At 45.0% G+C, this 144179-nt stretch overlaps 1 protein-coding gene and 1 long non-coding RNA gene across 2 annotated transcripts; one reads left to right on the forward strand and one right to left on the reverse strand.

The window, feature by feature from the left end:
* The first annotated feature begins 9633 nt into the window (after nucleotides 1–9633).
* Nucleotides 9634–74771, forward strand: LOC146809194 (mucin-5B-like). The gene is made up of 4 exons (XM_085616018.1): nucleotides 9634–9676; nucleotides 48413–48491; nucleotides 53087–53113; nucleotides 72388–74771. Exons 2-4 carry the CDS (start codon nucleotides 48449–48451, stop codon nucleotides 72735–72737), a joined length of 420 nt encoding a protein of 139 aa, XP_085472144.1. The 5' UTR covers nucleotides 9634–9676; nucleotides 48413–48448; the 3' UTR covers nucleotides 72738–74771.
* Nucleotides 74772–114511: 39740 nt separating this feature from the next.
* Nucleotides 114512–115647, reverse strand: LOC146809195 (uncharacterized). The gene is made up of 3 exons (XR_014966371.1): nucleotides 115405–115647; nucleotides 114782–114907; nucleotides 114512–114696 (listed from the first exon to the last, which is right to left on the reverse strand). It is a non-coding gene; the product is annotated as an uncharacterized LOC146809195 (long non-coding RNA).
* Nucleotides 115648–144179: the final 28532 nt, after the last annotated feature.

Raw genomic sequence — 144179 nt, forward strand, 5'->3', positions numbered from 1 at the left:
AACCAAATTTGGGAAGAGCCTGTAAAAAATGAGCAGGCGAGCCCAGCACTTTATAAAACAACATTCCAGAAAAGGTAAAAGTGAATCTAAAAAGCAGACTCTCACAATTTTGAATCTGAAGAGATGAGAACATGCCCTTTAGGGTTTGCTTGTTGATTATACCTATGCAACCACCTCCTTTGCCCAACCAATCTAACTTATTGATGAAGTAACCAGGGGGCAAGGCTTGGATGACATCGGGTCCAGAGCCCTCATGTAACCTGGTTTTGGTATGGAAAAGCTCATCAGGTACCAATTCCATTAGGAGATGGTATATATCCAATTTATGTCCTTCCAAGGAGTGTCCGTTGACCAAAAACAATCTGCTGCAGGTGTTGAAGTAACATGTACCTGATTAAGGCCAAGCTGGAGATTCCAGCCGCAATAGTCACAATAGTCACTGACCAACAAACATTGACAAGGTATATTGAATGGAGATATGAGTCAGCTGCAGAGGTTTGAGGAGCTCGTAGTTTACTGGTGGTGTACTATACCTGATTTTGTCAATAAAGTTTAGCACACCTTTGACGTGCCAGCAGTGCATCCATTTCATGCCTCCATGTAGCTTCTTTCTTTTAGAGAGGCCCAGGCAGAACACTAAGTGCATCAGCAAAAGTTGGTGCCTAGCAATGTGCAAAAAATCAATGAAAGCGTGCATACCCAGTACAGTTTGCCCTTCGTGAGAGCCCCAGCCCAGCTCAATTCCACAATTTCCCCAGCTGCAGGTAAAGTATATTTAGTTCAACATTCACGCAAAACAAGTTTTAAAAAGAGATTAAAAATTATCTTAGATCTGCGACGCTTGGAGGATGTGGAATCCCATCCGGGTCCAATACACCCACACTGCGGCGGCCCACCATACCCACTCCCACATCGACCTGTTCCTTTTGCCGGCCACCGACTGCCAATTGGTGTCGGGGGCTGATATTCTACCCCGGGGCATCTCAGATGACTCCCCCGTCTCCTTCTGACTCTGGACTCATCCCGAAGGTGTCCCGACGACCTGGCGTATGAACGCTTGGTTCCTGCAGTACAGGGACTTCATTAAATCCCTTGAACGAGAGCTGTGGCAATACTTCCTGATCAACACGGGATCGGTTGCCTCGCGGGCTATGTTATGGGAGGCTGTCAAGGCCGCTATGCGGGGCGTGCCTAGAGACTTGGTTCATGTATGGCGTGCTGCCCAGGCCGCCCGCCTTGCACAACTGGAGGCCCGCACTGCACTGTTGGAGGCGGCCCAGGCCACTGCTTACAATCCTGACTCCACCCGGCAACTTGCTTTCCTCCGCGAGGAGATTTGTCAGGTTTCCTTGGACTCTGCTAAAATGCTTTGGCGTTCCTCGGTGGCTCACGTGTACGGCTGGGGTGATTAAAAACGGCAAATTGCTCAAAAACTTAGTCTCGTACCCCAAGGCGGACTGCGTCATCCCGGAAGTTTGCGGCGCAACCGGATGTCACCACTCCACCTCGCAGGCCATTGCCCAAGACTTTTCAGGGTACTATGCCAATCTGTACGTCGCCAGGCCTTCCACGGTCTCTTTGGCTGTGGTGCTGTTGGAGACCAGAACCCAACTGCCCCGTCTCCCCTAGGACGTTTCCGAGACCCTAGATCTCCCCCTTTCCTCGGAGGAGATACAAGGGACCATTTCACTCCTCAACTCGGGCAGGCAGCCTGGGCCGGATGGATACTCGGAGAATACTATGCAACCTACTGCAAACTACTGGTCCCGCACCTGGTGGCCCTCTTCCAACACGTGGTGGACACAGAGTTTTTCCTCCTGAAACGGATGTGGCCACCATTGTGGTCCTCCCAAAGACACAGTCGCCCTCCCTGCCGGTGCGGACTACCGCCCTATTTTCCTCATCAACACTGAGGTGAAAATCTTTGCTACTGTACTGGCCCAGTGGATCCGCCCTCACTTACACATGTTAGTTCACCCGGACCAGAGTGGTTTTATGCCCGCCTGAGGCACTCGGCACTCCATCTCGCCCTTGTGCGCCGCCACCACCTCCCCCATACCTGGCCCTGCTTCTCATCGATTTTGAGAAAGTGTTTGACAGGGTTGCTTGGGGTTATTTGGAGGATGTTTTTGAACTGATGGGGTTCGGCCTTCCGTTCCGGCGCCTCATCCGTGTTCTCTACTCCAGTCCTTCGGCGAGGGTCTTAATCAACGGGGTGCTCTTGGAGAAATTACCCATCTGGAGGGGCACTCGCCAGGGTTGCCCACTCTCGCTGCTCTTGTACGAGCTGGCAATGGAGCCCTTGGCCTCTCTTATACGCCAAGACGCTGGCATCCGTGGGTGGGCTTGGATCCCTTGCACTTAGAAGATCTGTGTTAAGGTTCACAGCAAGGTCAGGGAAGACATTGCGAGACTCTTCTGACTGTATTAGATGTTATCTGAAGAATCCTTAATGTTTAAGCTGTCGGGGAAGGAGAAGTAGATGTCCAATATCTTCTACTGAATGAAGAGAGCCAAATTATTGTTGTTCTCTATCAAAGCTTCTGGAGCAGTGTGAGAGAGCGTTGGCTCCGTGATATATTTCAGAATCTGAAAAATCTCTTGAGGGAATTGGTGGAGAGCTCAATTTTGGAAGAAAAATAGGCTGATTGAGAGGCCTTTATTTCAGCATCATTAGACCCTAATGGTGCTCCTATACTTAGGATTGCTGGCTTTGTCAAAGTACTTTCTCCAGGTTCTCTCCAGACACTTACAATCCTTTTTTGAGGCAGGTCAGTGGGCATTAAACTGAAGAGATTTTTTGCTTTGCTGTACACTCCTATACCATCTTGCAGGCTAGACCATGTCCAGTAAGTAAGTGATCCACTCAATAAAACTACAAGTGTAAAGATTGATCTGGTCTTGTTGCCTCCAGTTTTATTTAGACCAGTGTTCTTCCAGAAGTCTGGCCTGTAACAAGGGGGGGAGGAGAGGAAGGGACAGATAGAGTAATATGAAGCAGAAACTGATCTGAACAAGTTAAGGGTGAAGGGCTCTGCACCTGAAGATTAGTCATATTACTGAAAACCAGGTCAATGGTGTGGCCTCTCTCAAGAGTGGGGCCCTCCAATAGTTGCAGCAGCTGTAGAGACACAATATCTGGTAAGAGGTTCTTAGAGGTTGGCGTCAATAGTATGTATGTTGAAATCACTGAGCAAAGTGATGTTGGCCCTGTTTATAACTAGACCCGCAACCAAATTTGGGAAGAGCCTGTAAAAAATGAGCAGGCGAGCCCAGCACTTTATAAAACAACATTCCAGAAAAGGTAAAAGTGAATCTAAAAAGCAGACTCTCACAATTTTGAATCTGAAGAGATGAGAACATGCCCTTTAGGGTTTGCTTGTTGATTATACCTATGCAACCACCTCCTTTGCCCAACCAATCTAACTTATTGATGAAGTAACCAGGGGGCAAGGCTTGGATGACATCGGGTCCAGAGCCCTCATGTAACCTGGTTTTGGTATGGAAAAGCTCATCAGGTACCAATTCCATTAGGAGATGGTATATATCCAATTTATGTCCTTCCAAGGAGTGTCCGTTGACCAAAAACAATCTGCTGCAGGTGTTGAAGTAACATGTACCTGATTAAGGCCAAGCTGGAGATTCCAGCCGCAATAGTCACAATAGTCACTGACCAACAAACATTGACAAGGTATATTGAATGGAGATATGAGTCAGCTGCAGAGGTTTGAGGAGCTCGTAGTTTACTGGTGGTGTACTATACCTGATTTTGTCAATAAAGTTTAGCACACCTTTGACGTGCCAGCAGTGCATCCATTTCATGCCTCCATGTAGCTTCTTTCTTTTAGAGAGGCCCAGGCAGAACACTAAGTGCATCAGCAAAAGTTGGTGCCTAGCAATGTGCAAAAAATCAATGAAAGCGTGCATACCCAGTACAGTTTGCCCTTCGTGAGAGCCCCAGCCCAGCTCAATTCCACAATTTCCCCAGCTGCAGGTAAAGTATATTTAGTTCAACATTCACGCAAAACAAGTTTTAAAAAGAGATTAAAAATTATCTTAGATCTGCGACGCTTGGAGGATGTGGAATCCCATCCGGGTCCAATACACCCACACTGCGGCGGCCCACCATACCCACTCCCACATCGACCTGTTCCTTTTGCCGGCCACCGACTGCCAATTGGTGTCGGGGGCTGATATTCTACCCCGGGGCATCTCAGATGACTCCCCCGTCTCCTTCTGACTCTGGACTCATCCCGAAGGTGTCCCGACGACCTGGCGTATGAACGCTTGGTTCCTGCAGTACAGGGACTTCATTAAATCCCTTGAACGAGAGCTGTGGCAATACTTCCTGATCAACACGGGATCGGTTGCCTCGCGGGCTATGTTATGGGAGGCTGTCAAGGCCGCTATGCGGGGCGTGCCTAGAGACTTGGTTCATGTATGGCGTGCTGCCCAGGCCGCCCGCCTTGCACAACTGGAGGCCCGCACTGCACTGTTGGAGGCGGCCCAGGCCACTGCTTACAATCCTGACTCCACCCGGCAACTTGCTTTCCTCCGCGAGGAGATTTGTCAGGTTTCCTTGGACTCTGCTAAAATGCTTTGGCGTTCCTCGGTGGCTCACGTGTACGGCTGGGGTGATTAAAAACGGCAAATTGCTCAAAAACTTAGTCTCGTACCCCAAGGCGGACTGCGTCATCCCGGAAGTTTGCGGCGCAACCGGATGTCACCACTCCACCTCGCAGGCCATTGCCCAAGACTTTTCAGGGTACTATGCCAATCTGTACGTCGCCAGGCCTTCCACGGTCTCTTTGGCTGTGGTGCTGTTGGAGACCAGAACCCAACTGCCCCGTCTCCCCTAGGACGTTTCCGAGACCCTAGATCTCCCCCTTTCCTCGGAGGAGATACAAGGGACCATTTCACTCCTCAACTCGGGCAGGCAGCCTGGGCCGGATGGATACTCGGAGAATACTATGCAACCTACTGCAAACTACTGGTCCCGCACCTGGTGGCCCTCTTCCAACACGTGGTGGACACAGAGTTTTTCCTCCTGAAACGGATGTGGCCACCATTGTGGTCCTCCCAAAGACACAGTCGCCCTCCCTGCCGGTGCGGACTACCGCCCTATTTTCCTCATCAACACTGAGGTGAAAATCTTTGCTACTGTACTGGCCCAGTGGATCCGCCCTCACTTACACATGTTAGTTCACCCGGACCAGAGTGGTTTTATGCCCGCCTGAGGCACTCGGCACTCCATCTCGCCCTTGTGCGCCGCCACCACCTCCCCCATACCTGGCCCTGCTTCTCATCGATTTTGAGAAAGTGTTTGACAGGGTTGCTTGGGGTTATTTGGAGGATGTTTTTGAACTGATGGGGTTCGGCCTTCCGTTCCGGCGCCTCATCCGTGTTCTCTACTCCAGTCCTTCGGCGAGGGTCTTAATCAACGGGGTGCTCTTGGAGAAATTACCCATCTGGAGGGGCACTCGCCAGGGTTGCCCACTCTCGCTGCTCTTGTACGAGCTGGCAATGGAGCCCTTGGCCTCTCTTATACGCCAAGACGCTGGCATCCGTGGGTGGGCTTGGATCCTTTTCGGGTCAACAAGATCGCTCTTTACGTCGACAACGTCCTCCTTTTTCACCTGGCAGATCCTGAGAGCTCCAGCTCGCGATGTCTGGCGGTCCTCTCTGCCTTTAAATGGGTCTCGGGCCTGCGGCTTAATCTGGCGAAACCCACCCTGGTGCCTCTCCATCCATCATCCGACTGCTTCGATTGGCAGACGAACATTCATCTGCGCCGGCTGTCCTTCAAATATCTGGGTGTGTGGATCTCCCTAATCCCAGAACTCGAATGGGCCCTGAATATTACACCCCTGGTCAACAAGACACGAGCGGACCTTCGGAAGTGGCAGTCCCTCCATCTCAACACCCTTGGCAGGTTTTTTGCATATCTTACAAAATGTCTCCCTTCATCTTTCGGGGAGCTGGTTCCATAAAATTGATGGCATTTTCACCCGGTTTCTCTGGGGAGGCGGGAGACCGCGGATGTCCCAGGCGCATTGTCGCATACCTCCCTATGAAGGGGGCATGGGAGTCACCAACCTCCACCTTTAATATCTAGCTACGAGACTCATCGTGGTCCACGATTGGTTTGCGGGTGGCTGGTCTGACCCAGCGTACCAAGTGGAACTCCACTCAATGGACTTCCCGCAACTCACGGCTTATTTATATGGATCTCCCCCTAGCCACCAGGACAGTTTTCTTGGTTTGGCGCAAGGCACTGCGCCACATGAAGTGGGACCGGAAACTCACTAGACAGATGCCTCTGTGGTGTGGTGAGTGGCTGCGTGAGGCCTCGTCCCTTTCAGATTTCCAACTCTGGGACGTCATCAGGATCTCGCTTCTTGGGGATGTCTGCATGGGGGACCACATCAGAACCTTTGCGGACCTGCAGCAGCGCTACTCCCTCCATCCCTCTCAATCTTACAAATACTTGCAACTTAGACATGCACTCCGCGTCCACATTCTATCTCCCACCTCCTTCCTGGAATTTAGTCCTCTTGAAGCCCAGGAGATGATGGGGAATTTGGGTGGGGGGGTGTCGCGGATCTACGTCTCTTTGGTGAATAATGGCCTCGCATCCCTAGACTCGCTGCGTGCCCTCCTGGGAAGGGTGGCTGGGCCCCATGGAAGATGCAGATTGGAGGGATGCCCTCATGGCCCCCAAAACACTGACAGTCTCCTCCAAGCTGAGGTTAGTTCAACTTTATTATTTGCATGTGGCTTACCTCACCCCTGCGCATATTTACAGCGCCCGACTGCAGTCCTCATCGAACTGCGCGTGCTGCGATCACGCTCCTGCAGACTTCTACCACATGGTTTGGCGGTGTCCGGCCCTGGCGGCCTTCTGGGCGGGGGTGGAGCTGGAACTCACATTGTCCCTTTGGTGGACGGTCCCACACAAGCCAGTGCGCTTTCTCCTGGGGGTGTTCAATGGCCTTGATGGTTCCCGAGCCAACAAACGCTTCCTCGGCACGGCGGTGGCGGTGGCAAAGTGAGACATTACGGCACTCTGGTCTCAAGCCAAGCCTCCTAGCGTAAGGAAATGGAAATGAGGGGTTGACTGGTGTAGGAACAGGAGTAATCCCTCTTTGAAGCCCGGGGTTGTCCTGAACGTTTCAAGACGGTGTGGGGCAAATGGTTCATTCAAATCCCCTAAAGGGGTTGCGGGTGTGTAGGCTCCTTGCCATCTACGGACATTATTATAGCCTGCAGTATGTCTTATGCAGCTCTGTCTCCACTAGTGTGGCTGTAAACACTTGTCATAATGTGCTTGATTTTGCTACCACTGTATTGTTTGATGTGCTTCAAATCCAATAAACTTGATTATCAAAAAAAAAAAATGATCTTAGTCAAGTTTCTTAAAAACAGTGAAAACAATCTAGTCACACCCACAACAACGTCAAACGGTACTGTGACTTTGCAGCCATTAAAAGTTGCCAGTGGTTTAAGAGCTGTTGCAGGAGATCCCTCCAAGGGCAGGGGGCTGGCACTGGTGCTGGGAGGCAGCAGCCCTCGGCTATTAGTGGATGGAGGGGGAGTCACTCTGATGTGGTTCACAACAGATGTTGGAGCCCGTGAAGGTTACTACTCCAAAAGGAGGGAAGGCTGATTGTATTTCAATCCATGAAATAAGGGGTCATAGACTGCTCCAATTACTGGAAGAGATGGCAATACTCAGACTTCACTGCATAAGGGAGGCAAAAGCAGAGCATCACACTTCTTTTACAACCAGATTACTGCAACTTCATGAGTTACCTACTGTCACTGTGCCACAGGCACCAAGAGACTGAATGGAAAAGGCGCACTGTGTGTAGAGGGTCACCCAGTGACTCGTAGAAGGGACCCCAATCCACAGTAAGCACACATGAATTAAGGGTGGTGGTGGAGGGTGCTAACAGTTTGGTTTCAGGGTGTTGAAATTGGCAGTAGCGTATATGTCACAAACTGCATATTTGCTAAACTAGCACAGCAAGTTGAATTGCACTTGTATATTTTAACAGATAATGTTTTCCTTTTACTGTGTAACATCATAGTACATCCCTACTCTACGGGCTGTACCTCGGATTCTCGGCCAGCATGCAGCAGCAGCCGTGCTTCCTAGCAACAGCAGCAGAAGGCACAGCTCCACATTTCACTTTTACTGCTCAACATCATAGGCTTGCATGAGACCATTCCATGGGCGGTACTCCTGATGCACTGCAAGCATGCATCAGCAGTCCTAAGCTACCCAAGTGCAGAAGGAGGCATGGCTAAACATTTCACTTTTACTGTGTAACATCATAGCACAACCCCATTCCATGGGCCATACTCCAGACTCACCACCAGCGTGTAACAGCAGTCCTCAGATCCCCAGCAGGAGGCATGGCTCCATGAGGCCGCCTCAGGGCAGGGGCTTCTTCACACTCCGCTAAGCTCTGTGGCCTCTCTTATTGCAGCTCCCGGGACATGGAGAAGAGGGAGATGGGCTACTGTGGCACAAACTGCCTGACTTGGACACTGGTCACAAGCCCACACTACAAGATCCCCGCACAACGCAGGCTCCTTTGCTTAGCTCCATCCCTTGCCTTTCAGTGCTGCTACTGTGCTGATCATGCTCCTAAGGTCAGGCATGCCCCTGAAAAGTGACCCCTCTCATCATATTCTCCCTGAAAGACAACATCTAATGCAAATTAGCCTCCAGGAGCTTCAGGCTGAGAAAATGCAATTTTCTAAAATTCCCGTTCCTTTAATATTTATTGAGTTTAATTTTTTAATAGATATTTAACACAGTCTTTGAATTATTTTTCTAGCGAGCCCCTAGTCTGAGATAGCAGAATTAATGTCATATTGCTTCCAGTGTTTCTCTAATGACCAACCAGCGTTTTTAAGGTGTAAATAGCATTTGGGGACCAGTCACTGTAAGGACATGTTAATTTTAAATGTCTACATGTCAAACCTTTCAATTCCATGCACCCTACATTTGTGCTACAATGCCTACTTATGGGTGAATTTCATATATCTAAAAGAGAGGTTTTCACCCCTCAAAAGGGGTCATTTTGAATGGGTTTGCAGTTTTAAACTTGCAGCAGACAGGCTTCTATGGTAGGACTTGAGTCATGTTTGTGCTGTTACACAAGTGAATGGGTGGCACATTAGTCACATTAGTCAATAGGTGATATTTTTAAATGTCCATGTCATGGGTGTACTTTAGGCACTATACATCCTGGGCTTATAGGAAAGTTAAATATGCCAGTTATGGCTTTAGGCAATTTTGACCTGTTTTAGTGGTCCGAGCACATGCATTGAGGCAGATAAATATAAATAAAATAGCAGATGCATCAGTTCACAAAAATGGGAGTGGCCAGTGAAGAAGGGCATTTTCTCACACTAACCACGAGACTTATGATGTATGCATCCTTGTATGTATCCTTGAAGGTGTTCTTGCTTATCATGAGACATAACGTGTGCGTAGGATGTTTCTGCTTAAATAATCTTTGGCAGTGCTGCTATTGGCATAGGCACATCACGCTATATTTACTATGACAATGCCTTAGAAACATCATTGGCTATATAACCTTGACACTCCTCCTAGCAGCAACAGGTTTCAGGCAGTAGTACTTCTCAGAGCGAAACAGTGGAGGTGAGTTGTATCCACCAATCTATGCTTTTTTATAAGTTTAACTGCTTAGCAGAGTAGCTTCACTGTCTTCAATTCAATGGTTTATTCAGTTTTGAACAACTGTTTTTTAACTTTATGAACTAATGTCAATCAGGACAGCAAAATATATAATCGCATATATTTAAACAGATAATTTATAAACAGAGCATGTGATTGCTCTCAGCACTTGCTGTCAACCGTGATACTTCTGCCTCTGTGTCCGTGTGTAATAGTCTAACGGGTGGTAATTTGCATTGTGTGCTTTCAGAGGAATCTGTATATTTCTCTTATCCTTAGCAGTCCATGTTGACACAGTATTTTCTATTGCTGGAAACCAAACATCCCAATTTGTTCTTGCTTTTTAAAAATAAAAATCTTAAGAGATCTCTCATTTATTAAATATTACAACTATCAATTAATGGCAAACACAGGGGCATATTATCAAGACAGGCATTAGCATTATCGCCACATTAGCGGCAGAAAACTACCGCTAAAACAGCGATAATGGGCTTGATAATATGCTCTATGGAATTCCAATTGAAGCTCAGGTTAGATGTCCTTCACATCTAACATCAGCTTCAATTGGAATTCCATAGAGCATATTATCAGTTTTCTGCCGCTAAAGCGGCGATAATATTATCGCCTGTCTTGATAATATGCCCCACAGTCCGCAAGGCAAAGCTGATGCATCATTCACAGTGAAACCAGGAAACGTTTCACCGCGCCATATTACAGGACTTGAGTCGTGAAAACAATACGAGGTGACACTTAACTACTGGGGCAATGGGAGTGTGGAAAGGATGACAATAGCAGGTCCTTGAGAAAGTCTCATCTGGACATTGCATTGTGCATACATTAATAGACCATCAAACAGGTCAAACAGCCTAAAACAAAATAAACCTTTAACACCTCACAAATTCAGAATCAGACACACGCCATGTCTAACAAATACTTCAATCTAAGGATTAAAGGCTGCAGCATCTGCCCTGGGAGATAAATGGAACGTTTTGAAACCAGACTATGGGGCATATTATCAAGCCAGGCGATAAAATTATCGCCGCTTTAGCGGCAGAAAACTGCCGCTAAAAAGGCGATAATGGGCTTGATAATATGCTCTATGGAATTCCAATTGAAGGCCATGTTAGATGTGAAGGACATCTAACCTGAGTTTCAATTGGAATATGATATCTTAAATTATATCACTCACAACATCATACAGAAAATCGCTCACACACCCACTTATACCATCATACAACTTCTCATGGCTCCACTCACACACCCACAAAGCCAACATACTCATTCACACACTAATTAAAGGAGTCACACAACTACTCACTCATCTATAGAGCTCCTCTCACAACCACTCACTCATTGGTACAGCCACTCACATAACCATTTACTCATCCATACATCTATTGATGCAATCAGTCACTCACATACCCACACACTCACCCATATTGCCCGGAGCACAACCACTCACCCACCCACACAAACACTCACCCACTCACTCACATACGCATACAATCACTAACATAACAACTTACACAACCATACAAGAACTCTTACAAATGCCTACTCACCTGTAAAGCTATTCACATGGACACCACTTATTCTTTAATAATCACTCACACACTAACTCACTTGACTAAACACCTGCTCAAACAGCCACTCACTCACCCATACAGCCACTTACATACACAGTCACCCACTCATATAGCCATTCAGACACCCACGCACTCACCCTTACAGTCACTAAAAACCCAGTTATCCACCCATAGAACCACTCACAAGGCTACTCACTCACCCATACAGCTACTGACGCATCCCCTACTCACCAATGTAGTCACTCACAAAGCATCTCACACACCCACACATCTACTCACACACCCACTTATACACCCATATAGTGACTCATACACCAATACAAATAAGGATACATACGGGCACACACCCACTCACATAATGTATGTGAGAAGTAGTATCACTTAGTAGTAGTGCATCTAGTATACTAATTTAAATTTTGTAGTAAATTAGTATATATGTTTAACACACATAAATTCTTAAAAACACATACACTCACTAGATGATGTCATCAGTGATGTCATCTGTGATGTTGGTTGAAATGTCATTAGTGGTATCATCAGTGATGTCATGAACGTTTCTGAGAGTTAACAATACATACCAAGATACTGCATAAGATAAAGTACTATACTTTTTGTTCTTCTGAGTGATACTGTTTATAATATATGTCATCTGAAAGGCACTGTGACTGTCTGTTTCAGTGTGAATGTGGGTGTCAGAGTGGCTGTATGGGTGAGTGAGTAGATGTGTGAGTATCTGTACATGTGTGTCAGTCACTGTGTAAGAGGCTGTATGGGTGGGCGAGTGCTTGTGAGTGGCTGTATTAGTGATGGGGATGACTGTGTGAGTGGCTCTGTGGATAAACATGTATGTGTGTGAGTGGCTGTATAGGTGACTGAGTGACTGTGTGAAAGGCTCTATGGCTGAGTGACAGAGTATGTAAGTGGATGTATGGGTAAGCGTGTGGCTATTTGAAGGGTGTATAAGTATGTGACTAGGTGTGTGAGTGGCTGTTTTGTATAGTACGTATTTTTGTCAGGGGCTGTACAGATGAGTAAGTGAACTTGTGAACAAATGTTGGGACAACTCCTGGTGACAACCACGGACCACGCACGCAACCTGGGCTTCATCCTAGACTCCTCGCTCACAATGACCAAACAAGTCAACGCCGTCTCATCCCCATGCTTCAACACCCTTCGCATGCTCCGGAAGATCTTCCACTGGATCCGCACCGAAACCAGAAAAACAGTCACCCAGGCCCTTGTCACCAGCCGACTGGACTCCGGGAATGCCCTCTATGCTGGAACAACCGCCAAACTCCAGAACCGTCTCCAGCGCATAAAAAACGCCTCCGCACGACTCATCCTCAACATTCCCTGCCGCAACCACATCTCTACACACCTGAGAAACCTCCTCTGGCTCCCCGTCAGCAAAAGGATCACGTTCAGACTGCTCACGCACGCACACAAAGCACTCCACAACATGGGCCCTGAATACCTCAACAACCGACTCACGTTCTACACCCCCACCCGCCAGCTACGGTCCACCAACCTCGCCCTCGCCATCGTCCCACGGATCCGCTGAGCCACCACAGGAGGAAGATCCTTCTCCTACCTCGCAGCAAAGACCTGGAACTCCCTCCCCACTCACCTTCCACTGACCCAGGACCACCACAGCTTCAGGAAGCACCTCAAGACCTGGCTCTTCCAGCAGTAGCAGCACCCCTTCCCCTAGCGCCTTGAGACTCTCACGGGTGAGTAGCGCGCTCTATAAATTCCATGATTGATTGATTGATTGATTGATTGATGTATTGTGTGAATGGATATGTAAGGAAAGTGGCTGTATCTGTGAGTGAGCAGTTATATGGGTAGCTGTGTGGGTATATGAATGGGTGTGTGAGTAGTTTTGTGGGTCTGTGAGTAGCTGTATGGGTCTGTGAGTGGTTGTGTGAGTGACTGTGTGGGTGACGTTGTGGCTATGTAAGTGGCTAGATGAGTGAGTGAACTTGTCTGGCAGTAGTTGTAAGGGTCTGTGAATGGATATGTGAATGGGTATGTGGGTATGTGAGTAGGTATATGAGAGGTTCTATGTGGGTACGTGTGGGTTCTGCAGACGATGTTATTGGAAATGTCATTTGGGATGTCATAAGTGATGTCATTGAACATGCCTTGAGTGACGTAATATGTGAGGTCATAAGCAGTGCATTGTGAGGGTGTAAGTTATAGTTAGCCTAGGTAACTATAACTGGTGAATTTATATATATATATATATTCACTGAAAAAACCATAGGTTTCACACATGTTATAGTTAGCGGAAATTTTACTGATAAAAAACCAATGAAATTCCCCGTTATAGTTAGTGCAGGCAACTATAACTCACGCGACCGCAATCCTCTGCTGATGCTAATACTGTATTTAGACACTTATTTACCCATGTCTTCTTCCATACATTTTTAGCTATACATATATTACAAATATTTTTTTTTCATGAAGACACATATGTCATCAGCAGAAGATTGCGGTCGCGTGAGTTATAGTTGCCTGCACTAACTATAACGGGGAATTTCATTGGTTTTTTATCAGTAAAATTTCCGCTAACTATAACATGTGTGAAACCTATGGTTTTTTCAGTGAATTTGCAAGGTTTTTTAAATGCTAATTCCTAACTATAACGTGTGTGAAACCTATGGTTTTTTCAGTGAATTTGTACGGTTTTTTAAATGCTAAGTTACTTTACGCCATTCGTGGCGTGCGCGCCCACTTAACGCAGTTCGTTCCGTGCGCGCACGGTGCGCACCGCGCGCCCACTTTACGCAGTTAGTGCCGTGCACGCACGGTGGGCACGCGGTGCGCTACGCGCACCGCGTGCCCACGTTACGCTAGATGGGCCATGTACGCACGATGCGCTTCGCGCACCGTGCGCACATGGAGGACATATGATGCACTTCGTTTTGAAAGGTAATATTTTAATTTTTCTTATAAGTTATAAGCCATGCACAAATGGTGCCCTTCGGGCACCATTTGCACACGGGGTGGAGAGAGTGTGGATAATTTTTTTTTTAAATATTTTTTTTTTTAATATTTTAGTTTTTCTAAGGTCTAATAAGCCATGCACAATTGGTGCCCTTCGCGCACCAATTGCACGCGGGGTGGGGAGAGTGTGGATAATTTTTTTTTTTAGAATTTTTGACCGTACGCGTACGGTAAGCGTAATCGGCGAAATTAGCGAAAAAATAAAAATTCCGTTTTTGGCCTTGGGGGATCTTTGGGGACTCCCTCAACATGGCTATGTGTGTGGGAGCTGTCTAAACAGCCCCTTTACATGTTTTTGTGCTTTCTATTTTGAACATCACTCTCAGTGCGAGAGAGAAAATGGCGGCCGCCGCTTCCTGGTTTTGGCCGATTCGAATGTTTACTAGGATCTAAGAGCCAATCAGAATCGAACTCGCGCACGCCACCGTACGCGTACGATAAGCGTACCGTAAGCGCACCGTAAGCTGGCTCAGATATATATATTGATTTAAAGGCTATTTTCTCAGAATCTACTGAACAGATTTACACCAAAGCTACAAAAGGCACTTCCTTGACCTGAGGACTAACTCTCTGCCAAATTTCTAGTAATTCTGTTCAGCCGTTGGGGCTGTATGTAGCCCTGTCTAAAGGTCCTATGGAAAAATGCATAGGAAAAACGCGTTTTGGGACCCCCCTTTTATCTCAGCCCCCGCTTGACGAATCCCCCCGAGACTTTCAGGGTAGGAGCGGAGCGTAGCGCCCCACCTATTTTGAAAAATTTGCGAGGATTCGTCGACCGGCGCCAAAGTTATTCAAAATAGAATGTTGCGGATTTCCTATGGAAACGTGGTCCTAACTATAACTACCTACTGGCGACCGCCAGTAGGTAATGTCACAGCCGGTTCACTTCTCCTGGGTTCCCAGGCGCTCTGGGAGGTGCGTTACCAGTGCGGTTGAACCAAACCGCAATTCAATAAAATCAAAACCTCAGAGGAAGTAATTGGTCGCACTCCAGCAGTCTTCTTTCAAAAAGTCTTGATTTATTCTTAAATCTTTTTCATTTTTCAGCCACAAAAAAACACAGATAAACCCACACGTTTCGGTATATCCATATACCTTCATCACGGTTGGTTTGTCACATGATAAATCACATTTTTAAAAGAAACCCTTTACAGGAAAAGCTGTGACATAATTTCCTGCTTTCTACCAGAATTTACCCAATGCTTCTTGTGAGCTGTAGTCCTGTTTTTTTGACAGTTAGTATATCTACATTTTTATTTACAGCTAATGCATTCAGTAATATATATTATGTTCATTATCATTCCTAAACTATGCTTAGTTGTATATTTAACAACAAACTGTGTGTGTGCTGACATTTATTTTTCATGTTACCCTGTCCCGCTCTATTTCATGTACCCCTGGTACTTTAAGAGCAGTGGCTGCCAAGAGAATCATATGTGTTTTTTAATAGGTGTAGGTTATTTTGTCATTTTTCAAAAGCCCTCCAGTGGGCATTTGTGGAAAGATCGCACTGCCTGTGCTTTCGTACTCTCCTGCGCTTTACTCACTGTCTACCCTCCGGTGGGTGATCCCCAAATTTGGCATGCTATAACTTGGACTTTGTGTACAAATAATTAAAAGCATAGTTAATAGAAAACATCTTTCCTGATTGCATTACTTTAGGGTAGCAGACAGTTTTTACAGGTGTATGTAAAGTTCCTCTGACTGGTTCAAACCAAAAGGTGTCAGGGTGCTGAAATGTAAGATATGCCGAGACTCCTTTTGTCACAAAGTCTTCTCCCTGTTGCCTCCTCGTTCTTTGGCCAGTACGGTTTCAATTCCATAAAACTTCAAAGCTTTTCAATTTGCATTATGGTATGTCTCCATGTTTTTTGCCACAGCGTTGTTCCTGTCTTTGTTTTTCGTGGCACATACGTGTTCCAGTATGCGTTTTTTTAAGTCACAGATGGTACTGCCTATGTACTTAAGCATACAGGGGCACTCAATTACGTATGCCGTATATTGGCTTGTTCATGTTAACAGGTCTCTGATTTGCCAGATTTTATTGTTTGGTATTGTGACTTCTGTTACTGGTTTCGCAATTTCACATACTTTACAATTGTGGCATTAAATAAAACCCTTTGTGTTGAGCCATGTTTCCTTTTGTTTTTTCGCTTTAAAATGGCTGTGCACTAGCAGGTCTTTCAAGTTCCTGGCTCTCCGGTATGTTATTATTAGATGGGGACCCATTTTTTTGCTGATAGTTCCATCCATACGGAGGATTTTCCAATTATTTTTTATTATTTCGGCTATTTGTTTGGACTCTTGACTGAAGTCCATAATGAGTCTTATGGGTTACCCGTTAGTTGGTTCATCAACATTTCTTAGTGCCAGGCATTCTTCTCTTGTTTTTTCATTTGCTCTATTCCAACATTTATTTATGATGTTTTTGCTGTATTTTCCATCCTTGAATCTTTTTATTGTTCTTGCACTGTGCTTTTTCCATTCCTCCTCCTCACTGCAGATTCGCCGCAGGCGGAGGAACTCCCCGTATGGTATACTGGAGATAAGGGATGGCTGGTGAAAACTTGTTGCCTCCAAAGTCGCATTAGTTGCCGTACTTTTTCGATGTAATGTAGTTTCCAAGCAGTTGTTTTTTACATAAATTTCTGTGTCCAGGAAAACTACTCTTTCATTACTTGATTCATACGTGAATTTTAGATTGGGTATGCTTGTGTTCAAAATTTCATAATATTCCTGGAAATCTGCCTCATTTCCATTCCAAATGATGAACAAATCATCTATGAATCGTGTCCAGCTAACTAGCCGTTTTGTATGCTTTTCATGCTTGATGTTCTATGCTATCTCTTTCTCCCACCACCCCATTACCAAACAAGCGTAACTGGGGCTGAAGGAAAATCCCATAGCTGCTCCGTTTTGTTGACAATATAGCTCATCCCCAAATAAAAAGACATTGTTGGTTAAGCACAGATTAATCATGATCAATGAAATTAGCCATTGTTTCCAGAAGAGAGCCTTTTGCTGAAATTTTTTTTGATTTTTGTGGAGCTTTGGGAGGAAATACATTGTTGCTGAAATTGGAAAGTCCACTGATAAGTATTTGCTTTCATCTTCATCAATTAAACTGTTTGATACCCATATCTTGAGTTTTTTGTCGATTTTTTGTTTAATTGATGTTGTGGGATTCGTTTGTAATTTTTCATAATAGTTACAATCATTTAATTGACGGTGTGCTTCCGTGGTGTATAGAGTTCGATCCCTTAACACCATGTTTCCCCCTTTGTCTGCCATTTTGATTTCAAATTCATAATCATTGGCCAATTTTTCGAGGGCCCCGCTTTCCGTTTTGTTCAGATTGTCTTTATGTTTTGATTTTTTCATTTTGTAGAGATCATGTATAATAGCTTCCTGGAAAATGTCAATTTTATTTCCTGGCGCTATTTGTGGATAAAACTTGGATTTTGGTCTTTTTTCACTAAAACCAGCCCCTAATTGTGGGCATGCTGTCTTCAAGGAGATTTCTTCTCCTTCTTCTGCGTTTAGGTTGAGTAATGTCAAGAAATCCTTTGACTCCTTTGCCAGGAGTTTTGATGTTGGTTTCGGCAATGCTTTTTATTAGATTAGGTCTATTTTGATTTTCAATGAAGAATATTGCCAGTTTTATTTTCCGGATGGATAGATAAAGATCTATCCTTGTTTGCGCTAAGTCCATTTTTTGTATGGGGCAATAAATAATACCCCGTTTTAGTAGTGAGATTTCTGCGGAGGATAGTTCCTGTTGTGAGAGATTTACTACCTGAAGTTCATCCTTCATTGATCCTTCCTTTGTCTCATACTTCGGGTTTTCGTACCAATCCTTTCGGATGAAGTGCTTGCTTCTCCGTTCCCTTCGTTTTGACCGTCGCGTTTTCTTTGCTGCCACGGTTTCCCTCTCCCTCTTCCTCGAGGTTTCCTAAAAAGGGGATATGCGCCTTGTCCTGCAACAACGTCAGTGGCAACAGAATCAAATAGTGCAACGACAACCTCCTGGAGCCTGTGATGGCACTGGGGACTGCCAACCCCCAGGGCCAGCTCCTGCAGTGTCCCAGGGTGCCCAACCCCGGGACACTGCAGTTTGCTATGGCAGGGCAGGATCCTTGCGGCTCCCACCCTGTCATAGCAAACTGTGGTTATGATTTTGGAAGAGAGAGCAGGAAACCTGCTCTCTCTTCCAAAATTCAAATCTGATTGCTTTTCCACACGGGGAGCTGCATCTTAGCAGCTCCCTGCGTGGAAAAGCAATGCCGGCTCCTGCAGGACACGGGGAGCCAGCAGGACCGTGGGGGATTGGGGACACCCCACGGTCCCCAACGGATAGGGCCGGCCTCGGGGGATGGGGTCCCCGGGGCAAGAAGCGGCCCGGGAGGGGGGTCATACAGCCCCCTCCCCCCTACAAACATAAAAAAATAGGCAGGCCGGCCCCGGTGGATGGGGTCCCAGGGGCCATAATTGGCCTGAGTAGGGGGGCCATGTGGCCCCCCTCTGAAAAAAAGCAATGGCCAGGCCCCAGGGGATGGGGTCCCCGGGGCCAGAAGTGGCCTGGGAGGGGGGCCGCAAAGAAGGGAAAAAAATATATAAATAAATAAAGGCCAGCCCCGGGGAATGGGGTCACTGGGCCAATAGAGGCCTCAGGAGGGGGGCCACACAGCCCCCCTCCATAATAAAAATATATATATTTGCCCATGCCCCAGGGGATGGGGTCCTCGTGGCAGGTATTGGCCACGGGAGGGGGGCCCACGTGGCCCCCTTCCCATTAATATATATATATATATTTTTTTTTAATGGGGTCAGGCCCTGGGATATGGGGTCCCCAGGGCCCAAAAAAGTAAAAAGAAGGGGGACCACACAGCCCCCCTTACCCCCCCAAAAATTACCAAACACACGCGATCGTGCCAGAGGCCCCGCCCCCTCCCAGCAACACTCTGCAAACGTGCCCTGTGGTGCGTTTCAAGTTGTAGAGTGATGAAGGGAGGGGGCCGGGCCTGAGGTGACATGTGTGCAAACACGACTTGTGTTGCATTTTAAGTTTGGGAATTAATTCCTCTTCAATCCTGAGGGTCCCTGGGGGCCAACAACCCCACCAGGTACCTCCAGGAAGAGCCACTGTGCTGCGTTGCAGAGAGGTGGGTCAGGCCCGCCCCTTTTTACACCTCTATGCAATGCAGCTCTGTGGCGCTTACTGGCGGTACCTGGTTGGCTAGTTGGACCCCAGGGACCATCAGCATTCAAGGGGACTAAATCTCACAACTTAAAACAGGGCGTGTTTTCACACATGTCACCTCAGGCCCTCCCCTCCCTTCACCACTGTGCAAACGCGCTCCGTAGCAGTTTTAAGAGGTAGTTTTAATTCTCCTGCCCTATTATGTACTAGGGCCTTACAGAGGAGGTCATGCTAATCACAAGGGTACCCCAATGCATAGTGTTCCCAAGTTATGTAGGTGTTTTCACTGTATTCTAAGTGCCTTTTAGCATAGCACTGGCTCTAGGCCTGGTTAGTCAGAGTCAGTTACCACCAGTACCCATCTGAAAAAGTTGTGGGCACAGGATGATTTTGCAACAAGGCCTCTTTCTGCTCCTCTGTTGGTTCTTTCTGCACATGCCCTGCTTCTTCCTGCACTTTTCTTCATCTTTGTGGACTTCTGTTGCTTCTTTCTGCATTTCTTTTGATTCTTTCTGTGCGTTTTTTCTTCTTTCTTCACATGTCCTACCTCTGTAGACATAGTTAGAAATTAGAAGTTGAAAAACCTTTGAAATTCACTTTAAAAACCATAGGTTTCAGGCACATTATAGTTAGAAATTAGCATTTAAAAAACCTTTGAAATTCACTGAAAAAACCATAGGTTTCAGGCACGGTATAGTTAGAATTTAGCATTTAAAAAACCTTAGAAATTCACAGAAAAAACACAGGTTTTAGGGAAAGTTATAGTTAGTTGGACATTTCACTTGTATAAAACCATAGAAATTCCCCCGTTATAATTAGTTCAGCTAACTATAACTCGCGCCCCCGCAATACACTGCTGATGACGTCACATGTTACATCACTCATGACATGGTCAGTGATATCACTGATGACATCTCAAATGACATCACTGATGACATCATACATGTGATAATTTGATGCATCTTCTCACACCCTAATATAACCTTTGATACACCCACTCTAAATTACATAATTCCATTCTCAAAACCATAGACACTCCAACAGCAATAACTACATACACACTCACTGATTCTTAGGTTTACACACACATCCACTCACTCACCCGTACAGTCACTGATACTTATGGTCACTCAGTACAGGACTATCATATGCACTCATACACCTATATAGACACTCACACACCACCACTCATCCATATAGGCACTCACACACCTAGTGAGTCATGCAAACAATTAATCACACTGCCATTTACTCACCTATACAGTTATACACACCCCAACTCACTTACTCATACAAATACTAGCACATTCTTACGCTCTTATACAATCACTGATACAAGCACACACTCATCCATACAGCCACTCTCACAATCACACACTCTCACTTATAGCCATTTATGTACTCCAGCACACATATATACTGCTTTTCCCATATGTAGTTACTCACACATGTACCACTGAAATATACATTCACTCACTAACATACCCATACACACACTAACCCACCCATACAGTCTATCACAGATCCACTATTGAAACCATGCACCCAATGAATCACCCACTCACACATCTATGGACAGAGTCACACACACCCCACCCACACAAACACTCAGGCACACATACAGAAACTCAGACAACCAATCAATAACCCATATAGACACTCATGTAGCTATTTGCAAACCCATGCAGCTGCTTACACACCAACAGAGAGACGGATGCAGTCACTAACCCATGCATTCAGTAAGATACGTTTAATCACTCACTTATAGAGTCAGTCACGCACCTACTAATTCAGACAATTATACACCCACTAATTCTTCAATAAGCCTTTCCCTATATTTATTAAACATATTTAAACTTTACTGAAACACACAGTCACTGGATAATGTCATCAGTGATGTCATCAGTGATGTCAGTGACCATGTCATGAATGATGTAATATGCGACGTCATCAGCAGTGCATTGTGGGGGCGCGGGTTATAGTTAACTGAACTAACTAGAACGGCCGAATTTCTCTGGTTTTTTTACGAGTAAAATGTCCAACTAACTATAACATCCCTGATACCTGTGGTTTTTTCAGTGAATATATATATAAAATATAAAATATATATATATATAAAATTCCGCGAACTGCGTAACGTGGGCGCACGGTGCACGAAGCGCACCGCGCGACCACAGCGCGCGCACGGTGAAAAACCTTAAAAATAAATAAATACATAACTTAGCATTTAAAAAACCGTACAAATTTACTCAAACAACCATAGGTTTCACACACATTATAGTTAGGAATTAGCATTTAAAAAACCTTGCAAATTCACTTAAAAAACCAAAGGTTTCACACATGTTATAGTTAGCTGGACATTTCACTCGTGAAAAACCATTGAAATTCCCCCGTTATAGTTAGTGCAGACAACTATAACTCACGCGACCGCAATCCTCTGCTGATGACGTCAGATATTACATCACTGTATTTAGACACTTATTTACCCATGTCTTCTTCCATTAATTTTTAGCTATACATATATTACAAATAATTTTTTTTCATAAAGACACATATGTCATCAGTGATGTAATATCTGACGTCATCAGCAGAGGATTGCGGTCGCGTGAGTTATAGTTGCCTGCACTGTGAAAACATTTTGTTTGGCCATTCGCGAAAGCTCCGTGTAACTCCATGAGTGATCCACAGATTTAACATGACTGAAAACAAAATGATATATACATATATCATAAACACATGCCAAAATCACAACCACATCCACTGTGCGGGTGCTCTACGGCTGGAATGGCTCCAACTTCCAGATTCACATTTTCTTCTCGCAAAAGCGAGACAAAAGTGGGTACTTTAGGTATCCAATTATCAATCAATTATCAATTCATTATTGCAGCACTTCCACTGAGGTGTTTCGGCTGATCCCAATCTTTCTCAAAGTGTAAAAGACCCACAAGCCAGGGAGAGTTTTTAACATCATCATCTTAGATATAAAGATCCTACTTTCAAAAGCACTTTTTCTCTCTCTTTTTTCATGGAAAAGAAGTTCATAAAATGTAAAATTCTAAACATCTTCTGATGTCTTTTTTTTCTCTTTTTTTATAATTCTTCTTTATAATTTGAAACTAACTTTACTTACAGTGGATGGTAATAAATTCATAAGAGGATGAAGCTAATCAGTGTAGTATTGGGCCAGTGCACAAACCACATAATCGACAACGTTAATCACCAAAAAATTATTTTCCTCTTTTCCATATTTTATCTCCTGATGATTATACTCTCATTTATCGAATTCACATATCATCTACAAAGGATCCACGGTTTATATTCTACAAATACATCTCATTCTATATATTCTGACCTTCAAAATATGTGCGATGACCCACAATCCACACTCTTACCATACTGAAGGATGGAGCAGTACTACACAGAATAAGTCTGCAGCTGAATGAGGCAGTTTTGAAAATGAAGTCAGTTTAAAATGATCCTATGAAGTCAAGTTTAACACATTAAATTTGACTGGATGGTGTAGGTAATGTACTGATTAAAAGTAAGTTGATGTGTGATTGGGTATGAGAAGTAAGTTTGAAATTGTATACACTCAACCACACCTGAAATTTGGACTTAATTGTTAGCATGCTGCTGTAGAGACAGCTGTGAGCTTGTGACCTGCTGCTGTCAGAGAATGTTACATTGTTGGTAACCATGGAAACAGAGCTACAGGAGTATGGGGGGAGGTAACAAATAAGGCTACAACATCAATGCGAGAAGACATTGGTCGTGAAAGAAATAGAGAACAAAACATTGAGTCTAAATTTAGGGATTTGTAGGAAGTAGTGTGGAAGTCGAAGTGTTTAGGAATAGTTTTTAAAAAAGATTTCAGTTTGCCATGCGGTTCTGTGGATCCTCTGTGAGGTTACTCTGGGGCCATGCTGAGACTCTCAGATCCATTCATGGATCTGCGGATCTCACCCACAATTGCTACAGAATTGGGCTTTCTTTAGAGGAGTCAAACAAAGGGTTAAGATATATGACCATTCAAAAGAGCTGTATGATTAGTAAGAACATTAAATGAAATTAAAGCAGTGTTTCTATTTGTTTTCAGCTTCTCTAACCCTAAAAGCAAACCTGAATAGGGAGTCCTTAATGATTGCCTTGTATGAAAGTGGTCTATTATTCTTTTTCTTGGTTTGTGTCTGCTTTCATGAGAAAAGTTTGAGAACCCAACACTGAGAAAACAAATACTCACCAACAATCACATTTAACAGGTATATGAATTTAGCTGTGCCATAAGAAAACAGTTGATAGAGAAGGACTGATTGTGAGAAAGGTAGATGAGCAGGATGTTTCAGCAAAGTAAAAGGAAATGTTGGAATTGAGTAAAAGATGAAAATGAAGTAAAGTGTATTTACAGTAAGCTATAGTTACTTTTCACACATAATAATATAGCTATACATACAGTAACAGAGCAAAGGGTATAAGGATGCATGCACTACATTCCCAGAAGGAAGCTGATGTGTGCAGTAAGTCACTCAGAGAGATAATGATGTATTCAGCTATATAACTAACTAAAAAGTACAATTTAAGCTGAGGAACGCAGAGAGAAATTAAAGTATATAGCAGGGTCTGTAGAGATTGTAAAAGGTATAGTGAAACAGTAATGTAGATAACTATCTATACTGTAACACACATGTAGACAGAGGTTCAAAGCAATAGGTCTGTAATACAGGTATGACATATAAATAAGTACTGAGAGACTCTAAGTAGACAATTTCTAGAAAGTAACCCAGGAAAAATTACACACAATGTCACAACCATATGAATAACCGTAGAGATACTCTCAAATTCTCTGACATACCCATATGGATGCCCTTATATCCAAGTACAAACCCATATAGAGTCTCTCACACCAGTCCACATAATTATACAGATCTCCTTTATTCCCATGCATACACTTATACAGACAGTGTAACACCCTCTCACATACCCATATAAAGACTCTCACATCCACTCAAATATGCATGTAGACACACTTATATCCATACACATACCTACAGACTCTTACAAGCTCTCACATACTCATATATATACAGTCACAGCTTCTCACATACCCATACAGACACTGTTACACAGGCACCCTTACACCAATTGATATAAGTATATAGATACAGACACCCTTAAACCCATTCATATGGCTGGAGACAGACCCTGAACTCCTTTCAGAAACTCATACAATCCTCTTTTATTCTGATTCAAATACTTATCGAGACAGTGTGACACCCATTCACATACTCATACTTAGAGGCTTACACCCTCTCACATTTCCATAAAGACACTTTGATACCAATTTACATACTTATACTGTGACTCTGGCATCCTCTCATATACTCACAGAGAGATTCACACCCTCTTAGATACCCATACATAGACTATCACATACCCTCATAGCCATATAGAGTCATAACCATTCACATACTTGTACATAGACTCTTAAACACTCTCACATATTCATGTGGACATCATTATATAGATTCGCATAACTAAACAAAACCTTTAACGTCCTTTTACATACCCATTTATAGACTGTTAGACCCTGTTATATACCCATATTGGCATCAATATATTCATTCACATACCTATGCAGACACTTTGACACCCTCTCACATGTCCCTACATATACCCTTATACCCATTCACATACCCATACAGAGACTCCCACACCCTCTCACAAACCCATGTAGACACATTCATACCCATTCACATACCTATACCAACACTATCACACCCTATAATTTTCCCATGGAAATACTAACCTGGGCAGAGTCTGTGTAGCTGTGCTACGCGAGGCTACCCGAAGCAACAAAAAAACTCCACAATGCTGCACTGAGTTACGCAAGCATGTGGGGTTGCTTGTTCTGCATGCTCTCGTATTCTCACGCATACTCGCAAGATGTTTTTTTGGGGGAAAATATCGCGCAAACTTCACCACGCGGTCGTCAATGGGTGCGGCCTTCTTGTTTTCCTACTCTTTGCATGTTTCTGGGGCATGTTTCTTATCCTGCTCTAATCTTTTCAATCCTTTGTTTTTTACACTGTTTTCTGATCGTTTTTATTTATTATCTATCCCTCTCTCTCCTTAAGTGTATATTTTTCATTTTATTTCTACTTTTTACTGCGTTTTTTTGAGATTTTCCTACTGTTTTACATTACTTGCTCTTTTACTCTCCTACTTCTCCTGGCTTTATTTTTTACTCCTACATTTTCTTTTCGGCCTCCCAGAACCATGGCTAAAGGTACCACTACCTCCTCCACTAGCAAAGGGACGGCGCCCGGAAGGGGTGCAACCCGGGCCCTTTTTACCGAGGTGGAGGTGGCCGCCCCTTGTTTTTTTGTTCAGCGCCACCTCCCCTTGACCTTGGCAGCAGTGGGCAGGCCCGGCTCTGTTAACGCTTTCCAGGAGCAACACCGGCAGTGGGCTAGGGTGCGACGGGCAGTGTTTTGCTGCACTGAGGTCCGGAGCACCCATAACCAGCTGACCCACCGGTGGTCAGACATCTTGGACCGGGAGCAGAACCTGCTGGACCTGCTGGACCTGTTGGGTGTTGAGCTCGTGGGGCTTGGTGAGGAGCTAATTATAGAAGTATTGTGTTTTCTGTTCTGTGTTACTGTTATTGTGAATATAATTTTTTTCCCAAATTGCAAGAATGCTGCTGCTTACATTGCAGGTAAGTTAGGTTTAAAAATCTTCTGTGATTGTTATTCTTCTAGACACTAGACAGGTGTTTGCCGCTACTAATCTTACTTGTTTGCATCTTTGCGCTCGCTTGGGCTGATTATCTAAGAGAGTTTAGAGAACTTAAGTTAGGTAATGCTAGAGAGACTCTAGTCCCTTCCTGAGTCCTCCTGTCACTAAGATATTGGTGGATTGATAGTTAGTTTAGTTATTTAGTATTAGTTGGTAATTTTTTAGCGGTCTGCGTGGCACATCCTCCGTCACGTCACGTGCGGCTGAGTGCTGACTTAAGTCCTTAGTAGAACCTTTTATAATGTGTTAGTGAGTGAGTAATATAGCAACTAAGTCATCATCTGCAGAACATCAGCAGCACCAACAAAAAAATTGGTGAATGCAAATTTAAGCATGAGTCCTCCATCTTTGCATTTTTTAGGCCTAAAATAGATGGAAATGCAGACTTAGAGAACAATTGGCCCATCTGGAATTGGTGAGCTCGGTTAGGTGGTACTTAGGTTTAGGATTGTGGAATCAGAATGGAACACTGGATTAGTCATATATAATAACTAGACAGTCCGAGAATCCTGCGATACTGCTAGTCGATCAGATTAGATAGGTCAATTTTATTGCAATTATTGTTTCCAAAAACCTTTTTTTGTGTTTTTTTTGAAGTATTTTATTTGTTTCACACCAATCATCAATGTTTGTCTCTTTCTTTATTATATCTTACATGATCAGCACCCATGGGCAAGAATACAGGGAGCTGGAGAAGATGCCTCCCAGTGCTAGGACCGCTCCTCTACTGAGGGCTCTGCTGCTGGCCACAATATTTTCTCCTGTTGTTAATATTAATAATTATATTTCCCTAACTTTTACTGCACTTTATTTTATTCCAAACTATTATTTAGGCTTCCTAAATCAAATTTTTACCAAATCTTCTTCGATCTATCTGTTTCTAAATTTTTGTTATCCCTGCCTCTAACTGCCTCTGCTCTGACTCTCTGTACTACTACCCAGTTGGCTACTCTTTTTAAAAAAAAGTTTTAAAACACAGATTCACCAATATCTTAATACACTAAATCCAGTCCTTTGGGTTGTCATCTTCTAGTCTTCTTCAGAGGCTTTTCGACAATTGCAAACCAACAAAATGTCCAACCAGATATTTTGCTATTTTTGATAGGATAGGACATACTACTACTGTCTACTCTACTCTAGTACCCAAATTTCTTGTGAACAAAGGTTGTAGAAGAAGACACCCTTTACTTAGCATTAGAGCAATAGCATTAGCGGCGGAAGTTGAGTAACTAATGGCCTCTTCTATCTGACTCCAACTCTGCTGGGAAAGTTTTATGGAGAAGACTAAGAGTCAGACAACCTTGATAGATGAGTTAAACGATAAGGGAAAGAAGGATGGAAGGAGGAAGGACGGGCGAGATGTAATATCTGACTGGCAGATAAGGATGAGTGGGATGCATAGGTGGCTGTTTGGAATCAGATGCATGGTTGGTTGTAGGATGGGTGGAATGTAAAATAAAAGACAGACAGACAGCAGGAACGGCGAATGACATATAAGAAACTAAGCCCCCGAAGAAGGGCCAGAGGGGCCCGAAATGCATTGGGCACAAAAAAACGAAAGAAAGATTTATGTTGAATTAACTAATGGATGTGATGGAAAAACAGTTTTGGTTGGTTTATAAGTGGATCACACAAAAGAAGAATGTTTGAATTCATAAATGAGATATAAATGAATTATGAAATAAATGAACACATGAAGAAATTATCACTATAAAAAGACAGTTTATGCGTTTTCTATGGTGTGTTTTGAAATGGAAAGATGATAAATGACTATTAAGCAAGCAGCTTCAGGCAACAATGCGCAAAGGCCAAGGTGAAGCACTTGGATTCAAGAGTTGGTTTCCCAAGATGCCATGCTGGTGGTGGTAGTAGTAGTAGACACTGGCAGTAGCATTAGCAAAAAAAGAAAGAAAATGAGACAGTCAGTCGCTTGAGGGAGACTCTGGAAGGAGTAGTAGAAAGAAGTACAGTTCAGTACACAAGAAGACTGCCAAACAAGAAACCATAATAATGGTTAGCAATGCTAAAGTCAAATAAAACTTAATGGTGGCGGGGACAGCCTAGTACAAGTTACAAACTCTAGTTGACTCGACAAATGAAGTGGACAAGCATAACCTTTAGTGCTGTAATGGCGATAAATCAATGCCAGTAATTAATTATGTTGGATTATGTTACTCTGGAAAAAAATTGACTTGTAAATACTGAACACGGGTGGGCAAGCAGAAGAACATCCTCGTCCTGCCTTGAGTTAGTGTTGCTTTCACCACATCCACCCCAGCGAGTGTGTGATCAATTATTGGTGTAAATGAATTTAGTCATACCTCAATATAAATCACACAGCCCGGGGGAAGAGGGTTAGTGTTTGATGAATGGTTGGAACAGGGTATTTGAGGGAAAGGTTTGACAAAGACACTACACATGGACACCACACAATCTTGGCAGATGACCATCATATTCATAAATCTGTTAAGGGAGAAAAAGGAATTGCATGCATGATGATGACTTGATGGTTATTGCTAAGTAGTACTATCTAGACTAGTAGACAGTACTGGGCAGCAATATTAATAATTATGATTAATATGCAATTGCCTTGCCTGTCTGCCCCCAGAGAGACTAAGAGACCCAAATGATATACATTTTATGTTCTGTTGTACCGGGCTTCGTTTTAAAGCTAGCAAAGAAAGTTAAAAAATAGCTGTGGAAATCAATTATAAGCAAGGAGCAAACATAATAAATAACAACAAACAGACGTAAAGATTGGAGAGAAAAAAATATTCAAATTAATTAAAAGAAGATGAATGATACTGAGTTACTGTATGCTATCCTGGTCAAATTGGGGAGTTGCATCTCGGCATTCCTCTTTGTCCTCCCTTCCATGGACGCACCGTGCGTCAATCTTTGGTGCCACTGCCTGCCTGGCTGATATGGACTGGTAAGGTAAGTGTGAGTTGTTTTCCCTAGTATAGCACAGGGTAAAGGCCGGCTTGGAAGTGTAGATGGAAAAGCAAAAGGGATATTGAAAAATCAAGAAGCAAAAAAAAACATAAATTACGGAGAATTGAGCAACATGAACACTTTCAGAGGTGGCATAACTAAATCATGTCTACTACTCTGTTTCCAGCAATAACCAACAACAACAACAAGACAGAGCAGGCCCACGGCGCTAGGCCTGGGCGAAAATTTCGTTCCGTTCGCGGAAATTGCGATAATTTGACATTTTCGCGTTCCGCGGAGAGCGCGAAAATGTCAAAATTTCCGGTTTCCGCAGCTTGGCGATAATTTGTTTCTTGCTCACGCTATAAAATAATACATTCTCGCTTGCGATCGCCTTACCTGAATCCCTGCGTTCGCCGACAAGTTTACTTGATCCGGTCGCGTTCTCAATGAGATGTTGTATTGTTTTGAGCCATTTGCGCTGTCTCGCGACAGTTCGCGCGATCACGTCTTTCTTCTCGCGATCATGCACCGCGAGACAACTCAAAACAAGATGGCCGCGCCCGCGAGCAACCACATGGGTAAGTTGGCGACCCGCAACCATGCAGAAAATCTCGCGAACATACAGGAAAAAAACTTCCGCATCTTCGCGATATTTCCGCTTGTTTGCGATAATTTTAAGCATTTTCGCGATAATTTGCGGAAGTGGATTTCGCAAATTCCGCCCACCCCTACACGGCGCCCACCCAACTACCACTTAACTTAGATTTTGAGCAGACAGAGCACACATATACAGCAATATAGCATTTTCCAAATTAAGTAACTAAATCAATGTACCGCTGTCACTCATACCGCTACACTCGCCTCTACCAGTACACAGACATGTAGGTCTGCTGTGGTTGTTGTTTACTTGTTTACTTTTTAGGCCACTTCACGAAACGCCCGAGTTATTCAATCAGTCAACTCCGATCTTACTGACTGCCCTGAGTATAGTATGGTCATCATCATCATGGTGTCCAACTCTGTAGTGTACCGAGTGAGTCCAGAGTAGATACCATATTCAAAAATGCAATTAATAGTCCTGCAGTAGAAGTACAGTTTTGTTATTAAACAACAAGAAGGGAAACATTGACTTGAGTCACATTTTTCTGTGTAGATTTAATAATACTAGTACACTTCATGCACAACAACAACAACACAAACATCAATCACTCAGAATTAGCATCCAATGTGTGCCATCCATCATTACCTGTTGTTCTTAAGGGGCAGTCCCTCTCGGTTCGGAAAGGAGGATAGCTATAGTCATGTTCCTTGGAGGGACTCAAGGAGGAAGGCACACATTTCTTATACTATTCTCCATCCAATGTCTGGCTTGAGGGAAATGGACTTCGGGTGAGTCAGGATGGAGCACGAATCGGAGGAGTGGACTTACTTCTTTGATAAATCTGCATAGTTGCAACTCTGATGCGACAATAAAAAGAGTAAGATGGTGGTGATGGATTTGTTGGGATTCAAACCAGAAAGAAAGACACACACAAATAATAAAAGTAAATAAGGAAGAAATTAACAAATTGAAAGCCTAGTTGTTAGGGAAGTAGAGCTCGTCCTTAAACTCTGGTGGTTCACCCAAAAGTAGGTCATCTAACACACTACTTCCATGACCTAAGTCACCATCATCATCTTCCTGCTGTGCAACTTCAGGTATGGTGTAATCCGATGGTATGAAGTGCTGATTCATTTTGATCATGGTTAACCTCTCCACGTTTTGGGGTGAGAGACTGGTACAATGGCGCCAGCAGCACTGAAAACACGCTCAGAAGAAACACTTGCGGCATGATAAGCCAGATATTTTATCACCAGCAAGCTGAGCACTGGCCAGTGGTGCCTTTTCCCATACCAATACAGCAATGGGTTTTGTCGATGTAGACCTCTGTTGGGTCATCCAGATAGGCCTGGACCATCCGCTCAATGCTCAGGGGTTGCTCCACTTTGCTCGGCCTCTTTTGCCTTAGCTTCAGAACTGGACCTAATAGCCCTTGCTGTAGAAACCATTCCTGTGCCAATTTTGGTGGGGCTGGTGCACCTGTTTTTGTTGTTGATGTTGTTCTTGGTGGTTTTGGCTGCTGTGAGCCCACTGCACTGCCCTCAGTCTCTGAATTTGAACTTGACGCCTGCTGCCCTGCAGTACTTGTTGTTGCCTGTAGCAGCTGGCCTCTAATTGCCGGCTTTTCTTTTTCTAATTGCCTGGCTTCCACAGCTATCCAAGTTTTGTACTTGGCAACATCCACTTCTGAAAAGGGAATCAATGTGTTAGTGTTCAGTACTGCTTTGTACCATGGATCCAGAATTGTGGCAGAAATGTAATGGTTGGATGACAAAATTTCTTTTTGCACCCTTGTATTTTCAGATAAGCACAGGGTTAAGCTCTCCACCAACTCACATGCTTCTTGTTTTCCTCCACACCTGTGTAAATTGCAGAGACCCCCTTCAGCTGTTCCTGTAGCATGGCAGCAATGGGATAGCTTGGCCCATAGTACAGTTCTCCTTGATGACTTCACTTGTGAAGAGCTAAAAAAGAAGTAACATTTCTGTTAGGCATTTAACCAGGCCCCATTGGTCCATCTCAATGGCTATTCCTTTCACAGTAGCATCCCCTCTCTGCATGACATATTCATTATGTGGTCTGTACTGCCCACACAGACATTCAAGCATGTAAGTTGAGTTCCAACTTGTTGGTACCTCCTGGAGGAGTGATTTAACTGGCACTCAGTGTTCACGTTGAATGATCCTCAGCTGCTTCCGAGCTTTAAAACAATGACTGAAATGTGTGCAGGTGGTCAGTAAGTTGCTGACTCGGTCTTCTTTTTTCAGAAAGCCTTGAACAATAATGTTAATGCAGTGCGTCAAACACAGGACCCTGAAAGAGCCACCAATGGGCATGGCCCTAACTATATTACTGCCATTGTCCGTGGCAACATAACCAATGTTAAGACCTCTTGGGTGCAGCCATTTAAAGACCTTGCTGTTCAACTTTTTCAAAATGTTTTCAGCAGTATGAGATTTCTGCATGGCAAAAATGGCTACAGTTGCATGCTTACCAGTGTCAACACATGTAGATATCTTTTCTCTAACTCCCACAAAAAAGGTCCATTGTGCAGTGATGCACATTTAATCAGTGACATGGCAACTGGTTCACATGTCTTTTTTCAGAGTGATAGTGTGAACAGCACTTTGCTGCAAAGCTTGTCCAAGCAATTCCAGCATGCCGTGATATAGTGCTGGAACAGTGACTCTGGCAAAATAGGATCGGCTGGGAATCTTCCATTTTGGGCAGATGGCAGTCATAAGTTCAAGAAAACCCACCGCTTCCACAAAAGAACAAGCATTGGAAATGCAATAGGTCTCGCATTTGTTGGAGCTGGAGCTATTGGTATTGTAAATGGCAATGTTTTGTACTTTGAAAAAGGTCTTGTGTTTGTTGGAGCTATTCACATTGTAAATGGCAATGTTTTTTATTTATCCTTAGGGTTTTATATAGCACGAACTTAACAGCCTCAGTTGTGAATTTCGATTCATTAAAGTTTTGTGAGCCCTGAAATTTGCACAAGTAAAGTGCTTACAGTATAAATATGGACACTGTTTAATAAACAAAGCCACTGCAATACAAGAGCAAAGGTGACCGAGTGACTGCTTCTGGGTTGACGGAGTTGCTTACACTCACTGGCCGTTAAAGCTAGCTAGCCCGCTACTATGAGTTTATCAAACTTAATGCTATGTTTTCTTATGTTATGTTATGCTATGCAATGCTATGTTTTGTTATGCTATGCTATGTTTTGTGTATGCTATGCTATGTTTTGTTATGCTATGTTTTGTTTTGTTATGCTATGCTATGTTTTGTTATGCTATGCTATGTTTTGTTGTGTTTAGCTATGCTGTTTTGTTATGCTATGCTATGTTTTGTTATGCTATGCTATGCTTTGTTTTGTTGTGTTTTGTTATGCTATGCTATGTTTTGTTGTGTGTTGCTATGCTATGTTTTGTTATGTTATGCTATGATATGTTTTGTTATGCTATGTTTTCTTGTGTTTCGTTATGCTATGTTTGTTTTGTTATGCTATGCTATATTTTGTTTAGTTATGCTATGTTTTGTTGTGTTTTGTTATGTTATGCTATGTTTTGTTATGCTATGCTATGTTGTGTTTTGTTATGCTATGCTATGTTTTGTTTTGCTATGTTTTGTTGTGTTTTGTTATGCTATACTATGTTTTGTTATGCTATGTTTTTTTTTTTATGCTATGCTATGTTTTGTGTTTTGTCATGTTATGCTACGTTTTGTTATGCTATGCTATGTTTTGCAAAGCTATGCTTTGTTTTGTTATGCTATGCTATGCTATGTTTTGTTATGCTATGCTATGTTTTGTTGTGTTTTGTTATGCTATGCTATGTTTTGTTATGCTCTGCTATGTTTTTTTGTGGTTTGCTATGCTGTGTTTTATTATGTTATGCTATGATTTGTTTTGTTTTGTTGTGTTTTGTTATGCTATGCTTTGTTATGCTATGCTATGTTTTGTTGTGTTTTGTTATGCTATGCTATGTTTTGTTATGCTATGCTATGTTGTGTTTTGTTATGCTATGCTATGTTTTCTTATGCTATGCTGTTTTGTTGTGTTTTGCTATGCTGTGCTTTGTTTTGTTATGCTATGTTTTGTTGTGTTTTGTTATGCTATGCTATGTTTTGTTTTGTTATGCTATGCTATGTTTTGTTGTGTTTTGGTATGCTATGTTTTGTTATGCTATGTTTTGTTTTGCTATGCTATGCTTTGTTATGCTATGGTATGTTTTGTTGTGTTTTGTTATGCTATGTTTTGTGTTTTCTTATACTATGCTATGTTTTATTTTGTTATGCTATGTTTTGTTATGCTATGCTATGTTTTGTTATGCTATGCTATGTTTTGTTATGCTTTGTTATGCTATGTTTTGTTTTGATATGTTTTGTTGCTATGCTATTTTTTGTTGTGTTTTGTTATGCTATACTATGTTTTGTTATGTTATGCTATGTTTTGTTATGCTATGCTACGTTTTGTTATGCTATGCTACGTTTTGTTTTGTTATGCTATGTTTTGTTATGCCATACTATGTTTTGTTATGCTATGTTTTGTTTTGTTATGCTATGCTATGTTTTGTGTTTTGTCATGTTATGCTACGTTTTGTTATGCTATGCTATGCTATGTTTTGCTATGCTATGCTTTGTTTTGTTATGCTATGCTATGTTTTGTTATGCTATGCTATGTTTTGTTGTGTTTTGCTATGCTATGTTATGCTCTGCTATGTTTTGTTGTGTTTTGCTATGCTGTGTTTTGTTATGTTATGCTATGATGTTTTGTTTTGTTGTGTTTTGTTATGCTATGCTTTGTTATGCTATGCTATGTTTTGTTGTGTTTTGTTATGCTATGCTATGTTTTGTTATGCTATGCTATGTTGTGTTTTGTTATGCTATGCTATGTTTTCTTATGCTATGCTGTTTTGTTGTGTTTTGCTATGCTGTGCTTTGTTTTGTTATGCTATGTTTTGTTGTGTTTTGTTATGCTATGTTTTGTTTTGTTATGCTTTGTTATGCTATGCTATGTTTTGTTTTGATATTTTTTGTTGCTATGCTATTTTTTGTTGTGTTTTGTTATGCTATACTATGTTTTGTTATGCTATGCTTTGTTGTGTTTTGCTATGCTATGCTTTGTTTTGTTATGCTATGCTATGTTTTGTGATGCTATGCTATGTTTTGTTGTGTTTTGTTGTGCTATGCTTTGTTTTGTTATGCTATGCTTTGTTTTGTTATGCTATACTGTGTTATATTATGCTATACTATGTTATGTTTTGTTATGCTATGTTATGATTTGTTATGTTATGTTAGGCTAGGCTATGTTCTGTTATGTTATGGTATGCTATGCAATGGTATGCAACGCTAGGCTATGTTTTATTATGTCAAAGGCAAAGCTGGCTGACGGCAAGTTGTGTATCCTCTTGAGTACATACGTGAATGAGAACGAGTCAGGAGAGAAAACAGAGGAAATAAGATGCATTTTTCAGAGAATGAGATTTGAGAGGAACAGGGAGGCATTCGGCATGAGGGAACGGATCAGAACGCTGTGCAAAAGTGCCATGTGTAAGGATTAGGCTATGCTATGTAATATGTAACTTCGGGCACTAGAGTGTTGCTGCAACTGAAAGAGAAAGGAGTGACGGGAGAGGAACAGAGCAGCAAGCGACGAACATAGGGGGTGACAGATCATAGGGGAAAGGTAAAAGAATAGAGACTAGAAGGGACTAGGCAATCGTCAGGAAACTGTACAGAAGACACTACACAGGAGAGTATGAAAGCGTAGACAGTAGGACAGCGGGGTAGGAGAAACCGCAGGAAAGGGAGGAGAGAAGGACCAAAGGACATACAAGAGGGAGAACGAGCAGGAAAGGGAGGAGAGAATGGCTAGAGGACATGGGGGGGGGGGAGAAATGCAGTTGTGTAAACACGGAAGTATTCCACACATTAATGTCGGTATGTTTAACGCATATCAAAGAACTCGGCTGGTAGAGGGCCCGGTGCTGACAGACCTGTTACCCGCTTTTACATAACACAAAATTAGAACATTTCCTGCAAGTGAAGTAAACTAAAGTAATTAAAAACATTGCGTTTGCGATCAAACATCAAAGCAGCGAAATTGGAATTTGGAATTTGGAATTTGGATAGGTATTTATAGAGCGCAAACGTTCGCTCCGGAAGGAGCATCATGGCGCTGACAAACCAATGACCAAATCACAAAGAAGGTAGTGGGGGGCTAGATGGCTGCTTTTGTCCAGTCATCAGAGAGATTAAAAATCCACGTTTTGAGATATTTCCTAAACGGCTTTTCAAGCGTCTGAAATCTGAGATGCCTTGGCATGCTGTTCCAGGCTCTGATAGCCAGGGAACTAAGTGTTTTACCGCCTTTAGACTTCAGATTGAATTTGGAGGGGGTCATGAGGTTTTCTTGCGAGGATCTGAGAGAGCGGCCCGGTGTGTAGTGGGGGAAGCGGCTTGACAAATATGCTGGACCGGATTTGTTGAAGGCTCGGAAAGCTACAATGAGAATTTTAAAGAGTATTCTCTTATGCAAGGGGAGCCAATGTAAGGATTTAAGAGCAGAGGAGATTGAGGATTTGCTTGGGAGTTTAAGGACAAGGCGCGCAGCAGTGTGTAGGACGCCTTGAAGTTTCAATCGGGTGGACTTTTTGGTCCCTGCCAGGAGGCCATTACAGTAGTCCACTCGAGAGAGTATGAGGGCTACCGCGATGGTCTTTCTGGAGTCGAGCGGGAGGAAGTCAAAGAACTTTCTCAGGGACTTTATGATGCCGAAGCATTTACCTGCTACGGTCGTGGCGTGGGTATCGAAAGAGAGATCGGAATCAAAAATAACTCCGAGGTTTCTGGCTGATGAAACTGTCTGAGGTGGGGCAGCGGAATTATCAGGCCACCACAGGGCGGGGCAAAAAGAAGCATTCTTACCAATGGGCAGGATCTCGGTTTTATTCGAGTTGCAGCGGAGGTGGTTGGCGTCCATCCATTGAAAGACCGCTGTGAGACAGTGCTTAAGATTGAGTTCGGCCGTGTTTGAATTGTCGTCGATAGGGATGACAAGCTGGGTATCGTCGGCATAAGACGTGACGGTTATGCCGAACGATTCTATGAGGGTAAGCAGAGGGATGAGATATATATTAAAAAGGAGGGGACTCAGAATGGAGCCCTGAGGAACTCCACAAGTGACCATTTTTTCTTTTGAATGGAAGGGACCCAGTGTGACAGTTTGAGACCTGTCGCAGAGGAAAGAACTAATCCAGGCTAGGGCCGAGTTTGTAACGCCGATGTCCTTGAGTCTGTTAAGCAGAATGGAGTGAGAAATGGTATCGAATGCTGCCGTGAGGTCAAGAAGGATCAGGATGGCCTTCTTCCTTTGATCTTGGAGGGTTTTAATGGTATCGGTCAGCTCGATCAAGGCGGTTTCGGTAGAATGTTTAGACCGGAAACCGGATTGTTGGGGGTGAAGGAGGTTGTGAGTGTCAAGAAAGGACTTGAGCTCCTTGTGGACTAACTGTTCAGTTATTTTGCCTAGTGCAGGTAATAAGGTGATGGGACGGAGGTTAGTTAGGTCGGAGGGGGTTTGTTTGCCTTTTTCAAGAGAGGTTTAACCACCCCTTTTTTCCAGGAGAGGGGAACAGAACCAGTTTTGAGGGAGAGGTTGACTATTTCATTAATGATAGGATTGACTTCATCAATGATGATATGGAGGATCTTGGGGGGACAAGGTTCAGAGGGGGAGCCAGATTTGCATGAAAGGATCGCTTCTCTGGTCTGAGTCAAGGTCACCGGGGTAAAGTGGTAGAGACTGTTAGCGATTGGGCGAGGTTGGTTTAGATCCAAGATTGAGTGCACAGGGGGGGGAGGGGGGAAGTTTTTATGGATGGAGGAGATTTTTTCATCAAAGTAGTCAGAAATCTTGTCACACAGCTCTTGGGAAGGGGGGATTTCTGGTTGAAGAGCTTTAGGTTTGGTGAAAGATTTTACTATGGAAAAGAGGGTTTTTTGTTTTTGACTGGCCTCTTTAATGGCGTTTACATAGTATGTTCTTTTTGCTGATTTGATTGTTGAAAGATAATTTTTCCTCTGCAGGATGTAGTAGTTACGATCATCAATGTCGTAGGATCTACGCCATTTGCGTTCAGCTTTCCTGCAGAGTAGGTGAGCGGCTGTTAGATCAGGCGTGTACCAGGGGGCTTTAATTTTCGATTTCTTTAGGGTATTGCCTTTGTTATTCGGAGGGCATCGTTTTGAGATTTCGTGAGAGAGCCAGTTGTTGAGACATACTGCATCAGTATCGATGTTACCAGAGGAAGAAGGGGTAGTGGTAGGAGAGAAGGGATGGGAACTGAAACTTTTCTCGACAGTTTTCCAATTAATAGAGTGAATGGGTTGGCGAGTGCGTTTTATGCAAGTAGGCGGAGGAACGCTTGAAATGTGAAAGGGGATCAAACAGTGGTCAGTCCAAATTTGGGGGGTGGGGGACAAGGTGGTGATGGACGGGAAATTGGAACAGACACCATCCAAAGTGTGACCAAGAGAATGAGTAGGCAATTTGACGGTTTGTTGCAGCTTAAAGATGTCTAGTGTCTGCAGAAAATTACTGGTAAGGGGGTCGAAAGATTTTTCGAGATGTAGATTAAAGTCGCCCAAGAGGGTGAAATGGGGGTAGCGGAGTAAGAAGTGTCCGAGGGCTTCGTGAAGGGAGTCAAGGAACTTCGTGGCATTGCCGGGTGGGCGGTAAATCAAACCCCCGGAGAAGGAAAGGGTTTGACTAAGTTTAATGGAGAAACCTAGCCCCTCTGTATCCGTGAGAGGGTCGAGGCAGAAGGTGTGGCAGCTAAAGGAGTTCCTCAGGATGAATGCAACACCTCCTCCTCTACCTTTCTGTCTGTCCTGTCTGTGAAAGGAGTAGCCAGGGGGGAGGGCGATGGCTATGTCTGGGTTACTGTCTTCAGTAAGCCAGGTCTCGGTGATAAAGAGACAATCTAGGTCATGGTCAATGATGAGGTCGTGGATATCCTGACTATGTTTACACAATGACCTAGCATTTACCAGACCGCCTGTAAAGTGCGGACTGTTGGGGGAGGTTGGCTGTTTGGAGGCGAAGTTGAGAGTCCAACGACAATTGTTACAGCTGGTGGAGCCGAATACATTAGCAAGATCAAGCTTGCAGGGGCAGTCAGATCTACCTTGGAGTTTGAGGAGGACGTTGGGAGCGTACCTGATGGTTGGAGGAATTTGGGCAGGGGTTCCTGCGCCTGGCGCGGTCTTGGCGCGGACGGGCGCAGACGGGCTTGCTCGTCCGCTGCGCGTTCTATGCATGCACATTTGTAGAGAGAGGAATGGGACGTGGCCTAAAAAGGGGGCGGAGTCCGCGCGCACGCCGCTGGTGATGGCGGCTGCTGGCAGAGAGCAGAGAGGGGCGCGACCAGCTAGTAATCAGCTGTGCGCACGGTGAGTGTGAGCGCTAATTAGTGCCTTGTTATTTTAAAAACACATAGGATTTAGTGACACCACACAGAGCAACAAATGAAGGAAAATGAGCAGTTTTAAAACAATAGAGTACCTCCAGCTCCCGGCTTCCGCCTCAGGACTGGGTCAAAGGTTTACTGGCTGCCGCTTGTAGTCAGCGGTTTAAGTACGCCGATCAGGGGGCGTGGCCTAAAAAGGGGGCGGAGTCAGCGCGCACGCCGCTGGTGATGGCGGCTGCTGGCAGAGAGCAGAGAGGGGCGCGACCAGCTAGTAATCAGCTGTGCGCACGGTGAGTGTGAGCGCTAATTAGTACCTTGTTATTTTAAAAACACATAGGATTTAGTGACACCACACAGAGCAACAAATGAAGGAAAATGAGCAGTTTTAAAACAATAGAGTACCTCCAGCTCCCGGCTTCCGCCTCAGGACTGGGTCAAAGGTTTACTGGCTGCCGCTTGTAGTCAGCGGTTTAAGTACGCCGATCAGGGGGCGTGGCCTAAAAAGGGGGCGGAGTCAGCGCGCACGCCGCTGGTGATGGCGGCTGCTGGCAGAGAGCAGAGAGGGGCGCGACCAGCTAGTAATCAGCTGTGCGTACGGTGAGTGTGAGCGCTAATTAGTGCCTTGTTATTTTAAAAACACATAGGATTTAGTGACACCACACAGAGCAACAAATGAAGGAAAATGAGCAGTTTTAAAACAATAGAGTACCTCCAGCTCCCGGCTTCCGCCTCAGGACTGGGTCAAAGGTTTACTGTCATATGTGCAGTCTGAAAACGTTCCCACGTAGTGCAGAATGCACGTACTCAAACGCCTCAGGCAGCTGCTGTCCCATTAGTCATTCTCATCTCTTACTTTCACTACTTTCAGCACCAATCAAAGGCCTGAAGTCATTTGACATCATCCTCCTGCAAGCAACCTGGCTTGCCGAACCAGCCCACATTCAGGGTTACTCGAACTTCTCCACTCCAGCAGATTTGCAGAGCAGACCGCGGGGTGCTCCAACGTAAAGGCTAGCGGGTGAGGGGAAGTGATGAGGAATGCCGGCTTCCCAGGGCCTGTGGGTGACTCAATCCTGGTCTGAGAGCCACCGGAGCAGGTGTAATCTGCGCTCCTCCTGAGGGCCTTGGAGGGGTTCACAACAGCACTCCGGCACAACAAAGGAGCGGTCCCGCGGCTGCGCCGCAGCCCGGCGACCTCTCCACCATCAGGACCTCTCAAGCCTAGCGCCGCTCCTTTCTGCCTCAACCCGTTGGAGGCCGCGCCGAGCCCAGCTCCCCCGCCCCACCAAGCAGCGCTGCCTGCAAATTGAAAGTAATGGAGCAGAGCATCAAAGGGCTGGGTGAGAAGGGAGGGGGGAATGCAAGGGTCAAAGCGGCTAAAGTGAAAGTAATCGAGCAGAGCATCAAAGGGCTGGGTGAGAAGGGAGGGGGGAATGCAATGAGCAGAAGAGCAGCTGTGCACGTGCATGTGATGATCGTGCACTCAAGGTTTAGGCCAGCCAAAAGACAGTGGGTAGCACTTTGAAAATCCCACATATAAAATGTCTCTTCGAGCCTTTGGCTCGCGAGACCTAAAAAGGGAGGAGGTCCAGCACTAAGATTTTAGCAAGCTTCACATCGTACAAACATGCCGCTGGGTGGTTGCGTTCGTACTACCCTCTGACCTGAACATGCTGAGAATGGTGGGCTGGATTTTTTTCTTTTCTGGTGCCACTGATGCAGGTGACTTCTTGGTGCCAGATGTTGTTAGGCTCAACGCCGCACATTTTTTTTTTATTTCGGTACTCTCATGCCTTAGTGTCTCAGCCTGACTCTTACTCTTGTGCCAATGAGATGTTGTTTAGGCTGATGAGGATGTGGGCAGTACCACTTCACTGCTGGGGACAGGGCTACTTTGTGTTCCAGAGAAAATGTCTCCCCCTTGTTCACCTTCCACCACGACCGCATCTTCTACTTCTTCATCACCACCAACAGCAATGGGTGCAGTTTTTGGGCCTTTAAGGTGCGCCTCCCACTGGATCAAGTGGTGTTTTTTCAGATGGTTTGTTTGGCCTCCAGTACCATAGTTTGTACCAAGCTTACCCCGACTAACACCTTGTCCACAAATGGAGCATATAGCAACATTCTCCTTCTTACTGCTAACCAAAAAGAAGTGCCAAACTGGGAGGTGAGCGTTCTGGTGCTGCTGGAGGTGCCACTTGTAATGACAGATGAACTGGAAGGTGGGCGTGGTGGAGTTTGCCTCTCTACAGATGCAGAACATACTTCTACTGAGGTGGTTCTGCTGGATATAGGCCGCTGCCAGGCCTTTGCAAATGCAAATATGGAAGCTGCTGGTGGTGTTGGTGTTATCTGTGTTGGTGGTATCCATGCCACATCCCTCAGAGCAATTTGGGATGGTGTAATAGGTCAGTCTCCACCAGGGCAGGACTAATGTCCATGATGACTGGCTCGTCATCATTCATTCTCCTCTTTAGGCTAAGGCTTCTTTTCCCTAGCCTTCTCTTGTGGCATGTCTCTCTTACAGACTGAGGTGGTGGCATCCAATTGGCATAAAGATCATCAGAAGGGGAGCTTGCAAAAGAACTCGATGGACCAACCCTCCTTTTCCTTGCTGGGGATCTGGAAGACAATGGATCTTCTGAAAGAGTGGCTTGCTCTTCTTCCTCTGTGGAAAATTCTATCTCGTGAACTGCCCCTATTTCGAGAAGTTTTTGTTGCTGCTCGAGGGAGATTCTTCTCCAGAGTGCAAATTCAACGTGTTCGATGTCGGGCCCGAATGACGTGTCCGCGATCGCACACGCTTGCGAGAACGTGTGACCAGCTAGCAATTCTCGTGGCACTCGCAAACAGATGGGAAATCTCATCTGCGTTTGCAGGCATCCCTGTAATTCTCTCCCGTGTGCGCAAAAAAGCATTCTGAGATCGCAAACACAAAAAATCTCCGCTCCGCTGTAGAACACGGAGTTATTGGTAATTGCGTTTAACACGGAACGAGGAGTTGCCAAAAATCCGCAAACTCCACGAGCGGAGCGTAATTTTCCACCCAGGCTTTATGGCCATTCACATACCCATACAGAGACTCTGACATCCTCTTACATACTCATAGATTGAATGTCACATCCTGTCACATACCCATCCAGGGACCCTTTATATCCATTTATTTACCCATAGGGAAACCCTTACACTCTCTCGGATAGCCATACATAGACTGTCACACCCTCTGACATACTCATACAGGCAGCGTGAGAACCATTTACATAATTACATGCCTAGGCCCACAGTCCTTATTTGAGAGCTGAATTACAAAGCACAGACCAATCTCAATGCTGTATTGCAGCGTTGTAATTGGCACAATAGAGCCTGGCTGCTTCCTGTTCGGCCGACAGAGGAGAGACAATGTGGGACAGAGTGACAAGAAGATGAGGGTATTTTTCTTTTTTTACATTCCCTTACTCCCTCTCCCCCGCCCTGCCATCCCAGATTCGTGCCAGCCATCACTGCCTTATATCTATTAGCATATTCATATAAAGACTCTCACACCTTCTAACATATCCATACATAGACCTATAGAGCCTCTCACATAGCCATATACACAGTGTCACAACCATTCACATAGTCATACAGTGACCCTCACACATTTTGACATACTCATGTAGAGACGCTTATATCGATACACATACCCATGCACAGACTCTTGAACCCTCTCACATACCCATCCATAGACTGTCAGACTCTCTTGCATACATACACAGTGTCACACTCATTCATATACCTATGCAGATACTCTTACACCCTCTCTTAATATGTCATATTTTTTGAGTAAATTTGTTACTTAGTGAATTAATCATTAGAGGATTTAATATTGACCTTAATGTTTTACTAAGCAGTTTCTGAAAGAAATATGTCAAAAAATGAAGAATGCAAGTACAATCTTATCAAAAAAATGGAATTTGCACATCAAGTGGAAAAAAGCAGGAAATGTTCCAAGAAATCAAAGAGCTTGTCATGGAGACAGAAACTATTTAGGGAGTTAAAAACTAAAATGTTTCTCACTAGGGTAATATAACATTTGCTGAAAAGGATGAAGAAATATTAGAGGAGTAGTGATGCATTTAAGAAAATGCAACATATTGAGAGTATTGTTGAGAAATTATTTGCTTTGAAGAGTAAAGTATATTAATATTGCATACAATGAGGACACTAGACAAAACAGTGTTGTTTATGAAGAAAAGAAATGTTAGAAAAAGTCTTATTATTAGAACTACATTTTACAAAATGTGTGAAGGTGAATGGAAACATGTCTAATACAGAACCTTATTTCAATAGGGAAAGTTATTTCGAAGAGAATACACTAGTGCATGCTGTTGATTTAACTGGTTATTGTTATGAAGTAAATTATGGTACTACTGTTGCAGAAGAGGAGATGATTCCTAGGAATGTAGAGGAAGTGATAGCTGAAGAGGTGCAAGAGAGGTTTAGACAGGCCCTAGTATACAAATGGAATTGTAGTAGTGTTTGCAGTATTTGTCAGGAATCAATTGATTTATTACAAAATTTCATACGTGACTTTCCAATTAGAGGTCTGAAAAAGATAATTATATTTTGAAAGGATTAGATTCATGCAAAGTTAGGAAATATAGTACTTTACAGTGACATTCACTGGCATATCTTTTAAGGAAAGTTTGTAGAAGCATGTTTCATCATTCCAGGATGTTAGCTGTTCACCACTCCAATGATGAACTTCGGTTAACAACTTTACCATGTAAAAACTCCTGCTTTATGTTTAGGAGAGATGAATAGAACTTTATTATATGGGACATTAGCAGAGGTAGAGTAAGTTTGCAAAGATATTCCTTTTCAGTTGTTCGGTCTAAAAGAGTCTAGGAAAAAGAAGAGTTGCTTGTTGGAGGTGTAGAAGAACAAGATATAGAAATTACAGATGAAAACATTGCTCAAGCCATTACAAAGTTTAACAAAGTTTCCTCAGAAAAAACAAACTATGTTTGTATTTGTTATCAATGCACTCACTACGAAATGCAAACTCAGAATGTAGCTCTATATTTTAAAAGTGAAATAGATAAGTGCACACATTTGGTGTATATTTATTTGTTGAGGAAACATTGGATTTGTCCACACAGCAGATTATCTGTCAGTACTGTTATGATACATTTGAGAACAATGAAATGCCAGCTAGAGGTAGAATTGGTATTTATTCCATAAGAGCTTAAAGCATTAAATATGTATGAATACATTATTGCACAACTCATACAACCTTTTCCAGAAATAGTTCATATGAAGCCAAATACAGGGAAATTTCCTCCAACTGAGCTTCAGAGAGGATTCAAAGGAAGAGTTGTGCATTCACCTTTGAATTTTAAAAAGATTGTTGGAACTGAAGGGAAGAGAAAAATCTAGCAAGACTTAGTATAAGTTTATAAAAATAAAAAAGAAAACATTATACCTTGTTCAAAATAATATTTACTATAGAAATGCTGCTGTTGCTGAGAATCAAATTTGCATTGAGTACCGTACCTTACCATCATGTGGACAGATTGAAAAAGTAGATAGATCTAGATTTGAAGAAATTTTATGAACACTATAGCATCCACCCTCTGCATTCTAATGTGGTAATTGGTGATGCTCTTGAATTATTACAAATGAAGCGAGCAAAAGTGAGTCCCTTAAGTGTCTGGGAAAAAATCTTAGAGGTTTTTGTTTCCAGCAACTGTTACCCACTGGAGTAGGTGGGTGCTAAGATGACCGCCCAGTACAGATACCTGCGGCTGAATACCACTACACACGATTATACTATTTCATCTTCTGTTTGAGAGTGACTTGTCTGGACTTTCCTATGCTGTGAATCATATATTGAAGACAGGAGTAAATCTTTAAGATTTTGTTGATAAAGATGAAAACTTGAAATATAACTTAATGGATTTGATGGCATACTAACAGTGTACAAATCAATATTGGTATCATCATCATGAAGAACTCAAATGCATGTTGAGGAACCTAGAAGCACCTACTTGGTTTCTTACAATTGGTTGAGCTGAGTATGTATGTTTTTGATGATCGGCTTGAGTTTTTGAGAGAGGCAAATACAAATATTGAGGACGTTAATGTAAAGATTGAAAGAGAACTTTGCTCTTTGCTCTTTGGGTCCTGCTAATATTTGAAGATATTTAACCATAGATTTTATTCCATGCTGTCTTTTATGTGCAACAAAAGTAGTTTTCCTCTTGGAGACTTAACTGATTATTTTGGGTGTAAAGAGTATCAAGCAAGAGGTGCTCCTCATATTCACAGGCTGTTAAACAATGCTCCAAAATTTGAAACACACAGTGATGAGTGTGTGTTCTCTTTCATGTGCACCACCCTGAAACACACTACTGATAAAGGTCTGAGAAACAAGTTTCCTGCTTTCAAACACATAGATAAGGGAAATACTGCTGTCCAAATTACAAGATCTAAAGAAAAATAATACACAAAATGTTGTTTTGGATCACCATGTCCGTTATTTCACAAGTAATAGTCAACAGCTTTTTGTCTGCAGTGAGACATACAGTAACATGGAAGTCACTGAAAAACAGATACAATCTGAGAAGAATAGAGGCTTTGAAATACTTTATTGATTACAATGCAGTCATTCTGAAAATGTGGAATACAAATATAGACATACAATGTATTGCAGACAACTCTATTGCTGTTGCTCGATATGTCAATTCATACATTACAAAAGACTGAGATGAAAGAGATGTGGCAAGAGATTAGTGCAGAAAAGAGGTGAACAAAAAAGTTGTTCAGCTTCAGTTTAAGAATATTGTCAGATAGGGAGTCTGGTACTTATAAATCCTCTGACAGGTTGAGCTTGGCAACTTTATATTCTAAGTTAAGGGGAATCGTTTGTGTATGATTAGTGAGGATTTAGCACTGCCCATAAAGCACACATATGTATGTTGTATCTGTATAGCACAAACCTAGCTGAAATTGACAGGAGCAGGGAACAGGATCGAAGTCAAAGATTATGTGTTGTTGGAGGGCTAGCCAGTTTCTATGAATTAAAGAGGACTGTCAATGCATTGTACTATAGTAAACGTTGAAGATATGACTCTCTAAACTTTCCCCAAACTCGTTCAGGGTTGAGACAATCGTGGTAGATGTGGATGTCATTTCACATTTTTTATGCATAGATGGAGAAAGATTGTTCTTTCTTTCCAGTTTCCTGTATCCGTTAACTGGCTGCAGATGTTCTAAAACCAACAGAGGCTGGGAGCTTGTCAGCCAGATATGTCAGTGTACAGGTCCTGAAAGTGTTGAGGAAATGTAGATGGTTTTCACGATGTGTGGTCCATCCAAGGGAGTCAGAATCATTTATTCAGAGTGGTCATGTTTCTGTAGACCCTTAATGAGGCATCCTGTGGCATGTGGGATACCCATAATTTGATTTCATTATTTGTACAGAGTTGATTTATTGAAAGAATGGTTTTACTTTCTTTAGTGTAGATAGTTTGTAGCATGCCCTCTTGATTTTCTTGCTGATGTGAGTCTTGAAGATCGGGTCTATATGTAGGGTGAATCCAAGTGACTTAGCATTAGGTAAAATTTCAGGTTCATAATATTGAGCAAGGTTTTCGCTTGTTGTTGGGATTCTATATTTGTGGAACTGACCTTTAGGTTGGTGCTTGGCAACCAAGTCTAGATGAAATGCCGGCAAAGATTGAGAACTGGATGTCTGGAGCAGCAGAGACTATCACATTTCATTCAGCATATAGGGGAATTTAAATGCATCCATTGACAAGTAGTCTCCCAAAGAGATCCATGTAGGTGGTTGAAGAGAACAGGAGATAAGATTGAACTTTGAGGGGGTGCAGATGATAGGGATCTTCTGGAAACTAAAGATGCTATGTAAACAAGTGGTACAATTTAGGTATGGCAACTTAGTATGGTCTATAGGCCAGATTTCTTATAGGTGTTCAACAACAATGTGTACACATGCTTTAAAGTGGTTACAGAAGTGGGCATACTGATCTCCACTACTGTCATTCCTGAATATGTAATTGTCAAGTGGAAAAACATGAGTTAACATTAATAAAAGATTGACACTTTGGTACTAAGGAAATAGTCCATGCTAGGTCTTTTATAATAATCTTTAGAAAGATATCAAGACCTGAAGGGCCTGATTTAGAGATTAGAGGGTGGAATCCTCCTTCATAAACATGGCAGATGTCTTGTATCAAAATGTCCCAAGGTGAAATGCAAATTGGATGCAATCAGTAAAAGTACGAAAGGTATCTACCACCTACAGTTCCCTGCATTTATGTGTCCTGATCGTGGATCTTGAGATTGAGGATACCACCCCTTTACAGGGGGTAAGTACCAGTTGTACCTTTTACTGATCTCATCTGATTTGCATATCACCGTGGACCATTGCCTGACTATACGCTCATTGTTATTGACTGGTAACCATAGAGAGGATTAATGATTTTACACAACACATTTTGTGGATGAGTAGACTGCATTCAGGTAGCCTTTGTTGCCATACGTCAGTAGCCCTTAGGAAGTCTTAGTCAAAGATGAAACACATGTTGGCTGTGCTGGTTGTGCTTGGATAATTGTATCTTGAGGCTGTATCTTGATGTATTTTGCACTGTATTAGATACATGTCCAATGTGTGCTGTATGTTGCTTTAATACATATGCGATGTTCATATTTATATTGAACTTCACTCTGTGGTAGCACACTGAACATTTTTCTTATTACGGACCACACTTGGTAGGAGGTCTCAGTGCTGGTTGTATCTTTCGCTTACTACTATTTTTGTAATGGGTAACACTTCAGTAATCTGTTTATATTAACCAGTCCCGGAAACCTTGGGACAAGTGTCATGGTCAGTCCCCAGTTGTCCATGGACTACAGGTTAAGAACCACTGGATACATTTCTGTTAATTACTGTTCATAATGTTCTTCACACATGTTATTGGTCAAATGAGTTAATGTCTAAGGCTGTGTATGAACTTTAAAACTAATTTCATTCAATACTAGAAAAGGTGATCAATTGAACTATTAAACTTTCTCTATTTGCTTGAGATTCAGATTTCTTCCTGTGATCCACCAAAGCAGCAGAATTTCATGATGATGAAAACTCAGTTCTTCTTTCTCCTCCTCGTCCTTGGTGAGTACACATAAATTCTAAAACATATAATGAGGTGTTGGAGCCAGCAGCATACTTTTTAAGATAAGGGGTTTTCAAGTGCTAAGAAAAAGATGAGGATATTATGGAGGATACAAAGGAGCTCTGTTTGTATTTAATCTGTCTTTTGTACAACTGTTTGATAGCAATTATTGGTATATGAAGGAGGGGATATGAAAAGACCCCCGGATATATGTTACACTAATTGCTAATAAGTGCAGTAGATGTGCACATCTGCTTTTACCATCACGAGGCCCTTTGGTATTACAGAAAAGGCCACAGAACTCCAGGAGTGTACTGATGAGTGGCTCAGGAAGTCCATTATTCATACCTGGTGTCAAATTTTGAGGTGGATGGATTCCCTATGTGTGTGGTCTTTAAAGTTCTTCCCTTCCTCTGTCAATGCTTCAAAAAGTCTGAGGTGACAAGAGGCTAGTCTCAGGTTCCTTTGTGTGCTGGAGGTGAATCTTTTGAAATGTAAATGGGGCAGGGCCGAGCCCCGCCTCTAGCCATCCTGGCAAGGCGGCCATGGGGCTGAAAAAACAAAAGAGCTGAGATATCTTTTTCTATAATTTATCTTCTTCTCTTTTTTTTAGATTCTTCCTTTTTTCATTGAATCTCCTTTGTTGGGAAATTGTGTAAAGGGTTATGGAATATTAAATATGTCCGGAATGAGCATGAATGACTTTAAGCAGTCTATCAACTTATATACATGAATGAAACACAGGAGTCTGTAGACATGTAGAAATATGAAATTATTGCCAATTCGGGCACAATATTGTGGAGGGAGAGCTAGTAGAGTGCAGAATTTGTATCAGAAATGTTCATGATTAGTTCTTAAACACACCATGTCACGTGGGTCAGAGTGTGTTAAGCAATGGCACAGATTGGGACACTCAATATTATAGCTGCAACGTAATAAAATGATTACTGTGTGTAGTATTGCACACTTGATTATAATGCTATGCCTTTTGTTAGTTTCAATACACATGCACACATAATAAATGGTAGTGTTTAGCAGACAATGGTGATATGTGTAGCTGTGTAGAAAACATTTGTATATAGTATATTCTTCACTTTGGCATAATATTGTGATTAATGTAAGGATCAGCACATATGCATATACAAGAAAAGAAAGTATTTGCCGTGCAATGAGAATATGTAAAACTGTGGAGATGGTACTTTTTAATATAGGTATGATCATGAGGTCTGACAATAAGAATGTCCACAATAAGTATTGCAACAAAACCAATATAGGGGTAACAATGAAAGGTCTTGTTATGCATCATGTTATGTATTACGCATTACATGGTCCATATGGATGACAGCCAATGGAGAGCTAAATATGCTGCTCTAGCATTCACTGCTTGCCTAATAGGTTATAATTGACAGTAATTTTAGCAATCATATTGCTTGGTAGTTTGAAAATGGGTATTTGTAGTATCAGCGACACACTATTGAATCCTAGCTGGTTGCATGATGGTGAACTTAGCAAACAAAAGATTGCTTTGACTCTGCTGAATCAGAATACTTCAGGATGTTTTAACCCTTTTGCTGCCAGGCCTCACCCCTATGCCAAGCCTTTTTTGGGCTATTTAGGGTAGTTTGGTCTTAGGTTCCGATAATTGTTTGTCCACATAAGGTATTCACACCAAATCTGCGTCTTCTTTTCCAACATCCTGGTGATTCTAAAGGTTTCCAGGGTTTGTGGAATCCCTGGAGGGGGGAAATTAGCCAAAATACAGCTAAATTAGTTTTTGGGGGGATAAATGGGAAATAGTGCTACAGAAGAAAGTGTCTGTTTGTAACAGGCTGACTTTTATCAGAAAAGCATATTTGTCAACAAACTTTCAGATTATTACTGGGAAATAGCCAATTTTTTCGATTATTCATGCTTTCAGCCTCCTTCCAGCTCCTAAAATGCTAGCTAAAAAAATAAAAGTTTTCCTCACATTTCTGATGTGATTTTTTAGCTAAATGTAAGTTTTGCAGTTGATTCTTCAAAGGAAAACTTTAGAAGACCCAGTAGAGCCACACCCCCTTGAGTTCCCTAGGTGTCTAGTTATTAGCTACTTATCGTTATGATCACTTTTCTATTGATTTTTTTTTTGTTGTGTTGCTACTTTTGCACAAATTCAAGAATTTCTACAAAACTTTCCAAAAAGGTGATAAGTTTTAACAAGTGTGTGCAAGGCAAGTGCCCATCAAGCAGGATCCGAGAAAAAAGGGGGACCCTAAATGCAAAATTCCCAAATATTTTCCATTGACTTCTTTAGGATAGGTTACAGAAACAACTGCTGAATGTAATTTCACCTAATTTGGCAGTAAGGTAGATCTTGATCTGCAGAATTAGTGTAACTCTATTACATAGTTTTAGAGAAAATAAAAGTGAAAGCAATATAGAAAATTGAACTGTTGAGCTTGTGGGAGAGTCAATTAAAGAAATAGAGCTTTCTGATTGTCCCAGGGGGCTTTATTTGCCTTGGGCCATACTGCAGGAGAGGGACCCCCCCCCGAGGCAAAAAGAAAAACGACAAAAAATGCAATGAGTCTGCAATTAAAAAAAATGGCGGCCAGGCCGTATTTAGTTAGTATACACCCAAGACAGTCTACCACTGGTGCTATGTTTAGACAAGAAACCCAGTGGGCTGTGGCGCCCTACACTGGTCCATTAAATGCCTTGGGGAATCCACACCAAGGGCCTACATGGATTTTTGTTGGAAGAGGGAGCCTTGCAGCCCCCTTAGATGAGCCTCTACAGGGTCAGGTCCAACAGTGCAATGGAGTGGGACTCTCTTGGGCTAATTCCTTTAAGTGAGAGCCCCCCCCTCCTTGAGCCACCCGGGGCCATTGTGTTTTCCCTGCCTGCACCAATGTGGGCAGTGAAACTAATATTGGTTCTTGTTCGGTAGGAACATTTTTAACTCACTTGCCAAGCAGTAACAAACATGAAGAGTGCTCCCAACTGGAGGGAGCTTAAAAATGCTCCCACTAACTGGGAGCTGTCTTCAGATTTGTTTCTTTGCCTGCAGTAATGTTAGCAGAGAAACAGATCTAATTATTGCTCCCGCCTGGAGGGAGCAGCATTATCACCTGCTCCCATGGTGTGGGAGCCATGCCAGCTCCTGAAATATGTGGGTGGGCACCAACATTTAATTTACCTGGCCAAGGGGATTGGGTCCCCGGGGTTGAAATCAGGCCGAGGAGGGCTCCATGCCCCACCTTTGAATTGGTGGTGGGCCTCAGGTTTGAGGTCACAGGAACTGAAATCGGCCCAGTAGGTCACCCGCTTGCTCCTCCCTGTTCAAAGAGTGTTGGGCCCTGGGGAGTGGGGCCCCCAGGCTGAAATTGACTGGGGGGGCTGAATGCCCCCTTCCCCTAACAATACTGCAGGACCCCGGCAGTTGGGGTCCCCTCAGGCTAAAATTATCTGGGGAGGGTAGTCCCACACACCCTGTCATTTTTATTCAAAAGGGTGATCCTGGAGGATGGGGACCCAGAGCATATTAGGCCCCTCCCCTATATTTAAATAAATACCTCTGGCGATGTGGTCCCAGGGGCTGATAACAGCTCGGGCAGGGGGGAAAGTGCACCTCTCCCCTTTCATTAAAAAACAACACCAATGTGGGATGGGCGCTACTAACTATTACTGGTGATTATCTGTGTATTTATTTGTTCCAAATATTAATGTTACCAGCTACGAATTCACCTAACGATAATGTTACTTTTGTCATTTTTCAGTGAATTTCTAAAAAATGCAAAAACAGAGCCTGTTTTTATAGCTAACTATAATGTTACTTTAACCTCTAGTTTTTTAGATAGATAGATAGATAGATAGATAGATAGATAGATAGATAGATAGATAGATAGATAGATAGATAGATAGATAGATAGATAGATAGATAGATAGATAGATAGATAGATAGATAGATAGATAGATAGATAGATAGATAGATAGATAGATAGATAGATAGATAGATAGATAGATAGATAGATAGATAGATACTAGGTTACATTCAAATTGAATTAAATATTGTACTATAGGTAATTTTATGCCTCTATACATACATATAATATAATCGAATTCATTACTGCTGATATCGTCCTCATTTCAGGACAAACATGCATACATATCCCTATAATATTTTCTATAACAATATTTTACATATGACATTTTCCTTGCTGTAACATGATGGGCTGTGCTGTCTCTGTGCAGAGCCTAGTTGTTGTATGTATGTGCCATCTTTATTGAATTAATTTAGCCTGTAGTAATTCAGGTTAGTGCATTATTTTAGACAGGACTGCTCAGAAAGAAAAATCCTGTTCACTGTACTGTCTGAATACCACAACTTGCTTTACCCACTGCAGGTTCATTAAAACAGCGGGTCAATCTGTGGGGAAAATCATACCACACTCGCACCCTTCATAAAATATACCTTGAGTGCATGAAATAATTGGTGTAAATTTCATGGTGTATTGCTCTCATAATCTCAATATCATGTTAACGCATTCCATGTACAGCCTCACTGACTTGCCATTGATGAACTGACAGGATTTCTTGTGCTTTCTATTCACAGATTTTTCCTTGATGTGGGTGAACGGAGGTAAGAATATTATAAGTTTGTAATTTAGCATCTCTAAAATTAAAAGTTGGAGAATATAGATATGCCAATTTGTGCTAGATGGTTATTTTGGTGATTTTCCTAATTTCTCTTTGTTGGGCCCCCCTCCTGCAAATTGTAGTTCCACACTTGGAATTAGTTCACAGTAAAGCCAGTTTTGTTTATAGGTTTTTTAAATTAGAAAAATGGATTCATAATGTAGAGCCAAAATAAGTTATGATGGACTTTATAATAAGAATCATACATGCCTACAGAGATCCAGCAAATAGGAGGATATAAAGTAAATGTACTGGTAAAGATAGTACTACAACTGCACAGTATTACAAATTACAGTACAAAGATACCACCCTCACTCATTTTCATGACAAATATCAAGATCAGACACATCTTGAGTCTGTAGGTCACCGTAGTAATTGGCTTTTACACATCTTTCCTGTTATCTTTTCATTGGTGCAATCTGTGACTGTTTTAGTGATGTAGGAATAAAGGGATCTCTACATTTGTTTTATAACAAAGCATGTAATATCAAATAGTCTTTGGTCTGCATACATCATTTCACACTACGGTCAGTTACATGCATTATTTTGTTGAGAAAACATTATTTAATATGGAGGGATAATACATACTATAGGCATATTGTGGGCTAAAAACAGTAGTGGTACTGCATACCATAAAACGAATTGTCAAAATCAGTAGGGATGACTAGCATTTTTTGGTACAACCAGGCCTACTGGTTTTCGTAAGATTATGTGGCAGATATTATTTGAACAGTACAGTATGGTTAGGTCAATAATTACATGCTATTAGAAATAGAATTATTTTTTAGCAACTGCTTCCCTTACTAAGCATAATCCTGTTATGTCACAAATGCAGTTCTTAAGAGAATCACTGATATCAAAAGAATAGGCAAGAGTGTGTGCTAGGGTCAAGCAGTACCAAATGAACACACCACAATAACATTTACATACCAACGTGATAAACAAAAAGACGAGAATTTTTTGACTAGATATGTATTTTTTCATTTTTAGGGAAAGAAGCAAAAGAAAGCTCAAAGTGTCAATTGAAAGTAACATTTTATTTCCGAATATGACCTAGGCATGCGTTTTGGTCAAAATTAATTTGGGGATAGATAAAAGAAACACTCATAAGATATATAATATTATTTATTTTAAATTTACGATTGAAAATAGAATGCATTTCAATATTATAATGGGAAAACTATTTATGTGTTTTACCAATAACACTTAAAAACACTATTCATAAATGTCACATTTCCCAAAATTGATCCACCTTCCCAGATCACAAATACACATACAGCAAAAGAAACATAGACATAGAAGATCAGTAATGAGCCTTTAGTAAGTGAGTTTGATACATCTAATGTTGTTAATATATTCCCTTTAGAAAGTGCTTGATGTACATCTGGACAGCTGCCTGTCCTGACATAGGGCAGGCCCTCTATGCAAGCAAGATCTACATTAGTTAAAAAAACATACCAATAGGGGCCCTGTGCATCAGATTTGTATGCTTTCATTTTTCAATTCAATACAAACAACATAAAGACACTTGTGGGTTTAGTTGAATTATTAACAAAATGAATGAAACCATCTCTGAGTGCAATAACATAATTCAATCTGGTATCTGAAAAATATTACAGGAATAGTAGCCAGAAATCGCAAATGAAATATACCCTTGAAGAAACACAACCACCTAATGTACCTAATAGATCCAATATAGGCCAACATGTAAATAAAGAGGGATCTAGTATTAGGTATATGTCTATTACACATATGCCATGTCCAGTTAGAATAAATCAAAGTCAAACTACTCTGAAAAATCCATCTTAAAATTAAGTCTGGGTGGTGAACTCCGGATTTCTTTCAATTTAGTAGTCCTAAGTTTAGGACTCCTAACTTTAGGACTCCTAAATGGCTTCCGTGAATACCGAAAGCCTTAAAAATAGGTTTTTTCTCAGTTTAGTAGTTGTAAATTTAGGAGTCCTAACCTTAGGACTCCTAAACTGAGAAAAATCCTAAGTTTAAGACTTTCGGTATTCACACGAGACATTTAGGAGTCCTAAATTTAGGACTACTAAATTGAGAAAAATACTAATTTTAAGACTTTCGGTATTCACAGAAGGCATTTAGGAGTCCTAAAGTTAGGAGTCCTAACTATACTACTACTAAACTGAGAAAAATCCTAATTTTAAGACTTTCGGTATTCACAGAAGTCATTTAGGAGTCCTAAACTTAGGAGTCCTAAACTTAGGACTACTAAATTGAGAAAAATCCTAATTTTAAGACTTTCGGTATTCACAGAAGGCATTTAGGAGTCCTAAAGTTAGGATTCCTAACTATACTAGTACTAAACTGAGAAAAATCCTAATTTTAAGACTTTCGGTATTCACAGAAGGCATTTAGGAGTCCTAAACTTAGGAGTCCTAACTTCTGTGAATACCGAAATGAGTAAGTGCCTTCTGTGAATACCAAAATGGTAGTACGTTTAGGATTTTGTCTTAAGTTAGTTCTGTGAATCGGGCCCCTGGATATTTAGAGAGTGGTACATTCTTAATACAATTGATCTATTCTGATTCTGATAGAGGACAAATGATTCTTATATGTGGCCCATCCATACATTCAATTTTATTTGGGAAAAATTTTAATAGAATAGAAAGCCTCTTTTTTGGTTCCTAATTCAGCTGAGGGATGCGGATAACAAACATGAACAATGTATTCATCAAACATTGTATCTAAAATGCCCCTAGGTTGCCTACCGGACAGCATGCGCTCCCTTGAGCTTTGTGCAGAATAACATGACCCCCCTCCCGTTCTGGTCAGTCTTGGACTTGGGAATTGATAAGGATACTGACCCTCCCTGCAGGTGCACATCTGTAAATTGCATCCCACCCTGCCAATCATGCTTGTTCCGCTCCACCAGTTCCCCCCCTGAAGGCACCATGGAAGGCGAGGAAAAAAGCAGATCTGAAGAGCTGGACCTCCCCCATGGGTCTACCTACTGTTTTTACTGCCTCCATGAGGGCTGAAAATACCTACATGGTAATGGGTGCCGGATCTCGGCTGGGGACATTGCAGGCGTTGCCACCTTTTCATTGCGCTCTGTACTACTAAAGGGCCCATGGGATCCCTATGGCCTTTCATCTTTTCAAAGAAGGCTACTGCCACCATGTAGCCACCGAACGCCCCAATCCCTCAATTCCTTCACAAATTATAGTACAGACGTTGGCTCATGCCATGCCCCCTCCCTGTATCTCCTAGAAAATTGCAGTAAGTGTTAAAAGCCCCCTCATAGGCCCGCCTAGTCCTGGGTGCTAGGCTAGCTGCCACGATGTCCGATAGGTTGGGGCACCAAGTTGCCACCGAGGCTCTGGACAAGGCATTGGACTGACCGCTGCTCCTGGGTGGTAGGACCTAAAAACCTGAATCTTGAAATGAGACAATGTATCAAATGCATGATTGAATACTCCTGGGTAATGCCTAGCCTTAAACATCACATTTAGGGCCAGATGTACAAGCGTGGAAATAGTTATTTGCGACTCACAATTTGAGAGGCGCTATTTCTGATGTACAACAGTGTATTTCACACTCTTAGTGCTTCCCAATGGGGTGGCAAATTGAGAGGCTCATGAATATTAATGAGCCTCTCACAATTTGCGATCCCATTAGGGATGGCAGGCCCTCCCAGGTATAGTGGCCTGCTGCGCTCAGCAGAACACCATTTCTGGGACTGCTTTTAAATAAAGGAAAAGGGGATGTATTTAAAAAAATTTAATTGAAACGTTTTCATTTATTTTTTTTCCCTGGGACCACTGCCTGTCCTTAAAAAATATTTAGCCCTGCATTTGCAAAGGAAAAGGGGTCCTCCTAAATGTAACCTGGGGTCTAACTACTTTGGGCACTTTGGTCGCTGCCCAAACCCTTACCTCCCTTCCAGAACAAGTGACAGTCCAAAAAACCTTGTTGACCGCAAGCACCCCTACAGCCAGAGCCACTCCCACAAGTCCAATCAAGTGGGGCAGGTGAGTATGCACTCTAACATGCGTGCTTTGGTGCAGTGCAGGTCAACCAGGGAGGAAAGGGAGAGTGCCCAAAGCTGTTGGTGCCTATTGCCGCTCCTCACGCTGGAATCCAGCAAAGAAAGCCTTAAGAAATACCCTGTAGGGGAAGAGAAACAAAAGGTGCTACTATGGTGACCTCCGGGCGCATGGACGGAGGGGTGCAGATCTTCCCCAAGGCAGAGCGGTGAGTAAAAGACCTTGCTGCCGCTCTGCGCTTCTTTTTAATGGGGCTTTTGCCCAAAATCGGGTTGGAACAGGTCCCGGCAGGATCCGGGACCTGATCTTCCTACTTTGCCCCTGAAGTGCTTCTTACATTTCAGGGGCATTCTCCCACTCGTCTAATGACTTCCCGTGGGGCGGGTGCCAGACGTGCCTTCAGCCTTGGCTGATTTCGCCCCCCACAGGAGACGCGTCCCGGGGACCTGCACAACTGCCATATGTGCGGTGTGCCGGAGTTCCCGGTGGCGCCTGTTGTTACTCCTCCTCTGCTGGAGTACTAGAATGTGCATCCATCTCACCATAGTTTACAGTTTATGATTTTAATGTTATATGAGTGAGCTTTCATACTAAGGACCTCATTATGATGTTGGTCAGATCGCAACCAACAGGCCATCGGTTGCAGTCCTACTGACATCTAGTGCCGCAGTCCGACCACCTCATTAAGATTTGTGGCATTTGTAGGCAGTAGGCGGAGGGACCAACAAATGCTTCTGACGGGCTCAAGAAGCCTGTCCAACCATTGGTCAAAATGTAATACCCTACAATAGGGTTTATGATGTCCCTTACACACAGCTTTTCAATGCGGTACATACGTCATTGAAGGCTGTCAGAATCAGAATGTGGAGGCCCCTAGAAGGGCCCCTGTCCCTCTGCAGCATCTGCTATGAGGCCTCAGGAGAACCTCTGGTACCCCCCAATCATCCATACCCATGTGCCAGGCACCACATGTGAATAGCACACCGTCCATGGATGTTTGCAAACATCAATTTTACCAATGCTGCTTGTGCTGCAGCCCTCTTCCGGCAGCACAAGCTGCAATGGAAAAATTCATGTTTGTGATGGCCTCACGGGCGGTCGCATCCTACTTTGTCAGATGGAACCACCGACTAATAGCCGGTCGATTTCCATTCTGAGACGATGCCGGTCGGACTCACATCCAATCAGCATCGTTATCGGGGCCTAAGTGTCTGGTCACCACTTGGTGCAAATACTGTTAAATTATATATGCAACTTGTTGTTTTTTTGTCCATTCACAAATTGTGAAATTGTGTGTATTTTGAGTTTCACAATTTAACTAAGACAAAAAGCAAATAGAAAGTGGGAAATAGGTAAATAGTCAGATTGCTATACAATTATAGCATACCTACATTTTCAAACTCAATGCATCAAAGAAGGTCTCTGTTATGCTTGTATAACAAATTGCAAATGGTTTGCGATTTGCATTTATATAACAGGCCTATAACTTTCAGCAATGATTTTGCTGCCCCTCTTATGATTAATGTTTTGTCATCCCATTGGTTCTTTGGATTCAGTGCTTTACATTGAAACATTATTGTAGGAGATCCAAAAGTCATTTTTGTAACCTTACACATTTCATTTATTTACTTGTTGCCTGACTAAAAATATCTTGGAAAGAGAATTGTCATGGAACACAGTAAATCCTGTCTTTAATTTCTTTCTACACTTCTCTTCCAAATGTTGTAAACAAGGTAGACTCTGTCCCACCAGTTTCACTTATGGTTACCTTAACTCTGGCAACCTATGATTACAGATCAAGATATCCATGCTGAAATTGAACAATTTTTTCTTCAGCATCATATTTCTGATCACAGCAATCAAAGGTTTCCTCAAAGAATTATACAAAGGCTGCATAATTATCCAATAATAGACTGCCTTCTGACCCTAAATGATTGGCCAAGGCCAAGGATTCCTAGTAGCACTGCATATAATAAATTCTACATTTGCTTCATCCGTAAAGTATTTATGACATAGATATTTAGAAACTACATCAAATTTCAACTCAACTAAACCTGCAAATGTTGAGTTTATAGTTCCTTTCAGAAGTTCTGTCAGGTGTTGTAAACAGGCTGAATTCTCTGTTTAATTCTGGCCCTGTAGTGTCAGTTTATCACACCCATTAGATGTACTTGACCTTGATCTAATTAATCTTGAACAACCAATTACTGGTGGCATGTCACCATTTGTACTAAGGTAAATGATTTTCCTCTACTGCTTAAAATATAGTCAGCTAATCTAATGGCAAATATGCTTGGCAGATATTTGTTAATTGCATGGTTTTCACTGAAAAATAAGATCAGATCAGGGGCATGGCTTGACTCAACATGGTGTTAGACGTGTTTCCCTTGAGCTCTGGACTACGAGGCCTTTCCTGCCACAATCCACTCAACAGGGCCAAAACCCTACTTATCTAGTTACAGACTGGTGGCCTGAGCACTCCTGTGGCCTCTGGGGACCTTATCGCCAGTGGGAGAGTCAGCCTGGTGCTGTGGCCCTGCTGTAGGGTACAAGTGTACACAGCACTGCCACCATCTTAACTGGGTCCCAGACCCATGGAAACCACAGCTCTTTACAGCTTAGAGCCCAGAGGGTGCATAGGCACCGGGGACTCAGAGTTGGAGAGTGGAAGATATCTTCTTGCCCTCTGGTCAACAAGAGGTGGAGGGGGCTGGGGATTAGCTGCGTACCACCTTGCAGGCAACCCAGATCTGGCAACTCACCGTGAAGGCCCAAATCTGGCTGAGACCCTGAGCTGTGCTGCGTTATGCCCTGTGGCAGACACAAGCGCTCCCTAATCTTGACAGCCCTTGGAGGTGATGCTGCACGGAATGGGGCCTGTCTGGCACTTGTGGTGGTGCATGGTCAGAAAGATGTGGGCCCTGCTACTGTGAAAAAGGCCCCGCTGAGTACACGGGGAGCTAGGGGTCCTGGATCTGCTGTGCAAACTGTCACCAACCCCTAGTGCCTAACACAGAGCTGTGCGCTGGGAGCTGGGCCCTGGTGCTGGGATCTGTGGTTAACCTGAGACTGAATCCCGGTCCTTACTGGGAAGGAGCACAGGGTTTGAAGGTCTGTGGGGGAATAAATGACTACCATCCACCAAAGTGATCTTCTGCAGTTTCCCTCAACCCCCGCCCAGAGATCAGGCAGGAGTGGCCCCTTAGCTGAGCCAGCATCCCCCAGTAGTAGAGGAGACTACAACCGACCCTCCAGCAGTAATGCTGTGACGGCTTGGGGCCATATCATGTTTCTCTCTGTAGCATTCCACAAGATGTGAGAGATTGTGTATGATGAAGGACTTTGCCCCACCCACTAATGCTCCGGCTACCGCCCACATTCTCACCAGGTCCAAGGTGCAGCATGCTGGCCTATGCTTTAGAGACTGCTACAAAGGGTTGTTAACGCAGCAAGTGTGTTCTGTGCTTCAGGAAAGGAATACCTCTAGACTTCCAAGACTCACCCCTATACCTCACTGGGTCTGGGTATGCCCCTAGCTGCCAGGATCTACACCATCACATATGACAAGAGGCAGTCCTATAACCTCATTGGAACTACAGGGACAGTAGAGCCTGACAACTTTGGAGCTGCTGCCTTAGACACATATTCCCCTCTTGGCGCTACCTGTTAGGCCCTGCATCCCTTGGCAAAGTAAGGGGTGAGGCTGGAACCACACCCTGGAGTTCTCTAGGCAGCAATATCGAAGAGCTACTGCCCTGTATCTTTGGCACATATTTAATAGCCAGTCCATAGGTGAAGGACATGCATTCTGCCTTAGCCCAGCAATATATATCATCACCCTTCAATACATGCTCACAGCTTCTTGCTCCTACCTCTTTGTCTGTGGTGATAATCCATCTGGAGTTGATATGGTTGGAGCCCTTGGTCAGATGTGTAGCCCCCCTGACTCTCTACTTTGGCCTTGCAATGCCCCGTGGCAGTACCATTAGAGCTACATCTTGAGCCATGACCAAGGAAGGCTCTGTTACCTCACTGCGGCAAAAAGCAAATCTGTTGACAGTGGATTCCTCCCTCTGAGGCTGCTGCATCAGCAACCCTAACTCAAGCTTACAAGGACATTTGCCTCCAATAATTTCGAGTGGAGATCGGCTCCCTTAATACTGAATTCAAATCATGCATCTGTTAAATAAAATGCAATGCTGATGGGCTTGGCGATCAAATTAGTAACATGGAACAAATGTTGGTTTCCCGCAAAGAAGATCCAAGAGAGTTTCTGGTGAGGGATGGTGAGCTTTGAAGACCAGCATATCAACCTCCAACAGAAGCGCATGAATCAAGTATTGCATTTGATGGAACACTATCTGTATCACTGGCATTCTGAAAGGTATGGAGGTCTCTGATATTGTGTCATACACTGCAGATCTCCTGTATGTCATCCGGGAGGATCCAGATATCTCCCTTTCAATGCTGGACAGGTTGCATAGAGTAACAGGAACACTGAGGCATCCGTATTCTCCTCCTGAAATCCTCACATGGGTGCATTCCTTTGCGAGAAGGAGGCCATCCTGCAAGCCTCACTTAAGAAGGCCGATCTGGTATACAAAGGACATACAATGCAACAGTTTCAAGATGTTGCACCTTCCACCTTGTTCTGCAAGTAGAGCTTCTGCCCCATCACCAATAGGCTTCAGGAACTGAATATTTGCAATCAGTGGGAACATCTCTTCACTATCAACTTTGACTGTTAGGGCAAACACAGACTCATGTGGTCACTGAAAAAAGTCCAGCACCTTCTAAGCATCCCACCAGCCTCTGCGGGGTCAGCCTATCAACCCCCAGCACGCCAGCCCGACAAGTGCCTTCCGTCGAATACAGTATATTCCAGAAATGCCTCTAAACACAGCAGGGACCTACAGTTTAGTGAAAATTAGAAAGACATTATCCAGCATCTCTGTAATCTGGAAGCACCCTCTATTCCCCCCCTTCGACATTGGAATCAGTTTGATATGCTGTGCTTTCCTTCACCTCTCTGCACAGCACGATTGGCGGTTCCTTTCATCACCCCACATCAATCGTCCATATGCTGGCTTGGAGCATAGCTGACAGATTGCCCTCCCTGCTCTCCCATGAGCCTTGGTGTTGGACTACTGGACGGCTACCTCCTGACCAAGCAGTGTGCTGCACTCATCAATACACATCGCCTCCTTCTTCCCATTCATATAGACAACAACCCCTCCAGTGCGACCCTGTGCTACGCTGTTGGCCCTGATGGCCATGGACCATGGACCTTGAACTAGCAGTTGCTGTTGGACCATTCCTCTGATCCAGACTTTTGGGGAGTGACTTCATCTGTCTGGCTGGTGTTGCCAAGAGCTGGCCCCTTTCAATTCTGGATCTACTGTTTTGTCCCGGTTGTCCTGGCTGTTAGTACTGTTTTGCCTAATGTGCACATTTCTCTGTCTCAGTTGTATGACGCCCTGAGCTCACTTTCCGTCTCCTGTTTCCTATACTCAATTAACTATACACCCCACTCTGCCCCACTCACTTTTTTCCTTCCAATAATTTTCCTATGTCAGGCTGCTTACACAAGCTGGGTACCCTTGCCCAACCTATAATCATCACCAATGACCTAATCCCCGGTGTTAAATTTGTACCCAAAAAAGGAAACAGGTGTGAAGGCATCTCCTCCAACAGAATGGCAAAATGATTTTCTTGCGAGTACCTCCTCCGCCAGGGCAACTCACACATAGCATACGCTGTCTACCTCATTTGTCACTAGGCATATGCAACCTCTAAGACAGCAGGGGATCCAATTCTCTGTTTGACCTCTTTATTCTCCAAGATTCTGCGGGTGGTCCGGGATGGGGGGGCTGATTCCTGGACCTTAATCTTCAGCATGGTTGACACCCCCTCACTCTTCTAAATCTATATACACCCAACCAGGCACAAGATTCTTTCCTTAGGTCTGTGCTCAAGGATAAACTGTCTCAGGAGGAGGAAGATATGGTGCTGGATGGGGACTTTAATTTGGTATGAGACCCACTCTGGATAACATCACAGCCCTGTTTCAGGTAACTGGTGCCATGTCAGCAGCTCTTAAGCACAGTATAGCTGATGTGGGCCTTGTAGATGCATGGAGAAACCCCTACCTTGACACTAGGGACTTTTCATTCTTTTCCCATTTCCATCAGTCATATTCACGCATTAACTATTTCATCTTCACCTATTTCTTATTGTAATATCTGTACACATTGCTCATCAAGTAAATCTCGATCTCGGGCCACGCACACATAGAACTGACTTGGAATAGAATGGAGGACGTAAATCGCTTCTCCCTCAATGGTGATTTCCCCTGCAACTTCTACAAGACCTGTTAGATTTTGAAGAAATCCGACCTGAGATAACAAACTGTTCTGAGACTAACACCCACCCAGACATCTCGGCACACTCTCTCTGGGGCAGATTTAAAGTCACTTTCAGGGGCTTTATCGCAACTGTCTCAACGCCCGGTTGAAAGAAGCCAAGCTGGTTTAAATGGGTTTGGCTGTTGTTATCAAGGACTTGGAATGCCTGAATCACGCCAGCCTACCCCAACGCAATAAATGTCTCATGGCTCTCTTAAGGTGTCAGCTTAGGGCAGAGTGCAATAACAATGCAGAATGGGACCTCCTTGCTCTCAAACAAAATTAATATGAGGGTGGTAAAAAGGTGAGAAACCTCTTGGCCGAAAACTGTGGCAGCAACAAGCTTGTGCACACATCCCGGAATCCAGACGAAGCTGGGTGATTCGGCAACTTCTAAAATGGCCAAACAGTAGGCATTTACCAGGCCCTTTATGCTAGCAATGAGGCCTTTCTAGATGTCAATGGCAAATATCTTGTGGGTTGTAAATGGGACTCACTTGACACTCCACATGCTGCGTGAAGCCCCCATTACTTTGGAGGAGCTTCGGCGTGCCTTGAAGAGCCTTCCCCTTGGTAAAATCCCAGGTCCTGATGGTTTGCTACTAGCCTTTTATTGTAAATTCCCTCTGCAATTGCAGGAGAATTTGCTGGTTCTATCAAACAACTTCACGGCTTCTTCTGAGGCAGAGATCTCAGTTTATCCCGAAGCCAGGCAATGACCACTAGCTCTGTGCCTCTTGCCGTCTCATAGCACTTATAAACACCAATGCAAAACGGTATGCTTATATAATTGGCTGGAGCTCTACCTCCCAGGTCTTATAGACCCAGACCATGTTGGCTTTAAACACAACAAACAGGAGAAGATAATCTTTGCCGTTTGACCCACTTAGTGGAGAAGTCTTGCCACCATGCTATCTGGCATGCCTCTTCTCACTTGACACAGAGAAGGCTTTTGGCAGGGTTAGGTGGTCCTTCTTAAAGGCTGTACTCCAGTAGGCAGGACTGGGCCCTGCAATGATGGACAGGATCATGGCCCCTTTCACCTTCCCAACTGCAAGAATTCAGGCCAATGGAGGTCTATGTCAAACCATGCACTTACGGAAAGGCACCAAACAGGACTGCCCCCTCGCAACTCTCGGGAGTCATCATTCGGCTAACCGAGAATATAGGACAGATACGCTTTGGGGGACGCACTCATAATATTGCCCTGTTTGTTGACTATATTCTCCTGACTCGCACTCAGCCAGTGAAATCCCTCACAATGTGTGTGCTTACTCTCCATGCCTCTGAGGCTTCAAGATGAATTTGTCCAAGTCTCAGGCACTAAACTTGACTCTCCCTCCTATGGGCCTTTTGGCACTTCTATACCTTACACCCATCCAATAAGCACATTGATCCATTCAATACCTGGTCCTCCAGCTTACCTAAACATTGGCCACCTAGACAATGACCAACTGACCAGAAATCTGTCTTAGAGGTCCTCCACTGCTGGAAACCCCCACACTGGGCTGTTCAAGTTCAGTAAAGATGTCTCTCCTTCCAAAAATACTCTACCTCTTTCAAAGTTTACCTACACTGATCCCCTCGATGAGATACTGTGCCTTCAAGGGGATATTTGCTCCTTACTTTGGGAGAGGTGACGCCCTTGCTTCTCAAACAGAGTGATGATGCTCCCTTGGGACAGGGAGGACCGGGGTGCCCTAATCTCCATAAATATTACTGGACAGCACACCTCTGCTTTGTCTCAGAGTGGGTTGTATGAGAAAGCAATAAGCATTGGTTTCATATCTACCGGGCTGTGGCTTGTGGACCCCTCTGGGACTTAGCATGGCTCCCGACACACACAAGACCATAAAGACCCTATATTGCCATCCCTACTAAAATGGTCCTGGAAATATGGGATAAAGCTGCAGTGAAATGAGGCCTGACCACTTTCCACTCGCCCATCACCCCTCTGGCACATAATCCAGACTTTACTTCCACTCTGCAGCCACACTCCTATAGTCACAGGAGGTAGGGGGACTGTCACACACTTTGGGATGACTTTGATGGTGATTCCCTGAAGACATTTGATCAGTATTGACAGGAGTTATGTCTCCCTGAGTCCACTAGACCACAATATCATTTACAGTGCAACTGGGCTCTCTCCTTACCCAAGGCACAGGGGACTACTCGCCAACTGAGAGCTTTTGAGACCCTAGTTTGGTCATTTGATGAGACCCGTGGACTCATCTTGCACACATACCAGGCCCTCCTACAATTCACCCCTATCTGCCTACATCCTTATCAATCACAAAGGCACATAGACATTGGGTAAGGCTTATCTACAAAACAATGGGAACAACTCTGGCGCGACATCCTGTGGATTTCTATAAGCTTAGCACAGCACAAGAGAGCATACAAAGTATTGACTCACTGATATCTCAGCTTCGCACTATCTTTCTCAACTGCTCCACTTTGCTGGCTCTGCAATTCAGTACCAGGAGACAATTTACACAATATGGTCGTCTTGCCCAAGCATCACCACCTTTTGGAAAGACATTCTTGGCCAAATTAGGAGGAACTATACGTTCCGCTCTTTTAGATTCCTACCCAACAACCATTCCTGGTATCTGACCCCTAAACATGCAGGCCATGACGCATGCTGAATGGCACTTAATCACCAACATATTTGGGGCTGCCAAGCAACTGATAGCCCTACATTGGAAGAAACCTTCTTCTCGACCTATATCCCAATGATTGATGTGCCTGTAGCAAGTCTTTGATATAAAATGGTGTTTTCATAAAATAACACAGAGAGGAAGATCACGCGCATTTGGCAGCACCCACATACAATACTTTTCCCATTTGGAATTTATTTATTTATAAAGTTTTGTATAGCGCAAACATGACCCTAGTGGGTATTAGACTAACATGATCACATGTATAAAGGGAAGTAAAAAGCCTTGAGCATACATAACTTCATACACTTGTTCTCAAAGATAGTCATCAAGGAAAGGCCAGGCATCATAAAAGAGTTACAGGTATGGATACAATAAATATGCACAGAGAGATAGATTAGTGTAAAAACTAGTTCATCAGAATTGATTTTACATCTTTTTTTTATGAGGCAGTAGATGAAATTAGGCGAACATTCAAAGGCAAAGAGTTCCATATCTTTGGTGCGACACTTGAAAAAGCTCTGTTTCCAGTTTTCTTTTTATGGAAGTGCTGCGGTTTCAGTGTGCAGGGATCTCGCACTTTGCAATTGTCTGCAATTCCCCCAATCTTTCTAGTTATTGTCATGCATGCAATCTTTAGTTGAATTCTTGCCTGTTAAGAGGGCCAGTTCAGGGATTTAATTGCAGGGGAGATGTGTTTGTTTTGTTTTGTACCGGAGACAAGTCTGGAATCAGCATTGAGGGAGGCTCTCAGAGGGGCCAGTTTGTATCTAGGTAGGCCACATATAGTGGCACTACCGTAGTCCAATCTGGGCAACATAGGAGCTTGAACCGCACGCTTGAATTCCTCCTGTGGGAGGACATGTTTATGTTTCTATAGTATGCTCATCTGATGATTTGCTCCTTTGGTGTTCATTCTGATGTGATCCTGCATATTCATGTGTTTGACTAATGTAATTCCCAAGGATCTAACAGCATCTATTATGTGTGAAGAATAGTTGAGTGTGCTAAGATGTTTCATTCAGAGATCAATGTTGGGAATGTTGTTAGGAGGAGATGTGAATAGGTATTCGGTTTTCGCGGCATTGAGCATAAGATGATTGTCAGTGAACCAAATATAAGCAATTTGTAGAATAGAGTTGAGGGATACAATGTCACCTGGGGAAGAGATTTTGAAATACAATTGCGTGTCAGCAGCATACATGTGATAATGAATGTTAGCAGATTTTAAGGAACGTGCTAGTGTTCCAAGAATGAATTACAGAGAATAGGTGAGAGAGTGTGTATCCCTGTGCAACACCCAGTGTGACTGCGGAAGGCTTCAATAGAAATTGGTTCATCTTGACCCTTTGGGATCTGTTGTGGAGGAATGAGGTAAACCATTGCAATACGACTGCTGATATGCCCATCCTTCATTCAAATAGTTTCAGTAAATTTGTTCACCAGGCTGGGTGGAGTGTGGTAAGATGAATGGGATAGCCAGGAGTAGTTCCTTTGCTGATTCAAGTTCATTCTTGATATTTGTAGTTTTCTCCAGGAAGAATGAAGCCAGGTCTTCACAGTTTGAGAGAGGGATGGCTCTGATACATTGATTGATTGTTGTTTGATGATTTCAAAAAGTTTTTTGGGTCGGTTTTTTGCTTGGTCAAGTTGAGTTTTAAAAAGTTAGCTTTCAATTTTCTTATTCTTCTGTTTTATGTGTTCCTTGCTGATTTTAAGCTTTTTAGGAGTGTCAAGGAGAGAGAGGATATCCAAGCTCTTTAAGTGTTTCTAAGTTCAAGTTGTCATTGATCCAGGGCTTGGATACTTTAGTGGATATATTATTTAGTTGAAGAGGCAAACGAGTCAAGAACTTCCAAAATGGTAGTGTGATAGAAGTCTGTGAGGTCATGGATATCATCCATGTCAACCTGAGGGTTCAAAGTGATCTTAAAGTGGTTGTCTAAATCATTGAGGTTATGTCTAGTAGATTTATTTTCCATTGTTGTATTTTCTTCAGTTGTGCTCTCTTCTGGGCCATCTGAGCCACCGTTAGCTCGATTAGGAAGGTGATTCAGTAATGGTTGGTCCAATCACAGGGGATAATGGATTCCAATGTGATGTTATCTGTCTTTGAGATTATAAGATCCAAAGTCTCGCCCTTGATGTGAGTCTGGCTGTCGCAGATTTGGGTGAACTCATGGTCTGATATAAAAGACTTCAAGCTGTTCACTGCCTGGTCCTTCAGGTCATTCCAGTGTAGGTTAAAGTCTCAAAGGAAAATCTCGAAAACTTGAGAGTTATCATTGGTTGTGATGATCTCCATGTTTTGTTCAATGAACAGCAGATTGTAACCAAGAGGGAGATAGAAGGCATGTAGCTTACAACTGAGCTTATTATTGCTAGTGATGTTGATGCCCAGATATTCACTTTCAGGCAGGATGATTGTTTCTGCCTGCGACACTGCAAGAGTGTTGCGGTATATGCAAGCTTTTCCCCCACCAGATTGCTTGGGGATATCTAGTTGAATAATCTTATGACTAGGGGGAACTAGTAGGTCTATGATAGGGTGAGATGATCTGTTTAACCAAGTTTCTGTGAGGAAAGCAATGTCAAAATTGTGTGTAAGGATGAGATTATAAATATCATCCGGAATACTCCTGTTGGAATACTCCTGCCTTACTCCACATAGACTGAAAGCAATCCATCTCTTCAACTGAGCTCTCACTCCTAGTCTAAACCCCTGGCCACATCCCCCTCCCCCTTGCTCTACTACTTGGGCCTTTTAGGAATATTTGAGTGTAAAAGATGGTTGTTTTCACCTAGAATGACACATTTCTATTTCAAGCATGTTTTTGTTTTTTCTTTCTGTTTCTGTTAAAGGTGTTGGGGAGGTTCTAACTATGCTGAAATGGTATTCTCCCATTTTTCCTATACTGCCTGTTACCCTTACTACTATAGGTGATGTAAGCAACTGATTGCACTGTCTTTGGTGCTGTTTGTCATCATAATGTAATGGAATGTTGTTGCCTCGTTGCACTTCAGGTGTAATGGCCGTTTGTGTTGTCTCTGTACCAGAACATCATCAATTAAGAGATGTTTAGTAAAAAATAAATACAATCATACCAAGGGCACCAAACTGTTTAAACACAACACTACAAGCAATTGAAGAGACCTGTTCACAGAAAAAACTGAATCAAACACTTTAAGGTTAGGCGTTTTGCTATGCTAATGCATTTGGATCTATTGTTATCATTTTCACTCTCTGAAGATGATTATTTTTTAGAAGTTAAGAAACTATTCTATTTTGTACAAAAGACTCATGGCATCCTAATTTCCAGTTCTCCAGAGAAAAGAAAAAAATAGCAAGAGAAGAGGCGAACAGACATGGAGGAAATAATCCATTTTATCAAAAGGTTGAGCACGTCTGAATCTTCCTATTTCTGCACAAGCCTCTAATCTTTGCCTTAAGTTCTCTAGTTAACAGGCTAGTCAATCCTACATTACTAATAGTTTGGGAAAGAAGGTGGTTGGGATTGGGAACACTACTATTCAATACATACCAAAAATATAATCTAGAAGGCCTAATTTACTTCATCCCGAGGAACCAGAACTTTCTAAGAGGGAATACAGTATTCCCTTTTCAAATGTTGCCTCCTACATGGAGGATTTGGTGGGTGACTATCACAACATAGCTGGGAACGTAGGAAACATTTTCTCTTTGCATTGTTACAGTCTCAATTTGAATATGATAAGACTTGTGTTCTAGAAAGACGTATGTTTGTTCACCACTGTCGTGCTAGAATGCTGCAATCATGGTGCTGAGCTTTTCTGAGTCCTCAGGCAGGGCATTTCCCCTACTGTGGCATGCTGGAATCACCCAACCCTAACTGAATATATTCAGACTTATGACATTGTGTCAAACAATTTCACATGCTGAATTTGAAATCTTATTAATTTTTTTTGTCACAAAATACATGAAATATGGCACAGAGGGAGTAGCAGTGGCTTGTTTCAGCGCCCACTATTTAGGTATGGCTTGACAACTTTACCTGTGTGAGAGTTCTCGTCTGTATAATACATGAAGAATAGACTTGAAGTCAGCCCCATTTATCCTCCTAATTGTTTCAGGCAGAGTTTCAAAACTTTGTAAGTCACATCTTTAATTTGATCTTAGATTAGCTATATGGAGTCCTGAAAAAGTAACATGCAATCCCATACTAAAGAGAAACAAGCATTTGCAATGCAATAGGTCTCGCATTAATGATAGTTTGAGGTATTGGTGTTGCAGATAATAATGCAGCACCAATAGCTCATACTTTCAGTAATGTGAGACCTAGTGCATTGCAAATGATTGCATAGTGAGCCAGGAACCAGCATTGTATGTCTAGGTGCAGTACCTCCAGCTGCTCCTAGAGCTCCTTAGTGAGCAAGGCACCAGCACTGCATGTCTAGGTGCAGCACCTCAAGCTGCTCCTAGAGGTCTCCAGTGAGCATCATAAACTTTGAAGATATGGTAAATCCACCCTACCCATAATGCATAGCATGCAAGACAGTACCACAAGTACATTCAAATAGCTTTGTCCATATATACAATTAGTAGCTTTGAAAGGTGACAAAAGAATAATATTAATTCCGGATTAGGTTACGTTGTACTCTATGTGGAGCTGGTGAAGAATAAATTATAGCAGGTTGAATATAAATGTGAGATGTCGTAGATGCAGTACTGCAAGCTGCTCCTAGAGGTCCCTAGTGAGCAAGGTACCAGCACTGCCTGTAGTGTAAGCTGCTCCTAGAGGTCCCTAGTGAGCATCACAAACATTTGGTCACATATGGTACTCCCATAATGCATTGCAGGCAAGACAGTACCGCAAGTACATTCAAATAGCTCTGTCCATATACAATTTATAGCTTTGAAATGTGACAAAACAATTATTATATTAATTCCAGATTAGGTTTTACTCTATGTGGAGCTGATGAAGGAAATTTATAGCAGGTTGAATATAAATGTGAGATGTGTAGGTGCAGTACTGCAAGCTGCGCCGAGCGGAACCTAGGGAGCATCATAAACTTTGAAGATATGGTAAATCTACCCTACCCATAATGCATTGCATGCAAGACAGTATCACAGTAAATTGAATATATACAATTAGTAGCTTTGAAATGTGACAAAATAATTATTATATTAATCCTGGATTAGGTTGTACTCTATGTGGAGCTAATGAAGGGAAATTCATTAAAGGTCTAACATAGTTGACTAGGTGCAGTACCACAATCTGCGGCTAGAGGTCCCTAGTGAGCATCAAACTAAGGGTCACATATGGTTCTCCCCTAATGGATTGCATGCAAGACATAACCACAATTACATTCAAATAGCTATGTCCATATGCACAATTAATAGCTATGAAATGTGACACAACAATTATTATATTAATTCTGATTAGGTTTGCAAATTGTAAAGTAGCTTTTGTATATTACAAAAATGAATCTTGAAAACCAAGTGATTTTGTTAGTTCAGTGGGTTTACCATCGCAAAATCTTTTACTTTCGGCCTACTGTATGGTTTGAAATTAGAACATACATTTTGACAATTTTGATGTGGATGTCCATGTACAAAGAAAGGCTGTGGAAAGATGCATTTCTCTCTTCAGTTGCATCTAGGAAGCTGGGTCAAAAATATTTAACATCAATGTACCATATGTGTTACATTTACTGTTATTAATGATGTCATATGCTCATAACAATAAAGAGCTCTTATGGGATTCCAGTAATCCTGAATTTGGAAGAGATGTTGCTGCTAATGTCTCTATGATTTGAAATTTGAATTCATTCAGAAATATTTTGGCTATGAATGTGCAATTTTTATGGATATTTTGGAGACAGTTACACCAACAGTAGAGAAAAACACAACTCACACAGTAAATGTTTCTTTTTTTTTTTTAAATCAGGCCCTAGTAGTTTGTGTCCATTGCCAGACATGTATTTATTTCCATGTTCAGTTCATGGAAAGAGCCAGCTTAAAACATGGAATAATACTTTGAAACACCTCACCAGGTCTACAGAAGAACACAAGTAGGGTTGTGTTGTTGCAATTGTTGTTGTTTTGATGGTTTTCAATGTTTTCATATGTGTTGCAATAACGTTTATTATCTTCTTCCACAGAATGCCCTGAGCACCAACATTTTTCAGATTGTGGGGCTGGATGTCAACAAAGCTGTGAACATCGAAATAAGATGAAGCCATGTAACAAGATGTGCGTCCCCGGCTGTGTCTGTGATGACAATTACATTCTTGAACATGAGGGTTCTCACAACTGTGTCCTGGAACAGGATTGTGAATCCTGTCCAGAAAATACTTATTTCAGTCGCTGTAATAAGCAATGCCAGAGAACCTGCAAGAACTACAAACAAGAACACATTGCCTGCACCTTTATATGTGCTCCCGGGTGTGTTTGTGCGAAAGGATTTGTCTTGCATAATGACAAGTGTATTCCCGAAAGTGAGTGTGAGTAGACAATATTCCTACAGAGAGCTCGGTTAGGGAAAGAAGGGAGCACATTACCCCTGATGTTTTATGTTTTTGAAAGCCAAAGCCAATATGCACATCTAGCGCTCTATGCTTCACGTTCATGTAGTCTCTCTAGCAGCTTCTTCTGCACATATAACTCCCTGGAGCTGGTCCGACCACTACCGCCATATTGGGAATCGTCAGAGTCTGGCCCAAATTATGAGTGTCAGTCCTTTGAACGGGGTGCACAGAGTTACAGGCAAGGGTGTTGGAAATACAAAGTGTGGTGTACTCCTGGTTAAGAATTGCTATGCAATATCCATACAATGGGAACTCAGTATTTACAGCAGAGATTATGACATGATTCTTGTTATTTTCCCTTGTTAGATTTTATTATGATTTTCTTGGTGAAATCTGTAATGGGAAAATTGTGGTACTGTAGGAAAAAGCACACAATACCTCATCTGGTAATAGCCACACTGCCCACAATGCTGATTCCTGTGCAAACTTTGGATAGGTGGCCATGAGCAATGTTTAAACATTTCAACAGAATAGAGATTGCTCCCTCTGTCATCTCCAGGCACCAAGAACTGTTGCTAGCAATCCAGATGTACTGCAGGGGGTTCCCTGCTAATAGTTTGCACCAATAGTGTTTTAATTGCGATTTGTTCTAATCAAGATACTTGAATGGAATTTGCCTTTTATACTGACAGTTCGATTAATGTGAACCAATACCATGCCAACTTTGACTCAACATTTCTCCCTGCCCCCAATTTGGTTTGAGCCCCGATAAAAGTGTATTATTATCTTTAAAGTTGTTTATGTTTCAATGTGTTCTTCCAAACTCGATCCCATTCACTATTCTAACAATTTTATTGTACAGCTAAATTATGTGAATGCATTATATTTAAAATAATTGCATATCAACTTTCTGAAATATTGGTAACAGTAGACAAATATGAGTTACAGACAAGAAACTGGTAATGGCCTCTACACCCAGCTAAAGGGGGCATCAAGATTTACAAAACTAACTTTAGGGGCCAAATGTACAACAGCTTTTAGTGATCAAAAGCTGATAATCAGGCTGTTTGCGGCCGCTAAATCGGCTGTCAGCATGTACCAACCATATTTTGCGATTCAGTAACCTATTACTGACTTGCAAAATAGGGTTTGTGAGTTGGTATTCGGGTGGGGCCTATGAAAGGCATCCCCTCCTAATAGCCAGACACATGGTCATGTATGATTGTTTTGCGACTGGAATGCGGTCGCAAAACATTCATGTATTACTGATTCAGTGAAAGAGGTGGTAACCCATTTGTGAGCAGGAAGGGGTCCCCAAGACACCCCTTCCCCTTTGTAAATATCGGCACCAACATTTTTGAAGAGCCAGCAGTGGTCCCAGAGACCACTGCCTACTCTTAAAAAATGAAAAGTTAGCTTCTATTTATTTATTTTTTAAATGCATCCCGTTTTAATTTAAGTAAAACGGGCTGCATTTGAAAAAAAATGCTCCTTTAAAAATCAATCCCAGGCATGGTGATCTGCTGACCCCAGCTGCCCCATCCCTGTAACTACATGCCATTCTTAATGGGTCTCAAATTGTGACCTGCCTCATGAATACTGATGAGGCAGGTAAATTGTGACCCCATTGGGAATCTCAAAATGTGTCCGAGACACATTAGTGCATTTTATTATGCGAGTCCCTAATTGTAATTCACAAAAAATCATAATTGGGGGCTCCCAAAATAAAATGGTCGTACATCTGGCCCTATCGTACACTTCATTTTGAGAATCTCTACTTGCGAGTCTCAAAAAATCGCAAATAGGTACTCACAAAATGTAAGGTCGTACATCTAGCTCTAGGTAACCATACAAACTTAACAATCCTGTTCACTCACGAATCCCTCCTAATGAGAAGAGAATACCAAAATCCACATTATTCCACTTTTGAATGTTCAAATGGAATGGGTTTATCAGAATTTGTAAACATTTGATCTGCTTCAAAGCACTAACATAAATAAAGATTGCATATTAATCAAGATGTCTAAAATGTTTTTGTTGTAATGTTTCCCAGATTTAAATGAGCTTCTTGCAGCAATCAATAAAATATGGTTTGTCCAGAAACGGCAGAGAAATTGGTCAGGAATTATGCAAGGGATATCATTACATCAGCAAAAATAGAATTGGTGTCGTCATTTTCTATATGTTGCAGTGAAAAGGGGCACTGGGTGCACCAATGACACACACCCCAATTCTCCTGATTGGAGTTCATGTTTAATTATTACTGTTGTTTGGAAAAGTGTGTTTATGACATTCAGGGCGTTAGTTATGAGTTCTTTGCCATAGGGCAACGCAGCAGTCTTTCCTGATGCACTGCCCCATTACAAATAAAAAGGACAGGAATGCACTGTATATGTTAGATATGGCGCATTCCTGTCCTTTTCCCCTGCGCTGGTGCTCAATGGGCTGCCATGGGCCAACTCTGGCACCTTTGCACCATGGTGCATGGGTGTCTGTGTTGAGGAGATGATTATTTTGGTGCAGAAAGGTTTCCCTTCCTGCACAAAAACTATCATAAGAGGCTTTTTCCTCTTTCCATGTGTGCTGCCAAATGTAGCACACAGAGAAAGAGGAAACATGAAGAGAAATAAAGATATATCTCCTCGTTGTGCCTCCCTTACACAATAAGTTTTTGGCACTGCCTCAGACTTATGATTTGTCGTAAATATGGGTCAGTGTCATAAAGCCATGGATGTTGCAGGGAATGCCCCCAGCCTCACATATGTGAGTCATTCCATTCATACTAAGTAAGAGGATCTCAAGGTTATGCATGACATAGGGCATTTAACCATTGAGCACGGGCAAAGTCAAGTGAGAGCACTCCCCGGGACGGTGAGTAGACAAAATATCGGAAATGTAATATCGATATACAGAAATATCGAAGTCAAAATATCGATGGAACAATATATCTCTGTCAACAATATCGATGTAAAAAATGTCGAGATTGTGATGTGTAGTAAAATATCGAGGTATAGTATATCGAAAGACATAATATCGTGTAGTAAAAATATCGAAAAAGTATAGTATTAAGTCACTTTGTGATTTGTAAAAAATTATTGTTTAGAAGTGTCAGCAAATGTTTATTTAAGTGTATTAAAAATAACAATTTTCTTTCTATTAATATAATTTTTTAAATTTTGATATATAATTTTAGGAGCGGGATGTTGGGTTTATAGGGGATAAGGGTGGGGAGTGTTTTAAAAAAATATATTTGAAATAAAATATTTTAATAAATTTTTGTAGAATTTAAATTTAAATTTTGAACAAAATTCAATTATTTAAAATTTAATTGTGAAAAAAAAAATTTTTAGTGGGATGTTGTGTATATAGGGGTTAAGGGTGGGGAGTATTTTGGAAATAAATATTATATTTAATATTTTAGGATATAATTATTTAACTATTATTAATATAATTTTTTTAATTTGGATATATAATTTTAGGAGCGGGATGTTGGGTTTATAGGGGATAAGGGTGGGGAGTGTTTTAAAAATATATATTAGAAATAAAATATTTTAATAAATATTTGTATAATTTGAATTTAAATTTTGAACAAAATAGTAATATTAAAATTTTAATAATGAAAAAAAATATTGTTAGTGGGATGTTGTGTATATAGGGGTTAAGGGTGGGGAGTGTTTTGGAAATAAATATTAAATTTAATATTTTAGGATATAAATTTAGAAATATTATATTTAAAAAAAAATAAAAAAATTCAAATGTGTTTTTAAATTTTAAATGTGAAAATTGTAATAATAAAATAAATGTAATCAGTGGGATTTTGGGGTTATAGGGGATAAGGGTGGGGAGTGTATTAGATATATATTTAATATTTAATATTTAATTAAAAAAAAAAATTTCAAATTTGGTATGAAAATTTAAAATTAAAAATTTTAGTAATAAAATTTAATAATTTATGATATAAATTTTGAAATATTATATTTAGAAATAAAAACATTTCAAATTAGTTTTAAAATTTTAAATGTGAAAATTGTAATAAGAAAATAAATGTAATACGTGGGATTTTGGGGTTAAAGGGGATAAGGCTGGGGAGTGTTTTAGATATATATTTATTATTTAATATTGAATTCAAAAAAATTTAAATTTAAAATTTTGTATTAAAATTTACAATTAAACATTTTACTAATAAAATACATTTAATAAGTGGGATTTTGGGGTTATAGGGGATAAGGGTGGGGAGTGTTTTTGAGAAATATTTAATATTTTATAAAAAAAAAATAGAAATTTAATTTTTGGGTTTAAAAATTAAAATTAAATAAATTACTAATACAATAAATTTCATAAGTGGGAATTGGGGGTTATAGGGGATAAGGGTGGGGAGTGCATTCAAAATATATGTAATATTTTTTTTTTGAAAAATATAATGCAAAGTTCTAATTTCTTAATAAAAGTAAATTTTAATATTTTTAATAATAAAAAAAATTTATATGTGGTATTTTGGGGTTATAGGGGATAAGGGTGGGGAGTGTTTTATAAATATATTAAAATTTTATTATTCATAAAAAATTATTTCCATTTAGAAATGTTATTTTAATTAACATTTAACAATTTTAAGAAGATAATTCATTTAATAAGAGTGATGTAGGATTTATAGGGGATAAGGGTGGGTAGTGTTTACAAATTAGTAATTGTTTGAAAAAATCTAACATATATAGTAATCCTAATTCAATATAGATTGGAGTGGGAATAGTAAATTATTTATGGTCACTGTCCAGCACCTACTGTAATTTTTTATAGACTGGAGTGGGAATAGTAAATTATTTATGGTCACTGTCCAGCACCTACTCAAATGTATTATAGACTGGAGTGGGAATAGTAAATTATTTATGGTCAGTGTCCAGCACCTACTCTAATTTATTATAGACTGGAGTGGGAATAGTAAATTATTTATGGTCAGTGTCCAGCACATACTCTAATTTATTGTAGACTGGAGTGGGAATAGTAAATTTTTTATGGTTAGTGTCCAGCACCTACTCTAATTTATTATAGACTGGAGTGGGAATAGTAAATTAATTATGGTCAGTGTCCAGCACATACTCTAATTTATTATAGACTGGAGTGGGAATAGTAAATTAGTTATGGTCAGTGTACAGCACCTACTCTAATTTATTATAGACTGGAGTGGGAATAGTAAATTAGTTATGGTTAGTGTCCAGCACCTACTCTAATTTATTATAGACTGGAGTGGGAATAGTAAATTATTTATGGTCACTGTCCAGCACCTACTGTAATTTTTTATAGACTGGAGTGGGAATAGTAAATTATTTATGGTCACTGTCCAGCACCTACTCTAATTTATTATAGACTGGAGTGGGAATAGTAAATTATTTATGGTCACTGTCCAGCACCTACTGTAATTTTTTATAGACTGGAGTGGGAATAGTAAATTATTTATGGTCACTGTCCAGCACCTACTCTAATTTATTATAGACTGGAGTGGGAATAGTAAATTATTTATGGTCACTGTCCAGCACCTACTGTAATTTTTTATAGACTGGAGTGGGAATAGTAAATTATTTATGGTCACTGTCCAGCACCTACTCTAATTTATTATAGACTGGAGTGGGAATAGTAAATTAGTTATGGTCAGTGTCCAGCACCTACTCTAATTTATTATAGACTGGAGTGGGAATAGTAAATTATTTATGGTCACTGTCCAGCATCTACTCTAATTTTTTATAGACTGGAGTGGGAATAGTAAATTATTTATGGTCAGTGTCCAGCACATACTCTAATTTATTATAGACTGGAGTGGGAATAGTAAATTTTTTATGGTTAGTGTCCAGCACCTACTCTATTTTATTATAGACTGGAGTGGGAATAGTAAATTATTGATGGTCACTGTCCAGCACCTACTCTAATTTTTTATAGACTGGAGTGGGAATAGTAAATTATTTATGGTCAGTGTCCAGCACCTACTCTAATTTATTATAGACTGGAGTGGGAATAGTAAATTATTTATGGTTAGTGTCCAGCACCTACTCTAATTTATTATAGACTGGAGTGGGAATAGTAAATTATTTATGGTCACTGTCCAGCACCTACTCTAATTTTTTATATACTGGAGTGGGAATAGTAAATTATTTATGGTTAGTGTCCAGCACCTACTCTAATTTATTATAGACTGGAGTGGGAATAGTAAATTATTTATGGTCAGTGTCAAGCATCTACTTTTATTTATTATAGAGTGGAGTGGGAATAGTAAATTGTTTATGGTCAGTGTCCAGCAACTACTCTAATCTGTCTGGTATTTAATTTAATTAAATTACATTGATATAGTAGTTATAAAAATATATTTAAGTGAATATTATTTGTATTGTATTTTTATATATTGGATTTGTAGTAATTAATTCTATATTTATAGTTTAGGATAATATATACATGTAACCTTTTAATTTGATATGTTTGGAATATTTAATATTATTATTAGGAAAAATATATGAATATTTTGTATTGGAATAATGGGTAATGGCATTCTGTAATTTTATAATATTGATTGATTTGTAATTTTTTATAAAATAATTATTCTATATGTTAAATATTCATAATAGAAGATTAATATTAATAATCAGAGAAACACAATTCATAAGACAAGAACATGGTTTTTATTGTAGTTTTTTAAATTTGTTATTGTTTATTCATTTGAGTAAGATCATTCAGAAATAGTATTATTTACATTGTAATTACATTCAAACATATTGAATATAGGTCAGAACAAATTTTATGTACATATGGGTGCCAATTCCGATCCGGTAAAAAAATTCCCCGTCCGACTCGTATCCGGATTTTTTTCCGTCCGAATCGTCAAAGTAGCGTACAAACTGCCAAGTACGATTCGAACGGAAAAAAGTCCATACGAATCGCATTGGGAAGATTTCCCCACACGTCCTCGGGTCGGGAAAAGTCACCGACACGTCCCCGGGCGAGAAACCCACCGTGCGGAAAAATAAAGTCCGACTGCGCAAGTACGATCCCTCCCGTCCTCCCCATTTCACAACCGTACGCAAAAAACACCGTCCGAACCGAACTCCCATAGCAACCATGGAGACATGTGCCCGCATACGCGCCGAACACCCCACCACCCCCCGCCCGCGTATGTACGCCCCGAACCCCCACCCGTGTATGTACGCACCGAACCACCAGCCGTGTATGTACGCACCAAACCCCCCCCCCAGCCCTGTATGTACGCACCGAACCACCAGCCGTGTATGTACGCCCCCGAACCCCCCCCAGCCGTGTATGTACGGACCGAACCACCAGCCGTGTATGTACGCACCAAACACCCACCCGTGTATGTACGCCCCCGAACCCCCCCCAGCCGTGTATGTACGCACCGAACCACCAGCCGTGTATGTACGCACCAAACACCCACCCGTGTATGTACGCCCCCGAACCCCCCCCCAGCCGTGTATGTACGCACCGAACCACCAGCCGTGTATGTACGCCCCCGAACCCCCCCCCAGCCGTGTATGTACGCACCGAACCACCAGCCGTGTATGTACGCACCAAACCCCCACCCCAGCCGTGTATGTACGCACCGAACCACCAGCCGTGTATGTACGCACCAAACACCCACCCATGTATGTACGCCCCCGAACCCCCCCCCCAGCCGTGTATGTACGCACCGAACCACCAGCCGTGTATGTACGCCCCCGAACCCCCCCCCAGCCGTGTATGTACGCACCGAACCACCAGCCGTGTATGTACGCACCAAACACCCACCCGTGTATGTACGCCCCCGAACCCCCCCCCAGCCGTGTATGTACGCACCGAACCACCAGCCGTGTATGTACGCACCAAACACCCACCCGTGTATGTACGCCCCCGAACCCCCCCCCAGCCGTGTATGTACGCACCGAACCACCAGCCGTGTATGTACGCACCGAACCACCAGCCGTGTATGTACGCCCCCGAACCCCCCCCAGCCGTGTATGTACGCACCGAACCACCAGCCGTGTATGTACGCACCAAACCCCCACCCCAGCCGTGTATGTACGCACCGAACCACCAGCCGTGTATGTACGCACCAAACACCCACCCATGTATGTACGCCCCCGAACCCCCCCCCCAGCCGTGTATGTACGCACCGAACCACCAGCCGTGTATGTACGCCCCCGAACCCCCCCCCAGCCGTGTATGTACGCACCGAACCACCAGCCGTGTATGTACGCACCAAACACCCACCCGTGTATGTACGCCCCCGAACCCCCCCCCAGCCGTGTATGTACGCACCGAACCACCAGCCGTGTATGTACGCCCCCGAACCCCCCCCAGCCGTGTATGTACGCACCGAACCACCAGCCGTGTATGTACGCACCAAACCCCCACCCCAGCCGTGTATGTACGCACCGAACCACCAGCCGTGTATGTACGCACCAAACACCCACCCGTGTATGTACGCCCCCGAACCCCCCCCAGCCGTGTATGTACGCACCGAACCACCAGCCGTGTATGTACGCCCCCGAACCCCCCCCCAGCCGTGTATGTACGCACCGAACCACCAGCCGTGTATGTACGCACCAAACACCCACCCGTGTATGTACGCCCCCGAACCCCCCCCCAGCCGTGTATGTACGCACCGAACCACCAGCCGTGTATGTACGCACCAAACCCCCACCCCAGCCGTGTATGTACGCACCGAACCACCAGCCGTGTATGTACGCACCAAACCCCCACCCCAGCCGTGTATGTACGCACCGAACCACCAGCCGTGTATGTACGCACCAAACACCCACCCGTGTATGTACGCCCCCGAACCCCCCCCAGCCGTGTATGTACGCACCGAACCACCAGCCGTGTATGTACGCCCCCGAACCCCCCCCCAGCCGTGTATGTACGCACCGAACCACCAGCCGTGTATGTACGCACCAAACACCCACCCGTGTATGTACGCCCCCGAACCCCCCCCCAGCCGTGTATGTACGCACCGAACCACCAGCCGTGTATGTACGCACCAAACCCCCACCCCAGCCGTGTATGTACGCACCGAACCACCAGCCGTGTATGTACGCACCAAACCCCCACCCCAGCCGTGTATGTACGCACCGAACCACCAGCCGTGTATGTACGCACCGAACCACCAGCCGTGTATGTACGCCCCCGAACCCCCCCCAGCCGTGTATGTACGCACCGAACCACCAGCCGTGTATGTACGCACCAAACCCCCACCCCAGCCGTGTATGTACGCACCTAACCACCACCCCACCAGGGAATGTACGGACCGCACCCCCACCAGTGCATGTACGGACCGTACTGACGCCAAAAAAACACGTACTGAACCCGGACAAACCATATTTACACAAGGAGAGTCAAGTAGAGTTTCCCCACACCACCAAACAGGCCCAACAACCCCACAAACATCACATACACTCACCTGCAACTGCCAAACTGCCAAACAGAGGCCCAAAACTCAATCACTCCTCATAACACACCCACACAAATTTCAAACACAGCCACACCCACAAATGGACCAATAAAAATGGACCACACACACAAACCATGAGCCTTTGCAACAGACCCACTGCTGCCAGAGCCCACAGACGACCCACACCACCATACTTGAACCTCACACTTGCATACCTTCACACAACCACCTACACAAACACCCCCTCATCACATTCACACACACACCTCCACTACCACACCCACACACCCACAGCCATCCACACCCACACCCCCACAACCACACCCCACGCCATGTCCACCACCAAGAATCCAAAGTTCACAAAGGAGGAGCTGGAGATCCTTGTCGACGAAATCCTCAGAGTCGAGCCACAGCTCTTTGGGACATTGGTCAGACAGACCAGCATATCCGAAAAAACCGCCATGTGGCAGAGGATCGTCGATTCTGTGAATGCTGTTGGGACAACCAGAAGGACCAGGCACGAGTGCCAATCCAGGTGGTACGATCTGCGGAGGACGGTCAAGAGGAAGATGACTGACAATCACAACCAGGGGAACATCACTGGAGGAGGGCCGCCCCCCAGACCGGTACAATACCATCCCTGGGAGGAGAAGGTGATGTCCACGCTGGCGGTGGAGGGACTACACGGACTGCCAGGACTCCCAGACCCTGGTGAGTACACAAACAACTCACCTCACATGGGGGGGATGCCATACACAATCAATCATGCATGCCACCCCCCCCAAGCCACCACCGGACACAACAACACTCCACAAACACACACATGCCACTGGCACCTCCATGCCCCATGCATCAATCAGGGCCATGCCAAGTCACAGGCCACACAATACACCAACACAACACAGGATGTGGTCGATGCTGGGAGTGGGGGCAGCAAAACTAACATTGAGCAACTCACAAGCACACAACAATGCCCTCAGCCCATATGGCCCAGGGCACAGCCATACAAACTGTGTGTACCCACACAGTACTGTCTTGCCTGCAAATGATGGCTGCCATGCAGGATGCCATGGGTCTGAAGGCACAATTTGCACATAACAGCAGACAATGAAGATGCATCGCTCTGATAGAGTCTCAGCACACACCGCCACAGCAGCAGCCTACACTCAGACACACTGCCCAATGGGTGCCCGGAGAACAGGGACTAACTCACATGAACAAGCCAATGGCCATTCAAAGACCGGCTAACTGTGTGTGCCCAGGAAGCTGGCCTGAGGTGACAGAGAGTGACAAAGAGAGGGAGGGAGAGGGGGAATGAGAGGGAAGGAGACAGAGGGGGGACACAGGGAGACAGACAGAGGGAGGGAGTAGGGTGACAGAGGGAGACCGACAGAGGGAGGGAGGAGGGTGACAGAGGGAGGGAGGAAGGGAGACACAGGGAGACTAAATCACCCTTGGGTGGTGTGGCCATGTCCACTCGTCAGCCGGTGGACTGTGTGCATGCAGACCAGGTCTGGCAGTGCCTCAACCCCCCCTTCCGTAGATGAAGACCGGTCCATGTGTCAATCTGTGCACGAGTCCATCCGTGCTGCAGGCACAGACCTAACCACACACCCAGTATACCCACCCACCGTGTCGGTAAGAACCCTGTCACAAATGCTTCAGTCCCCTACCTGCAACATCAAATTGCCTTGCCAAAACACCATTTGGCCACGTACAGTGCAACACGTAAGGCGCCTCTGCATGGCTCGCTACGCCCGCACACCACACTGCTGACTGTGTACCCAAATAGATGCATCAACTAAGATTGTGTCTCACACATGCGTAAAGCCCTGACAGCTGTGGCCAAGGGACATAGCCATGCACAAGTGCACTGTGAGAGGAATGCAGGACAGATCCAACTACCCAGAGGAAGAGTGCCAAATCAGAAATGCATGCAACATGGATGCCACATGTGACACTGTCAACATTGTCTCTCTCACACACAGGTCAACGTCGACGAACACCCCCCAACACTGGGGGGGAAGTCACACAGGACCAGGCTCCGCGGGATGATGACCCCACCGCCAGCGATGACTCTCACCACTCCGTGGATGACCCAGACCAACCTGGCCCCTCTGGTGTCCAACCACCTGCAGCACCTGCGTCAGGTACAACTGTGCCAACCACCACCCCCATTCCTGCCACATCCCAGGAGACGTCCAGGAGCCCTGCCCGCACACGACCACCCAGCCAGTCTGCCCAGGAGGGACACGGTCCTCCGGGCACCCAGGAGGAGGCAGGCGGCAACGCAGATGCCATCCCTCAGGGGTCCCGGAGACCCGATGCACCCACAACGGCAGGCCAGGTGCACGTGGGCAGGGGTGGCGGGAGTGGAGGACGGCGGAGGCGCGAACCTGACCAGGCAGCTCAGGACCCGGTAGTGTCCCAGGTCAGCAACATCCTGGATACATACCGGCGTGACACCAGGGGCATGGACCAGATTGCGTCCACCCTCAATGACATCAAGGGGACCCTCCAGGAGATGAAGACCCTGCAGTCCCAGCAACATGCCTGTCAACTGCAACACCAAGGAAGGATGGAGGATAGACAGGCTGAGCTCGTGGCGGTGCAAACCCAAATGACCGGTGTACTCCGTCGGATTGCCGACAACATGGGCAACCCTCCCTGTGGCACCAGGCGAAGGCCATTACCAGACACAGGGAGGGATCAGGAGGAGGAGGATTCATCCGACGGAGCGTCACAGACATCGTCACGGACTGCTTCCGAGGGTCCCCGCAGGAAGGTGGGTCGTCCACGAAAAAGACTGTGAGAGTCAGCAGAACATCACCATCTCCCAGGTCACCTGGCCTGGCACCTGGCCCTCTGGCCCAATAGCAGCACATGACATTGTCTGCCACATGGACTTGCTGGTCACTGTCTGACCTATGTTGACGAAGACTGTGGCATGGACTCTGACATTTTGCTACGACAAGGATACCAACTCCCCCAGTGAACTTTGGATTCTACACTCCCGCTGTGCACCTCTTGTCATCCCCACAAACCCGTACCCCACCACAAATAAATTAATCACACTTACAAGATGATGCCGTGATTCTACATTATTACAATACATGTGTGTGTCGTACAGTCAAAGCATGCCTGATCTCAGAATTAACTCCAACCATCCAAACCGTGGGGTCGCAGTCTTGCCCAGGACACACATGGGTCCCAATGTCTCATCTGATACAGACATGGAGTACCAAACTCACCTGTGCTGGGCCCAACCAGCTGAGTGGTTCCCGCACAACTGTGGCTACAGACACATTCAGGGGAGCAACAGTCATGCGCAGAGGTCAGGGATCATGTGGAGTGACCTGGCTTGCCGCTCCCAGGTATGTCTAGACATGTGTCCCTACAATGTGCAGCATGCTTGCGTCAGGCGGATGTTGAGAATGGTGGCTAGGCCAAGGTTGGATGCATGGAGATGCCAGAATGCAGTTTAGGATCACTGTGCCACATGGTTGTGTTGGGGTTGTGGGCTGCATCATGAGTGTGGGCGTGGATCTAGAAGGTCATCCTGCAGCTGGCTGTGAAACATTCCCCCCATCCCGTTAGGACGTTGATGTGGCCTGGTTGCCCGACGCAGTAGCAGAGCTGTGCAGATGCACTCCGGATATGGACAAGTACCATGGGAGTCGTGAGGCACATGTCCGTAGACTGCAGGGTAGGATTCTACACAGATGTTGTAGTTTCCCTGGGGGATGGTCTCTCTTGCCTTGAGGTGGATGGAACTGTGCATCTTGTGCATAATACAGTTCCCACTCCCTGACAAACCCCTAGCATCTTGTCACTCTACACATAGACACATATGCACCACCTATGAAAACTATGCCAGACCTGCGGCACGCACAGTGGCAACAGGGCACCATTGACAGGGAAGAGGCACCTTGGAGACAGAGGGACAAATTTATTAGTCATGTGTGTTGGAATGACAATGATACTCTGTCAACACATACACAGGTCATGTGGATGTACATGTGGGAGCAACACTGGCACCCCCCATTGCAACACAGATGCTGGCATCCCATTGACCTGGCACACAAGTGACGGATAACAGCTAAACACCCCCTGCTGCCACGGAGAGGCCGCTATACACCATTGAGGCCCTGATGGGGCAATCACACACCATGTCAACCCGGTGCAACCTGTATGTTTCCGAGGCCAGTGTTACACACAATGATGGCCTCATCACAATCCCCAATCCCCTGCCACATGACAGTCACCAAGTCTGAGCATGGCTCCAGGTGAAGCCTGCCCCATGTCATGTTCCCCATGTAGGATCACCATGTATGCAAATGGAACACACATGAACCGGAGAAGTGCACACAGACTACAAACAATTCACACACCCAAAACGACGTGAGGCATCCCTTACCCTGAGGAGATTTCAACACTTGCCCGTGCATGTGACGCTGAATCAGCACATGTCGCTGTGTTCATGAGGAGTAGCAGGAGCACAACAATGCCACCAGCAGACAGCATGCACATGGACCTGTGGAAGAGAGACACACAAGGATTCAGCACAAAGGAGCACATCCGCAAGCATGTACTTAACACGTATCATGTTGTTAACATGACAGGTGACAATGATGACCCTCAGACAACATCCTTCCATTGCGCCATCACTTGAGTGACACTTCAATACACACCACTGACTCACTTGGCAGACATGCAGATGGACACACACATTGCAACACATGCCACACACGGCCCAATGCGTGCACACTCAGACACTGGAACTCACCACTAAGCAAAGAAGTTGCGTATGAGCCGACTCCGCATGTCCTCCACAGCCTCCTCCTCCTCCACATCACTTGCCCCGTCACCAAGCCCTTCATCCTCCACGGGTGGATGGTCCTGGTCATCTTGATCCAGTATGAGTGGAACAGCTTCCTCCACTGCCATGTTGTGCAGCATGCAGCAGACGATGATGATCTTGCACACCTTCACCGGGGCATATGGGAGTGCTCCGCCGGTCTTGTGGAGGCACCGGAATCGGCTCTTCAGAAGTCCAAACGTCCTCTCAATGACTCTCCTGGTCCGCCCATGTGCGTTGTTGTAGAGGTGCTCGGCAGCCGTGCTGGGGTTGCGGACAGGCGTCATCAGCCATGGCATGTTGGGATAGCCAGCGTCCCCTACAAGGAAACATCATGGACAGAAGTGTGTCAGCACAGGCAGTGAGATTGGAAGATGACGCCAAACACAGAACTGCCAGAGTCTACCCACCAACAATACATGCTCGCTCGTTCCGCAGCTGCAGCATCATTTCTGGCACCCTGCTACGCCTCATGATGAAGGCATCGTGTGCTGATCCTGGAAAGCGAACACAGACATGTGAAATCACCATGTTGGACAGACACACCACAAGGGCATTAATGGAGTGATAATGTTTGCGATTCCTATACACCACCTCCTGTGCCTGTGGTGGTACCAACGCAACATGTGTCCCATCTATGGACCCAATGACATGGGGCATCCCTCCCAGGGCATAGAACTCACGCTTGACATCTGTCAACTGCTCACGATTTGGGAATTTAATGTACTCATCCAGGTGAACCAACATGGCCTCTAAGAAATCATGCAGAACACGGCTGAACATCGTCTGGGACATGCCCCCGACATCAGCAATGGTATGTTGGAACGTACCCGTGGCAAGGAAATGTAGGGCTGCCATCACCTTCAACTTGGGTGTCAGTGCACTTGGATACCTGTGGCGCGGGAGGAGTTGTGCTTCCAGCCGGCCAGTCAACTCATCAATCAACCGTTGGCTGAATCTGTAGCGGCGTATACAGTCCCGTTCATGCAGGGCAGCAATGTCTGGCATACGTCGAGGGAGAGGCGGAGCCCTGCAGTGAAATGGAAGGAACACCTAAGAGTGAGCACTGTACAACAACATCGTCAATGCACTGAGCACATGTTACACAGCCAATACACATATGCCACGTTGTGAGTCAGGTCTGTGCCACAGTTCCTGGACACGAACGCCAGTCAGGTTACACTCCTACCAAGGGACAGCCACTAACGGAGGGGGGCAAGATCACGATGACATGGCATGAGACTAGCTGTGGGCCAGTGTAAGTGAACATGCACACGCATCACAGGATTCACAGACATCCACACATGTGCAGAGGTAGTATGCGTATGGTACAGACAGGTAGTTGGATGCGATATGCACTGGTCACATGTCATAGGAATAGGACAGGCCACACACATTGCCTTTGAGGAGTACATGTCGAGACAGAACATACATAGGGAGCATGTGGATATGTACTTGTGTTGATACTCCGTGTAGTTGGATACATACACACCTCATGGCAAATCACATATGTGGGCTGGTGTGCGGAACAGTGTGCCATGCCCATCGACACACAGACACATGTTGGCAGCAGCAACTGCTGACACATTGAATCACACACCTACAGCAAAATCATGGAAAGACATGCCACACACATGACATGGTTGCAGCATGCAACGCAGCCATACACGTGTCATATGTAATATTCCGTGTACCTGGCATCAGGGGACAGGTGCGGGTGTCCGTGACTGGGACATGCAAGTGACTCATGGCTCCACTAGTGTGTACGACATGCACACATGTCAAAGGAGTGCAGGGGATGTGTGGTACAATGCGCACCATCACACACGACATGTGTACACAGCTCATCGTACATGTGCTTTGCCCACACCTCAGGGGTAAAGTGCCACATCACATCCTGACACACCTGTGTCACACACAGGTGGTATTGCACAGACAATGCATTGGTGTCCACCCTTGGCAATACCTGTCCGCTCCATTCCTGTCTGTGTGCCGCCTGTCACCACTGACAGTTGTTATACGCACCGTACATACGCTCGGAGCGCGTGTATAGGGTCCCTGGGCCAATATTGCCGCTGGCGTATGCGTACGCCACAGTAGTACGGACTGTACACGCGCTTGTACGGTCCGGATCACAATATGTGCGCTGGCGTATGCGTACGCCACAGTAGTACGGACTGTACACGCGCTTGTACGGTCCGGATCACAATATGGGCGCTGGCGTATGCGTACGCCACAGTAGTACGGACTGTACACGCGCTTGTACGGTCCGGATCACAATATGGGCGCTGGCGTATGCGTACGCCACAGTAGTACGGACTGTACACGCGCTTGTACGGTCCGGATCACAATATGGGCGCTGGCGTATGCGTACGCCACAGTAGTACGGACTGTACACGCGCTTGTACGGTCCGTACTACTGTGGCGTACGCATACGCCAGCGCCCATATTGTGATCCGGACCGTACAAGCGCGTGTACAGTCCGTACTACTGTGGCGTACGCATACGCCAGCGCCCATATTGTGATCCGGACCGTACAAGCGCGTGTACAGTCCGTACTACTGTGGCGTACGCATACGCCAGCGCCCATATTGTGATCCGGACCGTACAAGCGCATGTACGGTTGGTATCACTGCTTGTGGGGTGCCCTAGGGCGTGGAACGCACCGTACCTGTGTGTAAATGTATGAAAACACATAGGGGACACATGAGGGACAAGTATAAGGGCCTAAATGCCTGATGGTTGCCATGGAGACTGAGTTAAATTTTTGAATTTGAGCACCAGGTGCACAGCAGAAGTCAGTTTGAAAGAATCTACATTGTTGCAATGTGGATGTTGACTTGACATCATTATCAAAACTGAAACCATGCAAAGCCACACACTGGGGTAGGTTTGAAGGGATTGGATGAAACGTAGGATGCTAATGTGACTGACCAATCAATCTGTACTCCTATACATGAACAGGCCAGCCAGGCATATATAAGGCAGCCAGGTCCCATGAGAGAGCACTTGCCTGCACATCCATTCATCCCTGACCACTGCTGCTGATAGTGATTCCTCTGGCACCATGTCCAGGACTGTGGAGAGGTCACAGCCATTCACCCAGGAGGAGAACCTTGCCCTGATAGATGTGATCCTCCCACAGTTCCAGAGCCTGTATGGTCGACCAGGGGTTCAGGTGAGTGCAGACTCCACTAGCTTAGACTGTGCCCCTTTTGTGTGACAGTGACTTCTGGCATTGTGTCCATGTGTGACAGACATGCACTGTTGTTTGGAGTGGGTCCCAGGGTGTGGAAGGCCTCATGTCACCCATGCAGAGCATGCTGTGTTTCCTGTGTGCACTCCTCACTTGCATAGTGCCTACTGTGACAATGAATGCAAGGTGCATGCCACATTCTGCCTGCATACTCCTCCTGGGGATGTTGTTTCCACAGTCCTGATGTGATCCTGTGTTCCCCCCAGTGTGACAGGTGTCAGTACCCATGGATGTGTGTTTGTTCAGTGTACCTGTGCTGTGAGTGTCCAAAGGCCGTGTTCGTCCCCTGCACATTGGTGTGTGTGTTAGTCCCCTGTCATGTGGGTGAGTGCATATGGGGAGTGTTGCACACAAGCAGCATGAGGGATGGATATGGCCTGGCCATCGGATGTGAGCAGGGAGCAGTGCTGTGTGCATGCCGTGCTGAGCCAGCCCCACACCTGTGACACCCCCGTCTACTGGCACATGGGCAGAGTGAGGTGTGTACCCGCAGTTGGCAATGCCATGTGATTGTCCTGTACCTGTGTGTGTCTGTGTACTCTGCTGAGGTAGCATCAGTGTGCTGGGGCAGGTGACTGCTGTGAGGTGCTGTACATAATCCTGGTGTAGCCTGTGAGGCACAGTGTGATCCCTGGTCAGTGAGTGTGTGGTACCCCTCATGCCACCCGTGTGCTTCCACTGGCACGTAGTGCATTTGGCCTTCCACAGTGGATAATGTCCCTATGACAAAGGTGCAATTAGTTGCATGCATACCATGGCCTGTTCATAATGAGGATTGTTCTATATGTGTGTCTCTGTGTCTTTGCTCATGTGGATTAATGTATTCTCTCTTTTGCATCCTCACAGGTAGGCGCCATTGCCAAGGGGGAGATCTGGAGGGAAGCCGTCAGTGCCGTGAGGGGTACAGAGGGTCGGAGGCGGAGCCTGTCTCAGGTGAGGAAACGCTGGCAGGACATCCGGTGCTGGACGAGGAGGATTGCACGGCTCCTGCTGGGGGACTCACCTGAGAGCCGTAAGAACCGTGGCCGCCGTCGTCTGACCCACATCCAGAAGCGTGTGCTGGCGGTGGTCTTCCCCGATATGGACAGGCGCCTACAGGAGAGGCAGCAGCAGGAAGGGGGTAGGTACATGTGTGTCAGTTGTGTGTCCCCAGCCAATGTAAGTGTGCAGTTGCATGGATACACTGCCAGGGTTTGATTGTGCAGTGCGTCAACTTCTCCACAAAGTAGCACAGTGCTGTTCTCACTCCCTCCCTTCCCCTCCTTGCAATGTGTTCCCTGGTCTGTCGCCACTCTTGCACAAGGTTATTTATGCAGGCAGTTCATGCAGGTGCCCTATGCTATCAGCATCATGTGTGGGGGTGATGTGCCACAGGTATGGGGACCTTGCGTGTGCCATGGCCAATTTCAGTCATTGTGGTGTCCATGTCACTTGGCACTGATTGTGAATCACGACATAGGGGTGTGTCTCCAAAATGTACAGCCTTCCAGCATGCATGTCCAATTGTGTGCCCTCTGACATGATGTGCCTGAGTGGGAGGCCTGCTAAGTGCAGGGACGGTTGCTTAATTTGCAGTCATGTCCATCCTGGACCATGGAGGAGTGTGGGCACTACTGTGCCCTGGGGCACCTCTTCCTAGGTATCATGTGCGTCATCCAACAATATGGCCATTCACTGTGTCTTTGCCATGGGTTGCGTAGGGTGGCATTGTACCCTGGGCTCAACTGTTAGGACCTACAGGTTGCTACATGTGTCCACTGTACAGGGGGACCCATTTTGCTTGTGCATACTCACAGTGGGCATTACCTGTGTGTGTTGTTGAGACAATCTGATGATGTTTGCCTGTCAATGATGTGTGGACATGGCCACCAGGGGCTGTGTGTTTACAGTCATGAATTAGTGGAGGCCATGTGTTTCCATCCCAGAGTAAGAGGTGTACATACTTTCTCCGTCTCAATGAGATTGTCTCAGGTGTGGGTGGTTTGTGCGTACAAGGCCTACATGTCAGAAGCTTCATCCTCCTTGCTGGGTTTAGCCTGTGTGTGATGTTTGACTGGACATACGCTCAAGGTGCAGTGACCCTGTCATGTGTGGCCTGGTTTCATGTATTGCCTTTGCAGCATGCGGCAAGAGTAAATGGATATGATTCATGCTCATCCCTTTTTGACGACGCAGTGTGGTGCAGGTGCTGTGCACATTTGTCCCCAGAGGCTGACTCCTCTCTAAAATTTCAGGTGCAGTGATTTGCTGTTGTGTCATGATCTCCATTGTGTCTCAGTGGCATGGTGGGTAGAAAAACTGTGTGTTCCATGGCCTACATGTGTACATTGTTTTGTAGGTGTTACTCCTGTTGCTTTTCAGGCTATGCAATGTGACCTATGTATATTTGACTCATGTGACATAAGTGTACAGGTGTCTGATTTTCTCCTGTCTCTTCACCTTGCCCACAGCATCGCCGGGGGACACGGAAGGAGACACTAGCACGGACCGGGAGGAGAGATTGAGCACCAGTACCAGCAGTGCTGTCCTGTCTGGCACATGGAGTGGCACGGAGGCCGAAGGGAGTGAGGCGGAGGACCTGTTGACTGCCAACACAGACTATGACGCAGACGGGTCCGAGGCTGAGCTCCCAGAGGTGGCGGAGTCTGCCCCCCCAGCTGATGGCAGCCCTCCACATCCCCCCGCCACCTCAGGTTCCATCACCGGCCTCCCACATGCTCGTGGCCCTTCCCTCCGTGCTCGGTCCCCACATGTCTCCTTCCTGCCAGGCACCGCACCCCCTGCCCCTGTCACCACTGCTGCGGTGAGTGCGGAGTCTGTGGACATCCTGAGGCAGTTGCAGGTTGGTCAGACTGCGATGCTAAATGTCCTCCATGCCCACACCCAGGTGCTGACCCAGATGGAGGCATACATGGAGGGCATGTCGGCTGCGCAGTCTGACCAACGGCAGTTGCTGAGGTCCATAGACTCCACACTGACTGCAGCACTGGATCTCCTGCAGCGCTGCGTAACACCCCCTACCCCTGCCCCATCCACAATTCCCACTCCCGTGCCTGTCCCACGCACATCCAGACGTCAGCGTGCACGCACCCCAACAGACACAGGCACCACACCACCAGGGAAGTCGAAGCGCACACCTCCTGTCACGCACACACAGGGTGAGGAAGGCACACCCACTGGGTCGGGGGGGAAACGTAGAACACGCAGCCACAGTGGGAGTCCGCATTCCACACAACCCACTCCCTCCAAATCCACTCCCCTTAGCTCTCCTGGCCAACAGTCAGTGACAGCATCATCCACTGCGAGTGTGCCCCCCAGCCCCAGGATGACACCACCCCGCAAGCGGTGGAGGCGGGACCCGGCCAGGGGAGTTGAGTCCCCCACCCTGTCCACACCCTCCCCCAGTGGCGCTGCGACCCATCCCTTTGCCCCCCCCCCCTCCTTGGGGCCTGTGGTTGGATTGGGTACGGGGGAGTCGCTGGGGGAACTTGCCGACGTGTGCAGCGCCATTCTGTCCTCCACCTTTGGCGCTGGCACCCCCCCTGTGGCAGATTCATCCCTCCCTGCACCCACAACACCTACCCTTTCCCCTCCTGTCCCTGCGGTGCCTGTTTCCACCCTCCCCCCTGATGCCCCCTCTTCTGTGGATGAAATGGACTTGTGAACTGTGCAGGCAAGCTAGGGGACACACGTCCCGATGTGTACCCCCCCCCCGGACATTGCTGCTGGGCTGGCCCATGGCCCTTGTACATAGTGGACATTTTCTCTGATATATTTTCCTGCTGAATAAAGCCTTTTCTTTTTGTTTTGCACACTGATGCTTTCCTGGACTTGCTGTTGGTGCTGGTGCTCCCTGCGTTGGGGTGGTGATAATGTGTTAGGGGTCTGTGAAATGTTGGAGTGTGCTGCTCATGGGGTGTACCCTGCCATCTGCGTGCCATCACAAAGGTCTCTGCAAATGGTATTTGGTCATGTTTGCTCTCACTGTATGGTGACATTGTCCCAAGGTGTGTTCCGTCCTCTGTGGCCCAGGCCATTTTTCCTGCAGGGTGTCTCCCAAATGCTGTGCTGTGCTGTGTCTACATTTCCTGGATGTGTGAGGGTTGCCTTTCAATATAGCCATGCTGGCTCAGCGATGGCTCCGCCTGCATCTGGGGTATCACCCTTGTAGGTCACTGAACTTGTTGATGGGGTATATTGTCCGATGTCTGGGCACTGCTGGGAGTGATAGGTACACACCCCTCCTGTGTCTGGGCACTGCTGGGAGTGATAGGCACACACCCCTCCTGTGTCTGGGCACTGCTGGGAGGACCCTGCACCCACCCCTCCTGTGTCTGGGCACTGCTGGGAGGACCCTGCACCCACCCCTCCTGTGTCTGGGCACTGCTGGGGGTGTTTTGCACACCCCATTCTTATAGCAGGTTCGGTGCGTACATGCACGGGTGGGGGTTTGGTGCGTACATACACGGGTGGGGGTTCGGTCCGTACATACACGGGTGGGGGTTCGGGGCGTACATACTCTGCTGGGGTGGGGGTTCGGTCCGTACATACACGGGTGGTGGTTCGGTGCGTACATACACGGCTGGGGTGGGGGTTTGGTGCGTACATACACGGCTGGTGGTTCGGTGCGTACATACACGGCTGGGGTGGGGGTTTGGTGCGTACATACACGGCTGGTGGTTCGGTGCGTACATACACGGCTGGGGGGGGGTTCGGGGGCGTACATACACGGGTGGTGGTTTGGTGCGTACATACACGGCTGGGGTGGGGGTTCGGTCCGTACATACACGGGTGGGGGTTCGGGGCGTACATACTCTGCTGGGGTGGGGGTTCGGTCCGTACATACACGGGTGGGGGTTCGGGGCGTACATACTCTGCTGGGGTGTGTGTTAGGTGCGTACATACACGGGTGGGGGTTTGGTGCGTACATACACGGCTGGTGGTTCGGTGCGTACATACACGGCTGGGGGGGGTTAGGGGGCGTACATACACGGGTGGTGGTTTGGTGCGTACATACACGGCTGGGGTGGGGGTTCGGTCCGTACATACACGGGTGGGGGTTCGGGGCGTACATACTCTGCTGGGGTGGGGGTTCGGGGGCGTACATACACGGGTGGTGGTTCGGTGCGTACATACACGGGTGGTGGTTCGGTGCGTACATACACGGCTGGGGTGGGGGTTTGGTGCGTACATACACGGCTGGTGTGGTGGTTTGGTGCGTACATACACGGGTGGGGGTTTGGTGCGTACATACACGGCTGGGGGTTCGGGGCGTACATACCAGGGTGGGGTGGGGGTTCGGGGCGTACATGCACGGGTGGCGCTTGGGTGCGTACATACACGGGTGGGGGTTCGGGGCGTACATACCAGGGTGGGGTGGGGGTTCGGGGCGTACATACACGGGTGGCGCTTGGGTGCGTACATACACGGGTGGCGGTTCGGGGCGTACATACACGGGTGGGGGTTCGGGGCGTACATACACGAGTGGGGTGGGGTTTCGGTCCGTACATACACGGGTGGGGGTTCGGGGCGTACATACACGAGTGGGGTGGGGGTTCGGTCCGTACATACACGGGTGGTGGTTCGGTGCGTACATACACGGCTGGGGTGGGGGTTTGGTGCGTACATACACGGCTGGTGGTTCGGTGCGTACATACACGGCTGGGGTGGGGGTTTGGTGCGTACATACACGGCTGGTGGTTCGGTGCGTACATACACGGCTGGGGGGGGGTTCGGGGGCGTACATACACGGGTGGTGGTTTGGTGCGTACATACACGGCTGGGGTGGGGGTTCGGTCCGTACATACACGGGTGGGGGTTCGGGGCGTACATACTCTGCTGGGGTGGGGGTTCGGTCCGTACATACACGGGTGGGGGTTCGGGGCGTACATACTCTGCTGGGGTGTGTGTTAGGTGCGTACATACACGGGTGGGGGTTTGGTGCGTACATACACGGCTGGTGGTTCGGTGCGTACATACACGGCTGGGGGGGGTTAGGGGGCGTACATACACGGGTGGTGGTTTGGTGCGTACATACACGGCTGGGGTGGGGGTTCGGTCCGTACATACACGGGTGGGGGTTCGGGGCGTACATACTCTGCTGGGGTGGGGGTTCGGGGGCGTACATACACGGGTGGTGGTTCGGTGCGTACATACACGGGTGGTGGTTCGGTGCGTACATACACGGCTGGGGTGGGGGTTTGGTGCGTACATACACGGCTGGTGTGGTGGTTTGGTGCGTACATACACGGGTGGGGGTTTGGTGCGTACATACACGGCTGGGGGTTCGGGGCGTACATACCAGGGTGGGGTGGGGGTTCGGGGCGTACATGCACGGGTGGCGCTTGGGTGCGTACATACACGGGTGGGGGTTCGGGGCGTACATACCAGGGTGGGGTGGGGGTTCGGGGCGTACATACACGGGTGGCGCTTGGGTGCGTACATACACGGGTGGCGGTTCGGGGCGTACATACACGGGTGGGGGTTCGGGGCGTACATACACGAGTGGGGTGGGGTTTCGGTCCGTACATACACGGGTGGGGGTTCGGGGCGTACATACTCTGCTGGGGTGGGGGTTCGGTCCGTACATACACGGGTGGTGGTTCGGTGCGTACATACACGGCTGGGGTGGGGGTTTGGTGCGTACATACACGGCTGGTGGTTCGGTGCGTACATACACGGCTGGGGTGGGGGTTTGGTGCGTACATACACGGCTGGTGGTTCGGTGCGTACATACACGGCTGGGGGGGGGTTCGGGGGCGTACATACACGGGTGGTGGTTTGGTGCGTACATACACGGCTGGGGTGGGGGTTCGGTCCGTACATACACGGGTGGGGGTTCGGGGCGTACATACTCTGCTGGGGTGGGGGTTCGGTCCGTACATACACGGGTGGGGGTTCGGGGCGTACATACTCTGCTGGGGTGTGTGTTAGGTGCGTACATACACGGGTGGGGGTTTGGTGCGTACATACACGGCTGGTGGTTCGGTGCGTACATACACGGCTGGGGGGGGTTAGGGGGCGTACATACACGGGTGGTGGTTTGGTGCGTACATACACGGCTGGGGTGGGGGTTCGGTCCGTACATACACGGGTGGGGGTTCGGGGCGTACATACTCTGCTGGGGTGGGGGTTCGGGGGCGTACATACACGGGTGGTGGTTCGGTGCGTACATACACGGGTGGTGGTTCGGTGCGTACATACACGGCTGGGGTGGGGGTTTGGTGCGTACATACACGGCTGGTGTGGTGGTTTGGTGCGTACATACACGGGTGGGGGTTTGGTGCGTACATACACGGCTGGGGGTTCGGGGCGTACATACCAGGGTGGGGTGGGGGTTCGGGGCGTACATGCACGGGTGGCGCTTGGGTGCGTACATACACGGGTGGGGGTTCGGGGCGTACATACCAGGGTGGGGTGGGGGTTCGGGGCGTACATACACGGGTGGCGCTTGGGTGCGTACATACACGGGTGGCGGTTCGGGGCGTACATACACGGGTGGGGGTTCGGGGCGTACATACACGAGTGGGGTGGGGTTTCGGTCCGTACATACACGGGTGGGGGTTCGGGGCGTACATACTCTGCTGGGGTGGGGGTTCGGTCCGTACATACACGGGTGGTGGTTCGGTGCGTACATACACGGCTGGGGTGGGGGTTTGGTGCGTACATACACGGCTGGTGGTTCGGTGCGTACATACACGGCTGGGGTGGGGGTTTGGTGCGTACATACACGGCTGGTGGTTCGGTGCGTACATACACGGCTGGGGGGGGGTTCGGGGGCGTACATACACGGGTGGTGGTTTGGTGCGTACATACACGGCTGGGGTGGGGGTTCGGTCCGTACATACACGGGTGGGGGTTCGGGGCGTACATACTCTGCTGGGGTGGGGGTTCGGTCCGTACATACACGGGTGGGGGTTCGGGGCGTACATACTCTGCTGGGGTGTGTGTTAGGTGCGTACATACACGGGTGGGGGTTTGGTGCGTACATACACGGCTGGTGGTTCGGTGCGTACATACACGGCTGGGGGGGGTTAGGGGGCGTACATACACGGGTGGTGGTTTGGTGCGTACATACACGGCTGGGGTGGGGGTTCGGTCCGTACATACACGGGTGGGGGTTCGGGGCGTACATACTCTGCTGGGGTGGGGGTTCGGGGGCGTACATACACGGGTGGTGGTTCGGTGCGTACATACACGGGTGGTGGTTCGGTGCGTACATACACGGCTGGGGTGGGGGTTTGGTGCGTACATACACGGCTGGTGTGGTGGTTTGGTGCGTACATACACGGGTGGGGGTTTGGTGCGTACATACACGGCTGGGGGTTCGGGGCGTACATACCAGGGTGGGGTGGGGGTTCGGGGCGTACATGCACGGGTGGCGCTTGGGTGCGTACATACACGGGTGGGGGTTCGGGGCGTACATACCAGGGTGGGGTGGGGGTTCGGGGCGTACATACACGGGTGGCGCTTGGGTGCGTACATACACGGGTGGCGGTTCGGGGCGTACATACACGGGTGGGGGTTCGGGGCGTACATACACGAGTGGGGGTTCGGGGCGTACATGCACGGGTGGGGGTACGGGCCGTACTTCCACGGGTGGGGGTACGGTCCGTACATACCCCTGCCCACGCTCTGCGTGCCTGGGTACGGGCCGTACCCATGCCTTTGGTGTGTGGGTACGGTGCGTCCCACCATTGTTGCGGGCCGTGGGGTCCGCACCGTACACAGGCCTTGGGGGCGTGGCTACGGGTCGTACCACGCGTACCCCTACATGACCCCAGCAATGCTGGTACGAGCTGTACCAAGGCCTTTCTGACGTGGGTACGGGCCGTACCGCTATTGTTGGAGTGACGTAGGGGGACGCGTGGTACGTTCCGTACCCACGCTCTTGCGGCCTGGGTAGGGTACGTACCGGTTCGCGTGACCATCCACTTCCGTTGTGGCGGACGCTTGCGTTGCTGGCCTTGCCCCCACCCCCTGGAAGTGACCAGGCCCTGATGGTCAGGTATGTCCAGGCCATGTGTGATTTGGTACCATGTGTTGGTGTTGTGTGTCCTGCCCCTGCCCCCCCCTTTGCCCCTGGTTGTTGTGCTGACCTTCTGCGGCGTCTGCGTCGGTTCCTGTACGCCAGGTGGACTGCTAGGAGGGCAGGGATGGCACGTAGGTTCGGGTCCATGTCTGTTCGTCGCGTCCAGCTGCTCCTTGCGTGTGTCGTCCTGATTTCCCGGCAGTTTTTGGCAGCCGGTAAATATTTTCCGTGCGGGATGACGTCGGTTCGAATCGTACTTCCTGGTTCGTGAAACGTAGGCTGGATGCGTACCGACGTCACGTCGGCTCCTTTCAGGATCGGAATTGTGTTTAGTTTCTGTTCGGTCGGTGTTTTGTTCGAATCGTACGGAAATGGTGTTTCCGTATGAATCGTACTTGCATTTTCGGATGGATTTCGCACCGGGTACGAGTCGGACGGAGAAAAGGCTCCGTCCGACGGTTCGTACCCGGTTTTTACCGGATCGGAATTGGCACCTAAGTATATTTTCAAACATTTTTAAGTAAATTATAAAGATTATTAATAATGTTGTACAATGTAGTGTTTTAAATTAAAATTAACATAGCAATAGGTTTTGTAAATCTTTATACAAAACTTTTAACAAATATTTTCATATATAAACATTTTAATATTTGTAGTACAAACATGTTATACCTTTTTTATTAATATTAATATGTAAAATATTAATATTAATTATTTTTACAATGTTTTCAAAACAAACATCTTTTTAACATAAATAAAATTTTAGCATTTATGCAAAAAAAAATTTAACAATTTTTCATACATTGTTCTGTAGTATTATCTTTTTAGAAATTATAATAATAAATATTTTAAATTTTAAAATATTTATTAATATAATTTTACAAATTAGGAACATTTGTTGACAATTTGTAGGTAAATTAAAAAAATAGGTATATTTTTACTAAATAATATAAAATATTTGTGTGTGAATTTACTGTTTTACCTGATTTATTTAGGGCTTTTTAGTATAGTTAAATGTTTTATTATGTTTTGGACACTCTATTTTGTAACCGGGTAATGTTGTTTTGGGTCATTTGGTTTGAAGGGAAGCTCGCGGTTGGGAGTTACTTCGCGTCGTGAAAGGTAAGGTTTGTTTTATGTGTTTTAGATGGTTTTAAATTTACTTTTGAGCCTAGTTAGATAATGTTTAGTGTAGCTGTACATATATTAGTTATATTTGGAAATGTTATGTGTTAGAGTTGCGTGTTGTGTTTTTACGTGTTTTTAACGATGTGTAGGCATGTTTCGAAAGTTAGGTTTAAGGTGTTTAATGTATATTTAGAAGTGTTTTAAATCTAGTATTATTGTTAGTACGTGTTTATGTGTTGTTTTATGTGGGTGGGAATGTCAGTTGCTTTGTTTTTACTATTTCTTTTCTAGGTTATTCGTTTCGGATGGACTCTTTTTTTTTTTTTAAAGAAGTGTGTGTTCGTTTTATTGAACAATATGGTTTTTACACTACTTTAAATGTTTCGGTTGTCATGGATCGTTTTTTAATATTTTTAGCTATTTTCGGGTTTTTCATGGATTTTCGAAGGATATTTGGTGAATGGCTTATGGATTTAATCGCCAGTTGTATTTTTGCATTTTTTTTTGGGAACCTTTTTTTTAATGTTTGGATTGTGTAAGCAGGAAATGGATTTTTCAGACTTTGGAATAAACGTGGTAAGTTAATTTATTATTATTTCTTGTGGGTGGGTATTGTTTAATATTATTGTTCATTTTTATTTTATTACAAATATTATTAATGTGTGTTAATATATTTTTGACAATATGTATAAATATGTTACACACAGTAATTATTTTTGTAATAAGATACATATATTTTATGTGTTTGATATTATTGAAAATGGGTAATTAGTCATTTATTTGTATTTGTACTTTAAAGAAGTGTTTTAGCTATGATGTTTAGGTATTCTAGGCCTTTGGTAGTAGGGTACAATTTTACTTGTTGCTCTAGATATTTATACATTTGTTTAGTTTGTTTTGAGGTTTTTGGAGTTAGCTGAGTTATGGATTGTTCCATTCGGAACTCTTGATAACTCTGTTCTTTTTGTAGGCATGATATAAATCTTTCTAGTGTTGGTTTTGTTCTGCCTGTTGATTGTAGGAAGGCGTTATGCCATCCTTCAACTGCGTTATTAGTTTTGGATTCTCCATTTAAGGTGCTTCTGTATACGTTCCACCAGGGAATTAAGAATTTAGGGTTTCTTCTGTGGCCAGATCTATGTAGTCTGCCGACCCATGTATCTTCGAAATAGTCCAATAGTGAACTTAGTTTTTCTTCATTTTGTTTGTAGAAGGCGCTGTCTATTAAAATGTTGTAATGTTCTGTTACGTCTGTGTCAGGTACATAAGCTAGTGCTATGAGTTTTTTTATTTGATATGCAAAAGATGAATTAGTTGCATATTCAATGCTTAGGGCTGATTTTTGCATGTGTCTCCATAGGCATTGATTAAAATGATAGTAACAGCCTTGTATGGAGGTATGGGGGTGTGTTTTTAATATAGAATTAATCATTGCATGTTCAAAATCTAGGATTATTTTTTGTGGGGAAAAGTCATTTGTTTTTTGTTTTATTATATTTAATAGTTCAGTGTATGTGGAGTTATGTTTGTTTGGTAATAATGTGTAAATTAATGGTATATTGCAATTGTGATATATGACATGTATTGTATATAGTTGGAAAAATGGTTTGGGACATATGGTAAAAGTCCCATCCATCATCCAGTTATGTGATTCTTGTAGTTTACAGAGATTATTAGCTGTTCCAAATATTATTATTCTTTTGTCATTGTTTTTATTATCAAAAATGACAAATGGTTCTTTGTTTAAAGTTATACTTTGTTCTGGACTTAGAATAACTTCACTGTATGTGTGAGGAATTGGGGTTGAAGTAGTAGTGGTTTTTTTAGTACGTGCAATAGTTCTTTTGAGTGAAGTTACAGATGGCATTTGTGTAGTAGCAGTTTTAGGAATTTTGGGAAGCTGCTCTTTTAAAATTACACTGGTAGGTTTTTGAGAACTTGTGCTAGCTTCCTTTATAGTTTCTAAAGCAGATCTGACTTCGATTTCAGTAATGTTTGGTGGGTGGTTATGTTCTCTAGTGTATAGTACTGTTGTTTGTCGTGTTGTAGCACGCCCATAGCACTTATTAGAGTAGTATTTAGTGCATTTCCAGTTAACTTTTAAACCATACACTTTTTCCTGTGTGTAAGTGTACCCCATATAGCATAGTAACATTTTTCCCTTCTGGCTTGTTATGAATTCAGCTCCTTCAGTCATTTTGATGTAGCTTTATCTATGAAAAATATATATTATAGTTATTATATATGATGTTATATTAATTTTCAGTAGAAAAAAACAAGATTTAGTTACTATATACTTACAAAGTTGGTTTTGATGTGTTTGAGTAGAATGCTCCTGATTCTTTATTTGTGGGATTTTCCTCTAGTATTTTCTTTGTCTGGAAAAGAAAAGGAAATGTGTTGTAATAATTGTTTCTATATTTTTATAGGGAATGGTTAGGGGATTTGCAATTGGGATTTAATTAGGGTGGTATTTTAATCTATTAGTTGAGTTTTGGTTGTGAAATACTTACTTTTTAGTTGTATCTTTTTTGGTGCTGTTCTGTATTTTCTTAGTTTCTTTTGGAGTTTCCTGTAGTGAAAACATGAAATAGAAAGAAGACATTAATTTATTTATAGTGTATGTATATTGTAATTACAATTTATTCTATTTGAGTCTTCATGAGAATAATATAGTTAACTTACTTTTGATAGTTTTAAACATTTTCTGTATGTTGATTTTCTTATATCTGTAGTTGCAATCCAGTCGATTTTCCTCTTCATTCAATTTCGTTTTTTTGGTTTTGGACTGTGAATGAAGTTGAACTTCTTTTTATAGTGCTTTGGATGTTGTAATATGTGTTTTATTGGTCAGTTTGAATTCGGAGTGTTTTTATTGGTTAGTTCGAATTTTTTTTTTTTTTTTCTGGTAGTTAGTTTCCTAATAAGGAAAACGCTAATTAGTGGTTTTGTGGTGTATTATTCTATATGTATTTTTCTAAACATTATATTATGTATTGGATGCATGAATTGATAAAGTATAATTTAATAATATAGTTGTTTAATGTAGGAATGTTGTTAATAATGTTTTAGTAAAGAGTTAATTATTTAAATCCATTTTTAAATGTAGTAAATATATAATTGTTTAATAATAATTTTGTGTAGAGATAAAAGACATTATTTGGTGTTTATGTAGTTTGATTTTAGGTTTTCATTAAATGTTATATAGTCGATATTAGTAAAATGGAGATATTTTAGTGGTCGATATTTTAGTTTACGATATTTTGTTATGAAGTATATGTATATTATTGAGCATCGATATTTTAGGATTTCGATATTTGTGTTGCCGATATTTTGTGTACCTATATTTCTGTAGTTCGAAATTGTGTGTTCGATATTTTTGTAATGTTTTAAATAAGTATATGATGTCGATAATAATGTGATCGATTATTTTGTATCGATATATTTGTAGGTCGATTTTTTGTCTTTCGATATTGTGTCAGTGATTCCCCTGGGACAGGGTGCGAGATGGTCCTCTCAACCATATGGTTCACTCATGAGCCTCCTTAGAGGTAACTGGCGGTGTGGCAGCTGCTCACCTGGGGGGAAAGAGGGAGGAGGCAAGAAGGGGGAAGGGCAGCTTGGCGCCCTGATAAAGCCTGAAGAAAAGTGAACCTACTGGGAATTAGTTGGCTAAGGCTGAGCAGGGTGGCAGCAGCGTAGAAATTTGCAGGCCTTTGGAGAGTAACTTCAAGGACTTGTCAGTAGATGTGGTGGGCATGTAGGGAGGCATGGTAACATAGAGCTGACACCTTGGGTCCCTAAGTATGCAGCCTCCACAATGAGAGCAACCCACTCAATATCAGTAGTGTCTCCAAGGTTTGCCCATATTAAAAGCTATGAGTCCCAAGGGAGACCCTGTGTCACAACCAACAGTAGGGGAGTGGGGAGATGGTGGACCGTAATAAACATGAAGCAGGTAAAGCAAGCATTGCAACTCCAGCATTCATGCAATTCCTCCATCAGACCTTTGTACCCATATCAACATTGCAAAGGATGTAAACCAAGAGTCCAGGTTATTCTAATACAAAGCATCTGATCTCTCCAGGACAGTCCATTGCAGGTCAGACTGTTACAGGGACTTCAGGGGTGAGTGTGATTTATCCTGCAGTTTAGGGCATTTCCCCATCTGATTCAGTTGTACGCCAGACACCCATTGTCACATTATTTCTTCCAGACATCACTGTTTGTTTGACTGGGAGGCAGTGGAACCATCTTGAAATTGAGATGTTGTGTCACTGGAGGCTCACTGGTGGGGAGACATCCATCTCTGGGCCATCGTGAGAACCTAGCTAGCTTTCTAACTGTCCAGGGTCATCAAATTCTTGTGGCTTATGTTGATGTATTGAAGTTGGAGTCACTTACTGTGGGCCTGCCATTTGGACTGATATCACTCTATTTTGTTGAAAATAGAAAGTTTATAAAAAAAATAAAAAGATTCTTGGGTCTTACCGTGATGGCCAGTGTGGTGGCAGGATCCAGTTGCCCATAACACAGGTCAAATTTCTTAAGACAGGATTGAAGGGTTGGGAATCTCTTCCTGCATTGCAAACTCTCCTGATAAAAGTCCTGAATGATGATGATTTCCAGCTCCCCGTGGTCGAGTGGGCTATGGCGCTTGGCTTCCTGAATTATTTGCTGGTGCCTCAGGAAGCAGGCTATAACCTGCTGGGGTCTGTTGTTAATCTGTTGCCGGCTTGTTCTGAGTCTTTGGGCTCTTTGGAATTCCAGAGAGGAATCTAATTGGAGCTTGGCAATTTCCAGGGTAAAGCACGTCATCAACCGCAGCATGCCTGATCCTTCCAATAGCTCTGTATCCTCGGGAAGCAGAGGTTATCTCTGTGGTTAAAGTCCTCCGGCTCCATAACATTGCACTGGTGGAACAAGTGGTCCTTCTCCCAGTATGGAGGCCACTATTTTATGCTTCACCTGCTGCAGCCTGTCCTGTGTCTGCTGCATGTGTGTGTGGAAGGAGGAGAGCTCAGAGTAAATCAGGAAGATATCCAATGCTATTTTTGCCGTCATGGTTTTCACAATAGTCACAGAAAGCCGGAGAGTGGTCAGTTTCTTTAGAATAGTGCCCGGTGCGGAGTCTGTTGGGGTCTGTTTTTCCCCATCCATGTTGATGCGTGCCACAGATTTCACAGACAGTAGCTGCCTACTGGGTTTGAACATGAGGGCACGTATGGCAGGTGAGGGTAGCCTGAACGTGAGGATGATGCATTAGATGCTGAGGAATGCCCGAGCACCAACCGTGCCTGGCCCTGGCAGGAGCCGTGCCTGGCCCTGGCAGTATGAGGGTAGTAGTCCCCTGGCAAGGTTTAGAATAGGATGTCTGAGCACGGTAGGACAAGAATAACACCATATGAGGGGATATCTTCTGCCTGGGAGGGAGGCAGCACAGCCCCAATCACCATGATATTTCTGCCCACCCCCATAATATGTTTTTTTATCTATTGTTTGACTGTTGTCTTGCTCTTGTTTCAGTCACCCTGAATAGCCCTTTACTGCTCAGCCTTGCTACCCCGAGAGTCAAATATGAAAACGATTTACTTTGTCCTGCTTTCAAAATCATAGTAGGGTGAACTCTAGGACACCATTGGAAAATGACCCTAACAACCATTGCTGAGTCCCAGAAGTCCCTGTCTGAGCGGTGACCCCCTCATACAGGGTCTGACAGCTTTAGTGGTACAAGAGAATGATTCACCTCCATTAGAAAAGCCCTTCTTTTGCCTGAGCACCCTTTACAAACTGTTGCTTTTGATTTGTGGACACTCTTTGCTTGGACCATGCTGACGAGGCCCCAGTATATGTGCTTTGGTCCCTACAATATTATTGAAGTGGTTAAAAATCCTAATTGGCGCATTTAACTTACCTATAAATCCCTGGCATGTCACAATGCTCGTAAAGTTCCTCTGGTCTTACACGACAAATCAGATGTCCACCTTCATGCACCACCAAGTCCACTTACTATTATCGCACAGACTATGGAGTTGCCAGGAAAGGGAAACAGTGTGGGGGATGGAGCAGCTGGGAGGGATTTATGTAAAAGAAAGTAGACAATATTTTTTTCTTGATCTCCCTTCCCTTTCCTTCTTATGCATAGTGTGTACTAAATACTTGTAATCGCCTGCCAAGGGAACTTGTGATGGGTCTTAACAGGAGCAAGTGCGCTGATATGAAAGAATGAGCGTTTAGGTGATGAACAAAGGACAGGGTTAGTTTATTGTATTCATCTTTTCTAAACAAGAAGACAACCATATTCGTTGGTACATACCACAAGCTATTCCTTCATTGCCATGGGGTTTCGATCATTGTTAGCTTCTGTAACTGAGGATAACTGCAAACTGGTTTGGACATTAGCAGTTGACTCATAATGGTTCTGCCTAAATCTCTCTTAAGAGATTGGCCCAATCTCTAAACACAGCTGGAGGAATTTCCAGGGTTTAGCATAGGACTGCAGCCCCCAATGGCACCGGTGAAAATCCAGGAGTGCCCGCTGGCAGCAGGAGGATTCTCAATGCCAAGTGCTTGTGGTTTTGGGCGGGGCTCTCCTTACACCAGAGCCTCTCCCATGATGGCTGCTGCTCGAGGCTGCTGGCATTGGAAGTCCCAATAAACAAGCATATCCCTCCTGGTACATATAACAGTTTCTGGGAATACACAAAAGGAAGAACATTAACAAAGGCTTTATAGTACCTTTGCTTCGCATATGTGGTCAATAGTTAGTTTGGAAGCAGAAGGGACTCTACATCACTTCTGTTTGTCATGTTTGGTTAATAGTTGGTACACTACTCACAGGATATTCTTAGCCTTTGTCAACTGTTGTACACTGTACACAACAAATGCAATGAAAGCATCTTAGCCTGCAATTACCACCAGCACCTGCTCTATGCAACTTGCAACAAAGTTTATGTTGCCGCTCGGCCATGAGGCCTTACAGACGTGGAAGAGGTGTGGCGCCACGGCCAGGGCGACTGACTCTGGAATCTGAATGTCACGGTTCGATTCCCGGCGGTAGTTAAGCCCAGCACCATGTGACTCTGGGCAATAGCTTGCTTAATCTTCCCGACAGCCCCCAGCGCCTAGAGACCCTTACGGGTGATTGTTCGCGCTTTATAAATGTGGATTATTATTATTATTACAGACGTGGCTGGCGACCATGAAACGTATGCTGTGTGCTCAGGGCCTGTAAGTTAAATTACACTAGTGGACTACAGCACCTATTGTGCCACCCGTAGAGTGGCAGTTCAAGCATGTCTTCAGTCCTGCCCTTGCACATGAGTGTGTAGTTTTAAAACTGGCAAAATAATTTATAAACCTTTTTCAGGCCTAAACCCGCTTTTTTAAAACTTGTACGTTGCCCCTAAGGCAGGTACTAAATGTCATTCGGAAGGATGGATGGATGGTATTTAAAATGTAGGGCACATGTAATTATGTTTTGGTTGTCCTGGTAGTGAAACATTTCCGAAGCCGTTTTTCACTGTGGGAAGTCTGGCTCTCTCATTGAAAAGCACTGAGTTAGAACCCGGGCCGGGTAGGCAAAGCCGGACCCGATAGGGGCCCGGGCAAAACGCCGTCCGGGGGCGGCGCCCCTCCCCCGGCCAACCCCCTCAGGGATTTGAATAAGGGCTAGGCCGACGGGGGCCAGGATTGGCCCCAAAGGCGTGAGCGAGCCCCCCCCAATCAGGGGTCGCGCTCAAGGGCCAGGGGGGGGAATAAAAGGGGGGTCACCGGGCTGGTGATCACAAATCCCCCCCCCCGGGCCAAGGGCTGCTGTCCATAGCGCGGGATGCGGGACAGCGGGGCAGCAAGCCAGATGCAGTGGTGGTCCACTTGGGCGGGAATGACTTGGCAGCAATGGGGCGAAAGGCACTCTTGGAAGACATGCAGAAGGGCCTCACAGCATTAGCAAGAATGACACGCCCCGCGGACATATTTTTTCAGAAATCATCGTGCGGAGCACCTGGCGGGGGGCAATCGGCCTGGGGGCGGTGGAAAAGTCTAGGAAGAAACTCAATATCACCATGGCAAAAGTATGTAAGGCGAATGGCTGGGGTTTCGTACGGCATGGGTTCATAAACTTAAGATCCCCGGGGTATCACAGCGAAGACGGAGTTCACCTCACAGGGGTGGGGATGGATATGTTCCTGCTGAACATCGTGGGGGTTCTGGAGCAGAGGGGTTTCCTATGACAGTCGGGGGTAGGAGTCGGCTAGGGGGGAGCTCCCTCTGATCGAGAAACCATAGGGAGCGTGGCGGAGCTAGACAGACTAAATTAACAAAAGAAAGGGGAGAACCCAGTAGAAGATAGATGAGAAGCTCTTGCAATGCCTTGGGGATGCCGCACGGCAGGGGCACTGAGGGAGCCAAAAGGGCGGCACGCCGCCAACAAGGATTAGAGACAATGCTCTCCCCATGACCCTTGGGATGCCTCACGGCAGGGGCTCAGAAGGAGACAAAAACAAAGGACCCAGTCACAAGCAATTAAAGTAGATACACAAGAAAGGCCCTTGGGATGCCAGCCGGCAGGGGCCTCTGGGAGAAGGGAGGGCCCATGTAAGGTCACAGGGCGAGCGGGACGGCACTTGCGGCCCGGACAGGTCCAAACGGAGACCCGCCCAATCGGTAGCAAGCTGAAGCCTAAACCCGGAAGCAGGAAACGCAGAAAGGGTTCCCTCCCCTCCCAGTTGATTGATAAAGCTGGGGCAAGAATAACCATGCAATATGTACATGACCATGAACAATGCGTTACAATTGTATAAAGTTTTGTGATATGAATAAACTGCGACCTTTTCAGGCACCCAACAGAAGTTGTCAGTGGTGATTTGAGGTAGCAGAGCATAGCAGGAGGGTACGAGGGGGGGAAAGCAGGGAGGGGAGATCCGCCGCCTGGATGGGGTTACATTATAACCCCTTATAATCCATGACTTCACTTTTGGAATAGCTCGAATCTAGTGGCCTGATACTAGTGGCAGGAAACCTGTTTCATAACTGGTTTGTAGGGGGAGTTCATCATTCTCCTGTGATACACTCCAGGGATGTGCACAGAGCTCCATATAAGGGAAGAAAGGTTTTGGCACATAGTTTATAGGTAGAGAGGGGCACTGTGTGATAGCTCACAGTAAAACAAACAGGAAGTGCTGCAAGAGTAGGTGGGTAATTCTAGGAACTTCAAATTGTATTCATGAAGCACTCCAATCATCCCCTAGGGCATATCCCGGCACTGGAACAAGGTTTATAAAGCTCCATGCACTAAAATCCCAGTATGGGAAATAGCCAAGTCTTCAACCTCTTCCAAAAAAAAAGAGGTCAGAGGTAAGGCAAAGATCAAGGGGCAGAGTTCCACGGAGAGACTGCCAGATGTTTGAAAGAGTGGCCACCCATTCTGGCTTTTCTAATACGCTTGGCCACTCACCAAAGTTAGTTTTGCTGAACAAGCTGCTCACATTGGCTTATAAGGAGTGACTCAGTCACGCAAAATGGCTGGCTCACAGCCGCGGAACGTGTAGGGCGTGTTAGTGGGGCAGTGACGTGGCACAGAGGAGGGGCAGGGTGGGGGGTTGCAAAATGCGGCATACGGCCGATTTCTGGTAAGTTACAAAGAAAAATAATAAAACAAATTTCGTTGAGCGCGCTGCATCGCATTTGGCGATGCAGCGCACGCAATGAATGTGTTCGTAACTTACCTGAAATCGGCCGTATGCCGCATTTTTCAACCCCCCACCCTGCCCCTCCTCTGTGCCACGTCACCGCCCCACTAACACGCCCTACACGATCCGCGGCTGCTGGCTCAGTGTCATGGAGAGCCTTATGAACATGACATACTAGCTTGAATTTGGCACTCTTATGTACAGGAAGCCAAAGAAGTGAGTTCAAGCAGGCACAAGCCGAACAACTTTGCATATTATTACAAATAAGTCAGGCTGCCGCATTCTGAATAAATTGCAGTCAAGTGAATAGAAAGTTGGCCTTTCCTAGGTGCAAAGAATTCCCATATGCCAGCCTGTTCATAATTAATTTTTGAGTGAATATCCCTCGCCATTTCACCAGAATCCAAATGAAAAGCTAACACAGCAAGCGGAGTAGACTAAAGCATTTTCCACATATTGCATTTACCTGGTCTTGCATAGAAAGAGTGTCATCAATTAAGTACCTCAGATTCTAAGCTACCTTCTCTGGTTTAGAGTAGTTTAAGGGAACAAGAAAAACCCAAACATCCATGTGAACGTGGGTATCAAGTGCACACTTGGAACAGGCATGCACGTGGAACTCATTTAAAGAACACTATAATACAACAGGAGAATACTTATTTAATCAATCAGGGCTGGAGACTGCTCAGTAAGACATTCTGTTGCAAATTAAATCTCAGTAAAAATGTATTTGAAAGTCAACCAGTGTTTATATCAAATTTAATTCATCCGAATTTTATTTGATTTCCAAAAATCATAATGAAATGCACAAAACAGTTGAAAATAACACAGTCAGGTGAGTGATGAGAGTGTCAAGAATTCCTGTCATACGAGGGGAGGAAAACGGTAACCAGCGAAAACGGACTACATCTCCCAGGATGCTTAGCGGTTGAGAGGTTATGTAAACAGGAGAGCTGTTACATAACTCAAGGGAAACACGCCCTTATGTAAACAGGAGAGCTGTTACATAACTCAAGGGAAACACGCCCTTATGTAAACAGGAGAGCTGTTACATAACTCAAGGGAAACACGCCCTTATGTAAACAGGAGAGCTGTTACATAACTCAAGGAAAACACGCCCTATAAAGGGAGGAACCGGGAGGTACAAGGCTGTCGGATATTGTGTTTACACCGACGTACCTGCTTCGTGAAGAGCAGTGTTCCGGAGTGGTGCTCCAGTAAGGCAAGAACGGAGGTAGGTCGAGTCGTTACTCCCTGGGCCGTGTCTTGCCCCATCGTCACCTGTGAAGGACCCGGAAGCTCTACCGGTCAACCATTGAGCTTCGCTTTTTGACTCAGGTCCAAGCGCAGTGGCGCTTTTGCTGGTTGGAGTCGTAACTCCCAGCCCGACCAGAGACACAGGGACTGCCAGCTGTAACGCACACCAGGAGGTGTTTGCCGCGTTACAGACTCGGAAGTCCACAGGATCGATCGAGCGGCTGCTCTCGGTTCAGTCTTCTTGCTTGTGATTGGGGTATCGGTGACGCATCACCAGGAGGTGACTCCGCGTCCCGGTGCAGTCTGAGGAAGAGGTTGAGCGGCTGCTCCCTTCAGGTAGAGACCCCGGCTGGGTGTTTCCCTGACTCCTCGATTCTCCCCAACACTCTTCGTGCCCCTCACAGCCTACCGATTGGCATTGTCGGCCATTTCATTTCTGCCCTCTGTTGGCATACGCCGGGATCGGCGTATATGCAGAGGACGGTTAGGACCATCCATGCTGTGGGCTGGTAACGTACTTAGCCTGGAGGATTCCAGTGACTATAACTTTTGTTTGTTCTTTGTATTTTATTTGCCTTCATTAAAAGAACTAACCCTTCACAAGTGGTTGCGTCCTCATTGTCGTGTCTGTTAAACGATCCTGAGACGTTCAGGGCGTTACAGAGAGCCTTACTAAACAGGACTCCAAATGAGAAAAACCATAGACGAACATCACAAGAGAAGTGCCAAATATGTGAATATTAATGGTATATTGGTATACAACAAAATACAGCCAACAGAAGTAAATATAGTTAGCCACACCAGGGGTGGTACCAGGGCATGGTTAGATCTGAGGTTTGTCGTTAGATGGTGTCGACTGCGTTTCAACCGTGCATGAGATATAAAGAGTTCTCATCAGAACTGACATCAAACTGGGGAGCTGAAGAGTTATGCAATATTAATAAAAGTGTAATGGAATTGACATGTATATGCGGAATAAAGGAGAATACATACTGGGTGAGATTGCATAGAAGGCCTGTGTATTGGATGGACATCAAGGCCACTGTCCTGGTTCCTTTAGATACAAACACATACATAAGACCTGTGTGGGCAGTACAAGGTATTAGGGACTGGAATAGTCAGTTATCCTGAGACATGTATGTGTGATGCTATGCTGCTACTTACCAAGGGGGAGATAATTAGTGTATGTGAACAGCAAGACTATGTATTATTAAGGATCAGTGATAATGGTCATGGAAATGTGGCCAGGAACACCAGAATGTAAGAATAGATAAGAGTTAAACTCCAGGGTATGGCCACAACTGTTGTACAAAGGCAAAAGTTAATCTCCTTAGAGATTGGCGAATGAATCACTGTAAAACTCCGAAATGGTATGGCAGAGAGTATGCCTGAGTGAAGCGATTGCCCATGATATTATGGTATGGGCTGCCTGTGCAGTTCATCTAAATCAGCTATCTCTCGAAATGCCAATCTTCTTTTCAAGGAAATTCCTCAATAACCAGAGCATATGTGATATATATTCAAGGGGTAATATTTAAATCTCTACTCGATTCCCATTTACTTATATAAATCTTTCGCATTAGCATTTTATTGATTTTGCAGGGTTTAGTTTCAGCCTAAGCATGCGCATTAACATGTGAGTTCCAAGCGGCCATTTTGAAACCGTTTGCACAGCTGCAAAGATTTCCCTCCAGAGCAAAGGTACGTCATTACTACGAAGATGTAGTTGACGCATGCGCAGTGACAATTCCCGCGTTAGCAGCCATCTTTAATCACTCTCGGGTTACTTGTTAGTACGACACATATGAAAGCTTCCCTCAAGCTTCAGTGTACGGATTTTCTGGTGCGTTATTAGTATTTACGAACACAATTATTACTACATTGCAAGTTATTTGAGAGGATTGCTTCCGAGTCTCTTTTATACGAGTACTTGCTCCATCAAGACCCACCTGCCTTTTTCATTAAGTAGGAATCATTTATGGCTCCATGACTAGGCCGGGTAAATCAAAAAAGTATCCTTTGGACCAAATAATTGAGTGCAGATGAAAATTCTCCCACACGTATCCTCCTTCAAACCCAATAATCTCACTCATTCATCTCGACCGAGGAAGATTGCGTTGCATATAATCAGAAGTACACAGAACAAAACTGTAAACCAGTAAAAAACTAACTTGGTAGGTAGATTTATTAATTGTTTGACATGTGTTAAAAAAACAAGAAGATTATTTCATACAGACAATGATTTCACATAAATAACCAATAAAAAATGAGCAACCTAAGTTCATCACAAAGCGTAAAAACCATAAAAAATGAGAGTCACTAATATAGACAACCACAATATGTCATAAAGAATATTACACATCCGTAACACCAGTATATAGGGCGTAGGGCCAGGTACTTTCGTGCTTAGTACTCGTTAGCTGTTGCCCTTGTAAACAGATTTGTGTAGAAAAATAAGCATCGACGCGTTTTGATGGTTTAAATATATCTCCATCATTTTCAAGACCACATTCTTGACTCTCATGTAGTAATTTAAAAGGCAACAGGAACTGGCACAATGGTTAGGTCTGTACCTATATGTTAAAACATAAAAAAACACAATCAATATTCTCCAAACGGTCAATGAGTGCACAGCATATCTATTTTCAGTTGTTTAATACTAAAGACTAGGACATATATATAGAAAATGCCCTCAGCATTACTACAAATCTTGTTGGAACATATGCTTGACCCATTCTGTCAATTACACAAATAAAATTCATCTTGCTATTGTGTTCTGATTTATGCAACTATCTATCCTCTCACTGTATATTCCAACCCTCTAGCACACTCAGACAAAAATGATTACCATTTTCAGGCATTTGTAACAGGACCAATAGGACCTAACTTCTTCTATTTCGTCAAGTAATTTTCTCTCAAACTGAAAAGCGGGACCAAATAGGACCTCACCTCTTCTAGTTAGGAAAGGTTTTCATCCATACAGTAGTTCAGTAGTTTTAAATTTTTTAATACGGAAGACTCCTGTAGGTAGTCTGCACAGCTCTTAAATTATTCTATTAACAATAGAGAAGATTTTTTTTTTTTTAATATAATCTTTTAATCCTCATAATAGGTATTTGAATGGGTATAACCGATTATTAGATTCTCAATCTGAATGGAAACCTCTCACCTTCCATATTTTAAATCTATTGTTTCCTTTGAGTTTTCCCCTTCTTTTTATAATAACGTCCTTATTTGTAAGAGGTCACTATTCTTGGTCCAATCGGAATGGTAAGGCACATATACGATGTATCGACCGACCTATGAAGGATGAACGATGTGAATCAGGATAGTACATTATTCGGATTCATACAGTTAAATACAACGCAGATTTACTGCTGTTTACCTGGGGATGAAATATGCGTAATTTTGAAGCCGCCCCTCCTACGTATGTCTTGACCGTCTTGCCATGAGCTTTTTATGGTTTCTTTGTAGGGGTATCGCTGTACAGTATCCCTTTTATAATTAGGGTCTAAAATAAAAGGATATCATCAGAGTTACTTTCCTTTGAATACCTATCTGTTAAGATAATTATCACCTAAGGGACACATCTATTAACCTTCCCTATACATGTGAGTTCATGCTTTCTTGCCCGTTACAGGCTCAATGTTACTGTGTTGTACTTGAGGGAGAAACGCTAATCTACGAGAGAAAGTTCACCTCTCTACCGTATCACTCCAACTCAAGTCTAAATATCTCTGGATATAATGATTCGCATTGTTCAATGTAATCACATAGATTTAATGTGATATACCAACACGGGGTATACTAGTAGAACGCACTAGTTCAATACCAGGTCCTGCCACCATCTTACCCATGGTTATATTTATCCCAAGTCCCCTCACTACTAGATTAAGATATCACTGCAACACTAACCCAAAATCAAACATTTAAACTATTGGGTTCTCGCTTACAAACGGGCTGCTTCGTCTCATAAAGGGAAAAAATAAAAACTGGCGCATAACTTACTTTTCGTATTTCAGCCACGGGTTTTGGTCGGCGGGGTACGGATAAACAGCCTCTATCTCTAACCCTAGACCCTATATATATTATTTCAATAATGCCAAACACCTGTTCGTAAACAGCATTTTCCCGCCTACACAGTTGCCGTGTTGCACCGGTCAGTCGCGCGAGTATTCCCCGGTAGGATCCCTTCCGCTCCCGGGTCGGGAGCAACGTCTGATTGACTGAAACGTCAAACGACTAAGCAACATTCCCAAAAGAGCGCCATGTTGGGCTGAATATAGTCAGTCAATTCCGCAACTGCCCGGAACACTCGTAAATACAACATTGCGGTCAATATCAGTGTATGGGGCAAAAATAATCAGAATTTAATGATTATATATATAGACTCGTTACCAGCCTGATTTGAGAAAACAAATGGGAGAATATACAAATACTCGCGAGGATCGCCATAATGAGCATCATCTTGGAATAGGACTTCCTGGATGACTTGCAAGTACAGATCTACCTCTCACGAAGGATGCCCAATATGGAAAAAGGAGAAAACTGTCATATTTTATATAGTAAATGAAGGGCCAACAATTCAAGAGATGAATGACATCCAGTCCTCCTTTGAGTTGAGGCCTCCCCCGATCGTACCTAGTTTGCATATAAACCATTGTTCCCTCTTTTTTCTGACCTTGTCTACATTTCCACCACGTCTGTTGTTCTTAATCTTTTCCAACACAAACCACTTGAACTCATCACATTTGTGGTTGTGTTGGAGAAAATGCGTTGTGAGTGGTGCATTTTCTTTATGCGTACGAAGTGCAGATTTATGTTCAATTATTTTGAGTCGAACTTCCCGACCTGTTTCGCCCACATAGCCTAGGCCACACGGGCAAATAAGGAAATAAATTAAATTTTTGCTCCTGCAGTTGGTCAAAGCTTTGGATGAAATTGTATTCCCTTTGTACATGATTTGTTTACTAATAATACACTGATCGCATATCGAGCAAAATCCACATTTATTGTTACCTATTGCCTTGGATTGAAACAGAGTTGTTTGGATATTTTCTTCAATGTCCCTATAGGTGTATACTAATGAATTGCGGAGATTCACGTTGCGCTTGAAAGCAAACAACGGTTTTTCTAAAGGCTCCTCTCTTTCATTGTTTATTATTTTCCACTTTCTGTTGATTATATTCTTTATCTGGTTACTAATGGATGAGAACAAACACAATCTTATCTTCATTTTTGTTTTTATCTTTTTATCTTTCTTTTTATTAATGTCAAGCATTGACTCCCTGTCATAAAATCTAGCTCTTTTGAATGAATTTTTGATAAGTTTTTTTGGGTATCCTCTGTCCAATAATTTCTTCTTGAGATTGTCTGAATGAACATAGAAGTCTTTTAGTGTGGTACAGTTTCTGCAATATAATCTTTTTGTGCTTTAGGGTGGTAACTCCGATAGTGTAACAGGGTGTTTTTATCTGTTGGTTTGCTGTAAAGCTCAACCTCCAATATGTTATCATTATTCTTGATACAGATGTCCAAAAAGTTTATACAAACATTGCTCAACTGGGATGTAAATCTGAGGTTGGAGTCACCCAAATTAAGCCAGGCTATAAACTCCTCCAATTGGTCACTGGCACCACTCCAGATAAAGATGATATCATCGATGAAACGGTGCCAGTGACTGATGTTTTCAAAAAAAGGAGCCAGTTCATTGAAAACATGGACTTGTTCAAATTGGCTGACATAAAGACAGGCCAGACTAGGGGTGCAAGTAGCGCCCATACTGGTCCCTTTGATTTGATGATAGAGGTTCTTCTTATAGAGGAAAACATTATTTCTTAGTACCATACTCACACACATCATGATAAAATCAAGGTTACCACCACCAAGATCTTCAGTCAGAAGCAAAGCTGTAATAGTTTTAATGGTATCTTCTTGTGGGATGTTTGTATTGAGGGCTTCAATGTCAAGGGTGACAAGAATTGGGTCACCCCATTGAAGCCCAGGCCTTCAAAGGTTGCAATGGCAAGTGCTGAATCTCTAAGATATGATTTTTGTTTGGCCACTATGTGTCTTAGAAAAAAATCAGCATATTTGCTGAGAGGTTCAAGAATACACCCGATGCTGCTAACTATAGGTCGTATTGGGGGATTGTCAATATCCTTATGAATTTTCGACAGTCCATAGATTGCTGGTGTAATAGGGCCTGAGCTATATAAGAATTTATATTCATCCTCACTAATCCAGTTCTCGTTGATGGCCATCTCCAAAAGATTGTAAACCTCTTTTTAAGTTGAGTATTCTTATTATGAGAGACTGGATGGTAATGTTCTTTTACATTTAGCATCATCATCATTTTCTCATCATATGTTTTCTGATCAAAAATTACTACACCACCGCCTTTATCGGCAGGTTTCGTAATAATGTTAGTGTCTTCCTTTAGTTCCCTCAGCGCCTTCCTATGTTCTGAAGAGAGATTATTATTAATGAAATTATGGGGACGTTCAAAAAGTGATTTAATTTCTATTTCCACGATTTTTTCAAAAGTGGAGATGTTATCAGTAACTTGTCCTAAAGTTGGGGTGAAGGTAGACTTACCGCGGAAACCAGTGATGTTGGTATTAAGGCGGTTTTCTTTCCCTACAAAAAAATCCTCGAGTCTAATCTTTCTAAAGAACGATTTTAGATGTGTGTCAAAGTCAAATTTATTAGGTACTACTGTGGGTGCAAAGCTAAATCCTCTCTCCAATACTTCCATTTGTGTTTTTGTTAAAATTTTTGAGGAAAGGTTGATAATAGGGATTTTATCTACCGCCAATATCTGCGGTTCCTTGTTTTTAGATATTCCTGAGGGGGGTAGTTCCTCGTTGTGTCCCCCTTGACTAGGCCTACATTCCTCTTCCAAAACAGGATCTATGTTATGTTATGTTATGGTCATTTGTAGAGAACATGGCTGCCCCGGCAGCAGGATTTCCCAGTGCTAAATATGGCAGAGCAGTGGGGCGAGGAATCTAGTGATTGGAAAAGAGCCACGTCTTGATAATTTTTCTGAAGGCCCAATGATCTAGCATGCAGCGGGTGGCAAAAGGGATTGAGTTCCAAAGGGTTGGGGCAAGTGCCCTAAACAAGCGTCCTCCTGCTTTTGACCTGCTCACCTATGGGACATGGGCCAAATACAGGTCCTTAGAGCGCAAGGCTCATGTCGGGACATAGAGGGAGCACAGCTCACTCAGAATATGTGGAGCCAGACCATACAAGATCTTGTGTGTCGTACACAGGGTCTTAAAGTAGACTCTCTGCTCAATGGTAGCAAATGGAGCCGGCGTAAAAGGTCCGACGCATGGCAGTGCTTAGCTAGCTCAAAAAGCATGTGTGCAGCTGCATTCTGTGCCCACTGTAGTCTTTTAGTCTATGAATTGTTTTATGATGCTTCAAGAAATGCATATGAAGACGCTGTAGTCTTTTAGTCTATAAATTGTTTTATGATGCTTCAAGAAATGCATATGAAGACGCTCAAATGATTGTTGGTGATGATGGAGAGGTGTGGCTCACTGGTTAGAGGCGGCAGACCCGTAAGCAGAGAATCGGCCAGGGACCAGGGTTCAATTCCCGACGCGGCAGGGTCGTGGACCAGGGTCAAAATGGACTCGATAATTCTCGCCTCGGTACCTACTCTAACCAGGAACACACTCGGCAACTCTGGGCATTAAGCTTGCCTCATCTCTACAACGGCCCCCCACAGACGCCGGGGATGCCTGGTTTCACCTTGGAGATACCCAGTAAGGGACCATCTCACAGGGAAAACCAGGACGGGTTCCCCAGCGGTATTCAGCGCCAGGATACTCCGACAGGAGTGATAGTGCGCTTTACAAGTACACACACATTTACATTTACTTTGAATCAGTCCCCAGCCCGGTTTCTGTATGCTGTTCTCCAGGCCATAGTGTTTGATTAAATCAACTGTTCCTGTTTTTCCAAACACCTCTTGTCTTTGTTTTTTCAAAGTAAATTCATATTCAAGCAACAGCGGCAAATCACCCATGAGGGTCTCAGGGTGCTAGACTTTGATGGCTGCTACTTGGTTAATGGTTCATTTGAAGAACCAGGTCTTGAGTCCCTTTATGAATTGCTGGAGCGATGAGGTGGTCCTGAGGAGGAGTGGGAGGTGTGAGGAAGTGCCATCTTTCTTGCATGGTATGCCCCCACTTTTTGCTGAATTGCTGAATTGCTGAATGTGCTTTGACTGAGTGTGCCCACGGACTCCTGCCAATCAGGTGCCGAGGGCCTATGTTCCATCCCTAAAAACCTCAAACCCAAATTGGCAAACCCTGGCCACATGTCAGCCCCAGGTAAATGGTACACTAGGTACCCAGGGCCTTGTGACCAGGGAAGGCCTCTAAGGGCTGCAGCACTTATTGTGCCACCATTAGAGGATCTGTACCCTAACACAAACACACTGTCCTTGCAGGCTGAGTGTCCGGGTACAAGACAAAACAAAGAGTCGACATGGCACACATCCCTGTGTGCCATGCCCACAACCTACACTGCCCTGGCATACATCAGCCACCCCTCTAGCTGGGTGCCCTATGCCAGTGGTGTGGGCACAGGAGCATGAGCCCTGTGCCCCTACAGTACCCAGATCCATTCCTGGGCTCTGTAAGTGCAGTGCTGCCATTTAAGAGTATATGGTGCTGAGATCTCGTCAAACACAAACTCCACAGCACCATAATGGCAACACTGAAGACTGAGAAGTTTGGTATCAAACTTCTCAGCACATTAAACCCGCACTAATGTCAGTGTGAGATTTAATATACAAAGCACTACAGAGAGCATCTTAAAGATGCCCCCTGAAACCTAACCTACAATCCACGTCTGGTCTGGGAGGCTGCCCAGAGATGTTGCTGGACCCCTGGGTGGAGAGCCCCCGCTCTCCTGGGTTTGCAACAATGCACATCCTGAGCGAGGTGCTAGGTCTCCTCCCCCAGGATGGGCAGGGGGAAGCTTCAAAGGCATGCCGCCTCTGTGAGCTTCTCCAGGCCAGTTGCTGTACCCAGCAAACTGCCCCCCACCGGTTCTGACCACCATTCTGGAAGGAAGATTGGCCGGAAACCTCAAGTAAGGACAGGGGGTGTGTCAGCCTGCCAACCCCACCCCTCAGGTGGGGGAGGCGAGGTGAAGCACATCTCCGGGCGCTCGCCATCTTGAAGATGGGAGGCCCTGCCCAATCAGGACTAGGCTACTGCCCCCCTCCCACAGGAGAGTGGCAGGATAGGGGTGTACCCACACCAGGGCAGGGACCCATTTGTCCCTGCCCTTTACCTACCTGTAACGCCATTAAATCTAGTATTTAGAGGCACCCTGAACCTTCCTTCTCCAGATTCCAGGTTCTGAAAAAGCAAAGAAGAGCAAGAAGAAAGAAGACCTGTCGTGCAGCTGCTAAGAAGAGGAAGACACCAACTGCTTTGGCCCCAGCGCTACCGGCCTGTCGACCCTCGAACCTGCTTCTGCCTCCCATTGAGCTCAATGTACTATTGTGTTTGAAATTGTGTTGCCTATTGCACCAACCTGTAATTTTTACCTACAAAAGTCAATTGCATATTGAAAAAGTATATAACTAAAGCATCTCATTCTGAGAAAGTATATGTTAATACCTATTGTTAGTTCTAAAATAAAACAACCATATATTTTTTATATCAACCATTGGCTTAGAGTTCAGTTCTTGAGTGTGTGAGACCATTTGCTGACTGAGTGTGTACAACAAATGCTTTACACCGTCCTCTGATACTGCCTTACTGCTTGACCAAGCTACCACTTTAGAGAGTAAGGTTATATCTAACTTCAACCTCTGCCAAACCTCTGGGGACTGTGGACTCTGTACACACTGTACCTATTTGGGAACAATATATACAGAGCCACTTTCTCACCGGAGGTTGTTCCAAGTTTTGGCCGCCAAATAATATTGCTGGCTCGTCAAGTCTAGGAGGTGACTGCGAGGAATAGCAGGGAGAATATAGGTGTCTGGTTGGTGATGCATGCAGCTCCTATGTTGTGCAGTGCTTTGTATGCGTGGATCAACATCTTAAAATAGCATCTCTTCTGGATTGGGAGCCAGTGTACGTTTTTAAGGTGGAATATGATGTGGATCAGTCTGAGGATGTCGATGATGAGCCTTGTTGCTGAGATTTGTATTGTCCTTAGTCTCAATAGGAGGCATGCTGTTACTCTATTGTAGAGAGTCTTCCTGAAGTCCAACCTGCTGGTGACAATGGACTGTGTGATGGTCTTTCTGGTGTCAAATGGAAGCCACCTGATGATCTTGAGGAGAATGCGTAGGGTTCGGAAGCAAGCAGATGAGACTGTCTCACTCCAAGGTGAAGAGTTGTTACCATAGATGAGGACTTCTGTGTTCAGCTTGAGGCAGTTGTCCTTCATCCAGTAGGAGTCGTTCAACATGCATCTGTGGAGTTGGCACTGGTGGTGGAATTGTTTTGAGACAGTGAGAGTGTGAGCTGGATGTCATCTGGGCTGAAAATGATGTTCAGTCCATGAGATCTGATGATGTTGGCTAAAGGGGTCATGTAAGTGTTGAAGAGGGTGAGGCTGATGGATGATCCTTGGGGTATGCCACAGATGATCTTCCTGGGTTCAAAGGTGAAAGGTGGGAGACAGAGTCCTTGGGTTCTGCCGGTGAGTAATGAGGCAATCATTGGAGGGCATGTCCCTGGCTTCCGATGTGATGGAGTCTGCTAAAATAGATGTGGTGGGAGACGTAGTTGAAGGCAGCTGATAGGTCCAGGATGATGAGGGCTGACATTTCGCTCAGGGCTGTCTCGGTGCTGTGGATGGATCAGAAACCAGATTGGGAGGTGTTCAGGAGGTTGCTGTGTGCCAGGTGTTCTGTACATTGCTGGTTGACTGTCTTCTTAAGAACAGGGGCGTAACACATGCCCCGCAGCCCCCGCGGTGCGGGGGGGCCCCCACGCCCCAGGGGCCCCCTCACTCTCAGCGAGGGAGATCAGTCTTCTCAAATTAAACAGTGCTACTGCGCGCACGGCCTCCCCAAGTCCCCATAAATTAAACTGTGCACACACGCCACGGTGACGGCCTCTAGGCCTCCGAGTCTTCCCTCTCTTTCTGTCTCGCTCCTCAGCTGGTGAAAACCGAGACTTCAAGAAACGCGTATTACCCTCTCTTTCCTCCTTTCGTTTATTTGCTCCCCTGTGAAATTGATCCAAAAAAGAAAAACATTTTTGCTGGAAACGTTGTCTTTTTCTGACACAAGTGCAGCCTCAGGGTGGAGAGAAATAAAACATTCCAATTGTGAAAAATAAATAACTAATTAAAGCAAGACAGAGTGGTTTCAAGGTGGCCAGATTGATTTACACCTAAACACATTAGCGCCACTTTACAGTGTTTGCCAGTGAAGTGATACTTTTGTTTTCTCCTCTCCCTTTGAACAACATTGTTTTCCCTGTGTGGGAAAGTGCACCTTGCCTGGAGGTACTGAAATACCTGGTTGGTGGGTGAATTGGAAAACGAAGGGGCATACTAGCAACGCTTTGAGATAAATATCGCAAAGCGCGCTTAGCGTCAATTTGTTTACCGCTGGCTATCGCTGGTTTTTATCGCGGAGATAGCGCGTTATTAGCAACACGTAGGCGATAAAAAAAAACAGCGATAGCAGCGAAATGACTGATCATCGCTGGACATCCAGTTATGAAATTCCTGCGATAGTGAAATCCTTGGTAATAAGCTAAGGTGGTCTCAGCCTGAAAATCCACATCCCATTGAAAAGATGTCTAAGTCAGGTTTCAATCAGGCATTAGGAACCAGCGATAATCGCGGTTAGTGCGACTTTTTTATCGCAACGCGGGCATTGATAATAGGGGGAAGTTGTGATTACAACTGTTTCCATTTAGTTTTAGTGAGGAACACCTACTTTGCATGTCATTAGCGATAAATATCGCTGACAAGCAAAGTTGCAAAAAAAACGGAAGCTATTGCCAGTAAACTGTCGCTAACAGCTGTTAGCGAAAGCTTGCTAATAGGGCGATAAAAATATCGCCGCTTTAGCGGCAAAAAGTGCAGCTAAAGCGGCAATATTGCCCTTGATAATATGCTCCAAAATTTGTACAGTGACTGTGTGCTACCGAATGTGGTCTTTTTAAACCATACTGCTTAGGTTTTGATAAGATATAAGCAATGGGCACTGAAACAGGTTCCTTCCGGGCCCTGTAGTCATGGCCTTACCTTTTCATGCAAAAGCACTCACTAATTCCAGAATAATGAGTGTAAAAGGAAAAAGTTAACCATGTTGTTCCTGCTTACATTTGACATGCTTTACTTAATCTTGCATTCCCTATGAGTGTTTGCTTTTTCTAGGATGTTATATTTTTTTTAGGCAGCATATTGCTCTTGTCTAGTGTGTAATTAGAATTGAGTCACATCCAGGTGTTTATAGCGGGTCAGTGCACTGCAAGTTTCTCTAAGTGGGGCAGTATGGTGTTCAGTGGGGGACAGGATGTGGCGCTATGGTCAGAGCTGCTGAAGTAGAACTGGTGAACCAGGTTCAGCCTTAATGACCAGGCTCCCAGACCACTCTCCTGAGGGAGCACATTCCTGTGCTACACCTTAGAAGGCGCCGCAAGATCTTAAAAGCCCTGGTGTCTTAGCACCAGCAGGTGGACCCTTTCTGATGGATACATCTGCCAGTGGATTCCTCACCTTGTGAATATCCCCTGCGCCAGCATTCCACAGAACTTTTTTCCCCAGCTCTCTACGCCGACGACGTCATAATGCATCGGCTCCGCTCGCGACTCCGTATGACGTCACCGAATCCATAAGAGAGCCACGTCGGCGTGATGACACGCAACGGTTTTTCCAGTACTCTCCTGCTACTTTGTAGTTGTAAGGTGTTACTGTTAAAGAAATTCGGTATGTCATCGACGAAGAAGTCGGGGTTTAAGCCCTGTAGGGAATGTGGGGGACGCATGTCTATGACAGACCCCCATGAGGACTGTTTGTGGTGTCTCTCATCTGACCACGACGTCGAAGATTGTTTGAGCTGTAGGAGGATGAACCCGAAGGCATTGAAGGAAAGGGAGGCGATGCTGTTTATGGCTAAGGCCAAAAAAGAGAAGAGAGGTAGAAAGAAGGAGAGGTCGAGACCGGAGTCGTCGACTTCGCGATCATCGAAGTCAAGAAAACATCATAAGAAACGGAAGCATTCCTCTCGGCGCCGGTCTTCGAAGAAAAGGGCGTCGAGATCGGCTTCGCCTCGACGCCGAAGTAAGGATCTGTCTCCTTCTCCTTCTCCTTCTAAGTCTCAAGGAGGTTCTCCTTCGCCGAAGCGGACTCCAGAGCGGTCACCGGCGCAGTCCCCGGTGCAGTCCCCGGCGCCATCGCCGGCGCCGTCTCAGGTTCCTGTGGAGTCATCTGGTTCTGATGAAGAGCAGGACGAAAGTAATGAGCCTTCTCCAGTGCCTGAGGATCCTGCGGCGCCGTTGCCAGGTACTCCGCAGATGACTCCAGGGTCGATTCCTTATCCGCAGTTCCCGGCTCCGGTTTCGGATCCTTCGCAGTTTTTAAATGCGATGTATGGAATCTTCAATCGAGCTGCCTTCCCATCCGGTGCACCGACTGGTCCCACGGGTCCTTTGGCATATGCTCTAGGGGTTCCGCAGTTGTATGCTCAGGCCCCGTTTATGCCTTTTCTGCCGATGGCACCTTTGTGGCAGTTTCCGGCGCCGTATGGGAATCCATCGCGACTCCGGCTGGATCGTCATGCTTCAGAGCCTTCCTCGACGCCATTGCCGACTCCCTCGGCGCCGCGTCCGGCGCCGCCGATTCCATCTTTGGCTCCACCGACTCCTACGACTCTGGCTCCACCGACGCCGCATACGGCGCCGACGACGCCGGCTCCACGGATTCGGTCAAGAAGGAAGGCCCAAAGAGTTTTGGATGAGGAAAGGTATAGAGTGGAGGTAGAGGAAGGTGAAGTGGACACGTCCTCTGATGAGTTTGAAGGAATACAGGATGCTAGTGGCCTGGATACGACCCCTGAGTGGGAGCATACGTCGTCTAGGGCTTCTCCGCCTCAGGAATTGGTTCCTTACCATATGGTTATTAAGAAGGCGGCGGAGTTGTTGGATTTGCAGTTGCCCACTGCGGAGTTTAAATCTAACCTGCTGACAGAGGTGTTGCATTCTCCTACTTCAACATCAGAACCTTTACTGCCTTTTAATGAGGCAATTTTGGAGCCTGTTTTGGAGGTATGGCGTAAACCTCTTTCTTCAGGGTGGCACCTGGTGATCCAGATTTTCTTTCATCACACCCTTCACCAGAGAGCCTAGTTGTGCAAGCGTCCTGCTCGAAGCATGCTTCTGGGGCCTTCCCTCAAGCTCCTGCGGACAGGGAGTCCAAAAAGGTGGACCAGGTGGCAAAGAAGACTTTTTCTTCCGGTAGTATGGCACTGAAATCTACTAATACCATGTGCTTGCTGGGTCGTTATGTGCATGCCTTAATGGACTCGATGAAGTCTTTGGCCCCCTAAGCTGCCTGAGGGTGATAAGGCGTCCTTCATGAAGGTGGTCGCAGATACTCAGGCTGCTGCAAGACAAGTTATCCAGTCAGGGCTTGATACAGCAGATTCAGTGGCCAGGATAATGGGCTCGTCTGTAGCCGTGAGAAGGCAGGCATGGCTCCGTTCATCTTGCTTCTCCGCGGACGTTCAGGCTACGTTGGTGGATTTGCTGTTTGATGGACAGAAATTATTTGGAGAGAATGCTGACTCCGCCCTAAAAAGATTAAAGGACAGCAGGGTAACAGCTAAATCTTTGGGTCTGCAAGCTTCTGCTAAAGGGTTTGGTGTAAAAAAGCTTAGGGGGTTCGGAAGGTCCTCTTTTCATTCCTACCGTCAACCTCAGCAGCAGCAGCAACAGCAACAACAGCAGAATCCCCTCTGTAGGTCCTATAGAGGGAGGCAAAGGGGTCTGAGAGGTTCTGGTCGCAACCCCTCGTCATCTTCCTCCTCCTCTGCTCCAAATGAGGCTTCAGGGAAGCAGCCCTAGATCCCCCATCCCGGATCATGTAAGACCTGTGGGGAGTCGGGTGTCCTACTTTCTGCGGGGTTGGAAATCCGTTCCAACAGACCTTTGGGTTTTGAACCTCGTGGAGACTGGGTATGCCCTTCCCTTTTGGGAGTTTCCTACCCCTTACCCTCCTTGCCAGGGTTACTGCTCAGAAGACCATCTACTTCTTCTGCAGAAGGAGGTGCTATCTTTGCTTCAAAAGGGTGCGATAGAGGTGGTTCCAGAGCAGGAAAGGGGTCAGGGATGCTACTCCCGGTATTTGCTGATTCCAAAAAAGGACGGCAGATTACGTCCTATCCTGGACCTCAGAATCTTGAACTTTTACCGGAAACAGGAGAAGTTCAAGATGCTGACCCTTGCACAGGTTCTTCAAGCGTTGCATCAAGGAGACCGGATGGTGTCGCTCGACTTGCAGGACGAGTACTTCCATATTCCAATCCTGAAGTCGCACAGGAAGTATCTCCGTTTTACGGTTGGGGCGCAACATTACCAGTTTGCAGTCCTTCCGTTTGGTCTTACAACCGCACCTCGAGTCTTCACGAAGGTGATGGCAGTGGTGGCTGCTCATCTCAGGAGGTCGGGGATTCCAGTATTTCCCTACCTGGATGACTGGCTTCTGAAGGCAGAGTCCCCAGAGATGGTGCAGCGTCATCTGCAGGTAACATCTCAGCTGTTATTCGACTTGGGTTTTTCGATCAATGTGCCCAAATCTCACCTGGTGCCCTCTCAACGCAACCTGTTCATAGGGGCGGTACTGGACACTACTGTGTGTCGAGCATTCCCTCCTCCTCAAAGGATTCTCGACATACAGGAAATGGTCCCTTTATTCCACAATGGAGCGGTTGTTCCGGTTCTGAAGGTCCTTCGTCTGCTCGGTCTGTTCGCCTCCTGCATTCTGTTGGTCAACTATGCACGCTGGCACATGAGGGCGTGCCAGTGGTGCCTCCGCAGGCAGTGGTATCAGCACAACGGAGATCTCAGGGAGTCGATCAGGGTCTCCAGAAGCTGCGGCGGATCTATCTTGGTGGAGCGTGGAGGGCAATCTGTCCCAAGGAAAGCCCTTCCATCTATCTCCATCGGTGGTCACAGTGATAACGGATGCCTCTACCCTAGGGTGGGGAGCACATCTGGGGATCTGGAGATCAAGGGTCTTTGGTCTCCAGAGGAGAGGTTGCTTCACATCAACCTTCTGGAATTGCGGGCGATTCGTTTGGCACTCAAGGCCTTCCTCCCTTCCCTTCGCGGTCAGTCTGTTCAAGTCCTGACGGACAACACTACCGCGATGTGGTATGTCAACAAGCAGGGAGGAGTGGGGTCGCATTGTCTCTGCAGAGAGGCTCTGCGTCTATGGTCCTGGGCTCAGGTCCATCGGATTTGTCTGATGGCAAATCATCTGGCCGGGGTGCTGAACATGCGTGTGGACAGTCTCAGTCGGCAGTTCTCCGCCGACCACGAGTGGAGGCTCCATCCAGAGGTGGTTCAGCACGTCTTCCGGATGTGGGGGACTCCTCAGATGGACCTGTTCGCCACCCTCGAGAACGCGCACTGCCCGTCATTCTGCAGTCTCCAGTTTCCGATGCAGGGGGCGTTGTGGTACGCATTTCAGTTGAGATGGGGCTCACAACTCCTTTACGTGTTTCCTCCCATACCCTTGATTCCTCGGGTTCTGAGGAAGATTCGCCAAGACCGGGCCCAAGTCATTTTGGTTGCCGCGGATTGGCCAAGAAGGGTGTGGTATACAGATCTTCTCCACCTCTCCTCGTGCCCTCCGCTCCGTCTCCCTCTGAAGGGCAGACCTCCTCTCGCAGTCGGAGGGGCAGGTTTTACACCCCCACCTCCAGAGCTTACACCTTCATGCTTGGAGATTGAACGGGGCAACCTGAATTCATTCTCTCTCCCGCCTGATGTGGTGGATATAATTTTATCGGCCAGGCGACACTCCACCAAGTCCATTTACTCCTACAGGTGGTCCAAGTTTGTAAAATGATGTGGAGAGAGATCCATTGACCCTTTAAAGGCACATCTTTCTGAGGTGCTCCAGTTTGCCATTTCCTTGGCTCAGCAGGGTTGTGCTATGGCCACGGTTAAGGGTTATCTGTCGGCCTTATCGGCTTTTCTATGTCTACCTGATCAACCGTCATTATTTAAATCCCCGGTTGTACTGAGGTTTATCAAGGACCTTACAAATATGTTTCCTCCCACTCCCTTTGTAATGCCTCAGTGGGACCTTAATTTGGTCTTAACTTTTCTGATGGGTTCTCCGTTTGAGCCCCTTCATAGCTGTCCTTTGAGGCTGTTGTCCTTCAAGGTGGTCTTTCTTGTGGCCATAACCTCGGCAAGGAGGGTTATTGAGCTTCAAGCTCTTAGTTCTAAACCCCCTTTTTTAACATTGCATGCTGAAAGGATGGTACTCAGGACCAGGGCTGCTTTCCTGCCAAAAGTAGTTACTCCGTTTCATTTGGGGCAGTCTGTTACTCTTCCTGTATTTTATCCACCTCCTCATCCCTCCAAGGAGGAGGAAAGACTCCATCGCCTGGATCCAAAGAGGGCTGTGAGTTTTTATCTGGACAGAACAAAGGACTTTCTTCTGGATGATCAGCTCTTCGTGGGCTATGTTGGTCCTTCGAAAGGAAAGGTGGTGCACAAGCGCACCTTGTCGAGATGGATTGTACTTGCCATTAAGATCTGCTACGCACTTGCTGGTAAGACTCCTCCTGAAGGTATTAGGGCTCATTCAACTAGAGGCAAATCAACTACATCTGCACTCGCCCGGGGTGTTCCTGTGGCAGATATTTGTAAGGCCACAACTTGGGCCTCCCTCCATACTTTCGCAAAGCATTATTGCTTGGACTCTGAAATGAGGAGGGAGGGCCACTTCGCGCGCTCTGTTTTGCAAGACTTTCTGGTATAGGAAAGGTGGACACCCTCCTCCAGGAGTGGGAACTGCTGTGGGAATCTATTCACAAGGTGAGGAATCCACTGGCAGATGTATCCATCAGAAGAACAAGTTACTTACCTTCGGTAACGCTTTTTCTGGTGGATACAGTATCTGCCTGTGGATTCCTCACTGGCCCACCCGCCTCCCCGTTGTCCACCTTTGTATACCTTAAAGGTCGTCTTGCTTGAGTTGTTGTTATGCTTTCTATGTATTGGTAGACAATGCTTGTTTTATTTAGCTTTCCTTTTCCTTGTATACTTTGTGTATATGATTGTATATTGTATACTGTGTATACCTTGTATCTGTCGTTGGTCCACCTGTGTGCCTCGGAGGCACGGAAAAAATGGGTGGAACTGACATCATCACGCCGACGTGGCTCTCTTATGGCTCCGGTGACGTAATACAGAGTCGCGAGCGGAGCCGATGCATTATGACGTCGTCCACGTCGGCGTAGAGAGCTGGGGAAAAAAGTTCCGTGGAATGCTGGCGCAGGGGATATTCACAAGGTGAGGAATCCACAGGTAGATACTGTATCCACCAGAAAAAGCGTTACCGAAGGTAAGTAACTTGTTCATCGGTGCCAAGTGTGGATTAATCTTGAAGGCCTGTCCACCACTATCTATGAAGTTCACCTCCAGTCTTGGGGACAGACCTATGAAGCAGCACACCATAGAGTGGCAGTGACTTTGTCACTGAGGTCACAGGACCCTTGAGCAGGGTGGCTCTAGGGCAGTGCGACCACACAGGGCACTAACTTCAGGTGGGGGCGTCATGTTTGTAAGTATAATATGGTTTTAAAAGCACTTGCTGCCTCCTTCCTGGCCTCCAACATTTTTGTGCAACAATAAAAATGTCTTGATAATTCCAGTGATTAATGTTCTTAGTAGAGAGAGATGGTCTTTTGTCTAGTGGAAGGTTTGACTCATGAAAAGAAATTGCAGAGGTGTAATGGGCATGCTGCTAAGAACATGTGCCATGCAGATCACAAAGTGCACATAATGTGAATAGGTCAGTGGGTCACTGCTTTTGTCAGAAAGACCCTATTGTTAATTGCAGTTAATAAGTTAAAATCCTAACATAGAACAGTAAGCTATTAACTGTCATTTAAGAGCTGCATGCAAACTCCAAGGTATAAAGGAGAGCATTATGTTTTTTTCCCCAGTCTTCGATTATCCTAATGTTGAAAAAAAGGGTTCATTTGGGTTGAAATCAATTCTGATTATTAAAGAGAACCCCCAACCATGGTATTATGTTTTTAATTCTGAGTTTGTTTCTCTGCAGACCAATCACTATTAAACTATGCTGCCTACTAGTATGTTTGTCATGTGACTCCTACACTTTGTAGTCCTTTGTCTTATGTAACATTTCCTACACAGTGATTTACACACATATGAATGATTGTCTCTGTGTAATATGTGTGATGTAAAGTGCTCTGACACCCTACACTGGTATTAGTGGTGCTGTACATTTTCTGATACTTTAAATATTTTGACATTTTTACACATGCTAACAGTCTCTGCAAAGATTGTTCCTTATTAGTACTAATGGAACATACAACTGCAGCAATGAGAAAGGTGACCAGTCAACCTTTGCAAAGGGCCCTCCACTTCACCGCAGCACAAGTCACATTTTTTAGCAACTTTTGATGTGTTTGAGCTATAAACAATTTACTAGTTAAAATCGTCTGATTATGCAGCAGATGATGAATTATGTGGCAAATATGTCAAAGCCATAGTTATGTGGAAAACATTTGCAAACTAGGATATTTTGCCATTCATGTTTGAACTGCTCTTGTGGAAAAAGGGAGGAGAAGTGCTGATGACAGAAACTCCATGGCTGGGAGACAAATGACTTGCGATTCCACTTTTAAGGATATTTGGGACATTCTGTGATTGGAAACGTATCCCACTTTGTGAATGTATTTTAATGTCAATAACACATATTTAACCTAAAATAAACATGTGTATCTATTGGTTAAATTAAATAATGTAATAAGCTGTAACCGGTTAGTGAAATGGGAAACGAATACAAAAAATTGGGATATTTTGCTCATTCTGCCACACCTCTCACTCCGCCCACTGACCCAATCCATTGGTTATTCCCGCCCTCTGATTCTCCTCCCACAGTTTCCCTACTTTTTTCCCACCACTTCGACCACTGCCTGACACTAACATGCATTAGAGACAACTGTGGGCTTTTACCACTGGGTCTCTTAGAGAATGACACCTCAGGTCCATACACCGGGGCTACACAGCATATTTCTGGGTTCTCCGCACAACGTGTTTGCTAATTGACGCCAGACTTCTGCAGCTTGTGTTGAGGAAATTAAACATCCCCTTGTGCTTGTATAAAACATAGCTGCCAAATGGCATTGGCACCATGTCGTGTCCATTCGTAACTTTTATCCAGCAACACTTTGCATGCTGGACTGTTTAACCCCTTACTTAGATGGTCACAGCACAACTCCCAGAATGCAAGGCGCTGTTGGCTTAAAATCCAGGCCTGGCAGGCGGTGTCACACGTGATGATAGAGCCATTTGGAGGCAATGGTGAATCTGTAATTTAGCAGGCGTGTCTATACTCTTAGTAAATTGTAAATACCGCCAGTGTTGACACACTGAGGTCTGAGGCCTCTGTTTGTTATGAAGTAAGGCCCAGTCTGGTGGTTCAGGTCCGTCCTTGTGAGGGAAGCTGCTGGACTTGTTTTTACCATGCACTTTGAAAGTATTTTCACCTTGATGCAAGAAGAAAGTTGGATTGCTTGATTTTGGTATATTGCTGGACTGGTGATTGCTTTATTTTGCACTTTGAAAGTATTTGCACTTTTTCTTTTGCTTTACCAACTACAGTTTGAATAGATTGTCATTAGGTACTTGCTGATATGGTTTGTTTTTATTCTACATGCAGTGTTATTTATAGTGTTGCTTGCACTTGTCTGTAATACGTGTACCTTAAATCTTGTATTTAGCATAGTTTACACTACAGAAATGATAAATTAGAACAGACATCTGCATCAATGTTCTGAAGCATCCAAACAGTTTTCTTCCTCAGCCTTGTTTGCCTGCCTGTTTTGCAGTGCTTACTAACAAAGACATTATGATTAAAATTGCTTCCTCAGTTCACATTATTATCATGCACAACCCTTGACAGTCGCTAGTGTGTGGCATGCAGATAATTCACCAGTCTATTTCTCTTGACTTTCGCAGGATACTGAGTTATAGTTTGTGTACTTCTCATGTTTATTGTCAGTCGAGTTTTTATGGAATTGCAGGTTTGGGTTGGTCTTTCAAAGTTTCAAGGTATTGTCAATTCTATTTCAGACCCTTCATAGTTGTTCTTTGTTCTTCAGCCAAAGGCAGTTCCTGAGACAATAGGATCACTCCTTGGCATTGTTCTGATTGCTGCCTCAGTTAAATAATCCGTTTTTGACAGTATTAATAAAAATGGCTTAGCTTGCATGTTAAGAGTGTTTCCCACTTTCTCATTGGAACTTAGAGAAAGACAATATAGAGGCATTTCATTTAAATTTTGGAGGTTTCAAATCAAAATATGCTAGATTTCTGGGCGGTAGGGCAAAGTGGTAGATGGTGGGCCGTGCCGCCTGGGTAGGGGGGGCGCCCTCCATGTGCTTTGCAGGGGGGCCCCCTCAAGTTTCGTTACGCCACTGCTTGAGAACCTTTGCTGGAAAGGGGAGTAGGGAGATGGGTTGGTAGTTCTTAGGTTCTGCTGGGTCAAAGTATGTTTTTTCAGGAGGGACCTTACTTTCACATGTTTCCAGTCCTCAGGGAAGGAGGCAAAGGTGATGGAGGTGGTCATGACTTTCTTGTGCTTGTCACTAATCATCTTGCTCCCGAGGTTGAAGACGTGTTCGGGACAGGGGTCTTTGGGCGCTACTGGGTGCACAGAGTTTATGAAGCTGATTGTGGCTTGGTTTGTGAGAGGATACGAGGGGGTGAGCAGGTGTTCGGGTTTGATGTGTGGGGGTGGGAGGTTTGTACTTTTCATAGATGACTTAGCTCTTGTCATGTAAGAAGTTAACTAGCCGCAGGGAGGTGGCCATGGCGATGCTGAAGCTCCTAATGGGGGAAGGGGGAATTGCTGTTCTCAACTTTGAATTGGATTACCTAATAGGACAGCTACAGTGATTCACACAATGGCTATGGGGGCGACACATGCAGGGGTTTGTGATGGGCCTATTTGTGCCAGAACTAGATGTGCTCTTGTGGGTATTACTGAAAGCCATTGGGATCCCGCAGGAGTGCACTGGTGAGCTCCAGGTGGTACAGTGCTGCTGGAGGATATGTCTCATAAAACAAATTGTTGGATCCCTTACTCTGATGATGTTGCATATCCTGATGCATGGGGGACAGTGGAGGGGCATAGGGGACAGGATACAGGCAACAGCGACTAGGATAGGTTACCTGTACAGGCAAGGGGAGCTTCATAGAGTGGTGACCGTGGCCATCAGATGACTTTGGGAGATTGGTACCTCCGTACCCATACACCACAATGCATGCATCTGCAGAGCAATAGGAAGTAATAACCTACAGCCTTTGACAGCATTGAGGGAATGCTGGACAGCGGACTTAGGTATCCCTATGGATGACAAGGACTAGGAGAACAATCTAGCCAGAAACCCCAAGCTATTGTGAAACACCAGCTTCATATTAATTAATATCTATGTCCTACACAGGGCATTTCTCACCCCTAAGCTCATTAACAAATACTTTCACAGGGAGGATGCTGGGTGTCAGCGAAGTGGAGAACTTGGTGCAGGAATGCTGCACAAGATTTGGACATGTTCAACACTACACTTATTAGGATGTAGTTATGAAAAAAGTGGCAAGAATCACTGAGATTTCCCTGCTCGCTGACCCACTGCCTTCTAAGAGTGTTACCCCACACATCTAAAACAAGGGTCACTAGAAGGTTCTAACACTTGGCATTTATCCTAGCCAAACGGGAAATAACGAGGTGTTGGAAGGCACCAGAGAGGACCAGGATTGAGATATGAAAAAGAACTAGAAAGATGGGTACGCTGTGAGGGTAGAGTCCAGCTTAGGAGCGCCTTGAGGGGGATTGGCTTGGTCGAAAGAGCTAGAGTCTGGAAAGTGCTGGTGGATGGCATGAGAGACCCTAGGACTGAATCAGGTAAATCTTAACGCGGATATAGTCCCAACCAGGCAGCCCAACACTTCATGATCCATTGGAGGGGGCATCAAGAGGAAACATATAACACCTGGGGAACGGAGAGAACAAGACGATGGGCATAACCCAGATATATTTTTCAGACGTGGATGAGACCTGCAGAGGGGAGAGGAAGGGAGGAGTTGGACACGGGAAAGTTAGAACAGATGTAATTGATTCATGCTGATCTGCACCATGTTAATACTATTTGTTCACTGACTAAGTGGGAAGCGACTCTTGCACAATATACAGACTGTAAGAATATTGAATGCATTTTCTTGGGCGGGGTTGATGTTGTTTTTCTGTGGCTGTGGGGTTGGAGAACTCATTCACGATGGCAAAGAGGACTTTGGCGTAGTTTGTGCTGGTGTCTATGTGGTCAGTGCCTGCGTTCCTCTTTGTTTCTTTTAATCTACGATGATATTGGTTGAGTGGGGTCTTGAAGGCAATGAAGTGTCACGGTTGTTTGCTGGTGTGACATTTCCTTTCAAGTTGCAGACAGTTGCGTTTGGTGGATTTCAGTTCTGTGGGGAACCAGCTGACTCTTCTAGTATCTTGAATGTGGCTGGCTTGGCATGGCTGACTGTGTTGGCGCAGTCTGAGATCCACTGGGAGAGATGCTTCTCAGCCTGATCTGGGTCAGATGCTGTGCCTGAGAGTTGTGTGTTGGGGGCATTGTTCCACTGGACTTCTCTAACCTTTCTCCAGTTTCTGTATGTGGAGTTGGGGGGCACAGTGCACATGTTGCTAGACCCTAAGATTTTGAAGTGGACACAGTAGTGGTCCAACCAGGTGAGCTGTGTGATGTGGCTGTACTTGACTCTGTCGCTGGACATGAAAATAGAGTTGAGCATGAGTCATGTGATGTGGGTCAGGTCGATGACCATTTGCTTGAGAGGACGTTGTGCATGCTTTCTAGGAGTCTGGTTGTGTTGGTTTCACTGTTGTCATCAAGGGGGAAATTGATATCCTCAAGGAGGACATAGAGCTCGGAGTTGGTGGCGGTAGGGGCAATGAGGTCAGGGATGATGGTGGTCTGTATGTGAAGGTGCCTCGGAAGGCGCTTGTTTCATCTTTGTGGAGTTGGATGTCGAGGTGCTCTATCATCGGGGTTGGTTTGTCTGGGGAGGTTGTATACTGCATCGTGTTCTTGTTGATGATGGCAATACCATCTCCATCTTTGTTTGTTCAGTCTGAGTGTGTTATCTTTTAGCCTTCAGGGGCCACAATGGCGATGTCTGGTGCGGAGGTTGGGTTTTAGCCAGGTGTTTGTGAGGAAGACGACATCCAGGGTGAGGTTTGAGATTGCATCCCAGACTTCTGTGGTATGTTTGCAGAGAAATCGTCCACTGAGCAGAAAGCACTGGAGTTGTGGTGTGGCGATCTCGACCCACATGGTGTATGCGGTCGTGTCTGTTGTATCTTCGGTGCACTCGGTTGCTTGACAAAGTCAGTTTCAAATTGGCAAACATAGAGATTTGCTAGATTTGGTGCAAAAATGGCTCCCATTGACATCCCGGGGCATTGTTGGTAATAATCACAACCAAATAGGAATTAGTTGGTGGTGAGGGTAATTTATAGGAGTTCAACAATGAATGAAGTAGGTACACTGTAGAGGGCAGGTCATTGGTCAAGGATTTACCTCATGACATCTATGCTGTGTCGTTGGGGTATATTTGTATAGATTTACTCCATGTCAAGAATTACTAGTTCTCTTCTGATGGATCATATTCCAGGCCCTCCATGAGATTAACAATAAAACTACTGTCATGTACATATGTGTCTAGTAATGGGACATATATTTTAATGAATATGTTATTGTATTCACAAATGGGCTCAAGAATGGAATCACACCTGATAGAATGGGTTTTCCAGAAGGTGTGTTGGCATCTTTACGAATTTTGGGAAGAGTGTAAAGAATTTTTATCCTTGGAGATTTCTTGTTCAGAAACTCAAATTCTGATTGTATAAGAAATGCTAGTTCTAGTCTACGAATGGTGGCTTCTAGAAGTTTGCGTCTGATCACAGGGAAGAGATTGGCAGACAGTTTCTTAAAGTGATTGGGATTGCACAGCTGCATGATTATTTCTGCCTCATATTTTTGTCTGTCTTGTTTAGCTATGCCCTTTCTTTTACCTACAGATTGTATTATGATTGAATCTTTCATTCACAGTTTTTTGAACAATTGTCTTTCAAGCCACAAGATATTATTTAGTATGAATGACCTCTCTGTCCTGAGAGTATTGATATCTTCAAGTAGAGCCGTTTCATAGCTTAGGGTTTCCGGGCGCCTCATAGCATTGGGAGGGATGAAGAAGAACATGGGCCTCAACTGTAGAGTTCTGATTGAACTTTATAGATAATCAATGTTTTCAGTTATAATAAAGGAAAGATACTTACTCAAAAGGAAACCTCATCTGAGCCTAGGATGTGATAGGTTGAAGATAAGATAGATTGGAGCAAGATGGCTGCCGAACAGGAGCCCCTCCAGTAAACTCCAGGTTGGGGATTACCTAATTGGTTGTTATCCCCGTTTCAACCCTGCCGCCCACCCCCCAGGCTCTCACTGCTACTCTCTCCGAACGACTATAACGCTGCTGAGTATCTGTTTTGACTCTGCTCACCTTCTCTGTCTGCCGTTTCACCCCCGGGACTGTCTGGCATCGCCTCCTCATCTTTGCTGCCTGCCAGGTCGTTTGACTGGAGAGAAAGGTGAAGCTCGGACATCGGATCTTTTCTTCAATATATGGAGGGGTGAATGGTCCCAATCCCTTAATAGCCGTATTTTAATTGAGCGGGATATGTTAAGAGTACTTGTCCATGACAGGTGGACATCCCTATCCCCCTGGATACAAGAAAGGTCTGGAGAGGAGAGGTCTGGACATGTAGAGATCGTCATTTCACGTGGAAAAGATTCCAATACACAGTATGTACGGTGATACTATTTATGTATTCTGACTCATTCACAAGGTACAGAGCCGGGTCAAGAGAAGAGCCTAAGACAGCCAACATGTGTTGCACCCCCTTTACATGGCCATCTGGCCTGGGGCTTCCTCAGGGCATGGTAAATTTCTTTCAGGACTGGAGTGGTCCTGATAAGTTTGTTGGTACGGTTGAAGTCTCTATTTTAAAAGGGCACATTGCCCCTTGTTCTTGGTTCTTTTCAGTCGACAACAAATATATACAAATATAACCCAACAACAAAGCATAGAAGTCATGAGGCAAATGCTTGACCAATGGCCTAAATGTGTCAGAATACATAAATATTATCACCGTGTATAGGAATTGATTCCACGTGAAACGATGATCTCTACTTATCCAAACCTCTCTCCCGGATAACGGATCTACCCTGCGGTGTTGAGCTGGCAGTGTGGTCTCATCTGCTGGCTGCAGAAGAGCAACGACCCTTAGGGCAGTGTGAGTGCTCCTACATCCACTGGCCATCTCACAGCCTGGTCAGCCACCTGTAGATCCTACCAAGTGGTGGCTCTCATTCCTGGTCGGGCTCTGCCTTGGAATGGGCCGTGCTCCCTGCATGAGGCCACCACCTGCTTCCTCTGTCTTGAAGAGTGCTGCCCTGGGGCGGGCCGCCTGCAGATTCTGCAGAGTGGCGGCTCTAATTTCCTGGTCAGGTGTGGCCCCAACAGAGAGGCTCACAGAGTCGCACCTCCTTGCGATTACACGGCCAAATACAGAGACAGTCACCAACCCCTCCTGCTGATCTCCTCACCGAGTATCCTTGATGATAAACAACGGCACCAAAATCCGCTGGATACAAGCTTCACCTCAGGAACAGTCAGATGCTGGAGGTGGTAGGACATATAATTGTAATTTCTTACACGTTTCCCAGACCGACTCTGCCTTTACTTCTTTGAAGAATTTTCCTCGCTGCTCAAATACACTTCCAAAATTCCAATAGCAGAAAGTAATCTTCCACGCACACCATTCGTATCTTCCTCTTTAGCACGATGTTGAGGTGTTAAAACTCTCTTCTATGGATCCCTCGCTCGTCGCCAGTGAAAATTTCAATGAATACCAGTAATCACACCTCTCTCCCGGACAACGGATCTACCCTGCGGTGTTGAGCTGGCAGTGTGGTCTCATCTGCTGGCTGCAGAAGAGCAATGACGCCTAGGACAGGGTGCTCCTGCATCCACCGGCCATCTCACAGTCTGGTCAGCCACCTGTAGATCCTACCAAGTGGTGGCTCTCATTCCTGGTCGGCCGCTGCCTTGGAACGGGCCGTGCTCCCTGCATGAGGCCACCACCTGCTTCCTCTGTCTTGAAGAGTGCTGCCCTGGGGTGGGCCGCCTGCAGATTCTGCCGAGTGGCGGCTCTAATTTCCTGGTCAGGTGCGGCCCTAGAATCGGCCGTGCTCCCTGCTTGAGGCCATCGCCTGCTTCCTCGGTCCTAGGGTGTGCTGCCCTGGGGTGGGCTGGCATTCTGCTGGAGTTCACCACCCAGTGCCACGTTTTGCCTGCCGGGTCCAGCCTGGGGGTGGGCTGTGCTCCTCCTCTGTGGCCTCGCCTGCCTGCTTGCTCTCGGCTTTGCTCCCGGTCTTAGCCTCGTCCACTCAATTGGAGGCTTGTGGCACCAAGCTTTAAAAGAACTATTTACCCCTTTACAAATGTTTATGCCAAATTTAGAATTGAACCATGAGGAAAAGGAAAATGTGTAGAGTACTCAATTAGCCATTCAAACACATTTGTGAATTAACTTTGGAACAACTCAAAAATAGCTGAATGGAAGCACATCAGACTTTAAATATGTGGCTTCATTTGGTCCCTGAATGATCACCTAGCCCTCTCACACGGTTAGCCAGCAGCAAGAATGGAAAGAGGCCTAAGCTACATATGACCATAGAAACTGAAATAGGACAGAAAGCCTGCACACCCTCACAAAGAGGCCGCCATTTTTAAACATCCTCATACACAGTAATAAGGTCCTTGATTCTGACATTGAGGTCCTTTCACCTCGACTCCTTGAAAAAATTCTGGATCTATGCGTTTACCCTGCATAATGTAGTGACATCTTGATAACTTCCTAGAACACAGGAAGGGAATACACCTGAATAGCAGCCTCACTACTCCTATTTTTACTCTCCGATGACCGCACCCACTACTTCTTCGCTGCGTTTGGACATCCTGATCAGTGCTCTAGGAAAGTCACGGTGATAGCAGATAGACCGATCTACTCTGCATAACTCTCTCAATTTCCTCTGTCCAGGGAAGCTCACTGAGAAAGTGGATACAAATTATTATTTCAACCAACCTAGAATCATTCTCACCAGTATGGCAGGAACATGCCTGAAAGCTGCAGGACGTAACTTCTACACGTGTCATATATCTCTTAACCTATCCAAGTCCACCTGAAAAACCTTCAAACACAATCTCCTAAGAAGACACCCTGGGACTTTGATCTCTGACCAGTACTGCAACAGGGAAAAGGGCATCATTGAAAATTATATAATACTCTACACCAGGAAAACAGCACTATGGCGAGCAGCCATAATAAACCTACTAAACGTTCTTGAAACCAGAAATATTCCGTATGGCACCAAAATTAGGATCGCTCCCTCACAATAACTAAGACCTGACCTTAAGATACCAATCTATAAAATTTGACTCGTTCTGATCCAACCTACTCACAAGGATCTCCAAAAACTTGATGTCCACTTCCCTACCCTAAAATAGCAGGTACTTGCCTCTCATCCTTCAACGCTCCCACCGTGCCCTCTGTCTCGCCGGAGCAGAGTTCACTGCAGTACAAAGTTAGTTCCGTGGGCTAGACGCTGTAGTCTTTTAGTCTATGAATTGTTTTATGATGCTTCAAGAAATGCATATGAAGACGCTCAAATTATGGTACTTTGAATCAGTCCCCAGCCCGGTTTCTGTATGCTGTTCTCCAGGCCATAGTGTTTGATAAAATCAACTGTTGCTGTTTTTCCAAACACCTCTTGTCTTTGTTTTTCAAAGTAAATTCATATTCAAGCAACAGCGGAAAATCAGCCATGAGGGTCTCAGGGTGCAAGACTTTGATGGCTGCTACTTGGTTAATTGTTCATTTGAAGAACCAGGTCTTGAGTCCCTTTCTGAATTGCTGGAGGGATGAGGTGGCCCTGAGGAGGAGTGGGAGGTGTGAGGAAGTGCCATCTTTCTTGCATGGTATGCCCCCACTTTTTGCTGAGGGCCTATGTTCCATCCCTAAAAACCTCAAACCCAAATTGGCAAACCCTGGCCACATGTCAGCCCCAGGTATACGGTACCCTAGGTACCCAGGGCCTTGTGACCAGCGAAGGCCTCTAAGGGCTGCAGCACTTATTGTGCCACCATTAGAGGATCTGTACCCTAACACAAACACACTGTCCTTGCAGGCTGAGTGTCTGGGTACAAGACAAAACAAAGAATCGACATGGCACACATCCCTGTGTGCCATCTACACAACTTACACTGCCCTGGCATACATCAGCCACCCCTCTAGCTGGGTGCCCTATGCCAGTGGTGTGGGCACAGGAGTATGAGCCCTGTGCTCCTACAGTACCCAGATCCATTCCTGAGCTCTGTAAGTGCAGTGCTGCCATTTAAGAGTATATGGTGCTGAGATCTCGTCAAACACAAACTCCACAGCACCATAATGGCAACACTGAAGACTGAGAAGTTTGGTATCAAACTTCTCAGCACATTAAACCCGCACTAATGTCAGTGTGAGATTTAATATACAAAGCACTACAGAGGGCATCTTAGTGATGCCCCCTGAAACCTAACCTACAATCCACGTCTGGTCTGGGAGGCTGCCCAGAGATGTTGCTGGACCCCTGGGTGGAGAGCCCCCGCTCTCCTGGGTTTGCAACAATGCACATCCTGAGCGAGGTGCTAGGTCTCCTCCCCCAGGATGGTCAGGGGGAAGCTTCAAAGGCATGCCGCCTCTGTGAGCTTCTCCAGGCCAGTTGCTGTACCCAGCAAACTGGCCCCCACCGGTTCTGACCCCCATTCTGGAAGGAAGACTGGCCGGAAACCCCAAATAAGGCCTGCCAGGTGCCCTCAGGTGGGGGAGGCGAGGTGAAGCACATCTCCGGGCGCTCGCCATCTTGAAGATGGGAGGCCCTGCCCAATCAGGACTAGGCTACTGCCCCCCTCCCACAGGAGATTGGCAGGATAGGGGTGTACCCACACTAGGGCAGGGACCCATTTGTCCCTGCCCTTTACCTACCTGTAACGCCATTAAATCTAGTATTTAGAGGCACCCTGAACCTTCCTTCTCCAGATTCCAGGTTCTGAAAAAGCAAAGAAGAGCAAGAAGAAAGAAGACCTGTCGTGCAGCTGCTAAGAAGAGGAAGACACCAACTGCTTTGGCCCCAGCGCTACCGGCCTGTCGACCCTCGAACCTGCTTCTGCTACATCCCGGCACCTCTTGTGGCCAGCAACCTCACAAACCCCGGAGGTCCTGGCTACCTTGTGACTCTGAGCATCTGGGACTCCCATGAGCAGTGGCTCTGCTCAAAGCAAGTTCTAAGCCCTGCCATCAGCCCGGAACCGCGAACCCTGTACACTCTGCACCCGCCAAGCCTGGCCTGTGCCGGAGTGAACAAAGACCCCGAGGATGTCCCGCCAGTGACTGTGACCCCGAATCCAGCACCCATGGACTCACCTCGACGCTTCTGACGATGCCTGCATCCTCAGAACCCGGTACCCCCCCACCCGCGATCAACAGAGGGTAAAATTTCCCGACATCAAAACGCACCCTTGCACCCGGCGCCGTGCGGCCCCCTGTGCCCAGCTCATGGATACTTACCTATCCTCCAACTACCCAACTTACCTCTTGAAGTGGTGGTGGCACCTTAAGAATCTTCGTCCCAGAGCTTGCAGCCTTTGTTCATCCTGGAGCTTTCCCCTTGAAATCCATTGAGCGCACGAAGCCTCAAAAGTACCCTGCACCCAGCCGCCCGAGTGGCCCTGGCAGTGTAACCTCTACTCCTACCTTCTTCCCCATTTGCCCTGAGCAAGCTCCCACAGCCACGTGGCCTGCTAGTCAGCAGCCACCAACCAAGGCCCCCCTGCCTCTCTTAGGATAACATTGGGCCTAACTCACTCTGCACCCGGCTGCCCCTCTGTTGCTGAGGGTGTAACAACTGTACTTACCTGACCCTGGGAGACCCCTGAGTCTGTGCCCGGAACCTTAACTCTGCCAGTCGAGTACTTACCCAAAAGCTGATAACCCAATTTTCCTCCATAGGGTAACATTGACTGGTTTCTTCTGAAATTTCTTCTGTGTGGAGTTTCTAAAACTCAAAATATTCACCTAAAATCAACCGAGTAACGAAAACGAAAATACTCACCTGCTATTAGGAGAGATCCCAGTGCTGGATCTTGGTGCCCAGCACTGACCCTGAAAAGTCCTCACAACCGTACTTACCATTAACCCAATTTTCTTCCATAGGGAATCATTGACTAATTTCTATGAAATTTCTTCTGTCAACTTTTAAAATAGCAAAATATTGCCTAAAAATCACAACAGTAACTAAGTCGACTTTACTCACTTGTTTCCAATAACTGTGTCAGGACTGAATCTAGGATCCAGTCCTGAAGTTAGAAAAGTAATCTATTGCAAATAAATTAAAATTCCCATTGAGCTCAATGTACTATTGTGTTTGAAATTGTGTTGCCTATTGCAACAACCTGTAATTTTTACCTACAAAAGTCAATTGCATATTGAAAAAGTATATAACTAAAGCATCTCATTCTGAGAAAGTATATGTTAATACCTATTGTTAGTTCTAAAATAAAACAACCATATATTTTTTATATCAACCATTGGCCTAGAGTTCAGTTCTTGAGTGTGTGAGACCATTTGCTGACTGAGTGTGTACAACAAATGCTTTACACCGTCCTCTGATACTGCCTTACTGCTTGACCAAGCTACCACTTTAGAGAGTAAGGTTATATCTAACTTTAACCTCTGCCAAACTTCTGGAGACTGTGGACTCTGTACACACTGTACCTATTTGGGAACAGTATATACAGAGCCACTTTCTCACAGGAGGTTGTTCCAAGTTTTGGCCGCCAAATAATATTGCTGGCTCGTCAAGTCTAGGAGGTGACTGCGAGGAATAGCAGGGAGAATATAGGTGTCTGGTTGGTGATGCATGCAGCTCCTATGTTGTGCAGTGCTTTGTATGCGTGGATCAACATCTTAAAATAGCATCTCTTCTGGATTGGGAGCCAGTGTACGTTTTTAAGGTGGAATATGATGTAGATCAGTCTGAGGATGTCGATGATGAGCCTTGTTGCTGAGATTTGTATTGTCTTTAGTCTCAATATGAGGCATGCTGTTACTCTGTTGTAGAGAGTCTTCCTGAAGTCCAACCTGCTGGTGACAATGGACTGTGTGATGGTCTTTCTGGTGTCAAATGGAAGCCACCTGATGATCTTGAGGAGAATGCGTAGGGTTCGGAAGCAAGCAGATGAGACTGTCTCACTCCAAGGTGAAGAGTTGTTACCATAGATGAGGACTTCTGTGTTCAGCTTGAGGCAGTTGTCCTTCATCCAGTAGGAGTCGTTCAACATGCATCT

This window comes from Triturus cristatus, chromosome 7 (assembly GCF_964204655.1).
Source record: "Triturus cristatus chromosome 7, aTriCri1.1, whole genome shotgun sequence".
Lineage (NCBI taxonomy): Eukaryota > Metazoa > Chordata > Amphibia > Caudata > Salamandridae > Triturus > Triturus cristatus.

Coding starts and splice junctions, on each gene's coding strand:
- LOC146809194 (XM_085616018.1), top strand. CDS start 48,449: ATGATGATGAAAACTCAGTTCTTCTTTCTCCTCCTCGTCCTTG. Junction 48,492..53,086: donor CTTTCTCCTCCTCGTCCTTG/GTGAGTACACAT, acceptor TTCTATTCACAG/ATTTTTCCTTGATGTGGGTG. Junction 53,114..72,387: donor CTTGATGTGGGTGAACGGAG/GTAAGAATATTA, acceptor CTTCTTCCACAG/AATGCCCTGAGCACCAACAT.